This window comes from Mustela lutreola, chromosome 2, assembly GCF_030435805.1.
Source record: "Mustela lutreola isolate mMusLut2 chromosome 2, mMusLut2.pri, whole genome shotgun sequence".
In the NCBI taxonomy this organism is placed as follows: domain Eukaryota; kingdom Metazoa; phylum Chordata; class Mammalia; order Carnivora; family Mustelidae; genus Mustela; species Mustela lutreola.
Genome location: NC_081291.1, coordinates 7586172 through 7717022, shown reverse-complemented (window position 1 = coordinate 7717022; position 130851 = coordinate 7586172). Strand labels below are relative to the sequence as shown.

Here is a 130851-nt window from a genome sequence, read left to right as displayed (position 1 = left end):
ACTGAATCCAGAACATAGCAGGCTCTTAGTATTTGTTTGATGTCTAGTTATTATTTTGAGGACATAATAGCATAATTATAAAGTTCCTAGCAAGGTTTGCTACTATTTTACCCCCTACTATGGCTTTCATTTCTTTTTCTTGCCTTATTGCACTAACTAGCATTTCAGTTCCGTGTCAACCAATAGAAATGAATGTAAACATTATCTCACCAACCTCGGCAAGCATTGGACAGACAGCTGTTGAACAAATGGATGAATGTATAAAGATAGCTTAAAGGTCACCTCCACTTCTCAGCCAAACTGAGACAGTTCGTGTTCTGAGCCCCCACTGATGCTTATTTTGCCCCCATTAAAGCATTCCTCATTCTGAGTTGTAATTATCTGTATCAGTGGTACCCATTCATTACGGTCCCCCACACAGGGTCTCAATGGATGCTGAGCGAATGAAGGAATGAATAAGATAGACACGGGGGAAAGAAGCACCCCCCTCTCTCTGTATGAAGTCAGATACATGCACTGACAGCCCATGACAGGCAGAGAAACGGCCATGTAATAAGGGCCAGGCTCAGAGTCCAATATTACGCCAACAGGGGTGCCTGGGTGGCTTAGTCAGGTTTGCGCCTGACTCTTGATTTTCACTCAGGTCATGATCTCAGGATCCTGAGATCGAGACCCACACTGGACATGGAGCCTGCTTAAGATTCTCTCTCTCCCTCTTCCTCTCCCCCACTCCCAACCCCCACCTCCACACGACATGGTTGCAAACTCTCTCTCTCAAAAAAAAATTACATTGACAGGCTTGCATTCAAATCCTAGCTCTGCCATTTAATAGCTGTATGTTCTTGGGCAAGTCACCCAGCCTCTCTGAGCCTCGGTTTCCTTATCTGTAAAGTAGGAATGATAATCATACTTATCTGAGGGTGTTGCCTGTGAGGTTCTAAGCAACATGTCTGGTTCATGGTGGGTGATCACAAAATGGGGAGCCACCATCCCAGTAATAATAGCAATTACCATCATTATTGACTCACAGACATGGAAGACAGCAACACCTTCACAGAAACCTCACCTCTGCCCATTCTCCCCCTAGACTCACCAGCTCAGTCACTGTTCTGCAGACATCAGGCATATTCAGACCTCAGGGCCTTTGTACTTGACCAAAAACACCAGACTTGGATATCCTGTGTTCCTCCCCACTCCTCCTGATTGCCTTGACTCTGCTTTTAGACTTATAACATTCTAGGGGCGCCTGGGTGGTTCAGTGGGTTAAAGCCTCTGCCTTCAGTTCAAGTCATGATCCCAGGGTCCTGGGATCAAGCCCTGCATTGGAGGGGTCTTTGCTCAGGAGGGAGCCTGCTTCCCCCCAACACCTGCCTCTCTGCCTACTTGTGATTTCTGTCAAATAAATAAATAAAATCTTTTAAAAAAATAGACTTATAACATTCTAACGAGATAAAGAATGTAACTACTATTTTTATCAGCTGTTGCCCATCCTTTAATTAGGACACTGAGGTCTGGATGTTGATCTGTTCTGTCTCCAGCTGGCTCTCAGATCCTAGGACAATGCTGGCATACAGTAGGCACTCAACCTATATCTCTTAAAAGAACGGATCAATCCAGTTGAAGCCCTTACCTCCTCAAGCCTCTGCTCAAAGCAGCTCATTCTGGAGGGTTCCCTGATAGAGCTGCTTCCCTCCATCCCATTGGCCTCTCTCAGCTTTATCTTCCTCCTCAGCCATCATCATCCCTGACATAATGTACATTTACATCTCTGTCCACAGCCTGAGATCCACAAGGGGAGGGGATTTTTCAGTCTGGTTTTAGCTGTATTGAGAACCGGCTTCAAAGACCTGTGACCCGTACAATCACTCACAGCCCCGTGCTTGGAAGGTTGAATGCACTGTCCTTGTCTGAAATGCTTCCTTGCTTTGACCAAGGGCCCTGCATTTTTTTTCCCTTGCCCTGGGCTCTTCGAATCCTGTAGCCAGATCCCCAGAGTCTGGAGCAGCCCTGGATTTGCAGAATAAAGGAAGGAATGGAGGAGTGGATGACCAGCGGAGCCCTGCAATCCAGGGAAGAGGGGCAGAGACACACACACCACCCACCACTGTCTGGACACCTGAGCACGTTTGCAGAAATCAGCCTTGGCAGAACCCCAGGCTTGGAAGGCAGGGCATCACGAACAGGCCTGAGTGCCCAAGGTAGTGGGGTGCCTCTAAGCCTGCCTTCCCCTCCCCTGGGCAGCAGGCAGGCTGGGGGGTGGGGTCCAGATGGCAGAGCACGCTGTTCTGGGCAACTGGCACCAGGCTCAGACGAGAGAAGAGAGAGGGGCTGCTTTCCTTACCCCAGCTTGTCAGTGGGATCAGCTAGCGGCCCAGCCTGGGAGCCCTTGGCCTGGCTGGACAAGAAAGCACCAGCTTCACCCAAGCCCACCACCCTCAGAAGTATGCTGGCCTAGATGGCCAAAAAGAGGGAAGGAGGCGAGGATAAAGGCCCTTATTCACACTTTGGCCCTGAGCATTCAGGCCTGAGAAGGAATCTTTACTAACTAGCTCTTTGCCTGGAGCTAAAGCAGGGCCAGGAAGGCTTGCCAGAGACCCCAGGGCCTTTGTACTTGCAGTTCTCTTTGACCCAGTTCTCGTGGATATGCAGGTATGTGCGCATGAGAGTATACACCGGTGCCGCCGAGCAGGTGGGACTTTGGGTGAGTCTGTGAGCGCCGCACAGCTAAAACCAGACCATACCTGCAGGAGTATATAAATCCGTGGGACAGAACGAAAAATGGGACAGGGCGAAGCCACATCAGTCTATGAAAGACACTGGACGTGCCTCTTTGTGATTACAGAACGCGTATGCAGGAAGAGAGAACACATTCTTGTGGACACAGCAGGAGGCAGCATTTCACAGTAGTTAGGAATGCAGGTTCTGGGTTCAAATTTTTGCTCAGTCACTCACTAGCTCTGTGGCCTCAGGCATGTTATTTAGCTGTGCTGGCTCCCGCCCCCACATGGTGTTTGTTTAGTATGATTATGTCCATCTCGGTTTAAGGGCATGTGAGTGTGTGTGTGTGTTGTGTGTGTTTGAAGATGAATTTGACTCTTCCAGGAAGTCCTCCTGGATACCCAACTGGAAGTGGGCCCTTCCATTTTACTCTTTCTACACAGCCTTCTATTTCGATCACAGATCGCAGTCCTAATCATAATCTGTGGTTATATATTTATTTGTTTGCGTTGTTTCTTTTTCTGTCTTCTCCATTAGATAACACCTCTGTGGGAACGGAGATTTGTGTTCTGTTCCCGGCTATGTCCCCAGCACCAGGCATATAGTAGTGGATGCTGAATAAATGTGGAGTAGCTATTCATCACAGTAGGACTATGTCTGTGTGGTACAGACAGAGAGGCGGGAGCCGGCTGTGGATCATGGGTTCCTGGGGCGCCCTGTGCTCAAATCTGGTCTTGACTTTCTCCCTTTCCCCTTCCTTCAGTCACGCTCACCTGATGGGAGCGATGATACTCCATCAACTCCCTGTATTGCCTTTGACAAGCTCTTTCCACTGTTCCAGGTCTCGAGGACTCACTTGCCCCAACTGTGCGATGGGAGGGAGGATGGATTGGTTCATGATAAACCTCCTTCCTGACCTAAAGTGCTATGAAAACAGTCTTAATCTAATACCCTCTCTAATTCAATCAACATTTATCGAGCATCTACTGTGTACTAGGCACTGTTCTGGCCCAGCCCATATATAACAAGCTGAATGAAGTAAATGAGTAAGGTAGATACCAACCAGAAATCTTCCATCTGGCACACTCTTACCCCCCCGTCACCCTCTACGCCCTATTAGATTTTAGTCTCTACAGTCTGAATTCACCAGTGGGTTTTTCTCTCTTTACACCTGGATCTTGCTCCTGCACCCGCCTTAGGTACAACCACAGCAAACAGATGGCTCTTTTTGCTGGTGGCTATAGTCCCATTCCCTGGCTGCAGTGCTGGGGCACGTAGTTGACGCTTGGAAATATGTGTGAAATGAGCTAGGAAATCAATGACAGAGCAAAGGCAGGCTCACATGCATGACCTCAGGGAATCCTCGCTGTGGCTACCCACTTTGCAGATAAGGAAACTGAAGCTCAGGGAGGCAGAGCTGATGCCACTGGGGTCCCACCGCAGCTAAGTAATGTGTGGCTGTGGGATGCAGCAGAGAAAGCTTGGGTAGCCGCCCACCCCCACCTCACAGGTACCGGAGACTTAGCAGAAGATGCCCTGATGATGTCGCCAGGTCGGTGCAAAGCAACTCAGAGGGCTCTGTCTCAGCACCCAGCCGGACATGCTGTGCTGGCAGATTAGGAAAGTCTTGGCGCTGATGGGGAAGCTTCCGGCGCCCTGTCCCCAATTTTGGGAGCTCGGGCTCCCGGGATCCCGTTTCACTGGGGCGGGTAAGCTCCCGGTCTCGGAAGCCAGGGAAAGATCTCCGGAAACCCGGGAATCTCCGGCATCTGGGGTCCTCCCCGCACACCCACAGCCCGGAGGCTGCCCTGAAACCCTCAAAGGGCGTACTGGTGGGCCCTGGCTTTCTTGGGGGGCGGAGGAACCCCACAGCGTCCTGGTCCCCTCCCTCCGGGGTGCCAGGTCCCGGTTCCCAATCACAGCTCTCAGCCCGGAAGCTTACCTTGCAGAGGGGCTGGGGAGGGGATGCCCCGCCCTCTCCGGCCTGAGAGGCGGGAGGGGACAGGGGTGTCCAGACCCTTTGTTTGCTGTTGTGTGTGTGTATGTGTGTGTGCGCGGTTGTGAGACCCGCGGGGGTGTGGGTTCGTGCGCGCGCGTGCCCGGGGCCTTGACGGCCGCGGAGATGCTGGACTGCCTGGGCTGGAGGGGGAGGGGAAGGAGAGGGGGACTTCCCCCGCCCCCGCCCGCCCACTCGCGGGTTTGAAAGATGCAGGAGAGGGAGGGGAGACAGCGGGCGGGCGCTTTTGTCTGGATGGCCCCTCCTCTTCCCTGGACAGGGGAATCCCCCCATCTTGAGAACTTTAATCCATCCCCTCCAGCCCCCTTTCTCCGAACACGCTCTCGGGGGTAGTCTGGGAAAAAGCGCCTCTCACCCGAGGGGTCGGAGCTCCTCCTATCCCACCCACCCCCACGGAACGCCCTTTAATCGGAGATAATCCTGGCCCTTTTATCCCAGTATCAAAACGAGGACTGGGATGCACGCAAGTGTGCCTCTGGGGTGGCCCAAGCTCGCAGTAATGGAGTCTTTAGAGCCCCGGCCGCGTAAGGGGGCTCGAGACCAAAGAGGAGGGGCTACGAACGATTCTAGAGTACCACCACGAGGAAAGCTTCCATCCGCACCTCCAAGATCCCCTTCCCGTCCCCCGGCAGCGCTGGGCTGGAGCACAGGCCTTTGACTAGACATTAGCGACACCCAGCGGCCACACGGGGAGACGTCACGGACAAGAGCCCGAGATCCCCAGACTGGAGTCGGGTGCCGGGGAATGGGGTGGGGGGTGGAGGTGGGGGTCCGAGTGATTTTAGAGGGGGCGTATGTGCGTGAATCTCCTCTTAGGAATGGCAGAGGATGGTGACGCGAGGGGGAGGCTGTGGCCCGAGCCAGGGAAACACTAGCGCCCAAGGCAGGACCACATCGTCCCCAACATCCGACCCCCCCAAGGGCAGGGCCATATCTCTCCTCCATTTAGACCTTCCCAGGGCAGGGTGCTGTACCCCTAGGATTGGGAAAATGCTCTGAGCAGACACCCCTCCCCAGCGTGGGGTTAGGTCCTCTTCTCCGGGTGCCCGGGGAGAGGTCTTCCCGCTCAAGCCCGCCCCTGCAGTATGCTCGGGCTGACGTCACTGCGGCGTGATTGAAGGGGACAATCCCCGGCTTTAGTCTCGCCACCTGCCCCGCCCCTCGCGGCCGCCGCGAACGCCCACCGGGGGGGGGGGCAGCGGGAGATGAGGGGGGCTCGAAGTTGGAACGCCAGCCCGTATACCTCCAGCAGATGCCCCGCCGAGGTCCCGCGCCCCATGAGGCGGGGTCTTTGCGGGGACTCCCGGGGGCCGGAACACACGCGCCTGACCCTTTAAGACAAGCCGGGTCGCCACTGCCGCCACCGCGGTTACTAGGGATATAACGTCATGCGCGGGCGGGGAACGTGCGCGCCAGGGCGGAAGCGGAAGGGGCGGGGCTCCGCAGGCCGAGTTTCCAGCGCTGCCGCCGCCAGAGTCAGACCGGGAGCCGGAGCGGGCTGAGCCGCTGAGGCAAGATGGTGGACTATAGCGTGTGGGACCACATAGAGGTGTCTGACGATGAGGACGAGACGCACCCCAACATCGACACGGCCAGCCTCTTCCGCTGGCGGCACCAGGTAGAGTGCGCGCGTCCATCCCCTGCCTCCCTCCCCTCCCCCCAGCGCTCGGGACTCCGCTCCAGAGTTCTGACCCCTAGTAGTGCCGGGGACCCCGCCATTGACACCTGGGATTCCCAACGCACAGTCTGGACTTTCAGTATCGCTTGGGGTTCCTTGATTCAACTCCAGACCCCAGAACTGCCAGGGCGCCGAGTCCCTACCAGAGATCCTGGGCCTCCCCTCCGGTTTCTGCATGGAACTTCCACTTGACCCCTAGGGAACCTCTCTCCGAGTCTAAACTGCTAAGAGAAGCTTTGGGGGTACTCCTCAGTCCCCTCTGGGACCTTCCACTTACACGCAGAACTCTGCCTCAGAGTCTGGATCCTGATCCTATTCTGGGAGGCATTTCTGATCTTGGATATACCATCTGCCCCTCCCCAAATGCTCAATACTTTGAATTCATTCTGAGATCTTCTTTCCTAGTTCTTGACAAGGATTCCCGATCCGATCCAGAGATCCCACTCCTCCTCCCAACAGAACAAGGAACTGTGTTCTTCCCCGAGAGATTTCTGTTCCTGGCTTGGGAGTCCAACCCATAGCCAGGAGACCCCTTCCCTGGAAGGTACACGGGTGCTACACCAGGACCTTCAATCTCATTCAGGCCTGGAGTTTTAGAACCCATTTCCCCTCCAGACCAAACTTCCGGTTCCACTTGATGGAGCCTTCCTAATGCCAGCCACTCTCAGCGTCGCTTACTGTGGACCCCATTTCCCATTATACCAGGAAACCCTACCCCGCAGGGCTTCCGGCCCGCCTTTCCAGAGCCCCTACCCCTCCTTGGTATTGCAGGCCCAGGCACCACCCACCCCCAGCAGTTTCCTGTAGGAGCCTCTGGCAGCCTTGGAATGCCTTATACCAACTCCAGTCCAGCAGCCAAACCCACCCGGCCTTCCTCCTGACCCCAGCTCAGTCTGCTGCTCTCAGACACCCAGACTGTACCTGCTCTCACTAGAGAACCGCCCAATATGATTCCAAATTTACCACTCCTTCTTTTACCTATTTGCCCCCAAATCCAGATCCCAGAACCCTGTCTGGATGTCCTCCTGCCTCTCTCCCTGCCCAGCAGTGCTCACAGGCCAACGAAACAGCTCTCATAAGTCCTAGTAGTCCAACCTCTTGCTCCCGTAAATCCGAGCTCCTACACCAACGTACTGGTGTATACTCTCACACTGAGGACGATGGATCTCTCAGAATCTTCCGGTTAGGAATTCCTCACCCCACCCTTGCATAAGGCAACTCCCAGTCAGAACCTCTTAGAACAGCCTTTCCCCATTCCGTGGTGTCTTTTGTCCCTACATCTGGTCTCTAGTCCCATTTCCAATCCTTACCCTACCGCAGCAGTCTCTAGGGGAGTGTACCTGCCAGGCAAGCCACGGAGTAAGAAGAAAGTTCTAGCACTTCTATTTCTTGCTGTGTGTAACATTTTATTACGAAATGCTTAAGATCTGTGCAGAGCTCTAATAAGACTATTCTTGGGAACACCTACTTCTTTCACATAAAGAGGTTAATCTATACAGCTGTATTGGGAACATTTTGGTCCTGCTGGGTGGAAAGCCAGCGCCCCCTCTCCTGCAGAGGTCATCCTCCCCACCACGCCTTCCTCCCCCCTGGCACAGGACCTTTTCCCTTCCTGCTGAGGACCCTGGAGCTGTAGTGGAGCCTAGTGGGGGTGGGGAAGGGGAGATAAGCATCTCCAGCTGTGACAGGCCAGTTTGGGTTCTAATCCCAGCCCTACCGTTTACTGCTGTACTTTCCCTGCCCGGGGAGACCAACTTGAGAATGAAATGAGATTAGGCACGACAAGAACTTGGCTCAGAACCTGGGAGGGAGTAAGCATATGGGAGCGGGAGGTGGGATTAGTGAGAAGGTAGCCTGGCAGCCGGCACGCCTGGGGTCCAGTCCTGGGTCCGGAATCCAATCAGTTGGCTTACTGCGTGACCTCTGGCGGGTTGTTTGATCTCCGGGTCTCTCAGTTTCCCCCAGCTGGGACTACTAAGGGTATCTGCCTGAAAGGGTCTTTTGGTAGGAGGAGTTACTTTATTTATTTAACTTATGTGATGTCCTTGGGATAGACCTCATCTGGCTTGTGATAAACTCTCTGTAAACTTGAGCCGTTAGCATCGTTGTTATTCGGGTGATCAGTGCTCCTGGGAAAGAAAAATTCCAGAGGTATCCAGAAAGGGACAGGGGAGTTTCCCAGTCCCTGCCGTGCCCCGCGGCCCCCCTCCCCCGCCTCAGCTGCTGTTACTGGTTTCTTGTGACTCCTTTCATGGAACTGGATGGCAGCAAGGTTCTGGGAGCCTCAGGTTTTGTATCTGTAGGGCAGATAGGGTGCCCCCCCGCCCCCCGTCTGCCCTGCCCAGCCTGCTCCAGCCCCTCCCAGAGGTGTAAAGCCCCAGCTGGGCGAGCTGCCGCCCCCATCGGCTCTGAGAGGCCTTTATTTAGCTTCGGCCTCCCTGGCGGCCACTCAGAGGACACCGAGAAGAGCTCAGTGGTGGCCCAGCAGGAGTCAGCAGGATGGTAGGTTCCTGCTGCCACCTGAGGCCAGTGATGATGCCAGCCTCTTGGCGGCAGGGAGCCTCCCAGGCAACAAAGGCCCATCCCGGGAAGGGGAACGGGCAGGGCCCAGGGCTGCTCTCTCTGGTCCCTCCACAAGAAAAGGCCCTTCTCGGCCTTTATCCACATGGGCAAAGTGAGATTCGGGATTGACTGTAGTAGTCCTGTGGGGCGTGAGAGAAGGCTCCAGGTTTCCTGGTTCCCACCCACCGCCCGCCTGGCTCAGTGCTAGAACCTGGGGATGCGGCCTCCAAGAAGGCCCAGTAGTGAGTCGGGAGACCATTCTGGTGGCAGTGGCTGTGACGGCAGTAACAATGGAGCGTGTTCAGTACTGAGTACTGGGTTGCAAGCAGTTTCCTGGGACTAACTCCCGAGGCCCCGTTTCCCAAAGAGGAACCCCAAGGCTTGGAGAGTTTTAAGTGTCTTAGCTAAGGTCACGTTGCCAGTAAGTGGTGGAGCCGGGTAACTGGACTGTGCAATGCTGACCGCTCCCAGCTACTGAGCATTTACTCGGCTGGAAATCGAGCTAAACGCTTGAAGTACGTTTTCTTGTTTGAGGCCCAGAATGGCCCCCAGAGAGAGAGAGAAATTGTCCCCTTGGATGGTAGTGGCAGTCGCCAGCACGGGAAAGGGGCTTGCTGAGCATCCAGCACAGGTCTGGACTATCTTTGCTTCTCCTAGTGCCACCCTGTGAGTCCAGGGCTGTTGTCGCCTTTGACAGCTGAGGAAACGGAGGTGCCTAGAGGTTATGGGATTGACCCAGGGACACCTGGCCTTTACTCTGTGGCTGTGGGTTATGACCCCACATTCGGGGCCCTGCACCTGTCGTCCAGCATCTTATCATGTTATCTGGGGATCATGAAGGGGCCTTGGGAGCACAATGATGTGGCATAGGGGCACTTGGACAAGGTTCTGTCGAAGCTGAGACCTGGGGGCAGAGTAAGTGGAGCAAAGGGAAGAGAGTTGCAGGTGGAAGGAACAGCCTGTGCAGAGGCCCCGAGTCAAGAGCAAGCTGGGGCATTTGGGGAACCATGAGGGCCAGCATCTGCCTGAGACCCAGAGTTGGGAGAGGGGAGTGGGACCCAGGCCCCCGTGGGGCCTTGGTGCTATCTGAACAGCTTGGGGCAAGGGTCAGGGTTCCTGTCTGAACCCAGGCACTCTAGGTAGGGGTGGCAGGGAGGGCTGCAGACAGATGTGTGTATTTCAGAGCCTGGCAGCTTCAGGGAACAGTGCTGGAAGGTAGGGGCGCCTCTCAGGGCTCAGGCAGTGGTTCAAGATTGAGCAGGTACTGCTGAGAGCTAGGGGGGCGGGGGAGGTGGAGCCAAGCTGGCCTGGGGACCAGACGGGGCATGCCGTGTGTGACATGGGGTCCGCTGGGGACCTGAGCGAGAGGGGGAATGAAAAGGGACCATCTGAGCTTGGGGAACAGCCGAAGAGGCGGTCTGGGGAGCAACAGCTGGGGAAGGGGTACAGGAGGCTGGTGGTCCCCGAGCTAAGGCTGAAGGAGGTGTGCCGGCCTGGAGACAGAGTGGAAGGGGTCCTGGCAGCAGTCCAGCAGCAGTGCCCTGAGGGGAGCGAATTGGAGAGACATCTAGAAGTGGAAGTAGTCAGGACTGGGTAGCGGAGGGGGAGGGAAGGACAGGGCCAGTGAGCAGGCCTCCGCTGGTGGCAGAGATGGCTGGAGGAGGTTGCTGGGCAAGGAGGGGCACCCGAGTGTCCCTGAGGGCAGCTCTACAGAGGAGGGGGAGCCTGAGACGCCCATCCAGTATTTCATCACTTTATTCATCCAACAAATGTTTCCCATGTGTGTGGTGTGTGTGAGACACAAGAGTGAACAGAACCCCGCCTCCATGGAGCCAGTATCCTCGGAGCGGGACAGTGTCGATAACACAGTAAATAATTATCACCAGGCATTAGCAGGTAATGAGTGCTGAGGAGGAAGGTGACACAGGGCAAGAGTAAGGGGAGGTTGCCATCTTTAGCAGGGTGGTCAGGGGAGGGCCTCATCTGTAAAGTGACCTTTGAGCCAAGATGGTAAGGATGTGAGGGAGTAAGTGGTATTGGGGGGTGGAATCTGAACAGAGAGCTTTCCAGGCTGAGGAAACAGCCAGTGCAAAGGCCCTGAGGTTGGAAGTGGGTTGGAGAAAAGGTGAGGCAGGCAGTGTGACTGAGGGGAGGGGAAGACCCTCCAGAGCCTTGTGGGTGGGTCATGGATAGGACTTGGACTTTTGCGGAGTGTGGTAGATGGCACAGAGCGTTCCTGGGAGGGGGGTACGACACACAGACTCAGTTGTGTATAGGTGTACTGGTGGGCATGGAAGCTGGCCATCTGGGCCACAGAGGGTGGTGCATGCATTCCCTGGGCCATCCCAGGTGCAGTGGGTAGAGCCCTGGGTGGGGTGGTGTTGAGGTCCAGGGACTGGCCCTTCCCCCCAGTGACGGCTGTGTGTCTACCCCCAGGCCCGGGTGGAGCGCATGGAGCAGTTCCAGAAGGAGAAGGAGGAGCTGGACAGGGGCTGCCGCGAGTGCCGGCGCAAGGTGGCCGAGTGCCAGCGGAAGCTGAAGGAGCTGGAGGTGGCCGAGGGCGAGGGCAGCAAGGTGGAACTCGAGCGGCTGCAGGCCGAGGCTCAGCAGCTGCGTAAGGAGGAGCGGAGCTGGGAGCAGAAGCTAGAGGAGATGCGCAAGAAGGAGAAGAACATGCCCTGGAACGTGGACACGCTCAGCAAGGACGGCTTCAGCAAGGTGGGGGGGGCGGGGTGCTGCGCGCTCGTCAGGGGTAGGTGGTGGGCGGCAGGTCAAGGTGGGCACCGGCTGGCAGGGGTGGAGGGACAGTTGGGGGGGGGGGCTGGGCGGTGAAGCACCCCACTGGTACCGCCCCTCTGATCTGCCCGAAGGCCCTAGTCCGAGGCCACACCTGCCACACCCTCGCTCCCGCCACACTGACGCTCCTGGCACCGGCACCGCCTCCGCCATGGAAGGGATGGGCGCTGCGGCCTCGGCCCGCCCGGCCCCGCTGGAGGCGCCCTGCGGCCTCGCCCCAGCCCACTCCCCCTCTCGCCCCACCACAGAGCATGGTCAATACCAAGCCAGAGCCGGCGGAGGAGGAGTCGGAGGAGGTGAGGGAGCAGAAACACAAAACCTTCGTGGAGAAGTACGAGAAACAGATCAAGCACTTTGGTGAGTTGGGCGCGGGGTGGAGGGGGCCCGCTGCTGCCGGGGCGTGGGGTGCACGTGGCAGGGCCCGGCCCTCTGCGTCCGGGGCCCTTCAGCACCTTGCCGACGCCTTCCCGTAGGTATGCTCCGCCGCTGGGATGACAGCCAGAAGTACCTGTCGGACAATGTCCACCTGGTGTGCGAGGAGACGGCCAACTACCTGGTCATCTGGTGCATTGACCTGGAGGTGGAGGAGGTGAGCGGAGGCTGCCCCGGGGCTGGGGAGGAGCCGTTGTCCCGAGACTTCCGGGACAACAGCTGACAAGGTGCGTCTGTTCCCTCTCGCAGAAATGCGCGCTCATGGAGCAGGTGGCGCACCAGACGATCGTCATGCAGTTCATCCTGGAGCTGGCCAAGAGCCTGAAGGTGGATCCCCGGGCCTGCTTCCGGCAGTTCTTCACTAAGATCAAGGTAGCGTCCCCAGGAGCCGGGCTGGGGTGTGGCTCTCTGTGGCGCACCAGCCTTGGTCTGCAGCAGGGGTGTTCGCGCGTCCACTCGGACTCCCGGCCGCGGGATCGGAGCCTGCCGTAGCAGGGGAGGGCAGAGGCTTGGAGGGGCCGGTGGCCGGCTCCCAGATAGTTTGAAAGACACGGGTGAGGGACGGAGTTGAGGACGCCTCAGGGCTCCTCAGCTGAGCGCCTGGAAGAACAGGGCAGCCCATGCTGGGGCTGGGGGCACTGAGGCCAGGGCAGCCCATGCGGAGTGGTCCAGAGCACGAGCGAGCCGTGTTGAGTTTGAGGTGCAGGTAGGCAGGTGGTTGGTAGCGCAGAGATGGCAGAGCCGGCAAGGAGACTGCGCGGGCCGATCGGGTACGGCCCCGTGAACAGCTCTCGGCCCCCGACCCTGCAGACCGCCGACCGCCAGTACATGGAGGGCTTCAACGATGAACTTGAGGCCTTCAAGGAGCGCGTGCGGGGCCGCGCCAAGCTGCGCATCGAGAAGGCCATGAAGGAGTATGAGGAGGAGGAGCGCAAGAAGCGCCTGGGCCCCGGCGGCCTGGACCCTGTTGAAGTCTATGAGTCTCTCCCTGAGGTGTGGCTCCCCTGTCCCCAGGTGGGGGGTTGGGGGGGCAGCGGGGAGGACCCCTGGGGACCTAGGCCCTGACCCCCAGCCCTTCGGCACCTGCAGGAACTCCAGAAATGCTTTGACGTGAAGGATGTGCAGATGCTCCAAGATGCAATCAGCAAGATGGACCCCACCGTGAGTAGCAGCGCCCCAGGGCCACACTCAAGCCCCGCTCCCGGCTGCCATGGGAGAGCCTGTCACCCTGTGGCCCACACAGGAGGCAGCCAGGCTTCCTTTCACACACGTCTACTGTGTGACCACCCCCAGAGGTGAACACGGCATTTTCCGCATGTCCCCTGCCGCCGAGTGTTACCCCCCTGTGGGCCATTTACGAGCCTAGTGGTTGCCCCACCTTCATCCAAGGAACGGGCGTTCCTCCCCAGCCTGGGTTACCTCATGAAACCACAGTTTCTTTGGAGACTGACCTGGAGAATGCTTGGGGGCGCTGAGCACGTGGTACACGTCGGCTGTCACTGTATGTGCCCGGCGTGGGGCTTGAACTCATGACCCCAGATCAAGAGTCAATGTGCTCTACTGATGGAGCCAGCCAGGTGCCCCCAGCTGCTGCTGCTTTTGGGAGCTGGTGGACGGGACTCTGTATCTTCACAGATCTCGGTTTGACCCCTTGCCTGCTGCTTGCCTCACTGGGTTGGCCACACTAGTTTTCCCATCTGTGAAATGGGTCTGCTTGCAGGACCTGGCCCAGGATTTCTAGAAACTTCCATGAAAAAGGATCTCTAGACCAAGGGTTTTGATCTATGGTTCACAAGCTCCATGTCTGTCTGTAAAAGTAAAGTTTTTTGGAACACAGATCTCATTCTGGACGTACACTGTTTAAATTTGAGCTAATGTTAAGTGAAATGGAAAGGTCTGTTCCTCACCGGCACTGGCTCTGGCTGAAGGACTTGGCAGCCACACGTGCAGATTGCAGACCATTCCCATCATTGCAGAATCCCCTAGACAGCTCTGGTCTAGAACAAGCAGTGAGCAGGCTGAAAGATGTGCAGGGGGTAGGGGGGCGGGGAGGGTGGGTAGGCAGCCCGGCCTCACTCGCCACCCTTCTCCCCACAGGATGCGAAGTACCACATGCAGCGCTGCATTGACTCCGGCCTCTGGGTCCCCAACTCCAAGTCAAGCGAGGCCAAGGATGGGGAGGAGGCAGGCCCCGGGGACCCCTTGCTGGAAGCCAGCCCCAAGCCAGGCGACAAGAAGGATGTCAGCGCCTAACTCGCCGCAGCTGCTGCCCACCTGCCTGCAGGCCCCTGTGTGCCCCTCTTCAGAAAACAGAAATAGATGCCGTCTCCCCAGCTCCTGGCTTCCTCCACTTTCGCGCTCCTGCCCAGCCTGGGGCCGGGAGAGGGCCTGTCCCCGCCCCCACTGCCCCCACCTCCAGTGCTCATCCAAGTCTCTGCTTTGAGTCAAGGGGCTTCACTGCCTGCAGGACGCTACCCCCTCCCCCATCAGCATTATGCCAAAGGCCTAGGGGTCCAGGGAGGGGTGGAGGTCGCTAGGCTGGTTCCTGGGGTGGGGGGTGGGGTCTCCAGCCCAGAGGCCTGCTCCAGTCACTATGGGCTCTGTTTTCACTGTTCATCTGCTGTCGGAGTCTTCTATATGGTAAACAGCAATGATCTTCCAATAAAGGATTTCAGATGCTCAGGGGGGCGTCTCGAGGGCTGTTGACACAGCTCTTCTCGTGGAGTGGGAGGGAAACCCAGTGAGTGTTGGAGGCCTGGCCTGTGGTGCCTCAGGCTTTATCCTCCAGCCATCTGGGCAGCTCCCTCTGTTCGGATTCCAGGCTCTTGCCCACGCTGTTCCACTGCCTACAACATTCTTCCCCAGGGTTCCTTTACCTTGGAGTTCTCAGCCCCACCCCCCACTCTCTGGCTTGGCCCCCAGGCCCCCTGCCCCATTCAGGAGCATTGGCCCATCTCTGACCACTACCCTTTGTATCCATGGCCTCCAGTTGGGTCCAGATCCCATCTCCTCTGGCCTGCAGCCCACCCCAGCCACTTCCACTATCCACCCCCCCAACCCCAGTCCACAGCAGACCCCAACAGCAGTGGCCAGAGGGGAGCCAGGAACATCCGTCCCTGAGAGCAGAAGCCTGGAGTCCTCTCTGCAGCGCTCTCTGCCCCAGTCTCTTCCTGTCCCCGCTCCGCTCGCCCCCTCCCCTGCTCCCTCCTTGCAGGGCCTGAGCACTTTAAATTTCTCTATCAGTGTGACCTTGGGCAAATACCTCCCCCTCTGCACAATGAGTAATGTTAGTGCCTTTCTCCTGGGGACTTAGTGCTAAAATGAGATCATGCCACAGGCAAGCAGGGCGCCTGGCACTTCAATTCTCAAAATGTGGGCCTTGGCGTATGCCTGTCCCTCTCCCCGGATACCCTTCCCTGCACCCCTCGTGAGGCTCCTTTAAAAAGTAATGAAATATTTGGGCCACATGAAAGGCCTTAAAGAATAGTACAATGAACAAGGACACCATTTTAGGATGAAGCCAAGCAGGGAGGCCCTCTGCCTGCCCCTTCCAGGGGGTTACACCCCTGGCAGCTGCTTACACCTCGGACCAGAGCTCCGTGCCACTTCCTCCCCAGGGCCCTCCTTGGCCCACCTGAGTTGCCCCTCGCGTGCAGTCAGGCGGCTTGTCTCACCTGCCATGTGCCACGCTTTGCCGGCCTGTGTGCTGTCCTCTCCCTTGAGCTGTGGCCCTGAGATACAGCCCCCTGGATGGATCCGGCCTCAGTGGGCGCTCAGTAAACCTCTGTCCGCTAAAGCGAAGAGCCCGTAGATGCTGTTGTGTGCAAGCTGATTGCCACCAGGGGGCAATGGTGAGCTGTAGACCCTGCGGGCATCCCCTAAAGCTTTTAAATGGTGGGCATGGCGCCGATCTGGAGGGCTTGGGGAGGAGGAAGGCATTCCTAAGGCCCTGGGGAAACCTCGGCCATCCAGGATAGGCGACTTCATTATTTACTGTGAAAACTTTCAAAGATGGAATCCATATTATTGGTTTTTCCTTTTGCCTCAGGCTCTAACTCAGCACTGTTAATGAATCTCTACTTAAAATTTGAGTATTTTGTTCATGGGTGTTCTTTTGTTCACATTAATTGTGCTTTTTAAAAAATACTTCATTAAAGTATTTATCTTGGTTACTGAGGTTTTGGGCGCCCTCTTTACTTTTCATGCCTCACCTCCTGCACCATAGTGTCGGCTCTCTTAAGACCGGATTTTAAAACATCAAATGCTATCAAGAGACGCACAGGGGGACACCTGGGTGGCTCAGTTGGTTAAGCGGCTGCCTTCAGCTCAGGTCATGATTCCAGGGTCCTGGGATCAAGCCCCACATCAGGCTCCCTGCTTAGGGGAGAGTCTGCTTCTCTCTCTCCCACTGCCTGCTGCTCTGCTTATTTCTGCTCTCTATCTGTCAAATAAATAAAGTCTTAAACAAACAAACAAAAGAGACACAGGAACTAGCTCGGTCTGTCTGCCCTCCCCCCAGGTGGTTCCCCGCCCCCAGTGACGGGCGCCTATGGGAACCAACTGTCCGTGCTTTCTCGTGACTCTTTCCAAGATTTCTTTTTGCAAAATTGAATGCATTTTGTTCTTTAATTGAATGTGTTCTTATCCCCTCTCCTCTTCTTTGCCTGAAACATAGCATGTTTCACTGTCTGAAATGCATCTTGCTTTTTTGACAGAACAGTATGACCTACAGACCCGCCTTTATCAGTCCATTACGACTTCCTCATTCTTTCTCCCTGCGTGGAAACCTACAGGGTGTGCCTTTCTTGGGGTTGGTTTCATTCAAGGCTTTCCAGTCTCTCTCTTTTTACAAGCAAGAAATATACTTGTGTACCGTTTCCTGTAAGCACAGGCATCCTACCTATAGGAAAAATTCCCAGAAGCAGGATTGCTGGGTCTTAAGCGAGAGAAACAGAGTTCAACTCAAAAGGGTTTCACAGAACAAACTGTGATGAAGGGATTATGTCAGGGATGTCAGCGGGGTTGCAGAACCAACAAATTCATATCGAGTGTATTTGTTTTCTATAGCTGGTGTAACATAACTGCAAATTTAGCGTCTTCAACACAAACTTACTGTCTTCCAGTTCTGCTGCTGAGAAGCCTGACACGAGTCTCACTTGGTTAAAATCAGGACACGGGCAGAGCTGCAATCCTTCCGGAAGCTCCAAGTAGGATCCATTTCCTTGCCTTGCCCAGCTTCTAGAAGCTGCTTCCATTCCTTGGCTCACGGCCCTTCCTCTATCTACAAAGATGGTAAAGATAAGTCAGGGGGAGCCTGGGTGGCTCAGTGGGTTGGGCCCTCTGCCTTCAGCTCAGGTCATGATCCCAGGGTCCTGGGATGAGCCCCATTGGGCTCTCTGCTCGGCGGGGAGCCTGCTTCCCTTCCTTTCTCTCTGCCTGCCTCTCTGCCTACTTATGATCTCTGTCAAATAAATAATAAAATCTTAAAAAAAAAGATAAGTCAGGCCCTCATATCATATCATTCTGATTTCTTTTTCTGCCTCCCCCTTCCACTTTTTTTTAAAGTTAAGATTTTAAATTTTATTTATTTGAGATAGAGTGGAAAGAGGGACAGTGGGAAAGGAACAGAGAGAATCTGAAGCAGACTCCATGCTTAGTGCAGGCCTGACTCGGGCTGGATCTCACCGACAGTGAGATCTCGACCTGAGCCAAGACTAAGAGTCAGTCACCCAACCGATTGAGCCACCCAGGTGTCCTCCCCACCCCCCACCCCCAACCCCACCTCCTCCACCTATAAGGATCCTTGTGATTACCTGGAGTCCAACAGGATAATCTTCTTACCTGAAGGCCATCTGATTAGCATTTTCAATTTCCATCTGTAATTTTGCTTATTTATTTATTTATGTTTAAAGATTTTATTTATGTTATTTGACAGGCAGAGATTACAAGTAGGCAGAGAGGCAGGCAGAGAGAGAGAGGAGGAAGCAGGCTCCCCACTGAGCAGAGAGCCCGATGTGGGGCTCGATCCCAGGACCCTGGGATCATGACCTGAGCCGAAGGCCCAACCCACTGAGCCACCCAGGCACCCTTACTTATTTATTTTTAAAAATAATTTATTTATTTATTTGTCAGAGAGAAAGAGAACATGAGCATGGGAAGGGGCAGAGGGAGAAGCAGGCTCCCTGATGACCAAACAGCCTGATGTGGGACTCGATCCCACGACCCTGGGATCATGGCCTGAGAGGAAGGCAGCTGCTTAACTGACTGATCCGCCCAGGCATCCCTCCATCTACAATTTTTTTTTTTAAAAAAGGATTTTATTTATTTATTTGACATAGAAAGAGAGAGAGAGAGAGAGAGAGAGAGCACAAGCAGGGGGAATGGCAGGCAGGTAGGCAGGCAGGCAGAGGGAGAGGGAGAAGCAGTCTCCCTGCCGGGCAGGGAGCCCAATGTGGGGCTGGATCCCAGGACCCTGGGATCATGACCAGAGCCTAAAGCAGCCACTTAACTGACTGAGCCACCCAGGCGCTCCTCCATCTGCAAATTTAATTCTCCCTTTTTATGCTTCTCCCTAACGAAGCATAACCTATTCACAGATTCCAGGGATTAATTAGTTCCTAATGGGCTTTTTGGGGGGTCTGTTACTCTGCCTGCCACAGGGAGGCACCACATCCAGGGCTAAGGTGCAGGGGCAGGAAACAGAATTAGCAGAACTCATTGAGATCTGTAGCCACAAGGAAGGCACTCCTTGCAGAACATGTGGTCACAGAGGTACAATCACTGCCCAAACTGTGCCCAGCAGGGAGGGAGCAGGGGACTAGATATCACTCCATGGTTCTCCCACTTCTGGTCTCTGGCCAGGCTTCCCCATTGGCAGAACGCACCCGAAGCTGGGTGCAGCACTTTGATTACTTCTGGCCACAAGAGGAAGCCCTCAATATCATAGGCAACAAATACCTAGACAACGACAAATAGCCTAGAACAAGTTACTCCAGCCCCCGAGACGCCTTACTTGGCTAACTTCTTTCCTCCCTACCACTTAGCACCTTCCAACATATCATAAAACCCACTTACTAGTATTTATATCGTTTACATCCACTCCCCCGAGGCAGGGATTCCTGTGTTTTGTTCATGGCTAAACCCTCAGATCCTAGAGCACAGCACACAGTAGGCACTCCATAAGTGTGTGTTTTTAAATTGTGGTGAAATGTACATGCCATGAAATTAACCATTTTGGGATGTGCCATTTAGTGGCTTTAACTACAGGAAACTGTTACCGTTAAACACTTAATCCCCCATTCATAAAATATCTGTAATTTTGTGGGACGCCTGGGTGGCTCAGTCAGTTAAGTGTCTGCCTTCAGCCCAGGTCATGATTCCCCGGGGTTTGGGGATCAAGTCCCGCATCAGCTCTCTGCTCAGCGGGGAGCCTGCTTCTCCCTCTACCTCTGCCTGCTGCTCTACCCACTTGTGCTCTCTCTGTCTGGCAAATGAATAAATGAAGTCTTTTTAAAGAATCGGTAATTTTGTGACTGGCTTATTTCAACTAGCATAACGTTTTCAAGGTTCATCCGTGGTGTAGCATGTACCAATTTCATTCCATTTTACAGTTGAATCATTTTGCATCATAGGATACAATTTCTTTGCATATACAACCCCGATGTGGAATTGCTGGGTTACATGGTAATTCTACACTTAACTTTAGGAACCACCAAACCATAAACATATACTGAATTCAGTAATTCAATGTCAGGGACCCAGAAGCAGAGTAAGAACTTGTCCTCAAAATCCTTTTCTGCCTTTTCAATTCAGAACCATGTGAGTGAATTACTTACTTAAAATAAGCAATTCTTTAGGGACCCCTGGGTGGCTCAGTTGGTTAAGCAGCTGCCTTCGGCTCAGGTCATGATCCCAGGGTCCTGGGATCGAGTCCCGCATCTGGCCCCTTGCTTCAGCAGGGAGCCTGCTTTTCCCTCTGCCTCTGCCTGCCTCTCTGTCTGCCTGTGCTCACTCGCTCTCTCTCCCTCTGTCTCTGACAAATAAATAAATAAAATCTTTAATAATAAAAAAAGCAATTCTTTTAAAAAAGAATGACGATGTAAGAACATTTCTTGGCACCACTTGGAAACCACATAACTGTCCATCCATGGGAGAAGAGACAGATAAACTGTAGCCTACTTAAAAAAATTTTTTTAAACGTATTTATTTATTAGAGAGAGAGAGAGAGAGGGAGACAGAGCATGTGCGGGAGAGGAGCAGAGAAAGAGGGAGAAGCAGACTCCCCACTGAACAGGGAGCCCAACTGGGGATTTGATCCCAGGACTCTGGGATCATGACCTGAGCTGAAGGCAGATGCTTAACTGACTGAGCCACGCAGGTGCCCCCAACACAATGTTTTCCAGGTTCATCCAAGTTGTGGCATGTGTCAGAGCTTCCTTTCTTGTAATGACCAAAAAGTCCCCCGTATGGCTAGACCACATTTTGTTTATCCATTCATTGATTGATGGACACCTGAGTGGTTTCTGCCTGTCACCAAGCCAATGTTTTCATGTATTTCCAACCCCTCGATGAGTGCCTGGGATATATCCTAGTATATGTGCTGCCGAAGCGAGCACGACTGGGATATATCCTAATCAAACAATTCTGCAAAATAGATCTATACACAGGGGAAAGGAAAGATCACCAAAAACTATCATTAATTGAAAAAGGTAACGGCCCTCACTCTGTACTCAGATTCCAAGATCTCACGTGTACTACCTACCCTGTTTGAGGTTCCTGACATGTCTCAGAGTTTGTGACTCCAATTAGCCCCATTCTGCAGAGTAGGAGATGGGCATGAGCAGTTAAATGTGTGCCCAGGATCCCACAGTGGCTGAGCTGGGATACAAACCCAGACTTTCTGGTTCCAGCCTTTGTGTGTGTAACTCCTGTTTCCTCCCAAGACCAGCAAGGAATGCCCAGTTTAGGGCTGCTCGTGGGAATTTCCTGGAGGCATGAATTCACATATGTACCCAACAGGGTATGGCACTTCCTTGGAAGGATTCCCAGGAAACTGACCAGCCTCATGGCTGTTTGGGGGGAAGGGGCTGACTGTTCCACGAACCCTCCAATTCAAAAGAACACAAAGGGGTTTTGTTTTTAATTTACCGACTGGACTCTTGGCTTTTGCCCGGGCTGGAGGGAGCTCTGGGAGGCCCCTCCCTGCAGGATCAGGGGAATCCCCCAATTCTAGCTTCCTCCTAAAAACCCACGAGGGACGGGTGACCAATTGTTCTATTTTGCTCAGGACTGTCCCAGTTACAACCCCGAAAGTCCCTTGTGGTAATCTCCCTCAATCCTGGGCAAACCCTGATGGTTGGTGGGGTGACCCCGAGTGCCCCTGCTGGTCCTGGAAACTGTCTGTCATGCAGGAGTTTGCAAAGGAGGCCTTGGGCCCTGGGGGCAGGACACTAGCCTTGCCCGCAGTCTCTGTAGTCTCCTTTTTCTTCCGCTGTCAGGTGGGTGTGCTAGTCCCACTTTAAGAGAAACTGAAAGAGCTTGGTGAATTCTAAGCACATGCAGTCTGGGACAGTGTGAGCCGGAATTATCTTCTTATTACTGGGGTTATTAGCATCATTATTATTATCAGTCATCATAGCCACCTGTCACTTCCTGTCCCCCTGGGATGCTGGACACCCAGTGCCAGGCTCAGCCCGTGTTCTGTGGAGGCTGCCTCACTTCACCCAGCTGCCTGTTGAAGAATCTGGCAACTTCGACTTCCTGCTGCTGTGCTCTCAGGGGCAGAGAGGAAGCTGAGGCCGGAAGGCCATGGTCAGGCTTTTCCACAGCAAGCAGGACAGCTGCTCAAGCCCAGAGGGCTCCCTCAATCATTCACCACCACCACCCCACCATCTTTAAGGCATCTCCTGGGTGCCAGGCATAATTCCAGATGCCGAGCATATAGTGGAGAACCACACAGACCCCTCCCTTGTGGAGCTGACATTTTAAAGTGGAAGACAGGCATTAAAATCAGTGCTCACAGAAACTTCCAGTGAAATGTCATAAGGACTGCAGAGAAAAATACAGCAGGGGAAGAGACAGAAAAATGAGATTGTTGATTTAGATCAAGGAGCTTCTGGGAAGGGCTGAGGGTTTATTTCTTGGCCTGGGTAGTGGGTTTATTACTGTTCTTTAAAACTGGGCCCACAGGTGAAGCCTGGGAAATCTTTCTTTAGTGCATTATAAAGGAAAACTTTCTCTACTTGCAACACTTCTGATCCCCAGTATGTGGGTTTTCCGCACCAGACAACTCTCCAATTTTCTGTAGACACCCGCTGGGAGGAACTGAATCAGATACCAAAGGTGGGAATGACTTAAAAGGTTTCTTTGCTCGGACAGGACCAAGCAGGCTGAAGATAGGCTCAGGCCTGGGTCGAAGGCTGGTCGAGAAGAGAGCTCAAATGAGTGAGGTCAAGGAGGGCGTCTTTGTCACCTCTCTGTGCCTCAGTTTCTTGCTCGGAGAAATGGGGACAACACAAAGAGGACTGCTGCCTTGATCAAATGAGATACTGCATGAGAACACTCAGCGCATAGCCTTCTCGGTAAATGACAGCGACTTGCCGCTGTGTGTTGGTTAGAACTCCGGTCAGGGGGGACTTCCAAGCTGCTACTTTGACAGCCTCCGCGGACCGGGCTGGAGGTGATTCCGCGGAGGAACTGAATAGGCGGGCCGGAGACGCCGCCCGGGCGTGCGTGAGGGGTGTCTCCGTCCAGCCAGGTGCAGCTGGCCCCGCGGAGACGAGGGAAGCGAGGCAGGATGGAATGGAGTCACACTGCACAGGCCTGGAAGACGGAAGGGCGGCTGGCTGCAGCCTTGATCGCCAAAATGAGGACAAGAAGTTTACGCCAGTTCCGAAAGCCTCACTAGGGCCAACAGCCCGCGGAGGAAATCGATATCGCGACGCCGCTTGAACGCCTGCACTGTCTAACCTCGCACACCAGCCAGCGCTTCCGCATCTCCGCCCGCTCCCCTCCAGCAGCCAATCACTGACGCCATGGTGCCATCCCAGCCAATCGCGGTTGAGGGTAAAAAAAAGGGTGAAGGTGAGGGCCAATAGAAGCGCCGCCATTGCAACGAAAAGACCAATGGCTACGTGCGACGGGTCACAACAGCAGCCAATGAATATGCCCATTTCAGGCGGCCAATGGGAGGCGGCGTCTCGGCGGCGATTTGGCGGTGGCTGCCCGCAGAGCGGGGCGGGGTCCCGGGTTCGAGCCGGAGTCCGGGGGGAAAGGGTGAGCCTGGAACCTCCGGGAGGTCCCCTGGAGGGCCGCGGCCGGCGGGAGGCGCGGCGGGAGGCGCGGCGGGAGGCTGCGCGTGGCGGAGGGTGGACGGAAACACCCGCTGCCTCGTGACCCGTCGATGCCTGGGTGGGTGCGCATCGCGGCTCCTGCCCCAGCCGGCGAGGTTTTGGGGAGGGGGGTGTTGGGGGGCGGTGCGGGTCTCCTGGGCGCAGACGTCACTCCTACCGCATCTGCAAAGCTGGTCTGCACTCAGTGGGGACGAGGACGAAGGAAATGGGCACCCCCCGAAACTCCACCCGTATTTTCTCAAACGTTAACATATAGTACTAGCGAACATTTATCGAGTACGGACAGCACACCGAGCCCTGAGCTGAGCGCTTCCCCTCCCGCATCTCACTGAATCCTCCCCGCACCGCTTTGGGGGAAAGACTGCTCTGTGCCCCTTTTCCAGGCGAGGAAACGGGCTCAGAGAGGAGCTTGATTCCCGAGGAATCTGACATTGTGCTACGACGACACTCTCTTCTTCCCGTCACTGTTTATCTTAAACTGGAGGACTTGGCGGCCCGACCCTGGGCCTGGCACTAGAGGAGTCCCCCAGCTGGACTGAGGGGCGACTGGAAACACAACCCCTCCTAGGCTCAGGGGAGTCGGCAGGGCCTGGGGTCACTCCTGCGGGTAGGTGTGGGACGCATGAATCTTGGCCTGCTAGAGAGAGATGATCAGGACGATGAAATCAATAATGATTTTATTTTTGTTTTTGTCATATTTTGTTATTTTTTCATGCCTGCATTAAGGGCTAGGTGCTGTGGGGATGTCACACCCTTCTTTTCATGGCAATGCTTTCCGCATCTTCATTTTCCGATGGGAAAACTGAGGCCCGATGTGGCTAAGTGACTTGCCTGAGTTGACACGGAGAGAGCCAAGATTCGTCCCCCGGTCTGTCTGACCTGACTGCCTGGTAATTCGGGGAAGGGGGGTGCAAAGCAGGTTTTTATATTGATGCAAGTTTGTCCAATAAAGGGGTTCATTGTTCATGGAAGATCTAACAGTTGTGGACGTGTACCCCAACTCCATCAAACAGATGTAGAAACAGGCTCAGGGAGGGGAATTGGATGCCTAAAGTCACACAGTGAGGGGGTTCTAGAATTTTCCCCTCAGGCCTAATGTTTGGAGGCTGATGGCCTATCTCTTTCTAGCCAAGCCAGCTCTCAAAAGCATGTCTCTGTGCCACTGGGGTGCCACCACCAGGGACAGCAGGCCTGATGGCAATGGAGCTCAGCCCATGGCCACCAGGGGAGGCCTGAAGGTCCTTCTGCACTGGGCTGGCCCTGGCGGCGGGGACCCCTGGGTCACCTTCAGCGAGGCCACACTGACCGCAGAGGAGGTCTGCATCCACATTGCACAAAAAGTCGGTGAGTCTGGGGCATCAGCCCTGTGGCAGGGGTGGAGGTGCTCAAGGTAGCTGGGCCCATCCGTCTGTCCATCTGTCTGCCTGTCTGCCCGTTCATTCAACAGACATTGAGTGAGCAACTACATTGTGCAGCCCCAAATCACTGTCTTTTTAGAGCTGATATTCCAATAGGAAAATCAGCAAGAAACACAATGAATAAGAAAACTGTGTGGAAGGGGCCCCTGGATGGCTCAGTCAGTTAAGCGCCTGCCTTTGGCTCAGCTCACAATCTTGGGGTCCTGAGATCAAGCCCTGCACCAGGCTCCCTGCTAGGGAGAAGTCAGCTTCTCCCTCTCCCTCCACCCACCCCAATTATGCTCATTTGCTCTCTCTCTCTCTCAAAGAAATAAATAAAATCTTTCAAAAAAAAAAAAAAAAAAAACAACTGTGGGAGAACAGAGGTAGATGATGGAGAAAAATTAAAAATTCAGAAATTCAGGAGAGGAAGAGGAATGCCTGGCTGGCTCGCTTGGCAGGGTATGTGACTCTTTTTTTTTTTTTTTTTTGAGATTTTATTTGTTTATTTGACACAGATCACAAGTAGGCAGAGAGGCAGGCAGAGAGAGAGGAGGAAGCAGGCTCCCCGCCAAGCAGAGAGCCTGATGTGGGGCTCGATCCCAGGACCCTGGGACCATGACCTGAGCCGAAGGCAGAGGCTTTAACCCACTGAGCCACCCAGGTACCCCGTGAGTGTGTTACTCTTGACTGCAAGTGAGGTTGGAGCCACAGAGGACTAGGCGCAAAGGAGGGGCGTGACTGGACTCAGGCGTCACAGGGGCTCTCTGGCTGCTGTGTGGGGAAGAGACTGTGGCAGGTGAGGGTGGGAGCCAGGAGACCAGGGTGGCCGTGACCTCCAGGTAGGAGATAAGGGGGAGGGGTCAGCCAGGGCCAGATTTTACAGTGCCTTAAATGCCAGAGAGAGACGTTGAGAGTTTACACTTTCTCCTGAGAGCAGGAAGGAACTGCGGAATGCCTGAGAGAGCCCATAGCAGAGGCACCAGAAGTATCCTGTCTTCCTCCTGAGGAGGAGAAGATCTGTCCAGTTGGACCTTGCTTATATGTCCCTTCCTCCAGGAAGTCCTCTCTGATGCCCTTTGCCACAACCAGATGGGGGCCTCATGGTGGATTTCTGCCACGCCTTGTACTTTCCCATGGTGGCTGATCCTTCATGAGCTCCAACGGGTGTGCTGGGTGGTGAGAAACATGCCCAGCACAAGAAACAGCGTGTGAAAAGCTCCCAGACAGCTTGATGTATGTGAGGAAGCAAAAGACCTTAAGAGTAACGAGTGTCGCTTTCAAGAATTTGGAAAGGGAAGTAGGACTTGAAAGTGGATCATATTGTCAGACTCCGGGTCATAGTTATTATTATTATTTTTAAGATTGATTTATTTTAGGGAGGCTGGGGAGGGGCAGAAGGCGCGGGAGGAGAATCCCATGCGGACTCCCCGCTGAACGGGAAGTCCAACTTGGGGCTCCATCTTACAAGCCTGAGATTATGACCTGAGCCTAAAAGGAGAGTCAGACATGTAACCGACTAAGCCCCGCCCCAGGCACTCCCTGCCCAGGTCATGGTTAGTCTGTGCTGAGGGGGTTGGGCTTTCTTATGGGGCAATGGGGAACCACGGAAGGTTTAAGCCAGAGAGTGAAACAGTCAGATTGGTTCTTTAGGAAGTTGTCTCTCAAGGAGGCATCCTCCTGTGAGAGGCAGTGAGTACACTTGGACCCAGCAACTTTGGAAAGCCTTTGGTATCATCCAACATTGTTGGAACATACGTCGCTTGAGGCTGCATAGTTCCACTTCTAGATAGACCCTGTACAGACGCTCAGCTCATGTGTTCGAGGAGACACATACCAGAATGTATGTGTTGGAGCAGCTTCATTTATTGTGGTGAAAAATAAGAGACCCTCTCAGGGTACCCTGTAAGGGAGAGGACGCAAACTAAGGTTGAAGGCTGGAAAGCTATATAATCAGGAAAAAGGAAATTTAACCAAAGTTACACCTAATCATATGTGAAGTTTTTTCTTAATTTAATTTTATTTTTTTTAAAAGATTTTATTTATTTATTTGACAGAGATCACAAGTAGGCAGAGAGGCAGGCAGAGAGAGAGGAAGGGAAGCAGGCTCCCCGCTGAGCAGAGAGCCGATGTGGGACTCGATCCCAGGACCCTGGGATCATGACCTGAGCCGAAGGCAGCGGCTTAACCCACTGAGCCACCCAGGCGCCCCTTTAATTTATTTTTTAAAGTAATCTCTACACCCAACATGGGGCTTGAACTCATAACCCCAAGATCAAGAGTTCTACCGACTGAACTAGCCAGGCGCCTGTTGTGTAAGGTTTTTTGTTTTTTGTTTTTAAAGAGATTTTATTTATTTATTGGACAGAAATCACAAGTAGGCAGAGAGACAGGCAAAGAGAGAGGGGGAGGCAGGCTCCCTGCTGAGCAGAACCCGATGTGGGGCTTGATCCCAGGACCCTGAGATCAAGACCTGAGCTGAAGGCAGAGGCTTTAACCCACTGAGCCACCCAGGTGCCCCATGTGTGAGGTTTTAAAAGCTGTTGTGATTGGGTGCCTGGGTGGTTCAGATGGTTAAGCATCTGCCTTTGGCTTGGGTCATGATCCCAGGGTCCTGGGATCATCAGGCTCCCTGCTCCTTGGGGAGCCTGCTGCTTTTTCTGCCTCTGCCTCTCTCTCTCTCTCTCATGAATAAATAAATAAAATCTTTAGAAAACAAAACAAAACAAAACAAAAACCTGTTATAACATGAAGAAGTAAATTGTAGAAGGACACCTATAGTGTAATACTGCATTTATAGTTCATAACATTTGAGACTAGGTCAGAGAGGATACGGGAATGATAAACTCTAGTTCGGTAGTGTGGTTAACCCTTTTTTTTTCTTTAAGATTTTATTTATTTATTTGTCAGAGAGAGAGAGCACACAAGCAGGCAGAGAGGCAGGCAGAGCCAGAGAGAGAAGCAGGCTCCCTGTCAAACAAGGACCCCGATGCAGGACTCAATCTCAGGACCCTGGGATCATTACCTAAGCAGAAGGCAGCAGCTTAACCGGCTGAGCCACCCAGGCATCCCAGAAGTGTGGTTAACTCTTAGGAAGAAGAGGTGGATATAGGCAGAGGCAAGTTTTATGTCTTGTGGCTGTACTTTGGTCATGATAAATTATTCTCAACAGATTGCCTTAGATAACAGTTTCAAGTGATATGTATAAAAGGGTGCCTTGGGTGGCCGGTGTAGGGAATGGTAGCGAGTCTGGAGTCTGGGGTTAGGGCTGGGCTCTGGATCTGAAGGATCCCAGAGATGGAAGATATGGAAAGAGCAGATCTTGTGACCCATCTGATGTGGATTGCAGACAAAGTTGAGGACAAGGACCAAGTCCTAGTTTAAAAGAACCAGCCAGAAAAGAGGCGGGTTTGGGGACCTGGCATGAGGTTCCTTTGGGAGATGACACATCTAAGGGGGCTTCATGTCCAGGAGGAGACATTCGGGAGGTAGTTGGGTATTCTTGCAGGGCTGGAGCTTGGAGACCAGGCAGCGTGCCAGCAGTTTGTAGTTGGGCTGGTCGATCAAGGGTAGGTTTTTGCTGCAGTAACAAGCAGCTCCCCAAATTTCCCTGGGTCAAGACAATGAAGGTTTACCTAAAATCCAGTGCAGGTCAGATGATTCGCTTCTGTCTCAAGGCACAAGGGGTCTCTAACATCCCTGAGCCAGAGGAGATGGTAAGAGTTTATTTCCAGGCCTAGAAATCTGCAGATTCCTTTCGCCAGCATCCCATTGGCCAGAAACTGGTCCTGTGGCCCCATCCCAGCTGCAAAGGAGGATGGGAAATGTAGTCTCTGAAGCCACAGCTTGGTCACCATATTGCATTGTCCTCTGTGGGCAGAAGGAGGCCCAGGGAGGGAGGGCCTGTGGTGGGAAACATCAGATGTGGGGGTCCACAAAGCAGCTGGCAGCAGATGCTGCCTCCTGACCCTCTTTCTCCCCTGTTACAGGCATCACTCCATCCTGCCTCAATCTCTTTGCCCTCTTCGATGCCCAGGCCCAGGTCTGGCTGCCCCCAAACCATGTCTTGGAGATCCCCAGAGACATGAGCCTCACGCTGTACTTCCGCATGAGGTGGGAGTCTTGTCCCCTTTGGTTCTGTCCCCTTGCTCCCCTGCACCCCGCCTTCTTGGAGCTGCATCTGAGTCCATGCTAGGTCCCAGCTGCGACCTCTCCATCCCGTCTTGCAGGTTTTATTTCCGGAACTGGCATGGCACAAACCCCCAGGAGCCAGCTGTGTACCGCTGTGGGCCCCCAGGGCCCAAGTCTTCCTCTGAACAGGCAGAGCAGGGCATGCAACTACTGGACCCGGCCTCCTTTGAGTACCTCTTTGAGCAGGTGCACGTAGGGCTGGGGAAGTGGGACTGTTCGTGAGGGACTTTGGTGCCATTGAGGACCCCCCCCCCCCACCTCGTCCCAATTCACTAAGGCTAATAGATTTCAACTCATGCCACCTGGGATCCTTTGGCTGCCTGCACAGAGGAAGCACACGTGACCTTTCCTGAAAACAGGGGTTCCCTTCCATCCCCAGAGTGGACAGAAGCTGGGGAGCAAACAGGCTCTCATGCCTCTCTTTCTGCCCAATCTGTCCCCCCACCCTCCTGCCCCAACCCCCAGGGCAAGCATGAGTTTGTGAATGACGTAGCATCGCTGTGGGAGCTGTCTGGCGAGGAGGAGATCCGCCATTTTAAGAATGAGAGTCTGGGCATGGCCTTTCTGCACCTGTGCCACCTTGCCCTGTGCCGTGGCGTCCCCCTGGAGAAGGTGGCCAAGAAGATCAGGTGTCTGGGAATGCGGCGGGAACGGGTATCTGGGAGCCGCAAGAGACCTCGCCTACTGTGGTGTGTTCATTCAGCACTTATCTAGTACCTGCTGCATACCTGCTGTGGTACCAGCAGTCGTTCTGGGTATTGAGGCCACAGAAGTGACCAAGTCAAACAGCGGTCACTGCCCTCCTGAGCGCACATCTGGTGAAGGAGGCATCAGTAAACAAAATACAAAAGGGGGAGGTCTGGTGTTTCCGAGGGGAAATTCAGCAGGAAAGGAGGAAGAAGGAGAGGTGTAGAATTTCAGCGTGGAGCGTCCGGGACTCCCTCAGAGAATGTAGCATTCAAATTCTAAGGTGCGAAGGAAGTGAAGGCAGGAGGCTTGCGAGCGTCTGGGAGAGCATTCTGGACAGAGAGGACAGATACCTCTCTGTTTAGAGGACAAAGATCCTGAGGCCCGCCTGATGCATTGGAGGATGTGTGGCTGGAGCAGAGCGAGCTTGGAGAATTCCTTAGATTCTAGGGAAGGACGGACCCAGGAGTGTGGGGAGCTGGGAGCCAGCTGTGGGCATGGCCATTGCTGTGAGGGCCCTGGTAATCAGGGTAGACTGCCTGGAGGAGGCAGTGGGAGACATGGCTCTTGGAGGACCAGTAGTCCCTCTTAAAGCACATATCTTTCTGTCCCTGTTGTATTATCACTCTGGATGACTCTGGCTGGGACAGTAAAGTCCACGGTGCAGGGAAACCCAGAGGATATACCCTCTCTAGCCTGGACGGCAGAGAACGCTTTCTGGTGGGGAGGTGACATTTCTGCTAAGACCTGAAGGTTGAGTCAGCTTTATCCTGATGTAGAATACGTTGGCAAAGCACTCCGGGCCGAGGGAAAAGCATATACAAAGGCCCAGAGGCAGGAGGCAGCAAAGGCCTGTTTCTTGGGGATCTGAACTTGGAATATGAGGGCCAGCTTGGGCGGCAACCCCAGACTCCTGACCAGCCCTTCCTGGTTGCCCCCCCCCAGCTTCAAGGACTGCATCCCACGCTCCTTCCGGCTGCAGATCCGGCGGCACAATGCGCTGACCCGACTGCGCCTGCGGAACATCTTCCGCAGGTTCGTGCGGGCCTTCCAGCCGGGCCACGTCTCACAGCAGGTCGTCATGGTCAAATACCTGGCCACGCTCGAGCAGCTGGCACCCCGCTTCGGCACGGAGCGCCTGCCCGTGTGCCACCTGGAGTTACTGGCCCAGGCCGTGGGGGAGCCCTACTACCTCCGGGACGCCGGGCAGGCTCCCCCAGAGCCTGGGCCGGAGTTGGCCACCGGGCCACCCACTCACGAGGTGCTGGTGACGGGCACAGGTGGCATCCAGTGGCGGCCGGTGCGGGCAGAGGTGAGCAGGGTGCCTCTCCCATCTAGCGGTCCAGGTCGGGCTGGGGCTGGGGCTCCTGCTCAGCCTTGGCCTTGGCCCCCGAGGGTGGCTGCAGGGAACCTTTTTCCCGCGTGGCTCTGGGATATGTCTGTTTGTCCTCTGGGGTGGTTTTTTTGGGGAATGTCCTCTGCGCCTCCCCCCTGGGGACCTCTGAGGAACCCCTGTCTGGTATTTGGGGGTGAGAGGGCCTGGGGCTTCCTGTCTTCCTCCCTGAGGTTCTGGCCTCTGGTGTGCAGCTCTCTAGGGGGCGGGTCCCCATCATCCAGTCTGTGACACAGACTCGAGTGCGGCTGCCTCAGGAGCATCCCCGGTCCCTCCAGCTCCCGCTTCTCCGCAGGGAGATTGTGCGGGAGACTGAACCGGTGTAGCCCTGCGTCATGCACCTGCCCCGCGCGCTGCCTTTCCAGGATCCCAGAGGCGATGGCAGCAGCAGGAATCCCTGTGCTGGCCCATCTGGGAAGGGAACCAAGGCCCCAGCAGCAGGCGACCAGCCAGCAGACAGGCCTCAGGAAGCGCTGTGGACCTACTTCTGTGACTTCCAGGACATCACACACGTGGTGCTGAAGGAATGCCACGTCAGCGTCCACTCTCAGGACAACAAGAGCCTGGTGGGGCCCAGGGAGGGGGCCTGGCAGGGGTGGGGGCTCCTGTGGGCTGGATGCATGCCTGATGTCTCGTCCCCACCCTGCCCCGCCCTTGGCCTGCAGGAGCTGACCCTGCCTTCCCGGGCCATGGCCCTGTCCTTGGTGTCACTGGTGGACGGCTATTTCCGCCTGACCGCAGACTCAAGCCACTACCTGTGCCGCGAGGTGGCGCCGCCACGGCTGGTGATGAGCATCCAGGACGGGATCCACGGACCCCTGCTGTGAGTGGGGGGGGGAGTGGGGGGAGTTGGGGGGTAGTGGAGGGAGCAGGGAAGGGGCGGGCGGAGCAGGCAGGAGGAGGAAGGGCACATGGGTGACACAGCTAGGTGGTGGCTGCCTAGAGCTCATGGTGAGGCGTGAATGAGGCACGTGCGTGTTTGTGCGGATTCACGTCTTTGCGTTCGTGTTAGTGCACACGTGTTCACCCATGCGCGTGCACGTGTGCGAGTGCGTGCGGTCGTGTGTACATGTGTGCAGATGGGGCACACCAGCAGTGTGGGGGAGAGGGGGCGCCTGCAGTGGTGTGGACATGTGGCACAAGGGACCAGGTTTGGGACTGTCACTGCGCACGTCTGCAGGTTGAACAGCCCGCCCAGCGTGCAGCTGTGCCGCACAGTCGCCTGCCCAGTTGTCCTAGCCTGGTGTTGCGCAGCGCAGTGGGCTGGTGATTTTCATGGAGCCGTGCGTTGCGCAGAGGCTGGAGGCCAGTCACACATTCGCGTGAGCACTCACATCCCTGCAGGCGTGTGTCTGTCTTGGTCACTGGCAGTCCCTGCGGTTCTCTACAGACTCGCGGGGCGGAACCTGTGCGGTGTCTGGCCATCAGGAGTCCTCCTGTGTGCCGCTGGGTCACAGGGCTGTGACTCTGAGCTCATGTGGTCATCATACCTGTGTGTGGCTGTCCCCCGGCCCACCTGTGACAGCGGAACTGGCCGTTAAGGTGTCTTAAGAGGTCTGACCCCTAGGAGCCTCCTCTCTACACGGGAGGAAGGTGGAGGGGCCATTCCACTTCTTGAGGGCCAAGGTGGCACAAGGTCACTGCCTGGTGTGTGTCACCTGACAGGGGTCTCTGGGCCCCATCCACGGGCATCCTCGTGAGTTCAGGTGGCTGTAATGGTCCTGGGGACCTGGTGATGCCAAACAGCGGACATCGATTTCTCACAGTTCTGGAGGCTGGAAGTCTAAGTTCAAGGTGCGGGCAGGTCCAGTGTTTGGCAGAGAGCCTCCCGCATGGGTGCACAGACAGCCAGCTTCCGGCTGGGTCCGCACATGGGGGAAGGGGCAGGGGCGCTCTCTGCGGTCCTTTTTGTAAAAGGGCACGAATCCTATCCATGGGCTTTCCACCCTCGCGACCTACTCAGCCCCCAGAGGCTCTGCTTCCTCGAGCCGTCGCGCTGGGGGGTAGGTTTCCACACGGGAGTTCTGGGGAGACGTGGACGTTGGGTCGACAATAGAATGGGAGCCCCAGCGTCGGGGGTGGGGGGCGGTCTGTCTGGGCCCAGGTGGCAGTGTCACGGGTCCTGCCCATCTGTGTTCCTGGCAGTTGTCCCCTCTGGGTCTGGGATGTTGTGGCGCCTTATGCGCCATGTCGCAGGGGCTGAGTGGCTGTCTGCGGTTGGTATCGTCTGCGCATGTGCGGCAGGCTGCCCACCCTGTGTCCGAGTGGCTACCTGGGTATGTGCCCTCCTGTGTCTGATTGATGTCTCCTGTCTCCGGGCACGTGTTACCGTGTCAGAGGTGCTGCCTGACCGAGGGGGTGCCTGTCTCACTACCTCTTTCATCCTGTGGGTATTTCTGGACGTGCTCAGACTCCGCGTCCCCACAGAAGTGCCGACATTTGTCCCAGCCGGAGTGCTCCCCTATGGGCAGATTCTCTGTATCCCTGTTGCCTGGCATGTGCCCCACGGTACCCCCCAGATTCTCTGACTGCGGCCCCCTGGTCCCCCCACAGGGAGCCATTTGTGCTGGCCAAGTTGCGGCCCGAGGACGGCCTCTACCTCATCCACTGGAGCACCAGCCACCTCAACCGCCTCATCCTCACGGTGGCGCAGAGAGAGCAAGTGAGCCTGGGGCGGGGGTCCTGGGCCGGGGCTGGGTGCACTTCTGGCCTGGACCCCTGCTCACCGCCCTGCCCCCTGGCCCCCGCCGCAGGCCCCAGGCACACAGCACGTGCACCTGCGCAAATTCCCCATTGAGCTGCAGGCCGGGGTCTTCACGCTGGAGGGCTGGGACCGGTCCTTCCCCAGCGTGCGGGAGCTGCGAGCTGCCCTGCAGGGTTGCTGTCTGCGGGCTGGCAACGACTGCTTCGCCCTGCGCCGCTGTTGCCTGCCACGGCCTGGAGGTACCATTTGGAGGAGCCCTGGACGGGGTGAGGGTGGGCGTTGGGATCCCCATCCCCAACCCAGGCCAGCCCTCCATGATGGCACCTCGACCCTCCAGAGATCTCCAACCTCATCATCATGCGGGGGTCTCGGGCCAGCGCCGCTCCGCCCAACCTCAGCCAGCTCAGCTTCCACCGGATCAGCCAGGATGACATCACCCAGGTGTGTGTGGTCGGAGCTCCCTGGGGCCGGGGGGCGCTGCGGTGGGCAGCCCTGGGTGCTGGTCATGGAGCTGCCCCGTGCCCTGTTCCCTCAGCTGTCCCACTTGGGCCAAGGCACCAGGACCAACGTGTACGAGGGCATCTTACGAGTGGGGGGCAGAGACCCCAAGGAGGGCACGGCAGACAGTGAGGACCCCCCCACACCCAGTGGGGACTGCGGGCAAGAGCTCCGGGTGGTCCTCAAGGTGCTGGACCCCAGTCACCACGACATCGCGCTGGTGAGTGAGCCCAGCCAGGGGGAGCTGTGGGGAGGGATGCGGGGGTCCGGGTGTGTGGCTGCCTGACCTGCCCGGTCCCCGCAGGCCTTCTACGAGACAGCCAGTCTCATGAGCCAGGTCTCCCACGTGCACCTGGCCTTTGTACATGGCATCTGCGTGCATGGCTCCGAGAGTGAGTGAGCCCCGCGTGCCCTCTCGCGTCCCCATCAGCAGGCCACCCCCCGCCTATGCCCGCTCCCTGGGTTGGACCCCGACCCTCAAGCCTGTGTCCTCCTTACCCTAACTCTGTGCTCCACCTTGACCTGTACTGGGATCCCTGACTCCACACCTTGATCTGTGACTACTTGACCTTCGACCTGTGCCCCGGCCGCAGACTATTCCCCAACAGTCCCCGACCACACCTGGGCTCTTAGCTTCACCTTGATGCCTGGCTGCACCCTGATCCCTAGCTCCGTCTGCCACCCTGCCTCTGGCTACCCTCTGACCCCCCCGTGCAGGTGCCAGTGTTGTGGGGCGCCCTCGTCCTCCCAGATCTCAGTCCCTGCTCTAGCCCCACCCCTGCACTTACCCTGCATGTACCTCCGAAGTCCTTGTCCAGCCAGTAGCCCCCAGACCTTCAACCCCATGTGTCTGTCTCTCTTGCTTTCCTTCTACCGCTGGTCGACACCCCATGAGCACCCCAAGCCCATGGGATCCCTCCTCACTTAAGCCCCAGCCCCATGCTCCAGGCCTCCACTTGTCTCCACCCGCCCCCAGGTCCCCAGGCCCGTCCTCCCCTTTGTCCCTTGAATGGCAGCTTTGCCCAGCCCCCCACCCCGGACCGAGATGCCAGCCTTCCCCTCTGCCCCACCCTGCACCCACGTGGCCCGCATCTCCCCTCGCCCCACAGTCGCTCGTCAGCCGCCCCCAGCATTTCTGCCCCAGCACCTTCCCCACCCACGGTCCCAGCCCCCATGTCCCGCCCCCACCGTGTCCAGGAAGTGGGAGGCAGGTGGGCGGCCTGTGCAGTGCCTGGGACTTTGCAGACATCATGGTGGCAGAGTACGTGGAGCACGGGCCCCTGGACGTGTGGCTGCGGCGAGAGAAGGGCCACGTGCCTGTGGCCTGGAAGGTGGTGGTGGCCCAGCAGCTGGCCAGCGCCCTCAGCTACCTGGTGCGTGGCCTGTGGGCGGGGCCTGGGTTGGTGGGGCGCACCAGAGCAGTCCTGTACACACTGGCCCTAGATCTTTCCACGAGCCTCTTCTGCTCACACACCCCTGTGACTCCCATCTCCCCCAAGAGAAGAATGCCTCAAATTTCTATGTCCCATGGGGGCCTGAGCTCAGCTCCTCTGTCACTCTCTGTTGGCATTGCTCCCAGCTCCTCCTGGTGCAGTCCCCCTAGTTTCCAGAGCACCTCTGTGTGCCAGGCTCTGTCCTAGACCCCGAGGACACAGTAGAGAACAAAACCAAAGTCTCTGTCCTTAAGGAGCAGGTATTTTAGTTGGGAGGGGCAAACAAATGATTAACTACTTTACACAGTATTTTATTTTATTTTATTTATTTATTTTTAATTTTTTAAAAAGATTTTATTTATTTATTTGACAGTAGATGGAGAGGCAGGCAGAGAGAGAGAGAGAGAGAGGGAAGCAGGCTCCCTGCTGAGCAGAGAGCCCCATGTGGGACTCGATCCCAGGACCCTGAGATCATGACCTGAGCTGAAGGCAGCGGCTTAACCCACTGAGCCACCCAGGCGCCCCCTTTACACAGTATTTTAGAAAGCAGTGACAACTGTGGGAGAGTAGCAGGCGTGGAGATAAGCAGTTGCTACAGGCAAGGGAAGAGGTAGAGTTTAAAATAGATGCTATGGTGACCTGGAGGTGAGGAAGGAGCTGTGCGGGCACCTCAGGAAGTGCACTCTAGGCAGAGGGAATAGGCAGTGCAAAGGCCCTGGGGCAGGACCATGCCTGGCATGGTTAGAGAACAGCAGCTGGACCTGACCACGACGAGCTTTGACCACCAGCTCTGGGAAGACAGGAAGGACCTACTGGGTATCCAGTGGCAATGATGTACTTGGATCCCCATGATGGCTTTTGTTTTGTTTTATTTAACCATGGTTATTTTCTTCACGTGGTCTGTCCCTGTGGAGACCACATGGCATGGGAGTGGGGGCAGTATCTACAGCACCCCCCCAGTGGTCACACCCTCTTTTCACCCCCCCACAGGAAGACAAGAGCCTGGTTCATGGTAATGTGTGTGGCCGGAACATCCTGTTGGCACGGCTAGGGCTGACGGAGGGCACCAGCCCCTTCATCAAGCTGAGTGACCCCGGTGTGGGCCTGGGTGCCCTTTCCAGGGAGGGTGAGGACCCGGGCTGGCTTGGGTTCAGGGACAGGCTTCCCCCCAACTCTTTTTCCACCCTCACTGACCTCTGATCCTGGCCCCCAGAGCGGGTGGAGCGGATCCCCTGGACAGCCCCTGAGTGCCTCTCCGGCGGAGCCAACAGTCTGACCACTGCGGCTGATAAATGGGGCTTTGGTGCCACCCTCCTGGAGATCTGCTTCGATGGGGAGGCCCCTCTGCAGGGCCGTGGCCCCTCCGAGGTATGTCTGGGGCATCTCTGGGCCCTTCCCACAGAGGGCATTGGTACTTCCAAGGAGTCTAGAGGGCACATTCAGGGTCTTGGGCTGCCTCCCCTCTGGCTGTGTGACCTGGCATATATATGTGGCCTCATCTCTCTGGGGCTCCATCTGATTGTCTGTCAGCTGGGGCTGACAGTCTTTACCTCATCAGGTTGTTGTGACACACAGCAAGTAAGTGACATGCTTCAATTTTAAGCAGAGCGACCAAGACCGTCATGGGAGAAGCCCTAGGCTGTGGGGGTGAGGGAGGACCAGAGGACCCCCCAAACCAGCTGAGGGGTCAGGCAAGGCTTCCCAGAGGAGTACCAATCCAAGTACAGAAATGTTGCAGCGACCCAGGCTTGGAAGTGCAACCTAGGCAGAGGTCATAGCAGGTACAAAGGCTCTGAGGCATCAGATGGTGGTTGGAGCTTCCTGGAGGCAGAGTGAGGAGGAGACAGGGCAGGAAGGGCCTTGTGCAGGCTGCTCCCGAACTCTGCAGAGTCAGCTGGACTTGGGATTCAGCCCTGGCTCTGCAGTGGTGTCCAAGTCTGCTTCCCTCCACCAAACCACAGTGACATCATCTGTAAAATGGGAATGACGGAACAAGGACCCAGCATGCTCTTGGGGCCTGTCTTTTGGAAAAGGGGTTTGGGGGCAGGGGATGGGTGGGGGTTACTGACTCCCGCGGATCCCCTTCCTGGCAGAAAGAGTGCTTCTACCAAAAGCAGCACCAGCTTCCTCAGCCCTCCTGCCCGGAGCTGGCCACACTCACCAGCCAGTGCCTGACTTACGAACCAGCTCAGCGGCCCTCCTTCCGCACTATCCTGCGGGACCTCACTCAGCTGCAGCCCCAGAGTGAGCCTCACCCCATTGCTGGGATCCCTGCTGGTGCTGGCCCCTGGCCCTTGAGGTTTCTACCCCGTGACCTCCGTTAGGTGTGACCGTGTCTGACCCACTTCCGGGTGTGTGGACACCTGTGCTTGCCTTAATGGTTTATGTGGGGAGAACCACGGCTTCCTTGGACAGATTGGGCCCTTGCAGCTTTCTGGCTTTCGTTTTCTCTCATCTTGAAACACCCTTTACTCTATCTGAGACCGTCCCGGGTGTCCTAGGATACAGCCACTTCTGCATTTTGGACACCAAGGTAGAATTTTCCAACCATTGCAAAAAAAAAAAAAAAAGTTTCCTTATATTTGAGATAGGATGCTGGCGGAGCGGTGGCCCCTTTTCTGTGCCCCCGAGGGTGGGCCTGTCCGGGAAGAGGCAGGAGTCCAGTGACACCCACCGCGGCTCTTCTAGATCTTGCTGACGTCTTGGCTGTGAACCCTGACTCACCTGCGTCAGACCCCACCGTGTTCCACAAGCGCTATTTGAAAAAGATCCGAGATCTGGGCGAGGTGAGGGGCTCAGGGGGTTGGGGCGGGCCTGGGCTTAGTTCTGGAAATATGGGTGGGGCCTGGCCTAGAAGACACACACACACACACACACACACACACACCGCCTCAAGGGAGTCCGAGTCCCGGCCCCCACAGAGGAGATGGGGCCTGGGATTTTCCAAGCGCACCCAGCCAGGGGATGGGGCCTGGAGAGCCGGGGCAGGGCCGACCCCCCTGCGCCTTCCCCGGCCAGGGCCATTTCGGCAAGGTCAGTCTGTACTGCTACGACCCCACGAACGACGGCACCGGCGAGATGGTGGCCGTGAAGACCCTCAAGGCGGACTGCGGCCCCCAGCTCCGCACCAGCTGGCGGCGGGAGATCGACATCCTGCGCACGCTGTACCACAAGCACATTGTCAAGTACAAGGGCTGCTGCGAGGACGCAGGTGGGCGGGGCCGGCGGGGCCTGGGGCGAATGGGAGCCGCCAGCTGGAGCCTCCGGCTGGGGAACGCGGGCAGGGGTGGCTGCGGCTGGGGAACGCGGGCAGGGGTGGCTGCGGGCCCGGGGCTGCCTCCTTCCCACTTTGGCCTTCTGCGGGGCACGATGGGTGAGAGGGACTCGGCGGCCCCCTCACCGGGGGTTTTAGGATGGGCTGGCCCGCCTGAGGGCTGGACCTGGTGTGGGCGAGTCAGGGCCCCACGCTGGGGAGGGCGAAGCTGCGGCTCTCCGAACGTGTGGCGCCCAGCCCCTGCCTCTGTTGCCCGTCGCCTGCGCGGGCCACCCCTCTGCCTTGCTTCAGGAGAGAAGGCGGTACCGCTGGTCATGGAGTATGTGCCCCTGGGAAGCCTGCGGGACTACCTGCCCCGGCACAGCGTGGGGCTGGCGCAGCTGCTGCTCTTCGCCCAGCAGATCTGTGAGGTGGGCCCGCTGGCCCCTGGTCCCCGAGCCCGGCTCCCTCCTCCGTGGCCCGGCCCCGATGGCCCCACACCGCCCGCTCACCTGTCCCCGCCCCTGCTGCCGGCCCTGCTCCCTTCTGCGGCTGCCACCTGCCACCCTGCCCACGCTGGCATGGTCCCAGCAGTCCCGCGGGACTCCGCAGCCCCTTCCCATCCGGTCCCGCGCGCCTCAGGCTCTGCCCCCGGCCACTGACCCTGACTCGCCTTTCCCCCAGGGCATGGCCTACCTCCATGCACAGCACTACGTGCACCGAGACCTGGCGGCCCGCAACGTGCTGCTGGACAACGACAGGCTGGTCAAAATCGGGGACTTTGGTCTAGCCAAGGCTGTGCCCGAAGGCCATGAGTACTACCGCGTGCGCGAGGATGGGGACAGCCCCGTATTCTGGTGACCGGACAGGCACCCGCTGGAGTGGGGGGTCAGGGGTACCTGGAGCAGACAGGGTGAAGGAGATAGATGCCGGGGTCTCAGGCGACAGGGCCTGGTCTCAGTGAAACTGCCCCCCCCCACAAGGGTGGGGTCCTGACTGGGACCAGAGAGCCCCTAAGCCCCAGGTAAGGCCTCCCACCTGGTCTGGCCGGTGGCATGAGTGTCCCCCCCCTTCCCCCGCCCCCAGGTATGCCCCAGAGTGCCTGAAGGAGTGTAAGTTCTACTATGCCTCTGATGTCTGGTCCTTCGGGGTCACCATGTACGAGCTGCTGACCTACTGTGACTCCAGCCAGAGCCCCCCCTCGGTGAGAGCCAGGCCCTCAGCCCACCCCATACCAGAGGCGCTGGAAAGGAAGGCATTGAATTCCCAGCTCGCCCGCTGTAGGGAGCACTTAAGCCACGTGGGCCTCACAGTCCCACCGTGTAAAACGGGCCCCCTTGCCGCATCGGGGGGCTCGGATTGTGATAGAAACCCAAATAGAAACAGCTTATTCAGGCGTTTGCAGCCGGGGAGGCACAGCTTGACTTAGATCCTCAGCTGTCCTCAGGAGACCCATTTTTCTCCATCTCTGCTCAGCTGCTCTCCAAGGAGGCATCTTTCAGGCAGCCCTCCCCAGCCCCACCCCCACCCCCGCCCCCTGCTCCGCTGTGGCAGCAGTGGCCCCCTAGCTCTTCAGGCACAGCCTCCCAGCAGAGGGGACCAAAGGGTCTGTTCCCCGCCCGCCTCATTGAGGGCTTTCTGATTAGCCCAGCTTGGCCTCCCGAGCCATGGTTATTGGCCAGGCCTGGGCTGGGGGAGGAACCAAGGCTGTGCTCCAAGTTTATTCCAAAGGCCATGGTCAGAGGAGTGGGCAAAGGATTCTGGACCGATGAAAACAGTTTGCTGAGAGGCTTAACAGCAACCCCCCCACCTCCGACTCACTCCATGAGTGTTAGTTACCTTCCACATAACCCAGTAGTAGATGTTATCGCTCCATTTTACAGATGAGTAAACCGAGGCCCAGAGAGATGAGGTCATAAATACGAAGTTAGGCACCATGTCCCGGTGGAGGTGGGCCGGGGACCGCTGAACCGGCAGCTTCTGACGTCTGTCTAGCCGGCCCCGCCTCCTGAAAAGAGCTGCTTTTGTTTCTGTGTAGAAATTCATGGAGCTCATAGGCCTCACCCATGGGCAGATGACGGTGCTGAGGCTCACTGAGCTGCTGGAACGCGGGGAGAGGCTGCCCCGGCCGGAGAGATGTCCTTGTGAGGTGAGACCCCCCCCTTTTCACCTCCGTGCCATCAGACCGCAGAGAGAGCAGCCCCCGCAGACTCATTCTCTTCCCTGCCCAGATCTATCTCCTCATGAAGAACTGCTGGCAGGCGGAGGCCTCATTCCGCCCCACCTTCCAGAACCTCATACCCATTCTCAAGACCATCCAGGAGAAATACCAAGGCCAGGCTGCCTCAGTGTTCAATGTGTGCTGAAGCCTAACAGTGGCTCTTGGGGGACCGGAGCAGGCGCCCACCCAGAGGGCCTCCCCGGCCCCAGAGGAACCCGACAAGGAGAGGCCGGCCTCACCGTTCCCAGTGCCTTATTCCTGACCAGAGCTGCCACCTCTGTGAATGGACTTCCCTTCTGTCTTACACCCTTGGGTTGCTGTAGCAGTCTTACGGACAGGATGGCTTATAAACAGAAATTTATTTCTCACAGTTCCGGAGGTTGGGAAGTCCGAAACCAAGGTGCCAGCACGGTCACATTTGGTAAAGGCCCTCCTCTTGGTTCACAGCCGACACCTACGGGCTGGGTCCCCACAGGGTCGGGGAGGCGCTGGGGATCTCACTGGAGTCCCTCTTATAAGGACACTTAAGGCCAAGGACACCCTCATGATTTAGCACCTGCCAAAGGCTCACCTCCTGATACCATCATATCAGGCATTGGGATTTCAATTTGCGAATTTTGAGGGGACACAACCCTTCAAACTGTCACACCCTCCTTGGTTATGAGCCTGGTGCAGGCCCCTGAGGGACCCAAGGACAAGCAAGGACCTAATCAGGCCCTTGAATCCAATCTTCTGGCCTCCCCCCTCCCAGCCTTAGTTAGGGCCCAGCATTTCCACAAGCTGGTAATAAACTCATAGGTTCTCTGCTGGAGGCCGTGTTCCTTGGGCCCTTCTGCAGCCGGTGTTTGCTGTCCTGGGCTTTGCAACTGGAGCAGGACGCTGCAGAGGAAGCCAGACATATCTCTGACCTTTGCTTCGACCGAATCCCCAGCTAGCAGGCCAGTGCCTGGAGCACAGAAGGCTCGTGAGAACTACTCGCATAGAGATCAACCAAGAATGCAGGGCTTGGAGGGGCCCTGCACCAGGTAGATAAGCTTTCCGGGTTCACGCTTTCCTCTCTGTGTGACTTCAGGCAAATGGCTCTCCCTCTCTGGGCCTTAGCTCTCAGCTCTGAACTGGGCATGGTCATGCTGGCTACCTAGGGGACTCAACGGAAATAGCTAATGGGGGTCTTGAAGTCAGATGCTTAGTGGACAGATATGCGAACAATATACTTAATAAACATTTTATATTCTTGTTAATCTGGTGTTTGCCAAAGTGTTTCTTTTTTTTTTTTTTTAAAGGAAATGATTAATTTTGCTTTTCTCCCCCTAGAGATTTATGTGTTAGCGCACGAGTGAGAGGGGCAGAGGGAGAGGGAGAGAGAATTTCAAGTAGACTCCATGTCTGTGCAATCCAACACGGGGCTTTGATCTCACAATCCTGAGATCAGGACCCTGATATCACCACCTGAGCTAAAACAAAGTGTCCAACAGTTAACCTGATGCACCACCCAGGCGCCCCTGCTGAGGTGTTTCTACTGAGACAGGATGTGTGTCAGGCCACATTGTGAAAATATTTTTCTTTCTGCTTGGGTTTCTCAAGACCTTATGGCCTGCAGTTCCCCTTTTCCAGATAATTCCATACAGATGTGTTGAGGTTTGCTTTTTATAACAGTTTTAATGTTAAATATGCATTACAGTTATAATAAATGGGCACGAGGTAGGTGATACTGACCCATGCAGTGAACTGTCTCCCTCTACAAGCCACTATTGTCATCTCCCTGAAGGCAGCTAATGTCATCTGGTTTCCTATTCTTGCTTCCAGAGACTATCTAGAAAAAGGAAATCTGTGCGTGTACTAGGCTTTCTCAACTCTTGTAAAAATAGTAGCATGTGGCGGGCCCGGCTGGCTCAGTAGGTGGACCCTGTGACTCTTGATCTTGGGGTTATGAGTTCAAGCTCCACGTTGACATGGAACCTACTTTAAAAAGACACATTTTTTAAAAAGGCATTTCGGATTTTATTTATTTGAGAGAGAGTGAGAGAGAACACGAGAGAGGAGAAGGTCAAAGGGAGAAGCAGACTCCCCGTGGAGCTGGGAGCCCGACATGGGACTTGATTCCGGGTCTCCAGGATCATGACCTGAGCCAAAGGCAGATGCTTAACCACCTGAACCACCCAGGTGCCCCAAAAAAACCATTTTTTAGGGGGCACCTGGATGGCTCAGTCGTTTAAGCATCTGACTCTTGGTTTCAGCTCATTCGTGGGATCAGGTCTAAGAGATAGTATTTCTGGAGTCTGAGAAGGCTCAAGACTTTTTTTACTAGAAATTGATTGCATCTTCACTTTCCATTTTTTAAAAAAAGGGTTTTATTTATTTATTTGAGAGAGGGAGAGAGCACATGAGCAGGGGGAGCAGCAGAAGGAGAGGGAGAAGCAGGCTCCCCGCTGAGTAGGGATCCTGATGCGGGGCTTGATTTCAGGACCCTGGGATCATGACCTGAGCCGAAAGCAGATGCTTAACCGACTAAGCCACCCAGGTGCCCTAAATAGCCTCTTTGAAGAAATGTCTATTCAAGTTCTTTGCCCATTTTTAAATAGGCTTTTTTGTTGTTGTTGTTGAGTTGTGTTGTATTTGCATCCCCCACCCCAAGAATATTGAGCCCTCATGCTAAGGCTTTTAGACCCTCCTAGAAGTCCCCCCATTGTCCTCTTGAAATGTTGCCTTACAATCCCATTTTATCACCTCAAGGACAGTGCCTGCCTGGAGATCCCCTATTAGCTTTCTCTGTAACTTCCAGAAATTTCTCTAATCTGGATATTAATCCCTCACCAGATAATATAAGTTCCCCCAGCCATGCCAAAGTGATGCATTCCTATGAAACCTTTTATAAGTCAAAAATGACCTAAAGTGAAGAAGTAATTATGAATTTATGTGGAAAAAATTGTTAGTGTTCCCAGATCCAGAATAAATGGGGAGAAAGCCCCGATGCTCGCAGACGCAGGTCAGAGCTCCGGCGGCTCGCTGCTGGGATGCTGAGTGTCCTCCCGGGGAAGGACTAGGGGCGCCCCTCCCACTGCGTAGTTGGGCGCCGTCCTCTGTAACGTCCACTAGGAATCCAATGCTGAATACTATTTTCGCTTTTAATCTTTTCTCCTAAAAAGGAAAATTCTCTTCAGATTTCCTTTGGTTAAAAAAACAGGTACTAATGTAGGTCTTTCGTAAAAGCCAAGTGGCGTAATGGAACTTTAGAAAAGGGAGGGAGACCAGGGTTACTTACAAATACTTTTGATTTTGGTTTTAGGCGCCCTCTCAGGACTTTAGGGGAAATGGATGGGGGGGGCACCCCCGACCTCCCCGCCCCCCCACCCCCCAGGGCAGGGCAGCAGGGGAGAGACCCAACTGGAGGGGGGAGATGTTCCAGCTGAGAGAGCAGGGGGCGTGGTCTCGGGATGGGGACAGTGGGTGGATGCTGGCTGCCCTCGAGGACCTCAACAAGGTTCCTCTCTGGAGCTCAGATCGGAGACACGAGACAAGGTCCGAAGCTCGGGAGATGGAGCAGGTGGAAGTGGGAGGGCCCACCTGGGTCCCTAGACCCTTTTTTTGGGGTAGAGAAAGCTGCTGCCCCTGGGGGAGGGGGCAAGGGGAGGCAGGGGGGCTCTTGAGGATGGAGGGAAGGGCCAGTTATAAGTAGCACCTTCAGCTGGATTCGGCCCAGGATTTGGCTCTACTCCAAACACCCCGCCTCAGCAGGACACACAGGAAATGGGGGGATCCTCTAAGATCTTCCGAGTTAAAGCACCCCCACAGTAGCCACTCAGACAAGTCAACACAGAGCCAGGCACCCGGGCCCCTTCAACGTGGTTTCTGTTCATTTTCATGTCTCTACTCATCTTAGGGCACCCTCATTATCTCCCCCAAGTCTCTTATTTGCCTCATCCTGGGAATATCAGGTCCCCATGCTAACGTCTTTAGACCCTGCCCACAAGTCCCTCCACTGCCCTCGTGCAACCCCACCTCATCACCTCAAGGACACTGCCTGCCTGGAGATCCCCTGTTAACTTCCTCTCTGGAAACCGAGCACCCCCTTCACCCAAGTTCAGCAGGAAGGAGGCGTCTCATCACCTCCTCCAACGCACCCCAGGCTTCCTAGTACTGAGCGCGAAGGAAGCCAACTGTGTTAGCATTTCCTGTCGATCACTGGGGGCCACGGTGTGAGTCAGGCCTGCCCCGTCCGGGACCCACCAGCAGCCTCTACCTCGCTGGGGTCCCCCCCCACTCCGGACCCCCTGCTCTTCTCCGGGGCTGGCCCGAAGAGCTGCCCCTGGACTTCTGCAGTTGTAACACTGTGGCTGGGCTTCCGTCCTGTGGGGGCCACACCCACTCCCCCCACCCCGGCTGCCCTGGACCTCATTAGGGCGACTTTCTCCTACAGGCTGGCCACCATGGTGCTCCCGGGGCTGCTGCCCAGGGCCTGCGGGACTCCTCTCATCTCCCTGCTTCTCGTCTGCTGTCTGCTGCCCCCAGGTGAGGCAAGTCAGGCTGGGGAGGACTGGAGCTGGGGTACTGGCAGAGGGCCGGCAGGGTGGGGACGGGAATTGATGAAGCAGAGCTTCCCTCACCCCGCTCCTGGCCCTGTAACACTTCCCTAAACTCGCATCTGACAGGTATTCACCCAGCGGCCTCAACAGAGCAGCTGTTTACCTCGGCCTTCAGGGCTCCCTGATGCCCTGTGACTTGCCCCGCCCCGCCCACCCACAGACTCCTTCCCTGGACCTCTGTCTCTACCCTCTGCCGGGATCTCTTCCCTTTCACTCAGAACACCCCTATTACTTTCCCTTCAGAGCTGGCCCGATTTGCCTCCTCCTCCAGGAAGCTTTTGTTGGCTCACTTCCTCCTCCAGGCTGGATCAGGGTCTCCCCTAGCCTTCCTCAGGGCTTTCCCCAATTCCTGACCAATCATCTGTCTTCCCCACTGGACTGAAGCGCCACAAACGCAGGGAGGTGGTGTTAAGAGGGGGGCGCTGTGGGGGGCTGGGGAGAGGCACCGGCCCATAGTGTCCCTCTGCTCCCCACAGGTGCCCCAGGACAGCAGTTCCCGCTGAAGGTGGAGGTCCAGAGCCCCGTGGTGCCTGCCGGGGGGTCCTTCTTGGTCAACTGCAGTACGGATTGCCCCAATCCCAACCTCATCACCCTAGAGACATCCCTATCCAAGGAACCTGTGGGCAATGGCCTGGGCTGGGCGGCCTTCCAGCTCTTCAATCTGACTGGTGACACCCAGGTCCTCTGCTCTGGCTTCTGCAATGGTGTTCAGATGATAGGCTTCTTGATCATCACAGAGTACCGTGAGTGACGGAGCCTGGAGGTGGGACCAGCCTGGGGCAGTAGTTGGGGGGTAGAGAGCGAGGGGTGTGGGGGAGCAGGGAACCCTGAGTCTGCAGAGATGGACCAGGGCTCTGACCCAGAGTGTGGACCTGGGCGCGTGTGTGTGTGTGTGTGTGTGTGTGTGTGTGTAGAGAGAGAGGCGCATCTCAACCATATGCCAAGGCAACAGCTGCGGAATCAATTTACTTGGGTCCCATCAAGCACTTTTTTCGACGACATCTCCTTCTTTTCTTTCTCTATTTCTTATGGCAGGTAATAAATCATGTATGTGGTTTCAAATCAAGAGTTATAAAAAGGCATCAAAGTCAGAACCTCCATTCTTCCTAGTGCTGGCTGTGATGTTTTCATGTGGACACTGGGCGCTCTTTCAGTCCATAAGCAGCCCCAGGCTGGGGGAGGAACCTCTGTCCTCATCTGCGAAGTCTCATTCCGCAGATGAGGACAGAGGGCTCAGTGGGGTCAAGTCGCTTGTCGGGGCTCACAGCCCACGAGTGGAGAAGCTGGTCATCTGGCTCTCAGGTCCTTGCTCCTAACAGCTGAGTCTTCCCCAATCCCCACCATTACCAGTTTCTTCTCTTTTTTTTTTTTTTTTTAAGATTTTATTGATTTTATTTATTTATTTGACAGAGAGAGATCACAAGTAGGCAGAGGCAGCAAAGAGAGAGGAGGAAGCAGGCTTCCCATGGAGCAGAGAGCCCGATGTGGGGCTCAATCCTAGGACCCTGGGATCATGACCTGAGCCGAAGGCAGAGGCTTTAACCCACTGAGCCACCCAGGCGCTCCTGTTACCAGTCTCTTGTGCTTCCTGCCAGAGTTTCTCTGCATTTAAAGGAATCCAATAGATCAGAAAAGAGAGCACGCCCCTCCTGGTCCCGGCCATTTGGCGGAGCCTTCATAGAGAAGTGTGGTATATGCTTGGGACCGTGTGTGCGCCTGTGTCTGTGTCCCCATGTGCGTGTCTGTGCATGTAAATACGTGTGTCATCATCTCTGCGAGTCTGTGTGGAGTGTACACAGGCGTTAGTGTCTGTCTGCATGTTTGTGTGTGCCTGTGGCGTGTGTGGATGTGAATGTGAGTGTGGGTAGGTCTGGCTCAGGATCTGCGCCTATGTGTGTCTCTGTGTGTGAGCGTGTGTTTCTGTGTCGGTGTGTATTTGTGTGTGATGGGCGTGGAGGTCTGTGTCGGGACACGTCTGTGCTTTTATGTCTTTGTATCATATTTCTGTGTAAAGTGCGGATCTCTGTGTGTCCCAGATACCTCTGTCCAGCGTTCTGTGGAAGCCTGTCAGTCCTGGCTTACAGGAGCCAAACGCACTCATCCGTTCGAGACCCTGAGTCACGCTGGGTAGCTAGCTTAAAAGCAGCCAGAGTAGGAGTATTTACACTGCAGAAATCGGCAAACGCTCCATGTTGGGGCTGTCCCACCCCACCCCAGCCCTGAGTTCCCAAGTGTTACTAGCCTGGGCCCACAGGCCACCATCTCTGACCCCTGGTGCCTGAGGCTGGATGGGGGCCCTTTTTGTTAAATACTCTAAAATTGTAAATACAGGCTTCTCCTGCTTCCAAAGGAAAGCACTCCTGTGAAACCTTTTGTGAGTCAAAATGATGTAAAGTGGGTGCGCCTGGGGGCCTCAGTCCTTAAGTGTCTGCCTTCAGCTCAGGTCATGATCCCAGAGTCCTGAGATAGAGCCCATCAGGCCCCCTGCTCAGCAGAGAGCCTGCTTCTCCCTCTCCCTCTGCTGCTCCCCTTGCTTGTGTGCATTTTCTCTCTCTCTCAAATAAATAAATAAAATCCTTTTAAAAAATGATGGAAAGTGAAGAAGCAATCAATTTCTATTGAAGAAAATCTTGAGCATTCTCAGATGCCAAAAATAACATCTCCTAGGCTTTTCTGATACATTTTACGGACACATTTTGCTAACAGGCTCACAAAATAAATGGGGAGAAAGTCCTGATGCTCGCAGACGCAGGTCAGAGCTCCGGCGGCTCGCCGCTGGGATGCTGAGTGCCATCCCAGGGAAGGACCTTGGGCGACCCTCCCACTGGACGTGATATCTGCTGCCCTATAACCCCTCCCTGCAAAACCAACACTGAATGCTATCTATGCTTTTCACCAATTTTTTTTTAAAGGTTGATTTATTTATTTGAGAGGGAGCACAAGCAGGAGGGGCAAAGGGAGAGGGAGAGAGAATTTCAAGCTGAGTCTGCACTGAACACAGAGCCCAACGTGGTACTCGATCTCATGACCCTGGGATCATGATTTGAGCAGAAACCCAGGGCTGGAGGCCTAACCGACTGTGCACAGGCGCCCCTGGCCATTTTCCTTTCCTTTTCTTTTTTAAGAGATTTTATTTATCTGAAAGAGAGAGAGAGTGAGAGACCACGAGCCGAGGGAGGGGCAGAGGGAGAGGGAGAAGCAGGCTCTCTAATGATCAGGGAGCCCATTGTGGGGCTGGATCCATCCCAGGACCTGGGATCACAACCTTAGAGGAAGGCAGAGACTTAACTGATGGAGGCACCCAGGCGCCCCCTGGCTATTTTTCTTAAAAGCGGAAATCCTCTTCTGAGTTCTTCTGCTTAGTGAAAACAGGTGCTAATTAATGTTGGGCTTTCACCAAAGTGGAGTCATGAACTTTTGGAAAGCGGGGGACACCTGCAGGAAGATGTTAGCTATTTTTCACAGCAGCCCGTGCACTGGCCTCCGTGTGATAGCTGAGATCCAGGCTTGAGTTGTCGAGGGCCCAAGATGCTTCCCGAAGGGGGTCCGGGGTTTGGTCCGCATGCCTAGGAGGGGCACTGCAGCTGCCGCTGGGAGCAGACCCAGCCAGCCTGGGGCTGTGCAGTCCCTCAGGGCAGTGCCAGGGCACCCTGAGAGGCTGCCCCAGAAGAGCCTTGAGTGCCTGGGACTGACTGAGAAGGCCAAGGCCAGAGTCCAGGCCAGACGCTGGGAGGTGGGCTGTGGGAGTCCCAGGCTGTGACATCAAGGAGGCAGGGAAACACACAGGGGCCTGGAGTTTGGGTGACTCACCTTCTAACCCTTTCTGGCTCTGTGTCCTTGAGTAGATCACCTTACTCTCACCTCTCTGGGCCTTGGTTTCCTCAACCGTAAAGCAGAAGGATACAGAGATTTCGCTTGGTTGCTGCGTGCAGGAAGGAGGATGACATCTGGAAAGTCTAAGGAACACTAAATAAACAGGAACTTTTATAAGTACTAATAACATTGTCAGTGGTCATAAATTAGTCCCCTTCCCCCCCCCCCTTTTTTTTTCTCAACTGTGAATTTCTCAGGAACAGAGTAGAAACTGACTTCTCTTTCAGTTCCTGGCAAGGGATCCCACAAAACAGGAAATAATAATCATGATGTTAAGGACAATAGCAAACACTTCTGGCACAGTACTCAGCCCTCCCCATTTATTAACTCAAAGTTCAGTTCTGCCCTGGGCCACCTCAGCCTTCTCTCCGCTCCCTGGGGTGGGAGCTGTAGGGCTGGCTGGTGAGTACAACACTCCCCACTCCCAACCCCGCCCCAGGGTTCCCGGAGCGAGTGGAGCTGTTACCCCTGCCCCGCTGGCAGCCCGTGGGAGAAAACCTCACCCTGCGCTGCCAGGTGGCAGGCGGGGCGCCCCGGAGAAACCTCACCGTGGTGCTGCTCCGCGGGGAGGAGGAGCTGAGCCGGCAGCCCGCCGTCGGGGAGCCCGCCGAGGTCACGGTCACGGTGCTGGCGGGCAGAGACGACCACCTCGCCAATTTCTCCTGCCGCACGGAACTGGACCTGAGGCCCGGAGGGCTGGAATTGTTCCAGAACAGCTCGGCCCCCAGGCAGCTCCAAACCTTTGGTGAGGGAAGAGACTGCAGAGGGTGGGTGATGAGCTGAGCCAGAGAAGGGGTACCCTGGCCGGGAGGTTTCTTGCAAATGGAGTGGACTGGACCTCAGCGGCTTCTGGGAAGGGATGCCCTTGGCCACTGAGGACTGTGCAGCCTCAGCTGGGAGACTCACGGCCCCGTAACTAACGAGAAGTCTAAGGGGGTGTGTCCTGGGAAGGGGGTGAGCCAGGCCACAAGATATCCTGGGAAAGAAGGACCCTGGTTCGGGACAGTGAGCATTCCATGGGGAAAGGGACACCCAGGGCTCTGGGAGACCTTCCTCCTGCTCACGTCCGCCCTTCTCCCCAGCACTGCCCGCGACCACTCCACACCTCACTGTCCGTCGGTTCTTGGAGGTAGGAACGACTTGGTCCGTGAACTGCACCCTGGACGGGTTGTTCCCCGCCTCTGAGGTCCAGGTCCACCTGGCGCTGGGGAACCAGACGCTGAACTCTACAGTCGAGAGTCACGAGAACACGATCACAGCCACAGCCACAGCCACAGCGAGTATGGAGCAGGAGGGTGCCCAGGAGATTGTCTGCAACATGACATTGGCGAACGTCAGCTGGGAGGCCCGGGAGAACATAACCATCTACAGTAAGAGGGGGCGGAGCCAAGACAGCAGGCCCGCGGAGACAAGGGGCGGGGCGTCAGTATCCGGAACGGAGTGACATATATAGGGCGGAGACTAAACTGGAGAGGTGGGGTCTGAGCCAGCAGAGAGGAAGGGGTTGTCGTGTGGGCGAGGCCTAAATTACCCGAAGGGTGTATATGTAGCAAGATTACCCCAAGCTGGACTGGGGCGGCGGGGGTGGCGGGGGCTAGGGGCGTCGCACAGAGTAGCATAAAGGCATGGCCTGGATACTCCAAGAAAGAGGCAGGTGGAGGGCGGGGACAGTCCTATGTGAGGGGCGTGGTCAGTGACCTGGGAAATGTCCCGTCTTTAGGCTTCCAGGGGCCCATCCTAAACCTGAGTGAGCCCAGCGCCCCCGAGGGGACCGCAGTGACTGTGACTTGCTTGGCCGGACCCCGAGTCCAGGTCACGCTGGATGGAATTCCAGCTCCGGCCCCTGGACAGCCTGTCCAGTTTCAGCTAAACGCCACCGAGACGGAGGACAGGCGCATTTTCTTCTGCAGTGCGACCCTCCGGGTGGATGGGGAGATCTTACACAGAAACAGCAGCGTCCAGTTGCGTGTCCTGTGTGAGTAGGTCACTCTGATCTTTAAACCCTTGCTCTCCTGGTTTGGTGGGAAATCTCTCCCTTGCCCCACTGTGCCTCGAGTGTGTCTTATCATTGGACTGATCCACAGACGGTCCCAAGATTGACCAAGCCAAATGTCCTCAACGCTTGACGTGGAAAGATAGGACTACCCATGTCCTGCAGTGCCAGGCTCGGGGCAACCCGGACCCCACGCTGCACTGTTTCCAGGAAGGCTCCCGGCTCAAGGTGCCCATCGGGATCCCATTCCTCGTCAGGTTAAATCATAATGGAACGTACTCCTGCAAGGCGGCCAGCTCACGAGGCACACACACTATAACCGTGGTGATGAACGTTTTGGGTGAGCCAAGATGGGGCCGCGGGTATAGACGGGCAAGCCCGGGCGGGGGCGTGGGGCGGCAGAGCGTGTGTATTTATTTCTTGCTTCTCTGCATAGATCGGAACGCCCGCGCCGTCAGCATCGTCCTGGGGATGTCAGCGGTCCTGGGCGTGGTGACGATCTGCGCTGCCTTACTGTACGTCTTCCGGGTCCATAGGCATGGTGGCATCTACCATGTGAACCAGGGGAGCACTTCGTTTCCCCTGACGTCTAGGCAGCCCGAGGAGTCTGTGGGGGAGGATCCATCCTGAATCTCCAGCTGGGGGAATGCTGGACCAAAGACGATGGGGGGTTTGACTGTATCCCCGGATTCCGCACCAATAAAGCTCTCAAAATCCGGAGTCTGTGGCTTGATTCCACGTGTGCTGAGGAGCTCACCCACTGCGCTTGGCGTCCCTTGAGTGACATCTCTGTGGCAGCAAGGGGTGGAGCCTGTGGTGCCCAGACGCGGCTTGAACGCTGAGAGGCGGGCTGGGCCTTAGCCAATGGGCTGAGGGGGTGGGAAAGGAGGCGGGGCTTATCCTGGCCAATCACCGGGCGTGCCCTCGTTGCCGCTCTATGCCGCTCCGCCCAGGCTCGCTGGTCCCAGAAGGCGCCGGGTTTCCCAAGATGGCGGCCGACGTGTCCGTTACTCACCGGCCCCTGCTGAGCCCGGAGGCTGGGGCCGAGGCTGAAGCTGATGATGCCGCGGAGCGCCGGGCGCCCGAAGAAGAATTGCCGCCGCTAGATCCAGAGGAGATCCGGAAACGCCTAGAACATACCGAGCGCCAGTTCCGTAACCGCCGCAAGATACTGATCCGGGGCCTCCCGGGGGACGTGACCAACCAGGTATGGGGGGGGGGGAAGCGTGGCGGGAAATACCACCGTGCGCGTGCGCGGGGGGAACCGGGCGACACCAACGCTGGCCTGCGCTGGGGGCGTCGGCGGGAGAGTCCAAGCGCGGGATCAGTGCGGGATCGGGAGAAACCAAGAGCAGGATGTGGGGGTGGGGGTGGGCAGTGATGGAGGGAGAAACCAACTTTGGACTGAGGGAGGACGTTGCTAGGGGCGACCACAGGCTTGGACGAAACCAAGTGATTGAAGGGGGGCGGGGAACTGGAAGGGGGCGGGCAACTTTGGCCTGGTTGGGGGATTGTGAATGAGCTGCTATATTGGGACTGTGGAAGTATGGATGGCAGTTGCTCCCTGCTCTGATTGTGTATTGCCCCACCCCCTCTCCCATGGGTAGGCGGGATGTATCCAGAAGTTTCAGGGTTCACTGGAGTATACCTTTCCATAGCACGCGCTTATCGACCCCTCTGCGACATCGGAAGTTGTAGTAGCTCCTGGGGTCTTTCTTCCCCTAAAGCTTCTGGATTAATGCGGAAAAATTGAGTCTAGTTCCCCCAGATCACAGACCTGCAGGCCTCCCCCACTGTTCTGTTACCCCTCCCTTGACTGATCTGGCCAGGGCTGCCCTTCTTTTGGGGCCTACATGGGGTAGGGCTTCCCAGTGCTCTTTGGACCCAAAGAGATTGCATCTAGTCGGCCCTGCCCTGCCACAGTGGGATGGGTTCTTTCTCCCTGCTGCTGAGAAATCTCTGCTCTCTGACCCACGTGCACATCTGCCACTGACTCTCCCTAACCACGAGTAGGCGCATGGCTGGTGGGGTCTCAGAGTGTGGTGAGGGGCAGACTTGAGGACACACCTGGGGCAGGTGCCACTAAGCATGGTCTGTTTTTTTCCTAGAGCTGGCTCTCCTAATGCCTACCATCTCTCAGTTGGGAACACTCTCTTCAGGGTACATGGTGTGTGTCTGGCAGTAGCAGGCCCCAGAGTTTGCTCACGAAGCTAGCTTACCAGAAGGCCAGCCCTGTCAGCAGGAGGAAGTTGGGAGGCATGTGAAGCTATGCACTGTGGTCTTATTAAGTACACAGTGTCCCCAGTTAGGTACCCCCTGGCTGGCATTTTCTCTGCTGCCCTGACCAGCTGCATGACCTACAACATGTTTCTTTGCATCCCTGAGCCTCAGTTTCTTCATCTACAAAATGGGTTAATGCCCAATTTGTTGGGATGTTGGAAAGAGTCAGACTTGCAAACCAAGGTTCAGATGGATTGAAGTTACTTCCCTAAGGACATACAGCAGACCTGGGACTTGAACTCAGACCCATCTGACTCTTCAGTTGTGTTGTGTTAGTTCAAAGCATGGAGTCTGCAGCTAGGCTCTGAATCCTGGCTGTGTGTGTTCCCTCGTTTGTGAGATGGGTATGCTGATTGATCTGCTTTCATAGGTGGTCCATGTGGAGGTGGCTCTGGGTGGGTGCCTTCAGCCCCTGGTGACTCTATCCTTTGGCTTCTCTCTCCACAGGAAGTGCACGATCTGCTCAGCGACTATGAGCTCAAGTACTGTTTTGTGGACAAATACAAAGGGACAGGTTTGTGCGGCTGTGGGTTGGGCTAGTGGCAGGAGGTGACAGTCCCTGAAACTGAGAGGGTCTAGGCCCAACATTTCCTGTCCTGAACCTCAGGCCCAACATTGTCCCCTAGGCCATATAGGACAGACTGTTGTCCCACTCTGCCTCTCATCCTGGGTGCCCATTGTGGGGCAGCCTTGGCCTTCCTCCCCTGGGCTGCCTAGCCAGATACCTGAACATTGGGCTCCCCACTTGCCCATGCCATTCCCCCCAGCCAGCCAGTCACCCAGGCCTAGTCTGGTCCTCTCCTTCAAGTCCTCCAGAACAATTGGCATCCCTTAATTCCCTCAATTTCCATCTGACCCAGTCTCTGCCAAAAAGGCAGCATCCCTCTGATTCGTCTGCCCCTATGATTTCATGTCTTCCCCCCAGTAGCCAGCTCTGATCCAGTCGAAAATCTGACCAAATCCAGGTGTAACCTTCATTGTTCTTCTCTCTCTTCAACATCTCTGAGGCTCCTGCTGACACTATGGTGCAGGGATGGGCCCCGGCCTCACCGTCCCCCTGGGCACCCATCATGTTCTCGGCTGTTCCCTCTGCCAGTGCTTTTAGCTGTCCACTGTGCCATCCGGGCGGCATCGGGCAGCTCTGCATTGTGCTCCGAACGCCCCGCCCATCATAGCACTGTCACGCTGGGCTCTTGTCACTCTCTCGCTCACCTGCCTCCTACACTTCGTGGCTGGCTCCCTGAGAACAAGGAGGGGTCTTGTCAGCCTTGGCGCTCCCTCTTCCCCCGCCCACCAGGCATGGGAGGCTCACTGTGGGTGTCTGTGCCTGCCAGGCATTGTGCCAGTATTAAATCTACTGGGGCCTTTCCTTGCAGTGTGTAAGATGGGTGAGGAGCTGAGGACAGGTAACTCCTTGCGACCCACCGGGCAGGCTAGGAAAGTTGTTCAGATCTTGGGTGCAGGAGGCAAACGGACCTGGGTTCAGGTCCTGGTCTGGCCACCCTCTGTGGCCCCAGGCAAGTGATTTACCCTCTGGAGCCTCAGTTTCTCACCTGCAAATTGGGCATGACCTGCTTGGGTTAGCCACGAGACCAAACCTGTTAAAATATCTAAAAAGCTGGGGGTGCCTGGCACCTAATGGGTGCTTATTAATATAGGTGGAGGCAGTGCATCAAAAGTATTTACTGAGCACCTAGTATGTGTGTTTGCCGGGCATCAGGGATCTGGAGGTTAACTGACATTCTCATTGATAGACTCTTCCAGCAGTGGTGACTGAATGTTGTATGCCCGCTACCGGGTACATAACTGTTAATCGAGTGAAGAATAGTCTGTAGTCTGCAGACAAGGGTGTTATTCAAATAGCTGCAAACATGGAGGTTTGCACGCGTGCATGTATACACACACGCACGCACACACACGCGACCAGAAGCTCCAGATCTGCAACAGGAAAAGTCAGGCTAGGCTTTGTGGGGAAGTGATGTTTGAAGGGCAGATCGGGTTAACCAGGCAAAGCAGCATGGAGGTCTGGCTTCCAGGCTCAGGGAAAAGCGGGAGCAAAGGTCCGGGGCCGAGTGGGCGTGGCACAGTCCAGGAAGTAGCCGTGAAGAGATGGGAGAGGAGTTCAGCAAGGCCGGTGGGCCAGGCCGCACAGGACCCACTGGCCCTGTAATGAGAAACCAGCCCTAGACGAGGACGCGATGCCATCTGATTATCCTCTTGAAAGGCTCACTGTGGCTGCTGGGTGGAGAGCAAACGAGGCATGGCGGTGGGACTGGATATGAGAGGTGTTGGTGGCCTGGAAAGGTGGTAAAGGAAGGGTGCAGAGCAGGGCACTGGGGCTTGCCTGCCTGGGTTCAAGTCCAGGCTCCTCGATGGGGGCAGGGGGCACTGCTCTGGACCTGTTTCCTTGCTGGCCCAACGGGGGTGGTCAGGAGTAAGTTCTCTCGTTTCCCATGAAGAAACTGAGACCCCAGAGCTCCCTAGAGCCATTCAGGGGCTGGACTGGAAGCCCAGGCCCCAGCAACTACATCCTGAACCACTGCCACACAGCCCCCGAGTTAGATGCATGTAGGACCCAGCCAGGCACACACTGGGTGAGCCCTGCTGTGGGTGGGGATTGGGGACGAGAGCAGGGAGCAGGGCTCAGGGAGGCAGGAGGGCCCCGCACCCGGGCCTCAAGGCTGCCAGCCATTCCCTCAGCCGGTCTCTGACACGTTCTGGTTGTTAGGTATTCTGAGGTCATGCACGGTATAGAGGGAGGGGGTGGCCTTGCCCCTCAGAGTGCCTCCTGAGCCTACACCCCCTTCCGCTGCAGCCTTCGTGACCCTGCTGAATGGGGAGCAGGCAGAGGCTGCCATCAGCGCCTTCCACCAGAGCCGCCTGCGGGAGCGCGAGCTGTCGGTGCAGCTGCAGCCCACGGACGCGCTGCTGTGCGTGGCCAACCTGCCCCCCAGCTTCACGCAGCAGCAGTTCGAGGAGCTGGTGCGGCCCTTCGGCAGCCTGGAGCGCTGCTTCCTGGTCTACAGCGAGCGCACCGGCCACTCCAAGGGCTATGGCTTCGCGGAGTACATGAAGAAGGACTCGGCCGCCCGCGCCAAGTCGGACCTGCTGGGCAAGCCGCTGGGCCCGCGCACCCTCTACGTGCACTGGACGGACGCCGGGCAGCTGACCCCCGTGCTGCTGCACTCCCGCTGCCTCTGTGTCGACCGCCTGCCCCCCGGCTTCAGCGACGTGGACACCCTGCGCCGGGCGCTGTCAGCCGTCCACACGCCCACCTTCTGCCAGGTGAGCCCTGGGCCTGGTGCAGGAGCCTGGGGGATCGGGGCCAGGGACAGAGTGCCTCGGATGGGCCCTTTGGAGTCACCTGCCTTTTCTAATCTCCTGAGTCCCTTTTCAGTAAAGCAGCGGCAGTGCCACTTTGAATGGGGTTCTTGTTAGAAAGGCCACGTGGTGTAGTGGGTGACAGCCCAGCCCGGAGCCAGATGGCTGGGGTTTAGATTCCTGGGCACCCTTTAGCGACTTGCTGAACCTTGGTGGCCTTGAGCCTCCTATCAAGTGCAGGTGAGGCCGCTTTTGAGAGAGCTGGGTGCGAGGCTGGTCACCTCTCTCTCCCATTCCCGTGTTCCTCAGACGTTTGCAGAGGGGCCTCGTGGCTCCCGGGTCTGGCCTTGGGGAGGCTGTCCGAAGACAGCCACAGTCCCGTGTGAGCCTGGAGGTCAGGACGTCCGGCTTGGCTAGATTCCAGCCCTGCCCTGTGGCTTTGAGCAAGTCAGTCACTTTCTGAGTCACAGTTTCCCTCCGTAAAAAGGGATTCGGCACGTCAGGTCGGCAGAACGGTATCTGTTTCATCCGAGTGGCATGTGTCATGCACTCCAGTGTGCGTGGCTGGCCCTGTGGCAGGCACGGGGGTGTGAGAGCAGGCCAGACCCACTCCTCTTACCCACAGAGCCCCGCGTAGGCACTCCTTCAGTACCCGCTGAGCGCGTTGCTGAGAATCCCTTCATCCTAGAATCGCCCACGGAGGCAGATAATAACCCCGTTTTCAGGTGGCACAAGTTCAAGTGCCCTGCCCGGGGCTGTACAGCCAGAGGGGCGTGGCAGGGCCAGGATTGGAAGGCCACAGCCTGGCTCCAGGGGCCCCCAGGCAGCCTGACGGAGCTGCCGTACAGGCTCTAACCCCATATCCCCCCAGTTCTGTGGCCAGGGGCGGCTCCCGCTTCCCTCATGTAAATGGAGTATTGGGGCCTGGGGACTCCACTGTCTTAGAAAGCCCGTGCCTCGCTCACTCTGCAATTGGTCACGCTGCTGCCTTCCGTGACGTACCTGCCACATGCTAGGTCCGGGTGGGGGGCTCAGGACACAGATGACATAGCTTGGCAGCCCTGTCCTGTCTTGCGGGGGTGGGACAGCAGGGCCTTGACCAACGATCAGTTCTCGCTCCAAGCCTCAGTTTCCCCATCTGGAAATGGGGCTAGCAGTGATTTGTGATTGAGTTATTGTAAATGGCTCCTTGCTCATGGTTCCACTTAGAGTACGTGTCCTGGTTGAATGGAGGCCGGACTCAGGAGTGAGGCACGTTGAGGTTTGAGCCTTACTCTCCCTCTCTATGAGCCGTGAAGCCTCACTTGCCCTTTGACCCTTCTCTCTCTTCCCCTGCAAGAGAACATTTTGTTAGAAGATGTGCATCTGGGCCTTGGTCAGAGGCGAAGCTGAAGTGCTTAGTAGAGGCAGGCTGACAGCCGGAGCCCCCCTACCTGGGCACCCGGAGCGGGGGCACGCCGAGAGCACCTCCCTTCCTTGCCCCCGGGGAGTAGCGTCTCCTGGAATCCCCACAACCACCCTTAGAGGTGGGTTCCTTTTGGCCCCAGCTCACAGATGAGGAGAGCGAGGCCCAGGGCTGGGCATGTGCAGTGAGGTGCCCACACCAGCCTGCCAATAAGAGGGCCCTAGGGGTCGAGGTCCAGCCGCTGACCCCAGGGTCCCCCAGTCCTGAGTGGGGCACCCTCACCTTCCAAGAAGGCGGGACGCAGAGCTGGGAACTGGCCGTCCTGGTGGGGAGTGTCATTCTCAGTATCACCAAGCCGAGCCCATCAGGCAGCGCCCGAGCGGCCCACTCTGCGCACTCTGCCAGCCCTTCGTGGGCCGGTCTCCAGTGGTGCTGTAGACGCTAATAAAGCAGGTATCCCAAGGCTCTGGGTGTTGTCAGAAGCCTTCTCCGTTTTATTTATTTTTGCGAATGGACAGTCCAGTCCTGTTTGGAAATTCAGCAGGTGCAGAAGGTCAGTGGCGAAGGCGGCTTTGCCCGCAGCCCCTGCCCAGAGCCGGTTATGGTGTCTCCTTCCGGCGAGATTCTACCACGCATTTCAAGCAGATGCGTGCGGATGTCCTTGTGCTGCCCTCTGCCTGACCCAGATACAGCCGGGCCTGCTTTAGTTTGGTTCTTCCGCTTGGTCTTGGGAATATTTTCATGCTCAGACGTAAGACAGCTTTCTCACTGCTGTCAGGGATGCCCATATTCGTTTCGTGGGCCCTGCTGTCCTCTGTGGATGGACATGCATCGCTGGGGACCAAGGAGCATCACTGTTTCTTGAAACGGCCAGAGCCGCCCAGAGGTGGTTTCTTGAGGGCAGCAGCATGGCCTTGTCCGCTCCCAGCTCCGGCTCTGTGGCCCAGGCCAGGGACTGCCCTTGTCGGAACCCGTTTCCTCCCCTGCAGAGTGGGAGCGCTGCCCGTGCCAGGCTCTGCGACGTGCTGGGCCAGCCCCCATGGCACCCAGCCTGCGGCGGGCACAGTCCGACCGGGTGCTCGCCTGGGATATGCCTGCCCTGGGACAGCACCCACCGTGCCCATTTGTTCCCTGAGCAGGTGGCAGGCTCACATGGTGGCACAGCCTGACCTGACCTGACGGGGGCGGGGAGGAGGGTACCTGTGGCCTTTATCTTTGTGTCTTGCTGCAGAGACAGACCCGGGTGGTGGGGGAACGGACACGTGACACACAGCACATGCAGCATCCTCCAAAAATGTCTCCATCCCGGGACACATCTGACCCCAGAGTCTGCATAAGGGGCTGTGGGCCTAACCCACAGGTTGCTGTCAGGAGAGGTGGGGGCCCTGACTGGCTGTATTCCTTCCCTCTCAACTGACACGTCTGGTCTTGAACCCGAGCTTGGAGGCCACGTGTTTCACCCCCAAGCTGTGTCCTTTCTCTCCAGCCCTGGCTGCGTGTCTTCAGCCTGAGGCTCAGTGGAGCAGTGTCAGAGCCACCCATCTCTCCCCACCCCAGCACCCCTTCACAGCTCTGTAACTCCACCTCCCTGCGCCTTCGTGTGCTTCGTGGTCCCCATCAGAGTCCCCAGGTGGCGCTGGTCTGAGGCCCAGGGGACTTGACCCATGCGAGGTGGATCCCAGCTTTGTGCTCTAACCAGCTGCGTGACCTTGGGCATGTCCACCTCTGAGCCTCAGTTGTCCGCTCTGAAAAATGGGTAGGATGCAGCTTCCTAGGGCCATCCAGAAGATTCGATGAGCTGTTGCAAGAACAGGGCTCAGAAGAGTATAGATCTAAAAACCCACCCCGTCTGGAGAGGTTCCCTGTCAGGAGGAGCCAAGTCTGGGCACTGTTGTCACTTCACATGAGGGCAGCCACTGCCACTTGGGTGCTCACGTCTTCCTCCCCGCCCCCCGCCCCCCTCCCCCGCCAGCTGGCATACGGCCAGGATGGGCAGCTGAAGGGCTTCGCTGTGCTGGAGTACGAGACTGCAGAGATGGCCGAAGAGGCACAGCAGCGGGCGGACGGCCTGGCGCTGGGGGGCAGCCACTTGCGCGTCTCCTTCTGTGCCCCTGGGCCCCCCGGCCGCAGCATGCTGGCTGCGCTCATCGCTGCGCAGGCCACGGTGAGTGCGTGCCTGGGAGGTGTGCCCCCGGGGGTGGGGGTGGGGCACCCAGGGGCCAGACCCTACTCTCTTGAAAAGTCAGGGTGTCAGCTGGACTCAGGATGAGAGGGACGGGTGAGCCCGCGGCCCTGCGGCCCGGCGGGGCTCTAAGCCGCTCTTCCCTCTCTCTCTGCAGGCCCTCAATCGGGGCAAAGGGCTCCTGCCCGAGCCCAACCTCCTGCAGCTGCTCAACAACCTGGGGCCCTCCGCCTCCCTCCAGCTGCTGTTGAACCCCCTGCTCCACGGCAGTGCAGGGGGCAAGCAGGGTAAGGTGGGGCCAGGCAAAGTGGCGGCCAGGGTCCCCAGCTCTCTTGGAACCCGGCGCCTCCATGGACTGTTTTCCCATCCAACTGCTAAGTGACTCGAGCCCATGAGCAGGGGCTGGAGGAGAGCACCACAGAGGGAGCAGGGCCCCGAGCCCCTCCTGGGGGAAGCAGAGCTAGCAGCAGAGAGGCAGGCTAGTGAAAGGGCCATCCCTCCCTGCGGCACACTCTCCTTCTGGTCCTCTTTTGGGGGATATTGGTTGCTTTCAGGGAGCTTCAAGCCCGGGGCTGTGCTTCACGGGGGCAGGCGCTTCCATCCTGGGTTCACCGCTCACTCCCCGATCTCCCCCAGGCCTCCTGGGCGCACCTCCGGCCATGCCGCTGCTCAACGGGCCCGCCCTGTCCACCGCACTGCTGCAGCTCGCCCTACAGACCCAGAGTCAGAAGGTAACTGCACGGCCCACGGCCCTGGGCCCTCCGTATCCATACGCACGCCCCGGCTCCATGTTGGTCCACGTCACACCCCGCTCACATGTGCCAGTGGCTTCTCGTCGGTGGGGTGAAGGCAGGTGCTCAGGACTCCGGCGATGACACAGTCTGGGAGAGAAAGTCCAGGCTTCACAGGAGAGTCGCTTGCTGGTGTTTCACTCCCACCTTCTCAACGCACAGACATGGAGACCTGTACAGACCAAGATAACACACACACACACCCCTGTACACACACATTCACACACATGCTGCTGACCTACCCGGTTTGGTTCATTAGGGTCAAGTCAGTGACGTGGGGGTGTGTGACCATCACTGACAGCCTCAGGGGCCTGTGGGGCTGAAAGTGGCTCCACGTGTGGCTGTTACCCTGCGTTGGAGACTGTGCTTCCCTGATCATCAGCAAGGGGACCGGGTGTGGGACAGTGTGTGCCTGGGAAGGACCGTCATCTTACGTGTGTCTGACGGTGGCTGGCAGTGCAGGGTGGTGGGACCTGACATCCTGAGCGTAAGGTGCATGTCCCCGGGTCTTCCCGGGGCCTGGTGTGCTGGAGGCCCTCTGTCACCACTGGGTGGCCGGAAGGGTGATGGCTGGGATGTGGGAGCCCATGTCCGTGTGTGCCTGTGACTGGCTGGGCCTGCGGTCTGGGCGTGCTGGGTGCCTCCTGCCCGGGCCACGCTGGCCCATCTCCAGCCGATTGTGTTCTGTCTCCAGAAGCCTGGGATCCTGGGAGACTCTCCCCTGGGCGCCCTTCAGCCTGGGGCCCAGCCGGCCAACCCCCTCCTCGGGGAACTGCCTGCAGGTAACACAGACCCTGCCCCTCCTCATCTTTCTGGACCCGTTCCCTCTCCCCCTTTCTGAGCCCCTTTCCTTACCGGGTGAGGGCGGATGACCCCATCTCTCTCTGGGTCTCAGTGACCCCAGCCGTCACTTGGGCCCCCACCTCCCAGGGTGGCCGGAAGGAGCCTAGGAGGTGACGTGCTTAGAGGGCTCTCCGCAGTGCCCACCGCGTACCTGCTGGTCCCAGTCCTAGGGGAGGCCCAGGACCCCTGGAAGATGGGTCCTTTCCGGTTGGGCGCCAATACCTCCTTCTCCCTGTAGGGGGGGCCATGCCCCCGGAGCTGCCGCCCCGGCGAGGGAAGCCACCACCTCTGCTGCCACCACTCCTTGGTACCTCTGCCGGTGACCGGGAAGCCATAGGCCTGGGTCCCCCAGCAGCCCAGCTCACTCCACCCCCGGCCCCAGTGGGACTCCGAGGCACCGGCCTTAGGAGCCTCCAGAAAGACAGTGGACCTCTGCCAGCACCCCCTGGGGTAAGGCCCCACCCTGTATCCAGTACCAATCCGGCCTCCTGCCCTGCCAGACCCCGCCTGCCAGGGGCCCTCGCGAATCCAGCCCTTCCACCACAGGTCTCGCTGCTGGGGGAACCCCCAAAGGACTTCCGGATCCCCCTGAATCCCTACCTGAATCTACACAGCCTACTCCCGGCCAGCAACCTGGCGGGTAAGGAGGCCCGGGGCTGGGGAGGCACAGGGAGAAGCCGCCGCCTGGCTGAGGGCCACCTGCCTAACCCCCCAGCCCCTGGAGGTGGCGGCGGCGGCGGCGGCAGCAGCAAAGCCTTCCAGCTCAAGTCCCGCCTGCTCAGCCCTCTCGCCAGCACCCGCCTGCCCCCTGAACCAGGGCTGCCTGACAGCTGTGGTTTCGACTACCCCTCGGTGAGTACCTAGCCGCCGTGTGGTCAGCCCTCCCGGGGGCCGCTGCTGTGGCCCTTTGTCCCCTTAGAGCAGGTCATTCTCCAGAGCATTATTTCTCAAGTGCTGATGGCCAGGCGAGCACTAGGGAGATTGGGGGAAAGGTGCCACACACAGTCCCTGCCCCGAGTCACAGGTCTGTCTCTGCACATCAGACCTGCTTTCTGTTTGTCTGTCTCTCCTGAGAGGCGTTAGGCTGTGCTTCTGGCTCTTCGAGACAAGGCACGGTGTCCTGTTGGTTTCTGTCTTCTCCCTTCTCCGACTCCTGTCCCTGTCCCTGGAGAGCTGTTCCTTCCATGATCCCAGCCCCCAATCCCAGTCAGCCATTGGAGCCCAGCCACTGGCAGGCCCCCTGTATTGTTTGGCCCACGCTGGATTAAAAACAAATAACAACTGAGATAAATGTTGACGCTAACGTATAAAAGACCTCACACACCCCAGATGGGCAGCTGCTCCTGAAACACTGTGAACACCTTCCCCCATGGGGGCCACACGCCTTCACAGCAGCCGCCTCCAGGGCTGATGTGGAAGCCCTCCCTGCTGTGGGACGCACACCCTGTCTCCTTCCAGCTGCCCAGCCTGCACTTGGAAGTTGCCCACACACAGTTGAGTGTGCCTCCTGCTGGAGGGGGCCAGACTTCCCCGGGAGCAGCAGAGCCCTGGAACTTAGCCAGGGGTGAGGCTGGCGCGGACTCCGACCCAACATGCTTCTCCCCCTTTCCTTCAGGATGTGGGACCTCGGCGGCTCTTCTCCCACCCACGGGAGCCCACACTAGGGCCTCACAGACCCAGCCGACACAAAGTAAGGGCTTGCCCTGGCCAGCTTGCCTCCTGGGTGTATCAGTCAGCTCTTGCCGCATAACAAGCAGCCCTATCACTTGGTGGCTCAGAACAGCAGATACTTGATTTCTCCGTCATGGAGGCCAGCGGGTGGTTCCCTGGTGGCTCAGCTGGGGCTCAGTCGTCTGCGTTGGTTTTAGTCACATACCTAGCAGTTACTGGGTGGGGCGGTGGGGGGTTCAGCTGGGACAATGACCAGCCCCCGGAGCTCATTCTCCAGCATACCACCCTGTGAGAGTGGCCCACATATGGTGGTGGTAGCCCCAGGACTCCCCAGAGGAAGCAGGGAGGCCAGGCCCCTCTGCCTTTGCCATCATGCTGCTCGTCCCAGTGACCAAAGCTAGTCACTGGTGCAGGGGGCATTTTGGTGTCCAGGGAGCGGGTGGGGGTGCATTTTGGAGGGTCTGCAAAAGCAGGTGGAACTAGTCCTCTCTCTCATTCGGCCCGCCCCCTCTCTGCAGATGTCCCCCCCACCCAGTGGTTTCGGAGAACGGAGCGGCGGGGGCGGTGGGGGAACCCTCTCCCACTTCTATTCGGGCTCGCCCACTTCCTACTTCACCAGTGGCCTGCAGGCTGGCCTCAAGCAGAGCCACCTTAACAAGGTGAGGAGCTTCCCCAGCCACCAATTGCCCTAGGGACAGCCAGAATACAGGGGCTCCTGTGACCTTTGGTCCCTGGGTCCTGGCTGAGGTGGTGGCAGAGTGGGGTTCTAGGCAGGGCTGAGCTCAGACAGGCCATCCTCCCCACACCTGCGTTGTCTTGCCCCTAATATCCAGCCTTCCTGGTCACCTTTCACTCCCTCTCCAGTGGCCTATGGTGTGGGCGATATTAACCCCAGTAGACAGAGATCGAAACAGGCTCACAAAAAAAGAACTCCTCCTCCCCTAGCCTCCTAGCTGATGAGTGGCAGAGGCAGGATTCGAGCCTAAAACCCCTTCCCCTGGCCCTTGGGGACCGCTTCCTCTCCCATTCCATCTTTCTTCCATGTCTCCCAGGCGGTCGGCTCCTCTCCACTGGGCTCCGGAGAAGGGCTCCTGGGACTCGGTCCCGGGCCCAATGGCCACAGCCACCTGCTGAAGGTACGGGTCATGAGGTGGGGGGGTGGGGGGTGGCAGCGAGCACATGCCAGGCTGGGGAGCAGTGGCCCCTGGATGGCCCCTGACTTGCCACCCCGTCCCCTCTGTCTCTAGACCCCACTGGGTGGCCAGAAACGCAGCTTTGCCCACCTGTTGCCCTCACCCGAGCCCAGCCCCGAAGGCAGCTACGTGGGCCAGCACTCCCAGGGCCTTGGGGGCCACTACGCAGATTCCTACCTGAAGCGCAAGAGGATTTTCTAGGGGGCCAGTGCCAGAGATGCTCAAGGGCCTGCACCAAATCGCTTTTGGGTTTTCTGGAGTTCTGTTTGTGTTTTTTCTTTCCCCCTTTCAGTAATAGAAAAATCTCTGAAAAGACTTTGTTGACCAACCAGCCGGAACCCAAGGAGTGTGGAGGAGTCTGGGGGCCGCTGTGCACCTCTGGCCTGCTCCCGGCATGGAAATTCTACAGCCTTAAGAGAGAGGGGCCCTCGCCTGCTCTCTGTCCCCTCCCCCATATCCACCTATGTCTGTCTCTCTGGGAGTCCTCTCCTGCCTCGTCACTCCTGTATTTTGGCCTTTCGAGTGCCTTGGAGGTTCCCCTGACCTCCCGTGAGGATCAGAGACTGTCCCTTTTTTAACTTTGACAATTGACTTTTGTTTCCTTTTCTAATTTGTATTATTTTTTAAAACAATCCAGGACGACCCCCAGCTCTGATTCCTTCAAGGTCCAGCATGTCTGGGCCTTCATTCCACTGTTTTCGGTTTGAAATAGCTCAGCCCTCTTTCTCTCATGTCTGCTGCAGGCATGGCTGTGTCCTGCCCCTGCCTGCCCACTCTGGCCTGTATTCCAGCTGGGGGGCCCCAGGCCCCTGCCACTGTTCCCTTGCCTTCTGATGCCTTAAAGCCGGGTCCCAGGACCTGCGGTCAGAGCCTCTTAGATGCCGAGCTCCGGAAGCTTGACTCAGGACCAAATGGCTCTGGCCTGGGGATTGGGCCCCTCTACCCAGGGTCCCCACTCTGAGGACAGTAGAAGGCCAAAGCCTTGGTCTTGGCAAAACAACCCTATCATCCTTCCTGCCCAGGCCTAGGTGCAGAGACAGGTTTTCTCTGCCAGCTTAAACCAGTCTTGCTGTCAGTCTTTGGGAGTCGGGTATTGTGCATCTCACTGAGCCTCTGCTGTCTACCCCCTCCCCCGCTACCCCCATGTTGAAGATGAGCTCCGCCTCTCCATTCCCAGGCTAGATCACCTGGAGCTGGCCTCCTGGCCTCCTGTTGGCCCAGTGCCCAGTCCAGCAACTTCATGCAGATAAGCTCTGCCCCTGCCTACCAGCAGGACCTGTCGGCCTGGACCCTCCCTTCTGGCCGGCTGGGCCACCAGCTTCCCTCCCCTGACTCTGGGGGGGTCCACATCCACTCCAGGGGGGTGTCGTCTCCCCAGTCCTCCCTCACAGACCTTCCTTTGCTGAATTAAAGTTTGTAAGTAAATGGTTTTAAAGAAAGCAGAGCTGGCTGGTTCTTGGGACAAACAGTGGGCCTGGGTGGGTAGTCGGGGATGGCCCCGCAGGTCATGTGGGGGCGAGCCTGCCTGGCTCCCTCGCACTTTAGCAGTCCCTACCTGGAGTCCTTCCTGGCACGCGCCCCACTCAAACGACAGTGCTTGTATTCGGGCAATTGCGGGCCTGCCACTGGGCATGCCCAGTCCCGGGTCACGTGATGCCTGTCATGGCCGCCTCCGTGGCCCGGGGAGGCGTGAGTGCTGGATTTCTGCTGCGGGCGGCCCGGGGAACCTGGTGGAGCCGGCCTGTGGGCTCCTGGGGGTCCGGGGAGGCAGCGGCGCCAGTGACAACCAGAAGATTCCGCGCGACAGGTACCTGGGGCGTTTTGGGGGGACTGCGTTAATCCGTCAGATGCCTGCGAGGCGCGCCGCGGCCGCTCACCCAACCGTGTTTTCCAGGCTCGCGCTCGGCGGGGGAAGAAGAAGCTGGCGGCCCCGACCGGCCCGGGGACGTGTGAGTGTAGGGGGTCAAGTCCCCTCTTCTTTATCCCACGAGGCTCCTCTGGTCCCCACCTTGCCCTGCAGCCTCATCGCTGTGTCCCCTCTCTACCTCGTCCTATTCCCCTGGCCGTCAAGGGGAGGGGAACTACACCTAGACGTTACCTGCTCACCGCGCCCACCATCAAGTTTAGTATCTGCATCCCCATCTATCCCCAGGGTGAACGTGGTGTTCGTAGACCGGTCAGGCCAGCGGATTCCGGTGAGCGGCAGAGTGGGGGACAATGTGCTCCACCTGGCCCAGCACCATGGAGTGGACCTGGAAGGTGGGAACCCGCCATTGGGATTTGGGGAGGCCCTTATCCATTGTTTTTAAAACCCTGCAAATCAGATATTGTTCTCCGTTACTTAACCCTCCCGTGGCTTCCCATCAAACGTGGCTAAAATCTAGACTCTTGACCATGGCTCAAACCCTGACCAGCTTTGACCCTTCACACTCTCAACAGCAATTTATTGAGCGTTTCTTAGAGGTCAGTAAAATTCCTACTCTCCAGGAGCTTGTATTCTCTCCTTCCTCTTTCTAATCTAGGCAAACTAGCTTTCTTGCTTGTTGCTCACACGGAAAAGCCAAGTTCATTCCTGCCTCAGGGCTTTTGCATTTCCTGCTCCAGACATCTGAAGTACTTTCCCACCAGAACTTCTGGCTCCACCTCATCCATTGGGTCTCATTCCTGACAATCTCATCCCCTCAGCCTAGCTGAAACCCCCACCTCCAGCCCCTCCATCACCTTAGTGTGCTTTATTGTCTTCCTAGCACTTCTCAGTGTCTTGTTTCATTTTTGTCACCTGTCCTCAGAATGAGATCAGAAACTGTGGTGCTACTTACCGGTTGCCTGTCATGTTATTTAGATCTAACCAGTATTAAATCTGTATTTGCTGAATAAAAGATAATCGTAGGAGACATTATGTTAAGCGCAGTAAATACCTACTTACTGAATCTTCATGACAAGGTTATGTGATAAGGAAGACTGTTATCTCATTTTATAGGTAAGGAAGCAGCCCCAGGTTAAGTTGACATGCTTCAAGGTCAAGTAAGTGGCAAAACTAGATTCAAAGCCCGCTTATTTTAGCCACTGATCGATCGGTGCCACTCTTCTGTGTATATTGAACACCTACTGTGTGCTAGGCAGCAATGTACAAAACAGTCATGACCCCTGTCATTTCACGTCAGTTTCAACTTCACAGGGACCGTTATCCCAGGAGTAAACATGTAATTACATTGTGAGCAGCTGGAAAGGGCAGTCTGGAAGAAGGAGAAAAAAAAAATGGATAAGGTTATTTTTTAGGTGACTGTAATACAGAGCCTGATTTAATATCATCGGGGGTGGGGATGTTGGGGGCTGGCCATGGCAGGCCTACCTCAAGTTCTGTTCTGGAATCCAATCCTAAGAGTCCACGACAGAAATTGGAACATGAGTTTCAGAGGCAAGTGGCCTGTGTTCAGGTTTTGCCTCTTACCAGCTCTGTGACTCTGATCAAGGTCCTTGACCTCTCTGGGCCTCTGAAGCTTCATCTGTGAAAGGGGACAGTTTATTTGCTGTCTCACTGGGCTGCTCTTGCACTTAGTGCTGAATGCCCGGCCCCTGGTTAGTGTGCCTCACTGGGTCTCCAGTATTCGATAATCTTTCATTGATGAGGACGCCACTGAGTTGGGAATGGGCTGGGGATGAGATTCCTTGGGGACTGCCTGGAGCTTCAGGGTCCAGACATTTTATCTCCAGGGAGCATGGAGGGTGGGCCAAGTCACCAGGTCCCCCTGGATGGTTCTTCTGGGTTAGGAGGCTGCCTTGCAGCTTCATCCTCATTATCCAGCAAGTTGTGGAAGAGACAGAAATCTGTCCCATTCGCTTATAACCTGTCTCGAGCTTCCACCTGCCAGGCTCAGTGCCAAGTAACAAGAGAGCAGGCCAGGTTGATGGGGCACAGGTACACCCAGAGATTCAGATGGTAACCTGAGATCGTGGTAAGCGCTGTGCAGAAATTAGACTCCCCAAGGCCAGGCAGGGATGGAGGTGGTGTGGGGAGAGGATAAGAAACAGGAAATGGGGGAACAGTTGAGTCCCTGAAGGCAAGAACGTTCTAGCCATGGTAAAGGAGTGGAGAGAAGAACATTCTAGGGCAAGAGGGCAGCAAGGGCTGAGGCCCTGTGGTGGGGACGAGCTTGGTGCGTTGGAACTGAGCAGGGGCAATTCAGCGTGGCTGAATTGAAATGAATGAGGGGTCGGGAGGATCTCAAGGAATGAACTGAAGAGTTTGGTTTTATTCTGGCTGCAAAAAGGCCTTGGAAGGCTTTGTTTTATTTATTTTTAAGATTTTATTTATTTGTTTGACAGAGACAGCAAGAGAGGGTGAGTGGGAGAGGGAGAAGCGGGCTTCCCATAGAGCAGGGAGCCCAATGCGGGGCTGGACCCCAGGATCATGACCTGAGCTGAAGGCAGACATTCAACAACTGAGCCACCCAGACGCCCCAAGGCCTTGGAAGATTTTAGACCCAGAGGGACATTATCCTCAAGCACAGTTCTTAGCAACCAATCCAAAGGGTGGGAATGCGTCCAGGGGGAAAAGTCAGAATCTCCAGCTTCTGTATCTTTCAACCCTTATTTTCTGGTCTCTTCCCCTGCCTCAATGGGTGTTGAGGAAGCAGGTCCCATCGTCAGGAGCAAGAAGGAGAAGGAAGCCCGTCTGCCCAGCAGCGACAGGGTTCCAGCTATGGCTTACATGCTGCGGGGACCCTGCCTGACCTTTCCCCTCTCAGCCACACTGAAGTCAAGTCCACGCTCATTTACAGTTCTGTGTGCACCGTCTGGTCCACAGCTTGCTGGGGGGTCCTTGGGAGATGAGACACCCTAGACAGCCCTTTGCAAAACGTACATGCAGCTTGGGAACAGCTACTCGAATCAGTGGGGGGGGGGGGGTTTTGTCCTCGGTGCGGGCCCCTGACGGACAAGGGGCAAGTGGGGAAACAAAGGGCCTCTTCCCTCTTCTGTCTGTGCCGCATGGTCCCTCCGTGACCCTGCCCCTCACTGGCACCTCATCTGTCCCCCGCAGGGGCCTGTGAAGCTTCCCTGGCCTGCTCTACCTGCCACGTGTACGTGAGCGAGGACCACCTGGACCTTCTGCCTCCTCCCGATGAGAGGTGAGCGGGGCCCGCCCCTCCCCGCTGTCCCGAGGCCCTCCGGCGGCCCCAGCCTCTCTCCTCCCTGCCCTGGGGGGCCCCGCGCCAGCTGGACCACGCGCCCCGACTTGACTGCTCTTCTCGCTCCAGGGAGGACGACATGCTGGACATGGCCCCCCTTCTTCAGGAGAACTCCCGGCTGGGCTGCCAAATCGTGCTGACTCCTGAGCTGGAAGGAGCCGAATTCACGCTGCCAAAGATCACCAGGAACTTCTACGTGGACGGCCACGTCCCCAAGCCCCACTGACACCGGCAGCCACGTGGCCCTGGGGAGCCAGGACCAGAGGAAAAACCCAAGTTGCCAGCCCAGCCCAGAGCACGGACAGGCCGGAGAGAGATGCTGGAAGCAACCAGAAGGCCAGAGCCCCTGCCTCAGAGAGATCCCATGTCCAGGCTCTGGTTTTGGGGGCCGCGGGGAGACCCAGCCCTGCTGGGGAGGCCTCCCCCCAACTCATGAGAATCGGTGTGGAGATAGGGTGGAGTCTTACCGGAGCAACAATAAAACCGTCTCACGGACCTCCAGTGTCTTGAGTGTCCTTGGGGGGAAGGGGACGGGGAGGGCAGGCCCTGGGGGGGGTCTCTGGCCATATCTTCTGGAGCCCCACATCTCGCCTCCCCCCCCACAGTAGCGCTGGGGCCGTGGGGGCGGGGGGTACAATTGAGGCAGAGACCTGGAAGCTTCCGTCCAGGAGAGCTCGGGAGCGCACGTGCAGCCGCGTGGCAAGGCCCCGCCCCCGCAGCCGCGGAGGGATTTGGAGGGACCCAGGCTGGCCTGGAGGGGTGTGAAGACCACCGGAGCAGAGCTGCCGGGGTGGGACCCGGGCAGGCCGGAGGGGTGGGGGCCGGCTGGCAGGCAGCGCCGGGCACTCGGTTCCAAGCACCCCCGCCCCCACCCTCCGCTCGCCCCGCCCCGCCCCCAGGTGGGGCTCATCGCAGCCTCTGCCAGAAGCGCCCCCACCAGGCACGTTCTGTTCCACTCAGGTGGGGCTCATCGAGTGGGCTCGGGGTGGGCGGGGCCGGGCGTGACTAGGGAAGTGGGACTGGGCCGGGGCGTGATGGAGGCCGAACCTGTCCCAGACTTCTCGAAGCTGCAAGAGCTGCTGGCGCCGCCGTGTCTGGACCCTAAGCCGCCCGGCGCGTCCCCTCCTCAGCAGGCACCAAGGACCCCAGGATGCCCCAGACCCAATGGCAGGTGCGTTCAGGAGCGGCCCCTTCCCCGAACCTGATCCAGTGGTCAAAGGGTCATGACCTCTGGTTCCTGGGGTTATCCAGAGGTCACAGTGTTAGTTACTGGCACTTAAAAGGAAGTTCTGGTCCCGAGGGATCCTTGGGGTCATGTAGGGGTCACATGGGGTCAGAGGCCACGCAATTCCCCCATGTCTCTGAGGGCTACATAGGTGCTGCCCAGGGCTGAGGGTGACCACCCTGTCCCTTGTCCCCAGGTCCTTCTGGCCTGCACGCCAGGACTCGGTCACCACCCTGCGTTTCGTCCAAGAAACAGCAGAGGGGCTGGTGCAGCCCCCTGCCCGGGACACCCAAGCCCTCGGGCCCTGCTGGGAGCCAAAGGCCTTGGAGATTCTGGGACCCTCGCCTCTGGCAAGGGATGCCAAGAACATGCTGGCTCCAGTCAGCCAGCCATGCTGCAGCTCAGGGCCCCCGGAGACTCCCCCAGCCCCCTCAGCCCTACCCCAGAGGAGGCCCCGGAAGCAGTCAAAACCCCACCCAGGCGCTGAGAAAGTGGACCCCCGCTTCGAGGGGGTGACCCTGAAGTTTCAGCTAAAGCCGGATTCCAGCCTACAGATCACACCCAGCTACAGGTAGGGGCTGGCCCAGAGGAGGGCGCCCTTTTGCAAGTTATAGTGATAATAGGGGGGGCGAGGGCCTCTGGGCGTTGGCTCGAGGGGGCGCCCCACACCAGCCCTACGTTATAAACGGCCCAGTCTCTGAGCCAGAGCTCAGGCTGCGACCAGTCTGGGCCCCTGCTACAGCGAGCCTGCAACGTCCTGGTCCGAGCATAGGTCCCGTCTATGAGACGGGCCTGACCATCCCAAGGGCTGCTGCTACTGTTTTCTCCAGTAACGATCATGACCACCACCTGTCAGGAACAACAACGAGGAGAGGTAACAGATGGCCCTTGAGGTGTCTATTGGCTCGCTGAAGCCTTGTGAAGCCCATTTTGCAGATTTGGGGACTGAGGTGCAGACAATGCGATCACTTATCCGGAGTCACCCACTGAGGTCTCTAGAGAAATGAGGTCTCAAGCCGGCAGGCTGGCCCCAGACTTCTTACCTCTTCACATAATTAACATTATTATTACTGATGAGGGGACAAGACCAGACCTTTCAGACAGCAGGTGCCTCCCTGGGGATGCTCCAAATCCCTCCAAATCCGAGGGGCCACTGCTTGGGACAAGGTTCAGGTCCCCCCTCATGCTAACTCCTGTGTACTCTCCAGCCTGGCCTGCAGTAGCCGCTCTCAGGGTCCCTCTGCAGGCCCTGCCGGGGGTCCTGAGGCCAACTCGGGAGGCGGCGAGGCCCTCGGTGAGTCCTGGTGACTTCAGAGCTATAAATATGGGGGGGGGGGGGTAGTTTCCCATCCTCTCCTCCTTCCCATCCTGCTTCCCCATTTAGACCCATCCAGAAGGAGTCATGGTGCACCTCCCTCCGCTCAGGCTGAGTCACCCCCGCCCCCGGTTTCCTCCTCTGCTTAGCTTTGCCATCTGTCTCCCTTCCTGGCTTTCCCTCTGTCTTCGATCTGGTAATACCCAGGGCTGGCCCAGGGCCAGGTGGGGCCGTCGCAGCGACTAGCAAAATGCCCCACCTGCACAGGCCTCGTGAGCCCGGCTTCTTGGCTTCTGGCCCTTACCCTTGGACCTCTGCCCCTTCAGGGCCCCGGTGCTGTGCTTCCTGTAGGACCCAAAGGACCCCCCTCTGGAGAGATGCTGAAGATGGGACCCCTCTCTGCAATGCCTGTGGTATCAGGTCCTCAGGGTGAAGGGAGTTTGGGTGCTTAGCCAGTGTGGGGCTCTGGGAGGGGAAACCCTCAGCCATGGGGAAAGTGGTTCCTGAGCGGCAGTTTCTGGGCTCCTGCTGCGTTCTGATGGTGGTTTCTCCAACCCCCGCCCCAGGTACAAGAAATACGGCACCCGCTGCTCCAGCTGCTGGCTGGTGCCCAGGAAAAGTGTGCAGCCCAAGAAGTTATGTGGCAGATGCGGGCTGTCCCTGGGCCCCCACCAAGGCCCGACTCAGGAAGGGTAAGCCTTTCCTCACCCGGCTGAGCCCATCTTGACTCAGTTTCTCCAGGGGCGGGGGTTGGGCAGAAGCCCTCCTGGGAGGAGTGGGGGAAAAAGACTTGGGTCTTCAGGGGCCCAGCCTACCTCTTCTCTGTCCCCTCCCATTCAGGGATCCCAGGTGGAAGACCCAGGCCTCGGGCTCCAGAGTCCCTGTCTCGGGGGGCCGCTGTCCCCCTCTCTGGCCCCTGGTCCCATCAGGTTGGGCTGAGCCTCCCCTCCGAAAATGTTCTCAGCAGTGACACTCCGACTGTGGACAGCAACAGCAATAAAGAATCAAACGACTCTGAGAAAGGGCACTGTGACTTGGGGATCCCACCTCATGCACATTTTCCTCCCTCCCCCGTGCCAGCACTGTGGGGGCATGTTTTCTCACTAGGATTCTGAGGGATACACACACACCCCATGTACACAAGGACCAGCCCCCCCCCCCGAGAATTAGCCACATTCACCACAAAATTCCACATAGGGTACCAGCTACCCCTTGCAGAGACAAAGAACACTTGTAGAAAGACAGACACACATGGTGCCTGGCTGGCTTGGTCGGTGGAGTGTACAACTCTTGAGCTTGGGATTGTGGGTTTGAGCCCCAGGTTGGGTGTAGAGATGACTTTAAAAAAAAAATCTTAAAAAAAATAAAAGGAAGACAGATACGTGTGTGTGGGCTGACACACATTCACATGCGAGCCACACACACCCACATGTGCTGACACGTACGTGAGACACATAGACCACACACTAGGCAGAAACCCACATTGACACACACACATCTGATAGACACATGTGTCAGTGGACACATGAGATACACATGACAACACAGAAGATACACCCGGGTGACACACACATTGGCACACAGTGATATATGCACAGTGGTCCCTTCGGTGGCCCCCTCTTCCTCTTCCAAGAGCTCTCTAACCCCACCAAAGGGTGTCCCTTGCCTGAAGCCAGAAGCCACGTAGGAGAAGAGGGCCCTGGCCAGAGCTCAGTCTTGTGGCTGTTCCCCAGAACACACAGGGTACCAGTGCTCACTGGGAGGACTGGCGGGATACAGCCAGGGTGGGGGGTGGTCCTCCGTGGCAGCAAGTGAGACCTGCCTGGCCACACACCTCAGGAAGGGGAGCCCCTGTGAAACCCTCTTTGTCTCTCTTGGGTGAGCCTGTGGGGAAGGCCTGGGCCCAGTTCCTCAGTACTCGGATCCCTGACTCCTTCCGTGCCACCATTCCTCAGCTCAGCAGCCCCTCCCCCGTGTCTCCCATAGCTGCTGTCCTCTCCTTACTGGGAGGGTGGGCAGCATTCCTTGACCACCCAATCTAAAATGTATATCCCACTCCCACGCTGTGCAGGCTCTAGTTCAGCTCCTCACTGGTCTCCCTCTTAGAACCTACCAGAATCTTCAGTTCTCTACTGCTTTGGGCTTATTTCATTCACCTTCATCTTCACACCAGGACCATGACTGCAGTGACTGCAGGGTCCAAGGCCACAGTCGGCCACCCCACAGCCCAGCATGGGAATTCTCTGGGGACACACATTGAACATACGAAGGTCTCAGACCGTGTCCCTGTGAACTCATGGCTATTTTTACCCACTTATTCAGCATTTATTGAGAAAGTATTGTGCACCAGGCCCCAATGGGGACACTTTGTGGTGACTAGAAAAAACATCCCTTGCTCTAGTGAAGCCAATATTCTAAAACGGCAGTAAACAAGTACTCAATTAAATATCTAAAATATGAAAATAAAATCTATAAGGAGATAAGGGGTTGGAGGGCTACCTCAGTGAGGTTTCTCTGAGGAGAGACAGCCAAGGCCTCTCTGACATTTGTATAGAAGCCTGAGGATCAGGAACTAGCTGTGGGACTTTGAGGGGAGGACCGTCCAGGCAGAGGGAATGGCAAAAGCAAAGGCCCTGTGGCAGGCTGGACTTGGTGGGACTCAAGGAACCTCAGGGAGGCTGGTGGGAGTGGAGGGAGGTGGATAAGGGTGTGTGTGACAGGAGGGGCCACATCATCCTTGTGCTGTTGCCTGCTGTATACAGGCTTGGCCTTTAGTTCCTCCCACCCCGCAGGCTCCCAGCATCCCCCATTTCCTGTTCTTACCTTTGCTAGGAAATGTTTGCCTAGGGCAGCTGACAGAGTGGGAGCTGTCCGGGATTGCTTTCTTCTCTCAGGCTCTGTTCCTGCTTTTGAGGGAGGCAGAGACTGCCAGAGTGGGGGGAGGCCAGCTGTTCTCTCCTTATGCTGCAGGGGGTGAGCGAGACGGTGGTGTGCGGAGGGGGTTGCATGCATCTCATCTGAATCGTGACAGTCAAAAGGCACGTTGGGGTAAACTGAGGCACGGTGGATGGACACAGGGTGGAGGTGACATTGAGGGTGGGGCAGGGAGGCACACTCTAACATGAGGAACCCTTTAACGGGAGGGACATCTCACTCATAGTGCAGTCACTGTCCGCATTTCCTCATCCTGGCAAGACCTCAGGATAGGAGCCCACTGCCCAGACCCCTGGGAGGGGGCTCCACCCATCCTGGGAAGACAGCCTCTGCTCTGCCAGGAACCAGGCCTGGGGGAATCACCTAGCTCCCACCCCACGAGTTAGCGGGGTTAGAGGGCAGTGCTGGGCGGAAGAGATAAGGGGCAGGGAGCTGGAGGAAGGAGTGCGGTCCCCACCCCAGCCCAAGGTTGGCTGAGAGCAGGAAAATGGACACGGAGAGAACACCCTCCAGCTCACACTGCATGAAGGCGCCTTGGACCGTCCCTGACACATAGTAGGTCCTCAGAAACAAACAAAAGAGTCCATGTATGAATAATCCTCAGGGTTGGGACTGGAGCCTTGGGTTGCTTCCTCAAGGCAGAGACTGAAGTGGACGGACCCAGAGTCCTTTATAAAAACTTTATTGGGAGGGGTAGAAAATGGGTGTGATGCCCCTAGAACTGAATAAATAAATGAATGAATAAATAAATACATAAATAAAATAGAACAATAAATAAGCCCCCGTGTGCCTCTGGGGGGCGTCCCCCGGCCTGCGGGGAGAGGGGAACCGGCTCACGCCGACGTCAGCTGGATGGCGAAGACCTCGCCCCCGGCCTGCGCCTCTGCGGTGTCCGCAGCCTCGGTTCCACCTTCAGCGCCGGTGCCCCCGCCAGTGCCGCCGCCTGCGCCATTGAGACACACGGCCTCACCGGAGCTTTCGGCCTCCTGCACGTTATACTCGCCCTTCTTACAAGCGGTGGACTGAACGTAGAAGGCCAGGCCGGCCCCCGCGGCCAGCAGGGCCGCGCCCCCCGCCGCGCCGCCCACGGCGACCCACAGCCAGGGACCTGCAGGGGAAGATCCTCAAAGACAGTGGACCAGCTCAAGGCTCCCAAGCCCAGCCACCTCTGTTCCCTCCCATGGGCGAGGTCAGTCCTCACCGGCCTGGCAGGGAACCCCAGGAAACTCACAGCGTGGGATGGGGGAAAGGAGAAAGCCCCCAAAGGCTACCCCGAGCGCTGGTATGACCCCAGACCCGTTTTACGTATCACTTCAGCACATGAGGCTAGAAGTCTCCAGCCTCAGGGACACCTCCAAGTCAACCAACTCTCTTCACCCCCAAGAGGATGAGGGCAGGGGGAACCGGGTCATTCCTTCACCCCGGAAAGCCCAAGACACACGAAGTGGGAGGGAGGGGATCTGGGGGAGGCCCCCCACGCCCGTCACCCTCATCTTCCCCGTCACCCCTTTCCTCTGCCCTACGTCCTCTCCAACACTTCTCCACAGCAGCACAGTGAGGGGTGAACTGGCTGGTCTTTACCACACAGGACCTACTCCAAGCTAATAAGCCCCTCCCAGAGCCGTCACAGCCCTAGAGGGTCCCTCCCCCTGAGCTGCAGTCCGTCTCCTCTTCCTCCACCTTCCACCCAAAACACGCCATCAAAGCCCCATTCGTCAGGGTGACCCTGCCTTCTGCCCTGCCCCATCAACTACCAGGAAGGAGAGGGAAGCGAGGACCGGGTTGGGGGGCCGGGGAACCCAAGGCGCAGGCCACGCCCCCTGCAGATCCCTCGCCCCGCCCCCAGCTGCCACTTACCGGCCACGCGCACTGTGATGCGTCGCGCGTGGCGCCCATGCGCGTTGGTGGCTGCGCACTCGTACTCGCCGCCGTGGCTGCCCATGGCGCCTGCCACGCTCAGCGTGCTGTTGTTGCTGGACAGGCCGATGTTGAGCGCCCCGGGGGGCGCGCGCCAGCTGATCTGGGCTGGGGGCCAGGCCTCTGCGCGGCAGGTCAACGTGAAGTTCCCGCCAGGCCGCACCCCTCCAGGAGGCGAGGCTGCCAACTCCGCCACCACCGGCCGGTCTGCAGAGGACATGGAGGAGCCCCTCAGAGCCGGTCCAGGCACTGACCAAGGGCCCTTCCGCCCACCGCAATTGGAAAGTCCTGCTCAGATGGGTGGGCAGGGATCCGGCCTTTCGCCCCAGCCACCACCTCTGCCTACTGTGCGGCGTAGTCAGCACTAAAATCCTCTGCCCAGCTTTAATGAAGGAGAGGAAGTGGGGACCTGCACCAGTGCCCTTCTGACCTAGAATCTGAGGGGGCGCGGGCGCCTGTTCCCTGGAGTTTTCATTACCCTCAGGTTTAGACCGGGAATCCTTGTCCCCAGGAGGGGGAGGCCTGAAGGAGTTACCCTTGAACTGCACTGGACAATCCCACTGCTGCAAGTCACCGGTTTGGGAACCGAGGGTCCTCTAAGCGGTGCTGCTCCCACTCACATTCCACGCCCACGGTGACCGTCCGGGTGTCCGTGCCATGCATGTTGGTAGCCAAGCAATGATAGGTACCCGCATCCTCTCGGGACACGCGCAGCCGCTGAGGCCGGGGCACGCCCTCCCGGGAGCAGCGCACTTGTGGGGATGGGCGACCCCGGGCAGCGCAGGCCAGCCCTGCTGCCTCAGCCCCTTCCAACCACGTCTGGTGACTTGGGCAGGTGGACTCATCCATTTGCGGCGGCGCTGCAAAGTAGCCATGGGGAGACATCAGGGAGGGTCCCCGACCCTGGGCCACCCCACTTCCCCGCCAGCCTGGGCCCCGCTCACACTCAGTGCTCACGGCGACAGTCTTGACCATGGAGCCATGCCTGTTGGTGGCGTTGCAAATGTAGATACCAGGTGCCAGTCCACTCGTGATGCTGGGGACTCCGGGAGGAGAGTCTGGGGAGGCCAGCGGCAGCAGCAACCCCTCACTGGCACCCTCTGAGCCGACGCACTCCACTCTTGGCTCTGGCTTTCCATCCACTTCACAAGAAAACAGCTGCCCAGATCCTTCCACCCACGTCCAATTGCTCGGGCAGCTCTGCTCCTCAAAACTGGGGCCATCTGGGGAGCAGAAGGTCACACAGGGACTGGAAGTCAGGCCAGGGTTATCCTGACATACCCCATCTTGCCCCGTGTTGTCCCCACTCACATTCCACTGTGACGGCCACAGTTTTGGCCACAGAGCCTTGAGCATTAGTGGCTTCGCAGCGGTAGGTTCCTGCGTGCTGCCGCACCACACGCAGCAAGCCCTCGACAACCCCGGCCTCCCCAGAGTGCACACAGCTCACGTTGGGCGGCGGGACCCCGTGCGCCACACAGCTCAGGGAGACCTCTGTTCCTTCCAGCCATGTAATGTGTTCCGGGCAGCCCATGCTGTCCAGCGATGGGGCGTCTGGAGAAGGAAGTGTTGTTGGGTTTGAGGTTTGGGGACTGGCCTAATGTCCCTAGACCCTCTTTCCCTATGAGGGAGGTCACAAAGGGTTGGGCAGGCTGTGCCCTGCCCAGAGACACTAAACCAAAGAGATTTTAGCCTGGTAGGGTGGTGAGCTGTTTTGAGTCCTTTTTTCTGATTCCTACAAAGTACCCACAGGCTTGTCCCCAAGTCTTTGGCCTAGAAACTATTAAATGCCTTGCAAAGCTCACCTTCCCAAGATTCTGCCCACACGCCACCAGCAGACCCTTAGGGACACATCTGCCTCTCCCCCTCCCTCCTTCTGCAAGATCTTCCCCTAATCCCGCTCACCAGCCTCTTCCGTTTTTCAAAATCCTGCCCAAAGACACATTTAGGACCCACTCTTCCCTGTAGGCTAGTTACCCCTAGACCCTGAGAAACAGAAATGCGCCTGTGCACCCGGACTCACACTCCACCGTCACCGTCACTTCCTTGACTGCTTCGCCCTGGTGGTTGACCGCAGTGCAGCGGTAAGTGCCGGCGAGAGCGCGAGTGACCGGACCTTGCAGGCCCAGCGCCAGCACCGCCCCACTGTCAGGCCGCTCGCAGTGCACGGAGGGCGCCGGGTTTCCGCGGGCTTCGCAGCGCAGCGTCTGCTCCGGGCCCTCCGGCCACGTCCAGCTCCTGGGACAGTCCGAATCATCCAGCCGAGGGGCGTCTGCAGGCAGGGGCGTGGGCCACTGAGAAGCTAGACGCGGTCCTTGAGGAAAAGCCCCACTTCCACAGCAGGGCCAGGAAGCGGACAGGCCGCTGGAAATCACGAGGAGGGAGGCGAGAGGTTAAAGACCAACTCACATAGGACGCGGAGTTCGGTGCTCTCGTTCTTGCTTAGGGTCTGCCCGACCACCTCGAGGCTGGCGTCGCAGAAGAAGCTGCGCTTGTCGTCGTCCTCGGTAGCATTTAGCTGAAGCTGGGCGGGCTGCCCCGGGACCACGGCTGGAATTCCGTCCAGTGTGACCAGGGCTCCGGGTCCAGCTGCGCAAGTGACTGTCACCACCTTCCCCTCGGGGGTGCTGGGCTCGCTCAGGGTCAGGACCGGCGCAGGGAAGCCTGGGGACGGGGCATTGGCCGGGAGTCCACCGACCACGCCTCTCCTTGCGGGTCGAGGCTGCCCCTCATCTGCCCGAACTCTCTCGGCAGTGCCGCCCACCCGTAGGCACCGCGCCCCCACTCTCCGGATGCTTAGGCTCCGCCCCCTTCCCACCCCGCCCCTTGAGGTCGTCTGGCCACAGCTTTACAGGGTCCTCGTCGGGTTTGCGATGTTTCCCCTCGGCGGCGGCTCAGACTCTCCCTCTACAGCTGTTCAGTCTCAGTCCTTCAACCTTCCCACCCGTTAGGGACTTGGAACCACGGCTATTCCTATACTAAGGCCCCGCCCCTCCTTTGCCCCTCCTTCCAGTTCCTCTGGCTCCACCCCTGAGCCGCGGCCGTTCCGCTTCACTCCCTCTTACTGTAGACGGTCACGTTCTCCCGGGTCTCGCGGCTCTCGCCCCCCAGGGTCACGTTGCAGACCAACTGCCTGGCGCCCTCCTGCTCTGCATTAGCTGTGGCTGTGGCAGTGACTACGAGCGCGTCCCCCTCCAGGGTGATATCGGGACTCAGCCTGTGATCTCCCAGCGCCAGGTAGACCTCAGCCTCCGAGGCTGGAAACAGCTCGTCCAAGGTGCAGCGCACGGGTCTTTCTGAGCCCACTTCCAAGAGCCGGGGAACAACGAGGCGCGGGGGGTCCGGAGACAGGGCTGCGGGTCGAAGAACAGAGCTTGAAGATCATGTATCAAACACTCGATATGTACTAAGCGCTTTACATGCGCTATCTTACCCTATCATCCTCAACGCACAGGGAGGAAAACAGCTTACACCTTGTGTATTTTGGAGTTAGGACTGGAATTCAGATTTCTTTGTCTCCAGATTTTTAAACACGCGCCCGACTCCTTTTCGTCCCCTTTGGCTCCCTACACCCACTCACCGAAAGTTCGGAGTTCTCTGGGGGCGGAGCTGTTTGAAAACAGCCCCAAGCCATGCGGCCGCAGGTCCAGCTCCGCGCGGCAGGAGAAATTGGCCCCATGATCCTCCCTTCGCGCCAGTACTGTAGCCGTGAGCACCGCACCCCGCGCTCGGGGTGGCTCCCCGGCGAAGCTGCGTCGGATGAGCTCCTGCGCGCCCCGCAACAAGGTCAATGTGAGGCTCCCACGAGGCCCAGCGCCTGGGACCCTACAGCTCAGGGTGAAGTTCTCCCCCACAGGCTGCCAGGCAGGCAGCGGTACCAGCTCTACGCGATCCGGTCGCTCTGCAACGGGAGAACCATTGCTCTTGGAAACGCCGGGGCTCAGAGGCACGTGGCGTGGAACCCAGGGTCCCAGAGAAGGAGAGCTTGGGGACCGAGGGGGTGGAGCCTTAAGGGGAGGACCCTGGGGCCTAGGGGGCGGGGCTTGGAAGGAAGGGAAAATACTAGTAGAGTGGAGCGTGGCCGCTGAGAACTCACGGAAAGTGCGAATGAGCCCACGCGCCTGCAGCGTGCGCCGGGCGCAGCGGAAGAAGCAGACGGGCTGGGTCTCCGGCTCGCGGATGTCCACCAGCTGCCGCGCCAGCCAGCGCAAGCCCCTCTGGGTCCCATTCCGGCGCAGCGAGGTCTCCAGGCCACCGCGCTCAGGTCGTGGGCAGTTGGTGCTGCAATTCAGCCACAAAGATCCCCCGCGCTCCACGAGCGCCACGCGGGGCTGCAGGTCCGCCCAAAAGGGCTCCTGCGCGACCGCTGACCAAGGAAACGTGGGCTCACTCAGCCTGGGGAGCCACCTTCCTGGTATCTTTTTGCCCCTATGTCGAATCAGGGATTCCCGGGGAATTAGCAGAGGCCACAGCCAAGGAAGAACTCAGGAGTCCCGCGTCCTGCCCTGGCCTCAGGTTTGGAGGCGCGCTCCCAGGGTTCAAACCTTGAGGGCGTCTCTGGGACATGGCAGCAGAGAGCCCTGGTCTCCAAGGAGCCGATGGAGTGATGGGAAAACATGGGGGGGGAGGGGTGATGAGATGAAAGACGGGGTCTTTGACACACACAGCAATGATGGGAAGAGGGGACCTCGTGTGGAGGAAGGAAAACGAACTGGTTCTCAGGGTTTTTGCCGGAGAGGGAGAGACAGGTTGAGGCGAGGGCAAAAGAGAGATGAGGCTGAGTCAAGGCTAAGTGAGGACCCCAAACCCAGGAGAACACAGAACACTGAGGCTGGGCTCATGGAAGGAAGCGCGGAACAGAAGAGGGACTCTGTTGCCAGGGCTCCGGATGGAGCGGGAATAGCGCCTCTGAGTCACAGCAGTTGGGGAAATCGGGTCTTTCTGGACCACGACTGAGAAGGATGTCAGTCCGTGAACCATGGAGCATAAAAGAGCGTGGAGAGGTACCCCGGAAAGGGACACGGGAGACCCGGGGTCTCCAGGGCATGAGATGGGTGCGGAAGAGCACCCAGGATCTCGAAGAGGGCAGGGTAGAGACCTCGGCGAGCGAGGAGTCTGGGAGCTGGGTCTCCATGGCGTGTTGGTGGGGAGAGGGATGGAGGGGGAGGTCCGGGCTCAAGGTGGGACAGAAGCGTGGGAGTAGAGCGAGACGAGGGCGGAGCTGGGAGGGGCTTGTGGCCGCTTCTCTGGTCCCGGAACTCCGCCCCCGCCCTGTCCACCCTGAGCTAGGACCCGGCTCTTACCTGAGAGGCCGAAGAGCCCCGGGCCCAGGGCAGCCCAGAGGCCGAGCAACGCCCGGCACAGCCCCGGCGAGGGCCCCGGCATCGCCGCCGCGGGGGAAGCGCAGGAGGCGAGGAGAGCGCGAGCGCTGAGCTGGGCGAGAGGACGGCGCGGCGGGTGGGTTGTGGAGGAGGCAGAGTTGCGTTCCGGGATTGGTTTAACGTTGGTAACTTGGTTTCCAAGGAGGGGGCGGCGGCAGAGGCGGCTGGGGGGCGGGAGGGCGAGCGTGCTCCAGGCTCGCGGCCTCAGCGAAGGCGTGCTGGCAGGAGCAAGCGACCCCCGGGGTCTACGTGGAGGCCCGCCCCATCGCCCGGAGCCTTCTGGGGGCGGCCTCGCGCTCCCGCGTCATCCTCGGCAGCGAAGCCGAGGTCCGGGGTTGCTGGGTTGCCCTTCTCAACCACCCCCCACCCCTAGCTTGGATGCTGTGGTAATGAGCTGGACTCAGAGCTCCGCCCCCATAGTTAGTTTCCCCACCCAACCCCCTGCGGCCCTTGGGCAAGGGATTAGTGTGAGGGTTGGGAGAGACGCGCGGAGTAGAATGGGGGAAGGCACAATTCTAGGAAAGGGCGTGGGGATTGCCTCCCTCACTGATCCTTTTCCTTAAGACCCAGGGAGCTGCGGTCTATAGCCACGCCCCTAGTCCCCCTCCGGCTCCGCCCCCGCACGCGACAGAGGGGGTGGGGAAGAAAGTGCCAGCGAGTCGGGAACACGTGTGCGTGCGCGCAGCGTTCGCGGGCGTCTAAATTAGGGTCGGCTCTGCTCTGGGTCTGTATTTACCCAGCGTGCAGCGGGCACGTGTCTACGCGGCGTGTGTGAGCGCAAGCGGCGGAGGAGCGCCCCCGAATCTGCTTTCGGCGCGGTGGGCGGGGCCCCGGACCGCACCGGCCCTCCCAGACATCCAGTGCGAGCCCGGCTTGTGTATCCACGCGAGACCGAGAGACCCAGTATGACACTTCGACCCTGCATCCGGGCCCCAAGCTTTGACACCCCACTGCGTGTGCCCCCCAGGCCGGGCGATCATCAAGACGTTACCAGGACGCGAGTCTGTGACACCCCACGTGGGCCATCCGAATTTTCCTTCCCCGCAGTCACATCATGGGTACCTTTTCTTCGTATCTTCGTCCCTCAACGTGTCATGTGACCCCGACCATTTGCTCTCTCACCGCCAGCGCTAACGGTGAACTTTGGGGGTCAGTTCTCGCTCCACCCCTGTCCTCGAGGAAAGTGCTGGGGCTGAAGGGGAAGGGCGTGGGGGGGGGACTTAACATCCAATCGGAGCTGCTGCTTTGCAGCGGAGGAGCCAATGCGGGGCGCGGGGGGAGGGGGACCATACTGTGAGCCAACCCTCCCACAGCCCAAGCCCTCCAGTGCCCAAGCTATGCCCATTTGCAGCGCACTGATAATGCCCGCAAGGGAGGTATATTAGACACTCGTCTGGGAATGGAGGGGCTGGTGCGCCCGGGTCCCCAGCTGGATGGGAATGAGGAAACCTCGGGGGCCCTCAGAGAGACAAGGAACTTGGAGAAAGTGACGGAGGCAAGGGCAAACCAGAACGCCACTTCCTCAGAGGTGGTACCCTAGTGGGGGACCTTTAGGCCGCGAGACAGAGGGTGACGGAGGAGGACTTTATTGAATCAGCTTCTCCAAATTGTCCCAGATGCCTTTTTCCTTTGGCTCAGCCGGCAGAGACCCTGCTCTCTTTACTCTGGTTGTGCACCAATGGCCATTGTCGCAGGTAGACGGCCCCCACGACGAGAAGGATCCCTACAAGGGCCGCGATGGAGCTGGAGGCCAAGGCTTTGGACACGGGGCGCCAAGCTGGGGACGGGAGGTGAGAGTGAGGAACGGAGCACAGGGAGGTAGGCCCACCCACCGGGAGCTCCCGCCGGACTCGCTCGCCCTACCCGCGCGGTGCCCTGCCCGTCCCCTCCTCCAGTGCCCGGGATCGCAGAGGTGCCTCACCGAGGCCACTCAGCGTTATGGGTGCTGAGCTGCTGCGGACCACCAGGCCATCAAGACTGAGGCGTGCATGGCAGGTCACCGGTTTCCAAAAGTCGCGGAGCCTGGCGGGCGCCGTGTAAGTCAGCGTCACGTTGGCCAGATCAGAGCCGTTGTAGCGCCTCAGGTTCTCAGAGTAGATGACCCGGCCGCCGCGCCTCAGAGTCACCACCAGGAAGCCCACGGGGAACACGTGCGTCACGTGGCAGCGCAGAGTGTACTCGCTGCCCACCAAGAGCGGAGGCTCCAGGATCACGCTTCGCGGCCGCTCTAAAGCAAGGGGCGGTGGGCGAGGGTGGGGGGACGCTCTAGCCAGGTCCGCGTGCGCCCCCTAGCGCTACTGCTAAATACCCACTTCCGTCCCCCTCCCCTCACCCCGGCAAGGCCTGAACCCCCAGTCCCTCACTGTAGGCGGTGATCTTGGCCGTGGCCCATCGTGTTTCTCCTGCGCAGGTGACGAAGCAGCGCACCTCGGAGCTCCAGGCTCTCACGTCCAACAGCTGGTAGGCTACCCAGCCGGGCCCACTGTGCGTTTGGCCCCGCGGCAGCTGAGTGCTGAGGCTGGAGTACTCCGGCAGAGTGCAGCTAGTGCTGCAGTTGAGCCACACGGAGCCCCCCGGCTGCACCTCCTTGAACTCGGGCCTTAGGCGCACCCAGAACGCAGCTGGGGTCTCCGAGGGCACCGGGGAGCTTCCTCCCGAGCCCTGCACCTGCGCTCTCCGGCGCCGGTGCGCCCTTCCGCCTCCCGGGTAGGCGGCCGCCAGCAAAAGCAGCAGCCAGAGGGGGAGCAGAGACCCCATGGCAAAGGGCCCAGACTGAGGGGCCAGAGCGCCCAGGAGCCAAGGCTGGCTCTGGAGATAAGGAGGCCGGCAGCCCCGCCTCCGCAGCCCCACCCAGAGGGACAGAGGCCCCCAGAGGGCCGAGGATCCTGCAGTGTGCAAGCCCCTCAGGCCCTCCCTCAGCTCAAGAAGAAATTCCAGACCTTTGTAAAACAAGGCTCAGAGAGTTTGCTGAAGAGGTATCTTTAATTTTCACTTGAGTCTCCCAAGGTCCTAACAAGCCCCAGATTTGGATTTGAGCCTGAGGGGTGGGCCTTGAGCCGGCAGCTTTTTCTTGGGGGAAGTGAGAGGACCAGGCTGGAAAGGGCTTCAGCTGGATGGGACAGCTCCCCTCAACTCACACAAGGCCAGTATTTATGAAAAAGCTTAATTAGCATGAGAGAGAGGCTTCTGGAACTGGGAGGGGATCTTCCCAAGCCTCTCCTCCCTACTGCCTGCAGGGTCCTCATCTCTGCAGGAACCTAGGGCTGCCAGAGTGCTCTGGTCTTGCATGGTCCCACTGAGATAGAAACAGGACAAGGCAGGGACACACAGGGGTTGGGAATAGTTTCATAGGACTCCATGGTTTAGCTGCCAGTGCGTGGGCATTCGTGTTTAGGAATGCCACAGTATCATTGTGAGCACTAGCAGAGATGCATATGGGCAGAGAGGGGGCTAACAGAGGTCAGTGTCAAAGATGGGGGGAGGGCTCAGTGGGTTGCCCCTAGACATGGCACCAACTAAACTGTATCACCATAGTCAGTCCCCTTCTGGAGGAAAGAAGCTTAGCCAATGGAATGGGAAATTCCAGCCCCACTTGATCTTTTTGGCCAGGTGCTCCTGTGCAGTACACAACTAGCACATCCGTACCTGGCAACCCTGAATGAGGTTAGACTGAGAGCTCCTTGAGGACAGGAACTCACGTTCCTCCTCTTTACCATTCTAGCCCACATAAAAGGCACCCAATAAATAGCTGGTAAAAGAACAAATTAATAAATATGTCATCATTAAAAGTTGGGGACAGTGCGTGGACTGCAGGGCTGGAGCTGGCATTCGTCAGGAAGTTTGGGGGTATGTGTTTCCATGCTGTTTGTGTTTGCGCAGGCTACTTCTCTCTTAGGACTGGAGCATCTCAGTACACGCAGTAGGGATGTTTCACTGTTTCCCAGTTGAGGGTCCCATGTTGAGTGTCCCACCACACCCTCCCTAGACAGGTCAGGCCCTGACATCCCTCAGTCATGCCTCATGTCCTGCCCCCTCCCTGTGGCTCAGTCCTGTGGCTCCAGGTCAGGCATGAGGCTTGGGGATCCTAAGTGTGCCTGTGACAGGACCCCCAAATCCTTTCTGTATCCTAAGGCCTCTATCCTGTCCTCAGGCATCCTGGGAAGGTGGGTGGAGCTGCATGGCTTGTGACCACCCTTGTTCAATGTGGCACTGCTGCCACCGTGTGGGGGGCTGAGGGGGAGGCTGGTTCCTGGCCCAGGTTCAGGGCGGTGTGGCCGGTGTGTTCAGCTTCATGGCAGCTGCCTCCTGGGCCTTCTGTAGCTTGTATTTCTGGATCTTTCGCTGACGGTTATAGAGGTAAGCGGCTCCGCTCACAGTTCCCAAGAGGACAGTAGCTACCACCACGATGATGATGGCCATGTTATTCTGGTGGTCTGTGGGGAGGACACAGGGCTGATGAGGGTTGAGTCAGGCTCACTGTCCCTGCCCTGCCCAGCTCCAAACCCCAGCACACTCACAGGTCACGTTCAGGACCACTTCGCGCCTGGTCACCCCGCGGGGGCTCCGGGCCTCACAAAGGTAAGTGCCTGCAACCTCCCGCTTGACAGGTCTCAGGTCCCCGATGGGCAGCAAAGCATCATCCCCCTTCCGTTGACATTTCAGTTGAGGAACTGGGTTCCCCCAAGCTTGGCACCGCAGGGTCTGCTGGGAGCCTTCCTCCCATGTCCAGTTTCCCGGACAATCCCTCTCGTCTAGTCGGGGACCATCTGGAGAAACACAGCAAGATGAGGAAGGGGTGAGGAACCAGGAGGACACCCCTCACCACCTAGGAATCTGGGGAGAGGGCTGGAGGGTGCCCTCAGAGGGCAGGAGCTCATGGGCTCTTAGGGGCTGGGTCCTCGGGGTTAGGGGTCACTGACCAGTGGCCCCAACTCACAAAGGACTCGGAGTTCCCGGATCTGGTTCTTGTGCAACAGGTGTCCAGCCACGATCAGGGCAGCAGAGCAGAAGAAGCTGCGTCTGTGGTCCGCGGCGCTGGCGTTTAGTCGGAATTCTGCCCTGTGTGCTGGAGACTCGGATGACACACCTTCCAGCGACACCGTGGCTCCGGCCTGGGCCTCACACTCCACAGTCACTAGAGTCCCTTCTGAGACCTCTGGCTCGCTTAGAGTCAGGTTAGGCGCGGGGAAGCCTGGGAGGGGGTGGGCGCACAGTGAGCACCGCCCTCTAGCATTGGCCCCGCCTCTGGAAGGCCCCGCCCCATCTTAACTTACTGTAGAAGACCACATTCTCCTCCCTCTTCTGGTCTCGATCTCCTAGGGTCACCACACACGCTAGCTGCTGGATCCCCTCCTTTTGGGAGTTCGCCTTGACATTGGCCGTGGCCAAGACGGAGTCCTTGCCGTACAGGGATGTAGAGTCCAGTTTCTTTTCTGCTAGTGTCAGGATGACTTCGGCCTCCGCAGCTGGGAAAAGCCCATCCAGAGTGCAGTTCACAGTCCACTGTGTGTCCACTTCCACAACTGCGGGGGTAGCAAGGCGTGGCCGGGTCTCTGGCAGGACTGGCGAGAGAGGGTGGGTGTGAACAGAGAGGCGACAGGCAACCTGAAGCCCCTTTCTGGGGCATTTTCATTCCCCCATCTGGGACATCCTCTGGTTTTCCAGCGACTTTGCGCCTCGGGTCACCCCTGTCCCAGAACCCAAGCCGGATTACAGCCTTTTCAGAAGGTCCTGAAGCTGGGGCACCCCATCCCAGATCACCCCACCCCAGTGCTCAAGAACATGCTCTTTCCTGAAGCCTTAGCACCCCGACCAGAGGCCTCTCTACCCTGGCTCCCCAAGCAGGAACAAAGCCCCGAGCCCATCCTCTCTGGCGGCTCCCCAGTGCCTCACCAAAGGTTTGGAGCTGCCTGGGGGCCGAGCTGTTCTGGAACAATTCCAGCCCTCCGGGCCTCAGGTCCAATTCCGTGCGGCAGGAGAAATTGGCGAGGTGGTCGTCTCTGCTCGCCAGCACCGTGACCGTGACCTCGGCGGGCTCCCCGACGGCGGGCTGCCGGCTCAGCTCCTCCTCCCCGCGGAGCAGCACCACGGTGAGGTTTCTCCGGGGCGCCCCGCCTGCCACCTGGCAGCGCAGGGTGAGGTTTTCTCCCACGGGCTGCCAGCGGGGCAGGGGTAACAGCTCCACTCGCTCCGGGAACCCTGGGTGTTAAGGGGGCGGAGGTGGTGGTGTGTGAGCAGGACAGCTGCCCGCAGGGGGCGCCGGGGCGCCGGCTGCACCTGTCCCAGGAGCCCCGCCACTCTCCACTTTTGACAAACACTCCCCAAACCACCTGAGCAGGACAGGAATTTTAAGAGCTTCAGGATAAACCGGTGGGAAATCCCCAGGTGGTTGTGAACAGGGCAAAAGCAATTCTTTAGTTTCAGCGTCTGAGAGTGAAATGCGGAAAATAAGCTCAAAATCTATCACCAGGAAATTTAAGCTGCCAGGTCCAGTAGAGATCGTTTTTTTATAAAAGCCCCCCCTCCCACCCCTCCCCCTTCTCCTCCTCTTGGCCTCAGGTTTCTCCCAAGCAGCCCTCACTGTGTGGCATCCGAAGATGACATCCATCCACTCAGTTAACTTGTCTCTACTCTATGTACCCCCTCCCCCACCACGGGAGGTCAGGCCGGGAGGGCAGGGGTCTTTGCTTTGTCCCCTGACCCATGCCGCTAACAGTAGGCTCGCCATATTCGTAGAATGAATAAGGGTGAGCCACCCACACCGACTCAAGGCCTTTCAGAAGCCCCCTTTTAAGGGAAAGAAGTTCCCAAAATGCAAGAACCACCTGCAGACACTGAAAATGAGACTCTGAACATCTCCTGAAAACACAACACGGTGGGCTTGGTTTTTGGCAGGGTCTCCGCTCCGCGGGAGGTAACAGTACTTCTAGCCCACGCTGCTTGTGAAAATTGACAGCAGCCGTGACTCAGCCCTGAGACGGGACCCCCAGCCTTCCCACGGAGGGGTCTTAAGGACTGTGGTTCACTACACCTGTCCCAAGAGCCCCTGAAGTGTCTGTTAACATGTCGGGGGGCTGACACCCAGCTTCGGGGCTTCACTGCTACCTGCTGTATGCGAGTGACTTTGCCTCTGGAAAAGGGGTAGAAATTGAGCCTCAGTTTCCTGAGCCATAAAATGGGTTATCAGAGGTAAGACTTTTATGAGTTCATTTAAGAGGTAGAGAGAATGACTGTGGAACAGGGGCATGAGGTTTCTTTTTAGGGTGATGGGGATGTTCTAAAATTAGATTGTGGTGATGGTTGTACGACTCTCTAAATACGTGAAAAGGTGTTGAATTGTACACTTCAAAGGGGTGTCTTTGATGGTGTGTACCTCACACCGTATCTCAGTAAAGCTGTTTTAAGAAATAAAAGGGCAAGAAACCCCTCCACCTGCTGTGAGCATGAACTTGCAGAGCTGGTGGAAACCTCAAAACCTCAGCCCCCCCACCGCTCCGAAATGGAACTCACATCTCCGAGCCCAGCTCCTTGACCTTCAGGTCAGACTGGGGGAGGAGGTCTGTGTTGCTTGGCCCTCTCTCTGAGCCCCAACCTCCAGTCCTGGTTACTTCACTCTTCAAATATTTGTCTGCCCTCCCTTCCTGTACCCAGTCACTGCCCACACATGCGGTCTGGACGAGGTCCATGCCCAACTGCTCTCTGGCTTCCCATAAGCCTGCCGTCATCTAGAACCCTGGCCTGCGCACACACCTGCTATGGCTCCCTATCACCCTGAGGAGAAGGTCCCAGCTCGTCCACCCGGCATTTGAGGCCCTGCCCACCTCAGCTCTAGCCACACGGCTCTGTCTGTATTCAGTCCCTCCTAAAGCCCCTGCCCTTATCCACATGTTTTCCCACTCAAACCTTTGTCTAGGCTGTTCCCTCTGTCCTGAGTGTCTGTGAACTCCTACTCACCCTTCAAGGCCCAGTTAGGGGTCACCTCCTATAGGAGTTAACACCCTATTCTTTTTTTTTTTTTAAGATTTTATTTATTTATTTGACAGAGAGATCACAAGTAGGCAGAGAGGCAGGCAGAGAGAGAGGACGAAGCAGGCTCCCCGCTGAGCAGAGAGCCCGATGTGGGGCTCAATCCCAGGACCCTGGGATCATGACCTGAGCTGAAAGCAGAGGCCTTAACCCACTGAGCCACCCAGGCTCCCCCACCCTTATTCTTTCTAGAGAAAGCTCAGCCACCCAGGGATCCTGCCTCAGCTTTACACTGGGGGTGGGGCAGGACCGAACTGGACAGAATGTCTTCTAGGGGACCCTTCTACTGTGTGCCGGTTCTGTTCCATTTCACAGAGCTGGAAATGAAGGCAAAGTCTGGTGCCCGAAAGGCACAGAGGGAGAAATGTCACAGAGCTGGGACTCAGACTTGGGAGCACTGGGCGCTCAGCTATCAGGCCGACATGCAGAAGTCTTTCGGGGAGGTTTGCCGGGGGTTTCACAGGCCACCGGGAATGTTCGGGGACTCCCCTCACCTGGCCTGAATCTGTTCAGACATGGTCCTGAAGGCTTCCTTCGGCCATGCACCATGAAGGTGGAAGGTCTTTTATGCCTCACGGCCTCATTATACCTGTGCAAGGAGAGCTCACGGGGAGACAAGCCATGTCCCCCACCGTCGCCCAGTTAGGCAGGGCCATGCTGGGATCGGAACCCGAGGCTGGCTGATCCCAAGACCAGTCGGCCCATTCTCTTCCTTTTCATTCTTCCTTGTTCTTTTTGTTTTGTTTAGTTTGGACTAGCGTTTTATTTTTTTTATGGCCTCCGGTAACAGAAATTCTCACGATGCAAAATGCCCAAAGTAAAACAAGGCACGAGACACATCGCCCCCTGCCCTCTCCCAGAGCAGCCCTCCCCAGCTTCTGTCCTCACAGCTAATATGGTCACTTCTTGCATTTCCTCTCATGCCTCCTTCATGTGACAACACAGGCGTCCCTCACCCTGCCACGCTGCTCCTTAACACCAAAGTTGCCACTCATTCTGAGTATACTCCTTCCCTTAAACTTGACAGTACACTTGGGAGTTCATTTCCCCTTTCTGGACACATGCCCTTCCTCCCTGTTTTTTTCCTTTTGGCACAGCTGTATACTATTCCCCCCGCCCCACCCCAGCCCCCTATGCTTGCCCACATCCGTCTGCCCTTCCAAACTAAGCCCAGTGAATAAGCCCATTCCGCGCCCAGCCCAGATCAGTTCCCCTGGTGGATGGAGCTGCAGAGAAGCCCGATTCCCAGCAGTGGGATTTCTATGTCCAAGCACATGTGCCTGTGTCATTTGGAGAACTGACACTCCCTTTCCCCACTCAGGGCTGTGCTCCTGAGGCTCCCACTCTGTCAACAATGTCCCAGGACAGCCTGCTCCCTTCTCCCAAGTCTTGCCAGCACGGTTCTGAGCAATGCTATTGATTGTTGCCAATATGTGAAAAATGCCATCACTGGGCTGCTTTGAAATTGCTTCTTCTTTTCAAGAGTCGCATCTAGGACCTGTCACATGTTTAAAGAGGCCTAGAATATTTGAAGGTACTGACCGAATCTCTGTACTGCGCTAAAGGCACCCCAGAAAATTCAAGAAGGGGTTTCAAAGGACAATGAGGCTCTCCGAGGAGGTCCCCACTAGTCCTTCAGTGAGTCAGCTCTGGCCCCATCAGCAAGCTGCCAGGGCTGTCCTGGCCTGCGGGGACCCCCAAGCACCCACCTCTCCCACCCAGCCTGCCTAGTCCGGCCCCTGGGCCCAGCCACTCACAGTACACGGTAAGGGACATTGGAGCCATCAACTGACTGCGACAGTTGACAAAGCATATGGGATGGCTGTCTTCTTGTACGTCACTCAGTTCAAAGACCTTCCAGTGGGACCCATGGGCCACTTCCTTCTTCGTCAACTGAGTCTCCAGGCCCAGCTTGGGGGTCTGGTCACAGGAAGTACTACAGTTCACCTGTACGGTGCCTCCTCGGGGTATGGTGGCTTCTGGGGGGTGCACTGATATTTGGGCACCCCCAAGTCCTAGAACAAGAGACGGAGGAGGGGACAGGCATTACAAACGGGGTTCAACCACAATTACCGTGGACCCAGCCCGTGCCGGGTGCCAGGGACATTGCCTTGAACGAGACAAAACTCTGCCTTCAGTGTTCGAGACAGAAAAATTCACAAACAAGATAATTAATAACTGATGTTAATCCGAGCTTTGACGGAAACAAAACAGGGTGATAGAACGGACAGTTCCTTGGCAACAGGTGATGTGTGAATGATGAGAAGGGGCTGTCCATTCAGAGAAGAGACATTAATTCCGGGGAAAAGGAACAAGTGCAAAGGCCCTGCGGCAGGGTAGATGGAGGAGAGCAAGTGAGGGGGAAGAGCTGGGAGCAAGCATGGTGGGAAGATCCTGTGGGCGGTGCAGGCCAGGCCAAGGTCTTGTTCTTCATCCCGAGGGCAATGGGAAACCACGGAGGATTTTGGCAGAGGATGGCATGATGTCAGTGTTTTTCCTCCTCCCAAGGTGTGAGGTGGAGAGGACTAGCCCTCTGGGAATGGAGAGGCTCTGATTAAGCAGGCTCCCTACTCCCTCTGACAAGTGGTCTCCCCTCTCCAGGCCTCAATTTTCCCATCTGTAAGGTGGGTGAATATAGCCATCCCAGTCCCTGCTGATGCAGTGGGCTCACAGCACAGCACAGGGGAGAAGGCGGCGGGTTGTAGCGGTTAGCTTCCTCAGACCCCCCACACTTCCGAAGTGGAAAAAAGTGTCTGTCTGGGCCCACCCCTTCTCTGTCTCCCCCAAAGATCCCTGGCCTCAGTTTTCGGCCTACTCTCTCTGGGGTGGGGGTGTGGGAAAACAGCAGCTCTGCAATTTCTCCTAGAGTAATGGGATGGTGCCCGTTTCGTGGAATGAAATGGCGAGGCTGGGAGAAGTGACGTTGGTCACCTAAAAAGCCACAGAATCCACACTGGCGTCTGGACTAGAACCCCTCATTGACCTCCTAAGCACAGGTGCCCCTTTCCCACCAATGCGATTCCCGGCACCCACCATCATGTGTGACCCACGGTGTCCCCTTCTCACCTCCCTCTGGTCTGGAGTTAGCGGAGGGGTGCTGGGACATACCACTCTCAGCCTCTGGGCCCTGGGCAAGTCCGCCCTGGAATTCCCCAGAGCAGAAGCAGTCCCGGACTTCCCCAGAGATAGGGGATGAGGAACAGAATGTACGTGTGTGTTTGGTGGGGGGGGGGGGTCCCCTGTCTACTCAGCTTGGCGTGGGACCCATTCCCATACGGTCTGACCGGGTCCTGGAGCCAGGCGTGGCATTGGGCCAGGACACAACCATTTCGAAGTGGCGGCTCTTGCGTTCAACATTTTACAGCGGAGAAACTGAGGCTCCGGGAGGCTTAACCTGTAGCTTGAGGCCACCTATGGAGATCATGCAGGTCTGGATTCGAACCCAGTGCTGTTGTCTTAGCTCTAGCCCCAGCTTCCCATAAAGAGCTACCTAAGTACGATTGGGGCTTTATCCCCAGCTGGCCGGGAGTCGGTCCTCCCGGTGCATTCGGGGCGCAGCTTGGATTCCGGGAGTTTGGCGCGACCGCAGCCCCCATCCCGTGACTCACCTGGGGGCAGAACTCCGATCAGGGCGAGGAGCGCCGGCAGCGCGAGACGGGCGGCGCCGGGAGCCATAGCGGGCCGGAGGAGGGCGGAGAGCGCGCGGCAGGAGCGCAGAGGAGGCGTGCGGCGCGGACTGGGCTCCCCGAGCGCGCGGGAGCTCTTATAGTGGCCGGGCACGGGGGGACAGAGGGGCGGGGCTGCTTTCCCGGAAACCTCGCGCCTTCCCCTCCGGAAGGAGGGCTCCGGCATTTCCGGATCGAGGGGGTACCGAGCCCAAGTCGTGTTGACCCCCCTAATTAATGAGCGCTGGAATTTCCGAGTTGAATCGGCGAGGGCCGCAGCGGCCCCGCTGGCCCCGGGAGCCGCTCGTGGCGCTGGGGATCGGGTTCCGGGCTCGGGTGACCGTGGTTCAGCGTTTACGCTGCGCGAAATGCTTTCCCGAATACTGCCCACTGTCCTGGACGGTGGGGACTGCTATTGTGTCCATTCCACGGAGGGGTAAACCGAGGCTCCGAGCTGCGAGGGGATTCGGACTCAAGTGTGACGTCTCAGCGCAGGCGGGCCTCTTTAACGGACTGGAGGGTCCCTCGCTTGGACGGGGGCCCAGGGATCCCTTCGGGGCGTCCTCTATCAAGGGCGCCCCTCCCCAAGGAGAAGGGGACAGCCGACAGATTTCCCGAGAAGCGGCAGGAGCAGGCCCGGACACATTCTGGCGTCCGCGAAAGCTGGGGGTGAGGACCGGCGGCGTCATCACGTCCGGGGCCCTGCATCCCCCGCCTCCGATGGGTGCTTCCACCCCCGCGGCCTCGCTTCCCCTTTCGGCCTCCGCAGCGGGGACATCTTCACAGCTTCCAGAAAAGGGAAGGAAGCCGCGTGGTCCTGACACGCCGAGTCCCCCGCTGCCGTTCCCAGGGGAAACTGAGGCAGCAAAGCTGGAAGGGAGGGGGGTGCTCGGACCCTTCCGTTCCGCGGGGAAACAGCTCCCTAAGTGGGGCGGGGAGAGGAGGCCGTCAAATTCCAAGGCTCCCTGGAATTTGCGCGCGGCTCCTGCAACTTGAGCGCTGGGCGCGCGCGCTGGGTACGTGCAGATGTTTGCACCCGCTGATTCCATTAGGGCGGGGCGGGGGGGGCGTTGTCTCTGGGCCGCCTGCACGCCCCCCAAACCAGGGCCTCGGCCTGCGAGTGTGACCCCAAGAGTTGGCATCTACCACGACGGCGGTGGGGACCCTGGAGTCTCCCAGCGCCGGCCCGCGCCGCCCGAGGCTTCCTGTTGTGGGGCGCGCGCCACGTCGCCATGGAGAACTCCGAGGGGCCAGGGAGGTCGCGCAGCAGAAGGGGAAGGGAGGGGGGCCCCCGGGGACGTTCGGGCCCTTCCTCCGGAGGATGGGCCTGCGAGTCACTCATCAGCAAGAAACGCGTCCCTTCCCCCGCCCCGATTCTTCCCAAGGAATTTCCACGGGGATCTTTCTACGCGGGGTGTGGTGGGTGCTGAATTCCCGGCCAGAACTGCCTAGTAAAGGTGCAGAGTGGGAACGGGGACTCGCTGCCCCTCGAAGGGCCTGGGAAAATCCCGTACGGGATGGGGTCGGGGAGGGGGTTAGTATTTTCCGGCGGATTTTCCTTCTCTAAAGATTTTGTTTGTTTATTTAAGAGCAATAAAGATTACATTTATTTCTTTGAGAGCGAGAGCACGAGCAAGGGGAAGGAAAGGAAGAAAGCAGACTTCCCGCCGAGCGGGGAGCCCGAGGAGGGTCTCGATTCCACGACCCTGAGATCACGACCCGAGCGGAAGCCAGACGTTGTACCCACTGAGCCACCCAGGTGCCCAGGGCGGATTTTTCTCGGGCTCTTCTTGGGTCCCTTGACCTTAGTCCAAAGTGCGCAGGCCGCGAGCTCCCCCGCGCGGCCCAAATCTTCCTTGCAGCCATAAAAGCGCCAATCTTTTTCCCATCTCCTGACCTATTGTGCCCTATTTATTGAGCGCCTGTTGTATACCAAGAATCCTTCCAAGGGGGTGCTAACGACAGAGCAGTGATCAGAAAAGACAAAAGTTTCGTCATTGTGCAGAGGTGGTTTTAGTGGGGGGGGGGGAGACAAACAAAAATAAAATACATAGGCTGTTACTTGTGATCAGTGCTGAGAAGTAAAACGGGAGGGAACAGTCAATGTGGGATTGATGAGCCTTTTAATAGAGTACTCTGAGACAGACCGAGAAGATGACATTTAAGCGGAGACCACGGGAGGTGACAACATCAGGGAGGGAATGTACCAGGCAGAGTACTGAACATGCAAAGGCCCTGTGGTAGGGGCAGCCAGGAGGCCATGGTGGCTGGAGTGCAGTAAGGAAGGGAGGAGGAAGGGAGGGCAGGGAGGAGATGGTGCAGAGCATGCTTGTTGGCCCGCAGGGGACTTCGGCTTTCCTCCCAGTGAAGTGGGAGCCATGGACGATTCTGAACAGAGGAGGGACAGCCCTGACTCAGGTGTTTACAGGCACCCTCCTGAGACCGCAGGAGCTATGCTCTAGGGCCAGGGAGGACAGTCTGGAAGCAGGAAGCCAGAGGAGGTGACTCCTCTAGTCCAGGTGAGTAATGATGGGGCCTGCACTGGCCGGTGGCATTTGGAAACGTGGTCAGATTTGGCCTCCGTTTCGGTGGCAGGGTCAACTGCACTTGCTGGGCCTTGAGGACAAAATGGCGTCAGGGAGGGCTTGTTGGTCCTGACCTGAGCCCCTGGGAGGAGGGAGAGCATTTTCTGAGATGGAGATGGGGCGGTCATGGGGCACAGGTTGGCAAGAGGAGCCTCCACTCCAGGTCTTCCACTCCCTTTATGTTTCCTTGAGGACAAGGAAAACAGAGGCTCCCCAGCCCTCCACTGAAGCTTCCAGGAAGGGCAGGGTTTCCTTCAGGATGCCAGGCAGTCTCAGGCAGGCCAACAAATGTCCCCACTGAAGACCAGAGGCCATGGACACAGGGCAAAGTGGCCACAACCTGCTTTGTGGTTTCGTGCCTGCTTCTCCCTTCAGTCCAAGCTCTCGCATGGCTACCCTGCCTTTCCTGGCAGCTTCCGCGAGCTGCTTTTGTCCTTGAGCATTTGGACCTGCTTTTGTCCTTGAGCATTCGGACCGTGCTGTTCCTCTAGCCCAGATTTTCCTTCCACCATTTCTACAAAAGGTTCTCAGGGCATCGCATCCCCAAGGTGGTAACAGGAGGAGGAGGAGCTGGGGGGGTTGAATCCAGGCTCCCATACCTACCAGCTATTTGAGCATAAGCTCTCCCCAAAAGTGAACCTTGAAACAAAACTTGGTGTCCAGGCAGTTTGTCTGGGAGGTGGTGGAGTCCGGGAAGGCTTGGGATGGGGGAGTCCGGGAAGGCAGGCAGTAAAGGTGTGCATTAGCAGAGTTAGCCATTGGGATCACTGAGGTTCAGTCTTACGGAGGAACTCTTGGAGGTGGGGAGACTCTATGCCAGTCCTGTGCCTCACTGGGTGGAAGCCGTTCTGGGACTGTCAGCTCCCCAACACTTTACTACTAGATATATATTTTAATTTAAAAATTGTAATAGGTTTTATTTATTTATTTGACAGAGAATACAAAAAGGCAGAGCAGCAGAGAGAGAGGGAGAAGCAGGCTCCCAATGGAGCAGGGAGGCCGATGTGGGACTTGATCCCAGGACTGTGGGATCGCAACCTGAGCTGAAGACAGACGCTTAACCGTCTGTCTTTTGTAGTCACCAGGCTGTCCATTACATCCCCAGAACCTATTTATCGCATAACTGGAAGTTTTCACCTTTGACCCCTTTACCCATTTCCCCACCCCCTGCCCCCAGCAAGCACCAGTCTGTTCTCTGTAACTACAAATTCAGGTGCTGTTTTTTTAAGATTCCACATGTGAGTGAGATCACACAGTATTTGTCATTGTCTGTCTGATTTATTTCACTTAGCATAATGACCTCAAGGTCCACCTACGTTGTAGCAAATGGCAAAATGTCCTTTTTTTTTTTTTTAGAGTAGGCTCCACACCTACAACATGGGGCGTGAGACTGAGACCCAAGCTGAGATTAAGAGTTGGACGCCTAACCGACTGAGCCACGCCGGGGCCCCCACGTGGCTTTCCTTCTTTTTTTTTTTTTTTTTATGGCCAAATAGCATTCCACTGTGAGTATGTATATGTCCATTCATCCACCAATGGACGGTTAGGCTCTTTCCTTGTCTTGAGTATTGTAAACAATGCTGCAGTAGCATGGGGATGTAGAGGCCTTTTCAAGATAGTGACTCTGATCCCCTCCAACTGATGCAGAAGCAAAATTGCTAGGCCATATGGTAGTAACTGATTTTAATTTGGGGGGGAGCCACAATCCTGGTTTTCAAAGTGACTAGGCCAGTTTACATTCACATATATGTGTCTAACTGAGACAAGTTCACATAATATAAAGTTTACATTTTTAAAACATTTTATGTATTTATTTGTCAGAGAGAGAGAGCACAAGCAGGGGCAGCAGGCAGAGAGAGAGGGGGAAGCAGGCTCCCCGCTGAGCAGAGAGCCCAACACGGGGCTCAATCCCAGGACCCTGAGATCATGACCTGAACCGAAGGCAGACACTTAACCCACTGAATCACCCAGATGCCCCTATAAAGTTTACATTTTTGCCCTTTAACAACTTTCTAGAATATTCACATTCTTATACCACCATCACCACGATTTGATTCCGGACTATTTCCTCAACCTCCCCCCAAAATCTGGCGCCTCCCGATTCCCTCTTTCCTCAGCCCCTGGAAACCCCTACTCCACTGTGGGTCTGGCTATTCTGGACATTTCCCAAAAATGGAATCACACACTGTGGCGTTTTGTGTCCGGCTTCTTTCCCTCTGTATCACGTTCAGGATGTCTCGCGTAAAGGTTCATCCCTGTTGTAGCATCCCGCAGCCCTTTTCCCTCTCTCTGGCCGAACAGTGGTCCACCGCAACGATATATGACATTTCATTCACCCATTCATCAACAGGTGGGTCATGCGAGTCGTTCCCACCGTTGGTGGTTGTGAATCAGGCCACCACGAACGCTGGCTTACAAGTGTCTGCTGCAGTCCCTGTTTTCAGTTCTGGGCGTACCTCATTTCTTGTTATAGCTGGAGAATATTGCCTTGTATGCATACATGACACTTTGTTGATCCGTCCATCAATCGACGGACATCTAGGTTGTTTCTCCCTTTTGGTTCCTGGGGAACCACGCTGCTTTGTACATTCATGTGCAGGCATCGGTATGAACATTTTTTCAATTCCTTTGGGAATATGGTTAGAATTGCTGGTCATATGGTAATTCCAAGTGGAGTTTTGGAGAAACTGCTAGACTGTTTTCTTTTCCTTTCCTTTTCTTTTTAAGATTTTATTTATGTATTTGACAGAGAGAGAGAGAGCACTCAAACAGGGGGAGCAGCAGGTATAGGGAGAGGGAGAAGGAGGCTCTCCACCAAGCAAGGAGCCCAATTTGGGACTCGATCCCAGGACCCTGGGATCATGACCTGAGCCGAAGGCAGACGCTTAACCAACTGAGCCACCCAGGCACCCTGAGACTGTTTCCCACAGCAGCTGTACCATTTACATTCCCACCAGCAACATACAAGGATGCAAGACTTCCAATTTCTCCACATCCTCTTCAGTACCAATTTTCTGTTGGATGATTACTACCATAATTGCCATCCTAGCGGGTGGTATGTTGTCCTAGTCCCCCTCCTCCCCCAGCTCTCATCCCACTGTCTTTCTGACCTGCCCAGCAGACAAGCCCAGCAGAGGGCTGGGGAGTGGGCGGAGGCCGGCATGCCAGACAGCAGGTGTCAAGGATGCTGAGACCCTCTGCTGTGAACTGTGACCTTGAGCAAACCACTTCCCCCCACTGCGAGGGGTTTCTTGCTGGCCTCGGCTGAAGAATGAGAGGGTAACACAGACCTTGAAGGCTGATGTGAGGTGTCACTAACCTAGTTTGGATACAATGATTGGCCAGCAAAGAGCAAAGGCAGTTAGTAGTCGTCACAATTTGTCTGTTTCACGAGGAACCAGTGTGGAGAAACTCCCCCTAAAACTTCCTCGGTGGAAACACAGGCTTCCTCTGCGTTCCCACAGATCTGGTTCATGCCAGTATCACAGCTCATCCTAGCCACCCTAGGGCGTAAAGCAGAAGTTCACGTTGTTTACGAGTCAGTCAAAACAGAACTTTGCTTCTGCCTGCACCCCTTGACTCTGTGCTGGAGTCTCGCCCCACTCCTGGCTGAGAAGTCTGCCCAGGACTCAGGCCCAACTCAGTATCACATATTCAAGTCTCTGAACTTGACTTGACCTTTAAGGGGAGCCCCGGGGCAGGCCTCGCTAGGCTGGAGGCCTCAGTGAGGAAGAAGGGCCTGGTCTCCCTGCTGGTGACCTTCTTTCTGTCTGCCTCACCCCCTCTCACTAGGCTGAGGGGGGCCTCCTTGCCCAGGTGCAGGAAGGAGACAGGGGACAGGGCAGTTCCTCCTGGGCTGAGAGCTCTGGACGGCCCAGCAGCACATAAATGTGGCACCCTTAGGGGATTTGATGGGTATGTGTATTGAGGGGCTCTGAGGCTTTCTTTTCTAGACATCCCTGGGTTAGGGTGGGAGCATCTTTGGTTTGGGTAAATAAGCAGTAAGCAGACCCCTGGCTCCACCTTCAGAGCTGCCTGCCTCTCGCCCTTCGCCCTCTGAGTGGGATCCCAGCTCTGGCTTCTGCTTTCACTTTCTTAAGCCAGATTCAGCCGGAGTCCTGGATGTCCTGTCTTGGAATGGGTAACTGCACAGTGCCCTCCCTCTCTGGGCTCTGTCTGGGTCAGTCCATGTCCCCAGAGGGTGGGAGGACTTAAGGGTAGCAACAGCTCCCCCGACGAAATGTCTTCACTCATTGCTTCTTAAAAAGGCTCATTATAGAGAATTTCCAACACAGACAACAGCAGAGGATACGCGGTGAAGCCGCGCGCGCCAGTTTCCATGGTCTTCACAGCTGATCTGGTTCCATTTCTCCCCTTACGCCCCTTCATGGGATCAATTCTACCCCCCCCCCAACACCCCCACCCTACCCTGCAAAAAATAAATAAATAAATAAAAGTGCTAACCCCCAGAACCTGCAAATGAGTAAGATGAGGTTGGTTGTTGAGGCTGGGTGGCGGCAGGGGAAGCGGGGCACTAACCCAACATGACCGGGGTCCTTATAAAAAGGGAGAATCTGGACACAGGCACATCCACAGGGACATTGCCATTCAAAGACAAGGACAGACCTTGGGGTGACCATGAGCCCAGAAACAGCAAGGATCGCCAGCAAACCACCAGAAGCCAGGGATGAGGGATGGGACAGAGAGTCTGACTCGCAGCTTCAGAAGGAACCCCCTGGCCGACAGCGTGATCTTCGATTTCCAGCTTCTTGGACCACGAAACAGTATGTTTCTGTTACTTCAGCCCCCCAGGCTGTGGTACTTGGTTCAGGCAAGCCCTAGGAGACCAACACACACGCTGCCTCCCAATTATTTGAAAACACATTCTAGTATCAGATCATCTTTTTTTTTTTTTTTTTCTTTTTTTGAGGTTATTTATTCGCCAGAGAGAAACACAGCGAGAGGGAACACAAGCAGGGAGAGGGAGAGGGAGAAGCAGGCTTCCCACAGAACAGGGAGCCTGTTGGGAGGATCGATCCTAGGACCCTGGGATCATGACCTGAGCCAAAGGCAAATGCCAACAATTGGCGTCCCAGGCATCTGCTCCCGCCCACCAAGTCCAATTTATTTGAGAGAGAGAGAGAGAGAGAAAGCCCGCACATGCTCCTGAGTGGGGGGAGGGATAGAGAATTTCTGACTCCCCGCGCGGAGCTGACACAGGACTCAATCCCATGGCTCTGAGATTCGCCCTGAGCCAACACCAAGAGTCGGATGCTTAACCGACTGAGCCACCCAGGCGCCACTCAGATAATTTTTCTCTAATGCCTTTTTTCATCCTTAGTCTGGCTACAGGTTTCCGGTATGGTTGAATGGGTTCCAACACATCTCTGGAAAGTCCGTGGCGGGAGGTGGGGTGGGGGGGTGAGTTGGCCTTGCTGTTTCCTGAGCGCTGTGAGGTGGACAACTAAGCAGCCTTCTCGCTACGCTGATCTAGGCTCGGCTGGGTGCTGTCAGCACAGCGGGGTCTTACTCCAAGCCTCACGTCCCCACGTGGCCGGTGAGAGGCACAGGGAGAGTTAGGGAACAGTTTGGTTTCAGCCCAAGGGACATTTCCCACCCGCCCTCTGCACCCATGCTTACACAGGCTCCAAATGGCTTTTTTACTTTGTCAAGTCTGGTGCTTTAAGGATCAAAGCTTTTATCCATGAGGATTTTCAAAGAACGTGCTTCGAGCTCTGAAGGCACTCCCCAGAGACGCATTCCAGAGATTTTTTTGGCAAGGGGCTACCTAGCCCATGGGTGGTGGCTGCCCCCCTCCTTGGCAAGACCGACACACACAGATGTCCGTTCTGGCTGTCTTTAAGAAAATGACCACATGGTAGTCTCTGTTAGAACTATTACAAGAAAATTAGCTTAGGGAGCAGATATCAGCAGACTCCACAATTAGAATGCCAGTTCAGGGGCTCCTGGGTGGCTCAGTGGGTTAAGCCGCTGCCTTCAGCTCAGGTCATGATCTCAGGGTCCTGGGATCGAGCCCCGCATGGGGCTCTCTGCTCAGCAGGGAGCCTGCTTCCCCCCCCCCTCTCTCTGCCTGCCTCTCTGCCTACTTGTGATCTCTGTCAAATAAATAAATAAATAAAATCTTTAAAAAAAAAAAAAAGAATGCCAGTTCAGTGTTTAAAAAGTGTGTTTATTTGCTCATTTACTGAGCATAGGGATTCAGACTCTGCTTGAGGAAAATCATTATGATAAAAGCTTCAGGTTTACGCTTCCTTTTTGTAGAATCAACCCCCCTGCTTGGCCTGCAGGACCGTGACGAAAGGCAGCACGAGCCCCATCGGGGATGTGAATTCTCGGGGGCAGCCCTGGGCAGCGGGGAGGCAGCAGGAGCGGGTTCCCAGGGACAGCGTGCCACCAGTCCCCTGCATGCTCCTGGAGGCTGACTCATCCTGGGGAAGTGGACTATGGGTCACCACTAGAAACAACCCTGAGGTTGCCCTTTGAAGAGAGGTACCTAGCAGCACCTAGCACTGAGGAAAGAGCCAGACTTGCCAACTGGAAGTATTTACAAAATGGCAATCAGCTGTTCTGTTTCTGATTAAAAAACAAAAACAAAAACCAGACTCAATGTTAAAAATGAAAGAGAAAATTGGGGCCAGAGGCCAGTGGGGCTCATGTGCCGAGTAGCCCCTCTCTGGTGGTGACGCCCGCTCGGCCTCTCTGCGCACGGCTGCACGGGGATGAGGGGCTTCGGGCGGTGCAGCCCTGCTCTCACAGGGTGGGCACGAGGCTCCCAGGCCTGCTGGGGGTTCGGCCTGGCTCAGGGCAAGCACCCAGCACGGAAGGGTCCAGGAAGAGGGCAGCTGAGGGGCCCCCAAGGGCAGAGGGCTGGGCCAGGGCTCAGGGGAAGTCACGGTAGGGCAGGCGGAAGGGGTAGAGAGGCGTGTAGCGTGAGTCGTGCCAGAGCAGCTTCTTCTCCAGGAAGGCGATGGTCTGCAGGGTCAGGACCAGGGTCTGGTGCTTGAGCATGCTGTACACGTTCAGGCCTGGGGGTGGGGGGCAGAGATGTGGTCCAGGCTGGGCTGCCTACCACCTCTGGGCGCCCATGTCCTCCTCGAGGAAGCAAGCCCTCCCAGTATTGCCCCTTGTGGTCCGACACGGGCTCACAGATCTAGGCTCAGTCCCTGGCTCAGCTGTTCACTGATGGCAAGACCCTGGGCAAGAGGCGGTCCTGAGCTCAGCTTCTGATTGAGAGCCTCCTGCATGCCTGGCTCTGCTCTGCGCTGGGGCTGTGATCCCTTCCACCCTCTCCAGCGGGAGCAGAGGCATGAATGTACAGCGGGAGGCCTGTGGCTGCAGTGAGCGAGCGAGCGGGACAAGTAGGGGAGGCGAGGAGCGCAGGGAGAGAAGGCGCAGGCTGTGGAGGATCCTGTGGGCCTCGACCCAGAAGGCAGTGGGGAACAGCAGAGGCCTGTGGGCAGAGGAGGGAGGGGCGGGGCCCGGGGGCTCACGGGCGCCCTCTGGTGGCTGTGGTGGGGAGACCAGGCTGCGGAGGAGAGCAGGAGCCGGGGCCAGGAGGGAGATGCGGGCACTGGGGTTAAGGAGTGGAATGCCCGATATGCTTAAAGTCAGACCCGACAAAGTGAGCTAAGAGATGAGTGGAGGGTGAGAGCATGGTCTGAGGTCTGAGCCACAGGAAGCAAGGCGTTCAAGGAGCCAAAGTGAGACCCCTAGGGGCAACTGTCCGGGAAGAAGTCAGTTATGCAATCAGGAGACGGAGAAAGAGCTCCAGGGACTAGTCAGTGTGGTGATGGGTGTGACATGCCCAAGCCAGACTGGATCCCATCTCCCAGGCTCTCGGAGGGAGGAGCCAGATGAGGGCAGCCAGCGGCCGGTCCACGCACTCCACGCCCAGCACTATGACCCGAGCCTGGACAGAGCCTTTTTCAAGGATGGCATTTTCCCGATGCTCTGTCTGGGGAAGGTAAGGGCTGGGCTGAGGAGGTGGCAGGTACAGAATCTGAACTGGCCCATGCACTGCTGGGGAACTGGAGGCGGGGAGAATGGGGACCCTCTGCTCACCGACAGCTGGGATCAGGTTGAAGGTCTTGAGGCTGGAGGTGGCTGCCACGACATTCTGGGGCATGTCCTCATAGGCCCTGAAACAGAGGTCAGGAGGTGAACCCCGCAGAGGATGGCACCCAGAGCCCCCACCCCTGCCCTGCCCCATGCCCTCACAAGTCCACAAGAAGCACGGAGTCCCCCCAGCGACGGTATCGGGCCAGCTCGGTCAGGTACTGGGGGTCGGAGGTCGGCAGCTCCAAGGAGTCTACGACGTGCAGGTCATCCTAGTAGGAAGAATGGATGCGCTGAGCCCCCGACAGCCCCCCAGAAGCTGCCTGAGCTCTCCAGCCCCCCCAGCCTCCTCCCACCACCAGGCCAGCAGCTCCTGGTGGGATCAGGCCCGTACCTGGGCCAGCTTGACGGTGAGAGCCACCTTGAGGCCCTGCACCCGCACCTTCATGGGCAGCATGTAGTAGTAGCTCGTGGGGCCCCGGGGGCCGTGGGCAATGCCTCCTGCAGGAAAGAGGTGTGTAGACAGGTGAGGACCCCAGCTGGGTGTAGAGTACAGAAATTTCTCACAGTGGCTGGCGTAGGGAGACTGCCAGGAGGCAAACTGAATCAGCAAAGGGGACAGGGCCTCGGGGACAGATGGAGAGGAGACACTGGATCCAGTGCTGCCTGGGACAGGTGACTTTATCACACTGGGCCTCGATTTCCTCAGTGTCAAACCTTAAGTGAGGCCCATCTACCCGTGCATCCTCCCTCTGCTGGGCCCTGGGGGTCGGGGGGGGGTGTGCATCAGGGAAGATGGGCAGGATCCCCGGCCTCATGTCATTCACCTTCAGACAGAGGTTCAACTATAGAGGAAATCAGGGCTCTTTTTGGGTGGCACCAGGAGTTGCTCGGGGTGGGGGACCCAAAGGAGGTCAGGAAGAGCTTTCTGGAAGAGGCACAGCCCAAACACATGAGAAGAGTTGGCCAGGCAAACGGGAGATGACACTGACATCAGCTGTCTGGTCAGGGGGGATGTGGAGGAACAAGGGTGGTGGGCGGTGGGTGGTGGGGGTGGTCTGCAGGCACCACTGCCTGGAGTGCCAAGGAAAGGAGCTCAGACTTACCAAAAAGGCTGCAAGAGCCACCGGGAGGCTTAGGAAAAGTACTCTGGGTGTTGTGTGAAGGGTGGCCCAGGAGAGGCAAGACAGTAGTCAGGGCCAAAGGAGGCTGTGGCCATAGTGTGGTGAGAGAGGGAAGGCCAGAGCTGGTGGGGGCTGGGAAAGTGGATGACTCTCTGATCTCTGACCCGCACACGGGCAGTGAGGTCTGAGGGCCAGAGTCCTACTGCCCCTGCCTAGATGAAAGGAATGGGGCCGACAAGCTACCGCACCAGACGGGTGTGAAGACACCCCCAGGGTCCCTCCCTCCCTGCCCCGCTCACCTCCTCGCCAGATCGGGGAGCGGATGCTGCCTTGCCTAGAACGCCCGCTGCCTTTCTGCGGCCAAGGCTTCCGGCCTCCGCCCCGCACCTCGGCCCTAGTCTTGGTCTTGGCATAGCTCTGCGGGTGCAAAGGGAGGAGGTGGACAGTCAGGTTTCCGGGGCAGACGCTGTCACGGCTGAAAGCGCCCGGGCCTGGGAAGACAGCAGTAAGCTAGGCAGTGGGGGCTCGCCACTGGGGAGCCCCACAACAGGAGGGACAGATTAGGGCTCCATCGGGACAAGCACACAGCACTTGGGGAGATGATACAGAAATCGACAGTTCTCTCATCCGCTCCAGAATGTCAGCCTCAGAAAGGCAGGGGCTCTGGAGAAAAATCAGGGAGAGGTATGGGGTGGGGAGATGATGAGAGACTTCCATGCTAAGCTAAAGACTTCATTCCTAGGACTATGGGGAGCCAGGGAGGGCGTGAGTAGGGAGAGGACTCACTGGACTTCTAAGATAAGCAAATAGAAAGCAGAGAGACCCTGATTGATAATGGCTTCTTCAATGTACTTGGCAAAAAAAAAACTAATCCAAACTACTCACCACTGCTCCTGCTGACCTCTGTGGCCACACCAGGTTCCCTGTTGTCTCTGCCGAAGGACCTTTGCACATACTGTTCCCAGTACCTTTACCCTAGCGCCACTGCCCGCTTTACCTAGTTAGCACCTACTACACACCTGAGGTTAAATGTCTCCTTTTCTCCGGGATAACCTCCCTTGTCATATATTTACAAGCTTGCCTACTTGATTCACGTTCACCTCTCTGACAAGAGTATGAGCTTCATCAGGGCAGGGATCTTGTCTGTCTTGTCTGCTAGCACAATGCCTAATGCACGGTGGGTGTTCAGAAAACACCTGGCAAGTCACCTATCAGTGAATGGTTCAGAAGAGCCTAGCAGTCCAGAGAAGACAAACCGAGGAGCTTCCTCTGCCTCCTTCTGCCAACCTCACCCCACTCGGCCACTCACAATTCTCTTAAAGTTCCTCTGCCAGATGGCAACCTGGTGCAAGATATCCAACCTACGGAGAAAGAAGAGCCCGTGAAAGGCCCACCTCCAGTTAAAGCCCTCCCCCACCTCTCCAGACAAAAACAGGGGCTCCTACCATCCAACTCCAGGACCCTGTGCAATCTGCCCCCCCCACCCGCCCCATCTCACACCACCTCCAGGCCCACTCATTTTCCATTCTGTGAAATGCGGTCCAGCCTCCATGCCTTTGTGCTCACTGCTCCCTCTGCCTGAAAACATTCTTCCTCTGGCTGGTTCCTCCTTAGCCAGTAAGTCTCAGCCCAGACATCTCCAAGAGGAGCCTCCTTGCTAAGAAGAGACCCACCTCTTCCTCCTTCTCACAGTACCTTACTCTTTTCCTATTGTTACAAGTTACTCCTTGCGACCTTCCTAAAGAAGGCCTCTCTAGCCCTGCACACTGGCCACCGTGGCTACCCACCCCCTGAAATATGGCCAGGGCCTCATGCTGAAATACACTGTTTTAGATATACCAGGTTAAATTAAATGGATTGTTTCTTCCTTTTTTTTTTAATGTGGCTACCAGCAAAATGTAAATTACACACATGACTCATATTATGGGGCTACATTGGACATGACCACTGGGGAAGCTTGCCAGGGCTTGGCAAGCTACTATGGCTAGTAGGCCAAATCTGTCCTGCTGCCTGTTTCTGTAAATATGTGCTTTTGCTTACAAGCTGCCTATTGCCACTTTGTACTACATCAGCAGAGAGGAGTCGTTCTCATGGCAACAGGAGAGCCTGCAAAGCCTAAAATGTTTACTATCTGGCCCTTTTGAAAAGAGGTTCACGGAAACCCATTCTGCACTGTAAGCAGCATCGGCAACCTTGGTGCTCACTCCCTGAATTCCCAACACCCAGAATGGAAAAGTGGCACATAGCAGATGCTTTGTAAGTATTTACAGAATACACGAAATAAGTTGTTTTAAATTTCTTTTGTCAATGGGCGCCTGGGTGGCTCAGTGGTTAAGCCGCTACCTTCGGCTCGGGTCATGATCTCGGGGTCCTGGGATCGAGTCCCGCATCGGGCTCTCTGCCCAGCAGGGAGCCTGCTTCCTCCTCTCTCTCTCTCTGCCTGCCTCTCTGCCTACTTGTGATTTCTCTCTGTCGAATAAATAAATAAAAAAATAATAATAATAAATAAATTTCTTTTGTCAATCTCTACTAGATTGGGACTTTAAAAGCAAGGGGCAAACCATGCCAATATCAGTAACAGTAATAAACTAACAGCACTTACTATGCGCCCAATACGAAGCAACTGAGGGGCAACATACACGTTGGCAAGTGATAAACCAGGCCAAGGCGTTGGCCCACATAAGGCTGAGATCCCAGTTCTAAAGCTTCCAAGCTGTGTGAGCTTGGGCAAATTTTTTACCCTGTCTGTGCGCTCAGTTTCTCTGTCCACAAAGCAACAGTAACCGAACCCTATCCTAGGGTTGCTCTAAGGACCTACTTAACCAAAATGCAAAGAGGCTATGCCAGGGCATAACCATTGTTAGTGCTTATTTTTGCAAAATTCAGTAACAGCGACCATAGTCAACACATCTACAGGACTTATCAGGTGCCAGAATTAACTCATTTCATCATCACAGAAACCTCTTGAGGTCTGAGAATGGGGACACTGAAACACAAGAGGGAAGGCAGGGTTCGAACTCAGTCACTCAGGCTCCAGAATTCTGCGACCTTAACTTCCAGGACGTTAACTCTTAGACCTCAACCTCACATAACTCTTTGACAGGAAAAACCATCGTCCACTTTTGGCACGTGAAGACGCTGAGGCTCAAGCCCCGCTCCTCCTCCCTCTGGAACTCAGTTCACCATTTCACTGCCACCCACCTGGGCGCTGTGGAGAAAACTTCGGGGTGCAGCTCTGCCAGACCCACGCGCTCCTGCTCGTAGCCCCGCAGGGACTCCACCCAGGCCTGCACCGGCCGCCGGGACGCGGGTACCGGGAGCTCGCACCTGCGCAGCACGGGCGCCTGGGGACCTGAAGCGATGGAGAGGTCACGGGTCAGGGCCGAGCGTTGGGACTCCCGGTTGCCGCCCCTCCTAGAGCGACCCTGGCAACCTCACCCGCGCTAGCCACCGACTCTGGCTTCGCCGCCTGGGGTGCTGCCTCTTCCGCCAGCGCGTTCAAACCCTGTAAACGGGGGACGAGGTGAGAAACGACCCCCGGAACCTCCAGCCTTTGTCCTCCGGCCCGTCTCCAGTCCCCGGCCTCACCCGGCAGCCCGCGGGCCGAGCCCTGGCGCGCGCCCCAGCCCGTAGTAGCTGCAACATTGTCGCGCAGCCCCCAATGCGAGGTCAAGGCTCCTTCTGGCCGCGCGCGGCGCCTAGCGATGACATCACGCCTGCGACACCGCGCGCCCGGCTCGGATCGGCGCTGGAAAGCTGAGTATGCAAGAGCGTCATCGGCGGAGCCTGGCCCAGCGTGCCTCCATCTTCGCCCCAAAACTAATCCCCAGGCTCCAATTTTCATGCCTGGCCTAAAGGACCCCACTGCAACACCTGGAAACACGTGACCTTACATCGAGAAGCCGCGCCCCTTCCGTAGGCCCCACGCTTTTTTGGGGGGTCCCGCCCCCAAAGGGCCTGTGCAGGAATCCAGCCAATGGCGGAAAAGGTTCGCTCTTCGTTTAGCCAATGAGCGTTAAGTCTGGAAAAGTGGCCCGCCTATGGCTGGGCGGTCCTGGGGCGGGCACTAGGAGAATATGACCAATACCTGTTATGCTTTTAGTGTCGGTCAAGCGCTCAGCGCTCTGCTCCCGCTCCTTCTAGCTTCCCGGACCCTCCTCGGTGGTTTTTCGGTTTTCGATAAAGTGGTTTTGTGTGTTTGTTTACGTGTAGGACCTCGTCTGCCGCTGAAAACCCTAAGTACTGAGGCTGTGGGACCGTGCCTCTCAGATCCCCCAAGGTAGAGGAGTATCTTTCCCCTCAAAACACAGATTAGCTCTGTGTCTTCACCTCCTAGACGGGGTCCTGTCCCCTCTCAGACCTCTCTCGGCAAACAGAGCAAGGTGGGGAGCCCCCTGGATGGCCTCCCTAGTTGTGCACCCTTAAAACCGAAATTCAAATACTCATTTTTAGGTTCTTTGCCACGTTCCCCGGGCGGCCTCCCGGGGGCGTCATGAACCCATAGCAGCCTTAGCTGTCTCGCGGAGCCTAGTCACCCGGCTGGCCGGGACCAGGAGCTCAGTGACCTAGAACGAGGTCTGGGAGCCCTCAGTTTCCTCATGTGGAAAATGGAGAGGTCGTGAGACTTCATTCAATAAAGTCATGCCTACCACAAAGCGAACACTTAATGGTATTACTACTACTACTACTACTACTACTGAAGGTGAATTTTGTCATCCAAACAAGTCAAGAGCCTACTACTACTACTGAAGGTGAATTTTGTCATCCAAACAAGTCAAGAGCCAAGGCAGGGATGGGGTGGACCTAGCAGACTCGAATACCTACTAAAGACGTGGGTGGGTGTTTTGTTTTGTTTGCGTCTGATATATAACATGGATATTTTTGTGTAGTATTAATAAAAATTTACAATGTATTTCATTGTGTTCTATTCCTGCTAGAATAATTATGAATGCATATTTAAAACTCCGCCCACTCCGTAATTTAGAAAGCTCTTTCAATCCTTTATGTTGTAGAATTTTATTTATTCATTTTATGTTTGTGTAGGTAATTCACACACCGGATAAAGACAATTTCAACAACTACAGGAGTATAAACTAGAGTGAAGTGTCTCCTGCGATCTATGATCCTGCCCCTCCCTGTTCCCCTCCCAAAAGCCACCACCACAACCAGCTGTGTGTCTCCTCCCAGAACCAGTTTAGGATTTTATAAGCAGATTTACTAGTCTGTCCTGTGGGAGGAAGTTTGGATACTATGTAGCAAATGATAGAAAATCACTTGCTTAATGATTTATTAGGCACCTACTGGTATTGCATAGGTAAATCCAGCAGACAACATTGAGATACTTACAGTGCAGTGCAGAAGGTCGAAAAATCAGAATAGGGGAAAGGGGATGCCTGGGTAGCTCATTCTTAAGCATCTGCCTTTCCAGTGCCCTGGGATGGAGTCCTGCTTTGGACTATTTGCTCAGCTGGAAGTCTGCTTCTCTCTCTACCTGCTGGTCCCCAGTTTCTCCCCCTGCCTGCTGCTCCCCTGCTTGTCCTTGCTAGCATGCACTCTCTCTCTGACAAATAGATAAATAAAATCTTGGGGGAAAAAAAAAGAATGGGAAAGGGAAGCCTATAGTGTATGCAGAAACCCTAGGGAATAACTCTTAAACCCTGGGGGCAGGGGTCTTAGAGGTGACTTCTCTGAAGCTGTAACTTGAGAGCTAAGGTTTGAGTGTCCATCAGGAGTTTGTCCAGAGGAGAAAAGGTGTTTTGAAAGAACAAAGTTGCAAAGACCAGAGGTGGGGAGAGAGCGGCAGGAGCCAGGGGTGATTGGACCTTCCTGATGGCAACTCAATCATTTAAGTTGAACCCACCGCAGGGCCTTTGCACTGGTGTTTCTTTTGCCTGGAACATACTTCTCCCAGAGTTCCACATGGCTTTATCTCTCACCTCCTTCAGTTATTTGCTCAAATGTCACCTCCTCCAAGAAGCCTGTCCTGACCACCCCATTCAAAATTGCAATCCCCACTCTTGGCCCCTCAGACCCCCTTATCCTGTCTCCCACCCATCAGTATTTCTCTTTTAACATCCTATTTAATTTCCTGATTTTTAATGCTTTTTGTCTGTCTCCCGCATTAGAACGTAAACTCCTCCGGGACAGAAGTTTTGCTCAGTGTCCTTCCCTGCTGTAGCTCCAACACCCAGGATAGTAGCTGTAATGCAATAGGGGCTCAATACAGGTTTCTTGGGTGAATTCCTTTGCTCAAAATCCTGTTGCAGGGGTATTACCAGAAACAGAGAAAGTCCTCCCTTTGTCTCCTGGGTCTCAAGATCTCTACCACCCCACTTGCTCCCGATGTCACAGGAACATAAGATACAAAAAAAAGAAAGAAGGAAAGAAAGAAAGAGAAAAAGAAAAGATTATTTACCCAATGACGCTGTAGTCACAGAGACACACGTTCACATCTAGAGGGTGCCACTAAGTGGCTGAGTACCCCTAGACAACTTGTTAGCTCTTTCGAAGTCTGGCCTGCTTAGCTGTGTAAGTGGGACTCACGCAAACCCTCCTCTCCTGAGCTGAGTGAACGATCAGAATTCTCTTTTCCTTCCACGTCTACTCCCCACAGTGTTTTTGCCTCCTCAGGAGACTGTACACACGAGTTAGATCACATCCCTCTCTGCTCAGAAACCTCGTGCCTCTGTTTTACTCTGAGCAAAAGCCAAAGTCCTCGCTGCAGCCCACAAGGCCTTGCAGGACCGGTCCTCATCTCCTCCCACCTTCCCCCTTTATTACTCTGTGGTTGAGACCACACCAGTCTTCTCACCAGAACTGGTCAATCCCATGTCAACCTCAGGGCCTTTGCACTGGTGCTTCTCTCTGCCTGAACCTCTCATTCTTAAATACCTGCATGACTCACTCCCTCACCTCCTTCAGGTCTTTACTCAAATAATTACCTCAGGTGACACTGGGTCTAAAGTCACTGTTCCTTTCCTACCCCACATTCTTCATACATCAGTACACAGATTCTAACAGATGATGTCATTCTTGTTTATCTTGATTCTTGACTGCCTCTTCCACAAGAACACCAGCTCCTGGAGAATGGGGTCTTTGTTTCTTGCTGGGTCTCCTTGCTAAGAAAAGTGCCAGCATCCAGTAGGCTCTCAGTACCTAGTAACTGAACAATGGGATATAGAGAAAGAAGTTTGCCTAGGACTCCTCTACCAGCATATTGATTGTGAGTGAGCCTTAATGAAAGGGAGATAATGACCTCGAGACCTGCATACTGAAAAGCTCAAAGTTTGGCCATTTTGGCCCAAGCCAGGATGGAGGTCAAAGGTTGACTTGTCTGGCCCTCTCCTGTGGATCAAAGGCTCAATTGCAAGTGACCTCTGTCCCCAGTGGTGTGTGGCCAATGTCAGTCTTGTCCCTCAGAGAAGATCCCTGCTGACCGTGGGCATGATAGCAATATAGAGAGCAGACATCAGAAGCTGGAGGACCCCCCAACATCTGGTCTTTTCTAGTCCCCCATCATGGTGCAATGGTTTTCACAAAGGCCAGAGGTCAAGGATAGAGTATGGGGGGCAGCCCTTGGAGAGGAGGTATGGGGCGTGGGTGCAGGCTTGACCAAGGACCTTGACCTACTGGGGAGAGCCGCTCCCTCAACACCGACAAAACATCTGCGTGTTCGTTTGCGGCTCTGTTTGTGGGTGACCGCCAAGCATGAAAACCAGGAGTCTCCCATTGCAGCAGCCCCCAGAGACCCCAGGCGTGGGCCTGATTTGCATAGACATTTCCATTCCCTTTAGTTCCCTTCAGTTCATGCCAGATGAGAGGTAGTGCAGAAAAAAAGGCCTTGAACCCCTTGGGGTAGGATACGTGGGCTCCCCAGGCCTCAGTTTCCTCCTCTGTAAAATGGGAGTATAATTATCCCACCCTCGCATGTTTTGTGTTCACCTAGGGCCTAGGTACCTTCAGCCCATTCATTCTCTGCTCCGCCCTGCCCCATGGCCAGGGGCTGACCCTGGCATAGGCCATCCCTTTGCCCATGGGTTCCTGCCCACGTTTAGCCAATGGCAGATCCTGGAGGACAACTGGAGGGCAGAAGACTACCGAGAGTCAGGATATTTCTCTCTACCTGCACTGGCAGTGGCTCCCACTGGGCACAGTCTCCCTATTTGCTTATTTCTAAAAAGTCTACGCAACCCCTTCCCCAACTTGGGTTTCCTGTCTATATAACCAACCCCTGCGCTAAATCCCCTCTGTCCATCAAGGTCCCTGTATAGACCTTGACTGATGTAAGGCAGCTGGGAGGCGTTTGTGTTTTGTTTTCAGATACAGTTTTTTTTTTTTAAAGATACCATTGAAGTAACATAAAGTCTTCCCTTTTTAAGGTACAGTTCTGCAAGCTCTCACAAAGACATAGAGTCACGTAACCACGACCACAAGCAAGAGAGGGAATTATTTCATCACTGAAAATCTACTCCCCACTGAGCCCTTCCTAGGTAGTTCCTCCCACTGTCCTCAGCTCCCTGCAAACCACCGGTCTGCTGCCCATTCCTCCAGTGTGGCCTTTTCTAGAATGTCATAGAAATGGAATCATCCAGTACATAGCCTTTTGTGTCTGGCTACCTTTCCTCCTTAGAAGGCATTGGAGGGAGTGCCTGGGTGGCCTGGTTGTTAAGTGTCTGCCTTCAGCTCAGGTCATGATCCTGCGGTACTGGGATCGAGCCCTGCCTCAGGCTCCCTGCTTAGTGGGGAGTCTGCTTCTCCCTCTCCCACACCCATTGCTTGTGTTTCCTCTATGGCTGTCTCTCTCTGTTAAATAAATAAAGAAAAGTCCTTAAAAAAAAAGAAAAGAATGCTCTGGAGAGTCACCCATTTTGTTCTATGTCACTAGCTCCTTACTTTTGGAACTCCAAGTGACCGATACTCTGTCCTTGGGTGGTCTTCTATGTAAGGTGCCCTGCCGTTTGTCTAGCCATTCTCTAGTTGAGGGAGCTGCTGCGAGCTTTTGACAGGAACCGGCACATTATATATAAGTGCTGGGGTAGGGGGGCTTGCTGCAAAGTTGGCCTCTGACGTGCCCAGCTCCCCTAATCGCTGCTTCCCTCATCCAGAGAAAGCTCTGGAAGGCCCAAGACTGTATCTGCTGCAGATGTGCAGGGACTGGCCTCCACCGGCAGGCTTCCCGCCCCATCCCCGAAGCGGAGAGTGGGCCCTGAGCCCGAGGAGGAGGCCAGGCGGCCGCAGCCTCACCGCCTGCCAAAATCAGCATCTGGAAAGCTTCTCTACAGTTGGGGCTCCTTCCCCCAGTGCTGGATGATGACGAGAAACTTGGGACCTGTCTCTGACACTTCATGCAGTTCCTCCTGCCAAAAACCAAGAGCTGGGGGCTGGGGAGCAGAGGGGAGGCCCAGGGAGGACGGAAGGATTAAGGAGAAGAATGTTCCCCATCTTACCAGCGATGGACGCCGTCCTGACTGGTAAGCACCGCCCTTCTGTTCTGACCCACTGGGACAGGGATGGGGAGCTGGGTCACCTCCTTGGGCCTAGGACAGGGGCTCGGGATGGGCAGCAGAGCAGAGAGTTCTAGTTCTGTTGGGTTCCTCCAATAATGGGTCCGTGATTAAAGGAGCGAGACTGATACAAAGCGAAGGTCAAGCAAAGCTTTATTTCGCGCCAAGCATCAAGAATCAAACCAAACGTTTGGGGCCGCGCCTCTTATAGAGAGGGTGAGTGACCCTGCTTCTCCTTTACAGACTAGCTTTTAAGGGCAAAGACCATGTGGTTGGGTCTGGCCATGCACAGGTGGCCAATGAAGTTGTAACACACAGAGAAAGCTGCACAGCCATGTTAGCTGACCAATTGAATCACAATTTACCCTAGTAAACATTTGAACCAGCCTATCACCTTGGTCAGAATTAGCGCCCAAAAGGTGCCCAAAGGGCGAGGCCCATACTCCTTGGTAACCAGGGAGACAGTATGCGCCCCCACTGATTGAATACCTCCACCTGGCCTGACCCACCCTTGTACCTGGTCTTTGTTACCTGGGACTGGTTTCTGGGACTTGTTTTTAAGTAAGTTCCCCCCCCCCGGGGGGGGGGTGACAGAGTCCATTTAAGTTTTACAACAAAATGGCTGTTCAACCGGGGTGGGGCCGCTCTGGCTGAAGAGGCCCTTACAGTTCAAGCCTCACCACTGCTGTGTGCTTTGGTTTCCTCATCTTTAAAATGGGGTGATGAGGAAAAAGCAAAACTCTGGAGACAGTAAAAAGATGAGTGGTGCCAGGGGCTGGTGTGGGGGGCGGGGCGGGAGGGATGATCTGGTGGAGCCCAGGCAGTGAAACTACTCAGTGTGCTGCGATAATGGTGGGTCATTGGCCATACAGTCATCCAAACTCTGACGCAAACTACGGGCTCTGGGTGCCTCCACATTTAAGCACTCTAACAAATGCAGCCCCCCGGGTGGAAATTTGGTAGTGGGAGGCTGTGTCTGTGTAGGGGCAGAAGGTATATGGGAAATCTCTGTACTTTCTGCTCCGTTTTGCTGTGAACCTAAAACTGTTCTAAACACTGAGGTCTATTAAAAATAATGGGATGATGACAATAATAATGCCCCCCCCCCAGCTGTGAGGACTTGTAGAGCCGCACCCAGCCCCGTCTGTCTGCGTTGTGGGAGCGTTAGCCATTATTGTCGGCGGCCCTATAATTAATGGAGGCTGCTCCAAGCCTCTTCCTTCTCTTCTTTTCCCCTGCCTGGGAGCTCCCCAAGAAAAGAGCCTTGTTTCCTTCCTCTTCCACTGTTCTCTGATTCAAGTCCCCCCTCCCTAAGGGCTCAGCTTTCCCCTTGACCTCCCAGACCATCAGGAAGTCTAGGATTGCAGTGTTTTCCAGTTCTTTTTCTAGCCCATTCCCTCAGCTGACCGCCAAGACCTGGGCTTGACCCAGAAGTAGGAGGTGGAGGAGTGGGGGGAGGCGGAAGTTGTCTGTTGGTGTATGTGTGTCTCTGGGGACATCACCTTTGTCTAGGAGCCATAGTCCCCTGACAGACGGGCCCGGATATGTCTGTGGCCTTGATATCACCCCACCCCCAGGTCCCTTGGGGGGGGTGGCAAACTGCTGAGCCAGCCGGGCCTGAGTGGGGGGGGCACTTCCTCCCCAGCCTTTGGGTCCCCACAGAGAGCTGAGATTTCCGCTCCGATAGCTCCCTGGTGAGGGGAGGACCCAGTTTGCTTTGTGCTTTGTACCCCGTGGGTTGAACACCTGGTTTCTAGAGGTTGTCCAGGCAACACACTCACTTGGCAGAGGTTTCAGTGAGTTTTTGCTGAGGTCTGATCGGACCCCAAGATCTGGCCTGGAACTGAGTGGAAATCTGGCTCAGGAAAAGGAACAAAGTCATTGTCTGACTTTTCTTTATCTCCCCACCAAGGTCCTACTACCTGTGTTAGAACGATCTCGTTTCTTCTCTGTCTCCTCCGTCGGACTGTCAATTTTGGATGGCAGAAACCAGTGAGGCATAACCAGAGGTAGCATGAAGTACTATATGAATATATAGGCTGTGTATATACATGTGGCATTAATATTCTTTCTTTCTTTCTTTCTTTCTTTCTTTCTTTCTTTCTTTCTTTCTTTCTTTCTTTCTTTCTTTCTTTCTTTCTTTCTTTCTTTCATTTTTAGATAAGCTCTGTGCCCCAGTGCCCAACATGGGGCTTGAACTCATGACCCTGAGATCAAGAGTTGTATGCTCTTACCCACTGAGCCAGCCAGGTCTGCCAATATATTGATTCCCTTCCTTCCTTCCTTCCTTCCTTCCTTCCTTCCTTTTTTCTTTCTCTCCCTTTTTTTCTTTTTTAAATTTTATTTATTTATTTGACAGAGAGAGAGTACAAGCAGGGGGAGCAGCAGGCAGAAGGAGAGGGAGAAGCAGGCTCCCCCTGAGCAGGGAGCTTGATTCAGGGCTCAGACCCCAGAATCCGGGGATCATGACCTGAGCCGAAGGCAGATGCTAACCCACGGAGTCACCCAGGCACTCCTTGTTTCTTTTTATTCTTTTTTGTTTAAATGTTTATTCTTTTGGGTCGCCTGGGTGGTTCTGTTGGTTAAGTAGCTGCCTTTGGCTCAGGCTGAGATCCTGGGGTCCTGGGATTGAGCCCTGCATCAGGCTCTCTGCTCGGTGGAGATCCTGCTTCTCCCTCTGCCTCTCCCTCTGCCTGCCGCTCTGCCTACTTGTGCTCTATCTCTCTGTCAAATAAATAAATGAAATCTTTTTTAAAAGTTTATTCTTTTTTAAGAGTGTATTTATTATTAATATAAATTTATTCTTTTTAGACATGTTTCTTCTTTTTAAATATCATTCTTCTTTTTAAAAATATGTTAATTATTAATATAAATTTATTTAATAGCAATATGTTGCATACTATCATCGGTATGTTTATTAGGCATGTTATTGTTTATGTTATTGATAATAGTCATTATTTTTGTGATAAGAACTATTTTATGACTAGAAGTCTGGTGATTTGTGACCTATTATTTGATTTTTCATGTCTTTGTTAATTTTTAAAATTGATAATGTGAGCTGAAAACTTCCAGCGGTTCCCCCAGGGTACACCATAAAGATCTGGCCTCCTCTCACCTGTTCCCCTGCCCCTAGTTCCTCTGCCAGAGGGTAACCACCGTGACTGGTGTCTTGTGCCTTCTCCCAGAGGTGGCCGGTGAGCAGACAGGCAAATGTGTGTGTATTTATACAACCCTTATAAATACACCCAGAAACGGGGCAAGCAATGCAAACCAATGTGCATTGTGCTTATTTTCAATTTAACACATTGAAGAGAGTTTCACACCAAGATGAATCCATTTTCACTTTTTAATAGGCCTAAATGGATCAATTTTAATTTCTTTTTGTATCCTTTTGCTTTCCAACACTTTTTTTTTTTTAAGGTCTTATTTATTTGATAGAGAAAGACACAGCAAGAGAGGGAACACAAGCAGGGGGAGTGGGAGAGGGAGAAGCAGGCTTCCCACTGAGCAGGCAGCCCCATGCGGGGCTCAATCCGAGGACCCTGGGATCATAACCTAAGCCTAAGGCAGAAGAGTAACGACTGAGCCACCCAGGCACCCTGCTTTTCAACACTCTTTATGAAGTATATACATACAGAAGACTGCACCCAACCTCTCTTTCTACTGGTTGCATTGTCTAGGTATCAAGCCACCTTAATTTTTTTTTTTAAATTTCAGCTCTCTTGAGGCATCGTCGACATATGAAACTGTGAGATATTTAAAGTGTACATCATGTTGATTTGATACACGTAGACGCTGTGGAAGAATACAGCTAGTTGGCGAACACATTTGTTATCTCCCATATTTATGTTGTGTGTGTATCAGACCATGTAAGCCCCATTCTCTTGGCAAATTTCAATTATACAATATGATGTCGGCTAGGACAGCCACCCCATTTTACGTTAGAGCCTCAGACATTATTCATCTCACGGCTGCAAGTTTGTACCCTTTTACCCAGCTCCCCCTTTGCCCTCCTCAGTGCAGCAGCTGGCAATCACCACTTTCTTCCTCTCTGTTTCTCTGAGTTTGACCTTGTTTTGTCTTGTTTAGATTCCACATATAAGTGATAACCAAACAGTATTTGTCTTTCCCTCCTTGGCTTATTTCACTTTGTATAATCTCTCCAGGTTCATCCATGCTGTTGAAAATGGCAGGATTTTCTTCCTTCTCATGGCTGAATAATAGTCCATCGTGTGTGCACATCGTATTTTCTTTTTTAATAATTTTTAAAAGAGGGACACCTGGGTGGCTCAGTGGGTTAAAGCCTCTGCCTTTGGCTCAGGTCGTGATCCCAGGGTCCTGGGATCGAGTCCCACATCGGGCTCTCTGCTCAGCGGGGAGCCTGCTTCCTCCTTTTTCTCTGCCTGCCTCTCTGCCTACTTGTGATCTCTGTCTATCAAATAAATAAATAAAATCTTTTTAAAAATAATGATTTTTAAAAAGATTTTATTTATTCATTTGAGAGAGATAGAGAGAGAGCACAAGCTGGGCAGGGGGAGAAGGGGAGGAAGAAGCAGACTGCCCGCGGAGCAGGGAGCCCATTCCGGGACTCGATCCCAAGAGCCTGGGATTGTGACTTGAGCCAAAGGCAGATGCTTAACTGACTAAGCCACCCAGGTGCCCCTATACCACATTTTCTTTATCCATTCCTTCACTGACGAATACTGAGGTTATTTACATATGTTGGCTATTGTGTGTAATGCTGCGATGAACATGGGAGTGCAGATAACCCTTTTCATCCTTGTATATTTCAACGTTCTTGACTGAAGCATGATACACCTACAGAAAAGTGCACCAAAATTCTCCTGGTCATTGCACCATTTAGGTCTCTAGCGGTCCACTTTTAATTTAACTTATTACTGGCATAGGATCACGTGCACATGTTACAAAAATCAAGAGTTAGGAGAGCGTTCATAGAATGAAAGCAGCCTCCCTTCCATGCCCTGTCCCTATCTTCCCCTTCCACTCCCAGGGAATTCACTGGTTTCTTCTTTCTCCAATATTCTGCATATTCTGAGGACATGTGGTGGAACATCAGCTCCATAGGGACCCAGAGTTTTGTCTTATTTGATCTTGATGTATCTCCAGCCTTTTAGGATACTATCTGGTACACAGCGAGTGCTTAATGTATCTGGTAAATAGCGTATATGAAGGTTATGTATGCATTTTCACAAATAGTGTCCTCCTAAAAAGCTCTCTCTCTTTTTTTTTTTAAGATTTTATTTATTTATTTGAGAGAGAGAGAGAGAGTGAGAGCATGAAAGGGGAGAAGGTTAGAGGCAGAAGCAGACTCCCCATGGAGCTGGGATCCTGATGCGGGGCTCGATCCTAGGACTCCGGGATCATGACCTGAGCTGAAGGCAGTCACTTAACCAACTGAGCCAACCAGGCACCCCTAAAAGGCTGTCTCTTGTCCCTGAACATAAGCTCCAAAAGGGTGAGGCCCTTTTTCCTGGTTTTGTTCACTGTTGTTGTCCAGGAGGTGTACCAAAAATGTTTGTTGGAGGAACCAAGGGCTCTCCTATTATGCTGATCTCTCCCACACATGTGTGTGTGCATGAATGTGACTGAGGGTGTCCTGCCCTCTCAGCAGCTAGGCACACAGAGTCACCCCGGGGAAAAGCTGAATGAGGAAAAGAGAGGGAAACCAAAGAACCGTATGGAAGATTAGGCCCCAAGCTGGAAGGTGGGCTGAGCCTGGGCCTTCTTGTTTGGTTGACTCCAGCAAGGGCAGCTCCGGGGATCATCAGCAGAGGCAAGGGAGACTGTTGGGTGCTCCCACTTTTCTAGGGGCCTTTTCTGAATTTTGAGGTCTTATCAAGGCAAAAGCTACTCCTGTCTTTGGGCCAAGGCGTGGCACATACTGGGGACTTGATTTGCTGGAGGAACTCGGAGCAGGCGCTTGGTGCCTTTTTGCTGCGTTGACACATGGGGGCTTTGGTGTCTCCTTGTTGAGTATATAAATGGGGTCCCAGGTTCTCCAACTCCGGGGTCCCAGGGATGACCCAAGAGTACATCTGCGATTGAAGACAGTTGTTTCAGGGTGAAGACAGTGGTTTCACGGAGCCGCGTGACGTCACGCTCCCGCAGGTTCTCACGACTGGGTCCCGGGAGGGGCAGGGCGGGGGGGTGAGGGGAGATGCGGACAAAGGGACCCCGCGCGCCTCCCCCGCCGTCCCCAGCGCGCGCGGCCGGGCAGACCCGCCACATCTGGAATTCATTGCAGCCGCCGCCGGAAAGGGGAGGGGAGGAGGGCGGGGCGAGTGGGGGGGCTAGGCGGTGTCTCTCCCCGCCCCCCTCTGTCCCCGGTCGGGAGCCCCGGGACGCAGTCCCAGTACGGCGGGCAGCCCCAGCCCCTGCCGATGCCGTCCCGGGGACGCAGACGCCAGAGCGAGCCCCTCCGGCCAGGGCAGGGACCCGGGCCGGCCCAGCCAGGTGAGTGTGCGGGACGAGTGGGAGGCAGAAAGGACGGGCCCGGGATCCCTGAGTCGCAGGATCGGAGCTGGGTAGCCAGGCCAGGGGTCGAGGGCGCACCGGGGCGCGCACGCGCCGCCCGTGCTTCTGCTGCACGGAGGGAGTGGTCACTGTGCGCCCTCTCCACGACTCCGGGCGGCCCCTACAGCCTCGGCTGCGAACCCCCAGACTGAGCTCCCCGCCTTCCCCGGCGGCAGGAAGTTGGCGCCGAAGAGAAGGCGGATCCGAGCTCTTTCGGCCAGAGACTGGGAGGCAGAGCGGTGTGCTCCGGGACCGGGGGGTTTGGGGAGTGTGTGTGTGAAGGGGAGGGGCCCTCCCGCAGGCCGACTCCGGCTGAGCCAGAGCGAAAGGTGCAGCGAGCCGCGGAGCTTCTAAGTCAGGGGCGGGGTCCCCGGGGAGGGCCGTCTGCTCCACCGCCTGCTAGTCTGCCTCTGTGCCTCAGTTTCCCCGAGTAGTTCGTCTTCTTCAGTCACCCCCTCGGGGGTGTGGCTTTGTTCTGGAAGGAAAGGGAACGTGAGTGCGTGACTCTCGCGCCTCTCCTTTCACCTGGGGCCCAGGGACGGGGCGGGGGTGCAGTCACCCGTGGCACGGACCTCGTGTGTTCGGGGACCCAGTTGAGCGTCGGAACCTCGCCCCCTCCTCGGGCACGAGTTGACTCACCCGGGGATTTCCATGCCCTCCCCCGACTCTGCGCCAGTCAGATGCTCCGGGAGCCACGCGCTGAGCCCACGGACCCCCGCGTGGCGCGATGGTGGTTTGGTATTTACCAAGAGGCTGCAACTGGGATCACAACCCCACCCCCCAACTCCCGCCTCTAAGCCCTCCGGGAATATTGGGGCGAAGCTCCTGGCAGGACGCAGAGGTGCCCCCCCCCAGCCACGGGAGATGTAGGGGTTCCTCGCGTGTGGCTGTCGCGAGAGAGGCCCCAGCGGGAGCGAGCGTGGATACCGCGCATTCCACCGCCAGATAAGGAGGCCTAGACTGCAGCCGGAGGGCGGGGGCGGGTCCTGCCGCTGTCTCCACGGAGACGCGCTGGGCTTCGCACGGTCAGGGGGCTGCCGGCGACCCGAGGCGTCTCCAGCCTCTGCTGTGGTTTGGGGGCTAGGCTGAATTGAGGTGCCTCTACCTCGGGGACCCTCGGGGCTTTGTTCACTCTTCCGTCCGTCCGTCCATCCATCCATCCATCCATCCAGCACACGTTTTCAGAGCGCCTTCTGTGTGCCAGGCATCACGCCAAAGGGGCTGAAAACAGACTTGGTCGCTGGCCTCCAATACTCATATTCTACCACGGAAGCCAGACAGAACACAATAAAATACAATAATGATCTCTGAGGAGGGCAAGTTGTGTGAAGACAATGAAGTAAGATGCTGTCATAGAGAGGCCCCCCCGGGAAGGTGGCTATGGCAGACCAACGGTCAGAGGAGACCCCTCTGAGCCGGTGACCTTAAAACCGAAACCAGAAGGAGGGGAAGACAGTCATTCCAGAATTTGAGGGAAGGGCATGCCAGGTGGAGGGAGAGCCAAGTCTCTGAGGTAGGGATGGGGGTGGCACCTAGGAGGCCAGCGTGGTTGAAGTGGAGAGGCCCTGGGGGGGGGGGGCCGTGGGAGGAGGCTAGATGGGCAAGGGCCAGGCCATTTTGGGCAGCGGGGAGCCATGGAAGAATTAGGAGGTGAGGGAGTGACACAGTATATTGGCTTTGTGAATTAAACAGCTCCCCCTGGTTGCTGCACGGAGAACCACAGTGTAGGGCGCTCCTGACCGCTTAAGGAAAACCAAAAGTAGGGGTGGGGGCACTACCCTAGGGCCAATGGCAGGGATCAGTGAGTGACAGTGGGACTGTTAGCACAGGGCCTGCCTCAGTGGAACTTGGAGGAGGGGCTCCTGGAAGCCGCTGAGGCTTTCCCATGTCCTTCCTCTCTTCTAATCTCCCACGAAACAGTCTTGGTCTATCTTCCCTTCCCTCCAAACCCTGTCACTTGTCCCTCTCATTGCATTTCAGGCCTGGCCATTCCCTGGCTGTGACCAGGGAATGGTAACCAGTGACCTCTTACTGAGCCTCTGGGAAGACGGCCTTGGTGAAGGTGAGCGGGAGACAAGCCCTGTGTTTAGCCAGGTCTGGGGAGGGGAGCCAGGCCTCCCAGGGAGGGGAGCAGCCAAGGCCTCTATCGGCCTGGTTTGGGTGGGGGTGCCTCTTCTGCCAGCCCCAATCTCCAGGCCCCGCTTCCTCTTTCTGGGAAGCATGAGCCTGCCTTAAGCTCTGTCTTCAGCAGAGTCCTAGTGGGGAAGATGAGAAGAGGGAAGCAGTGTGGGCCTCGGTTTCCCCTTCTCTAACTAGGCGAGCCACCCCTCCTTCTGAGGAAGCCTTGACAGCCTCCAAGGGCTGCAGAAAGTGAGTGTGCAGCTCCCGGTCTCGCCCCCCACCCCCACCCCAGGGAAGAAGACAGACTTTCGGTGGGCCTCTGGGCTGTGAGGACTGAACCCAATTCTTATTTCTCCAGGAAACCTCCATAAATCTTCCTCTTGGCTGCCAGACCAGAAGGTTGGTGGCCCCGTGTGAGGGAGGGGGGAAGGGGGTGACCTAGGCTTTTCGCCCACCAGCACGGGTGCTTCCCAGGCCTGCAACGGGCCCTCGATTCTCAGTCATGAACCCCAGGAGGGGCCCAGAAGGGCAGGGCAGCCTGGGGGGCGTCTGGTCGGCGTGACCTGGCGGTCAGGCTGCGGTTCACACTGTCCCCAGGGACATCCACACAGCCCTAACTCTGTTCTCTGAAAGATGTGGTCGGCCTGTAAAGGACCCATCACGAGCGCCTTCCTTAGAGAGCCCCCGACAGGGCCAATCAAATGCCGAGGACGGAAAGCTCAGGCCAATGGGCGAATCGCTCAAGGCCCTGGGATTGAAGATCAGCCAATCAGGGCGCGGGCTGTTTCTGCCCCGAAGGCCGGTCTAGTGGGGCGGAGGCCAGGGCCAGGCTAGCTCCCGGCCGGCTGCAGCCTGCAACGGCCAGAGGGCATCAGGGCGCCCAGGGCCCGATCCGGCAGCGCAGCGGAACAAGGGGCCTCTGTTTGGCGATCTGGGCGGGGCGGCAGTCTCCGGGGATGCGCACAAGGCCTTTCTCTGTTTCCAAACTAGGACGGATGCCCCTTCACCCAGGGGGAGCAGCTGCCTCTGTCAGGCCCCCGGCCAGGGCCTCTCCTGAGGGGGCGTCCAGGGACTGACATGGCTTGGGTAACCCCGGAAGCCCCCCATAATTCTCAGGCTCACTAGGAACCAGCCTAACCAGCCTTTCCTGGAACGGTACTCCAGGAGCACACGTGTTCCTTGCCAGGCCTGTTTCCAGGCACCTAGGGAGGGCTCTTCCCGCTCCCTCCCCCATTAGCTAAAGGCTGGAGCTTCCTCCTGGCTCCCCTCCGCCAAAGGCAGACACTGCACCAGCCCCTCTGAGACTACCCCCCTCCGCCACCACCAAGCTGGGAGGAGGCCGTGATCTTGGCCTCTCAGCCTCTCTGCCCACGCTTCTTCCCGCCCCCTCCCCCCACAGCTCAGTTTTCCTTGAGGGGGGGGTGACTCAGGCTTTCATGGAAACAAATGTCCGTCCCCCCTCTCCTCTCAACCCCCTCTCCGGGTGCCTCTCGCCCCCTCTTCGGCTCACATGACTTCAGCTTCAGCGCTGCAGCAGCTGCCCCAACCTCCCAGCCAGGACCTCCCAGACTGGTCTCCTGTGGCTCCCCCATCCCCTCACCCCCTCCCAGCCTTTCCCACACCGGATGTGACTGGGAAGTGAGGACTCCACCCTGCTTCTTCCTGGGGCCTCACATCTGGATTTCATCCTGGCTGGGGAGGGGGGTGCCAGCGCCCTGCCCACCCCTCTGGGACCCTCTGTCCCAGGGCAGGGCTAGATGGTGCTGATGAGAACAGGATGTTGGGAATCTTGCCGTGGCTAACTCAGTCTACATTCCCTCCCCAAAGATTGGCTGGAGGGCACCTAGTCCCCAGCTGTGTGTGTGGTAGGAAGAGAGGGGCTAGTATATAGGCTAGTATTTGTTGAGTGCTTGCTATGTACTAAGGGTGCCTCTTGTGCCATTCAAGAGAATTTTCCCATTTCCCCTATAAAGCAGGCTTTCTTCTCCGCATTGCACAGATGAGGACATAGCAGTGAGAGGCCAAGTGTTGAGTGACTTGCCCAAGGTCTCACAGCATGTCAGGTGGAGTGGAGTTGAACCCGGGAGTGCCTCCAAGGTCTTCATCCTTGAAGATGCCATGACCTCTTAGACGCTTAAACCTCAGGGCCGCCCTGGTGTCTCCCCAAGACCTTATCTCGGGAGCACCCATGGCCGCAAGGCTTAGACCCAGCCTGAAATCCAGGGCAGTGGGTGGTAATGAGCAGGGGTTGGTGCTATCAGCAGCCAGCATCTTGCTGACCCAGGTTGGCAGGCGGCATGAGGCCCCGGGCTCCAGTGTAGTCCAAAAGGGAGATGAGCCCTCCAGGCTCTGCCCAAGGCTCGCTGTCTGGGGAGGTGAGCAAGAGTTCTGGAAGTTTATTTTGTGTCCCTCATGCTCTTTGGGGGAGCTTCTGTTCTTCTGAGACCTCACAACCTTGAGGTTATAGAGGCTTTGGGGAGGTTTTCTGGCTCTACCACTTACCGGCTTTGAGACTTAGAGCAAGTGAGTTAACCTCTCTGGGTTTCCGGTTGGTAAAGCAGGGAAGATGATGCTTCTGACTTTGTGTGGCCACTCAGTGCGAAGGGAGGGAGCTGGGACTCAAACCACAGCCACCCAAAGTCAGAACCCAGGAAGCAGCCATGGCACTGACCCATCTGTCTGTCTGTCTGTCTTTTTTCTCTGCAGCTCTGACAGCCCCATGGCCCTGGTGGGCCACTGAGCCCCACCATGGGCAGCCTGTATTCAGAGTACCTAAGCCCCAGCAAGGTGCGGGAACACTACAATTACACCAAGGAGACTCTGGACAGTCAGGAGACGCCCTCCCGCCAGGTGGCCTTGGTTGTCATCATCATCCTCTGCTTCGCCATTGTGGTGGAGAACCTGCTGGTGCTCATCGCGGTCGCTCGCAACAGCAAGTTCCACTCAGCCATGTACCTGTTCCTGGGCAACTTGGCCGCCTCGGACCTCCTGGCAGGAGTGGCCTTCGTCGCCAATACCTTGCTGTCGGGTCCAGTCACACTGGGGCTGACCCCGGTGCAGTGGTTTGCCCGAGAGGGCTCCGCCTTCATCACACTCTCGGCTTCTGTCTTCAGCCTCCTGGCCATCGCCATTGAGCGGCATGTGGCCATTGCCAAGGTCAAGCTCTACGGCAGCGACAAGAGCTGCCGTATGCTGCTGCTGATTGCGGCCTCGTGGCTCATCTCGCTGGCTCTCGGCGGCCTGCCCATCCTTGGGTGGAACTGCCTGGGCCATCTCGAGGCCTGCTCCACTGTTCTGCCGCTCTACACCAAGCACTACGTGCTCTGTGTGGTCACCATCTTCTCCGTCATCTTACTGGCCATTGTCGCTCTGTATGTCCGCATCTACTGCGTGGTCCGCTCCAGCCACGCCGACGTGGCCGGCCCCCAGACGCTGGCCCTGCTCAAGACAGTCACCATCGTGCTGGGTGTCTTCATTGTCTGCTGGCTGCCGGCCTTCAGCATCCTGCTCCTGGACTACGCCTGCCCTGTCCGGTCCTGCCCTGTCCTCTACAAGGCCCACTACTTCTTTGCCTTCGCCACTCTGAACTCGCTGCTCAACCCCGTCATCTACACGTGGCGCAGCCGGGACCTGCGGCGGGAGGTGCTGCGGCCGCTGCGGTGCTGCAGGCGGGCGGCGGGGGTTCAAGGACGGCTGGGGGGGACCCCGGGCCATCGGCTCCTGCCTCTCCGCAGCTCCAGCTCCCTGGAGAGGGGCACGCACATGCCTACGTCGCCCACGTTTCTGGAGGGCAACACGGTGGTCTAAGGGGCAAGTAGGCCACCAGGCCATAGCACAGGGCTCTGTGAGCTGTCTCCCTGGACAGAGAGGGGGCTGCGAAGCAAGATGCCCATACACCACAGACCTGGGTGACATTGAAACTATTTCACCCTGCCCTCGGCCCGCTGAGACCCCCCACCGGGCAGATGGCAGAGCTCCAATGGGGTCAGAGGCTAGTGCAGTAACTAATGTGACCACCTTCAGAACCGGATCGCGGGGAGGCTCCAGGGGACCTGGAAGGGGCATGGGTGACACAGCAGGCAAGCACTCAGGTGACACGGCAGGTGGCACTCCAGGGCGGGGGAGCTCAGGGCAGGAACAATTCACAACCCGATACAAGGGATTTCAACATTTCACGACTCTCTGACCCTCTGCCCTGAATGGAACTTCCCTCTCTGAATACAGCACCGCTGTCACCTTTTCCTGACAACCTTAAGCCACTTCCCCACAACCCCTGTTCCCAAAGTGCTGGAGGCCTCCTCCCTGACTGTCCTGGGCGGCCCCAGCTGACAGTTGCAAGGCCCCAGTCCACAGCTTCCCCAAATTTCACCAGCTGCCCATTTCGGCGGCTTCTTCCCTTTCCTCTGTCTCTCCACGCGATGCTGGCAAACCACAGGGTTGGGGGTAGATGCTGGATGCTTTTCTCAGACCTCATCGGCCAATTGCACTATTTGGGGCACAAAGGAGTCACCACGGGCTAGAAAAACTGGTCTGGGGGCCTGAGGAGGGCTCTGGGCCTCCTGGTGGGAAAGGGTGGAACTTGAGAAGGTTCTAGGGGAGCTGTTGGCAGAGGACCCCCATTCCTAAAAACCACCCCCCTGCCCAAGGTACTCCCACCTCCAGCGCAGCCAGGGTAACCAGATCTCCTGAGGCAGGGCAGCCTTGAGCCCGCTGTGCCTCCTTTCAAGTTGCATTGTATGGAGAAACATGGGGGCCAGGGAGCCAAGGACAATGATTGTGGGGTGCTCCCTTCTCGCCTGCCCCAGAAGGACTTCGCTAAATTCCATGGATAAATGGAAGGGATGTTGCGGTACAAATATATATTTATGTGTGTCTGTGTGTGCGTGTGTGTGATGCGTGTGACCTCCTCTCCCCACTGGGCTCCCCCAGAATGGATGCTGTTGTTGTCTCACGTCTGTGTTGAAGCTGCCAAAGAGGGGTCGGCCCCCGCACAGACCCCTTTGTAATTGCTGGCTCATCTCCCCGCTTGAGAGCTGGGGTACAGCTCGCCTCGGGGAAGGAAACCTCATGCCTCAAAGCAATTTCTTGTGAATGCAAAGGCTGGGGAAGAGGGTGTTGGGGGGCAAGGAGCCAGTCGGGGGCCTGTCTCCCCCCCATACAGCTCCCCAGATGCCCCTCGTGCCTGAGACCCGGACCCAGGCCAATAAACGGTTCAATTCCTCGTTTGGGTGGTTGTCTTTTGAGACTTAAGGTGGCCATTGCCCTAACTAGCACCCGGTGGCCGGAGGGTGCATGGGATAGGGAGGGTGGGCGGGATGGGGAGGGTAGCTGCTGCCCAGGCCGCTCATACTTGGTCATCCTTCCTATTCTGTGCCCCAACCCCGAGCCTCACCCAAGCCAGGATTACAGTGATTTCTGAGAAAACAGGGTGAATGCTGACCTTTCCCTTAGGGCATCTGTCTGGCCCTTCCCAGTGATTAATTAGATTCCTGACCTCCTTGTTTCCCTTCAGAGATAGCCTGGCAGGTGTGGGAGGGTCCCCTACTTCACCTCATCTTACCTACCTGTTCCTCCCTAGGAGATGGTCTTAGGGGACATGGACCCTGATGACCCTCCAGGGCTCAGTCTTCCCCAAAGGAATGGGTAACTTTGCGTCAAGCACTTCCCATGACGTGAATCCCCAGAAGGTGGGAGTTACTATGAACTATCGTGGAGATGAGGGTTCAGAGAAGGTAAGTGAGCCGCTCGGGGTCACACAGCTAGCTGGGGCAAGGGCCTGTCTGGATATGAA

At 56.6% G+C, this 130851-nt stretch overlaps 11 protein-coding genes and 2 long non-coding RNA genes across 25 annotated transcripts; 8 read left to right on the top strand and 5 right to left on the bottom strand.

Moving 5' to 3' along the window:
• Nucleotides 1-6155: 6155 nt before the first annotated feature.
• Nucleotides 6156-16375, top strand: CDC37 (cell division cycle 37, HSP90 cochaperone). The gene is made up of 8 exons (XM_059159953.1): nucleotides 6156-6353; nucleotides 11412-11693; nucleotides 12020-12128; nucleotides 12245-12360; nucleotides 12453-12575; nucleotides 13014-13196; nucleotides 13293-13364; nucleotides 14301-16375. Exons 1-8 carry the CDS (start codon nucleotides 6252-6254, stop codon nucleotides 14454-14456), a joined length of 1143 nt encoding a protein of 380 aa, XP_059015936.1. The 5' UTR covers nucleotides 6156-6251; the 3' UTR covers nucleotides 14457-16375.
• A 6993-nt stretch (nucleotides 16376-23368) lies between these two features.
• TYK2 (tyrosine kinase 2) lies at nucleotides 23369-42572 on the top strand. Of its 7 annotated transcripts, none has more exons than XM_059159939.1 (26): nucleotides 23369-23477; nucleotides 23938-24161; nucleotides 24281-24444; nucleotides 24683-24898; nucleotides 28941-29064; nucleotides 29181-29328; nucleotides 29608-29831; nucleotides 30775-31141; nucleotides 31588-31788; nucleotides 31888-32045; nucleotides 33776-33884; nucleotides 33976-34165; nucleotides 34264-34367; nucleotides 34462-34644; nucleotides 34729-34816; nucleotides 35622-35797; nucleotides 36848-36983; nucleotides 37071-37225; nucleotides 37951-38101; nucleotides 38546-38643; nucleotides 38876-39068; nucleotides 39423-39541; nucleotides 39795-39967; nucleotides 40197-40314; nucleotides 41149-41259; nucleotides 41342-42572. In XM_059159939.1, exons 4-26 carry the CDS (start codon nucleotides 24703-24705, stop codon nucleotides 41474-41476), a joined length of 3657 nt encoding a protein of 1218 aa, XP_059015922.1. In that variant the 5' UTR covers nucleotides 23369-23477; nucleotides 23938-24161; nucleotides 24281-24444; nucleotides 24683-24702; the 3' UTR covers nucleotides 41477-42572. The 7 variants fall into 7 exon arrangements, with proteins under 7 accessions (XP_059015922.1, XP_059015924.1, XP_059015923.1 ...); XM_059159940.1 differs by having other exon boundaries at nucleotides 23390-23477; nucleotides 23811-24161; XM_059159941.1 differs by lacking the exon at nucleotides 23938-24161 and having other exon boundaries at nucleotides 23378-23477.
• Nucleotides 42573-45299: 2727 nt separating this feature from the next.
• On the top strand, nucleotides 45300-52500 carry ICAM3 (intercellular adhesion molecule 3). Its single transcript, XM_059159937.1, has 8 exons — nucleotides 45300-45527; nucleotides 45749-45840; nucleotides 46391-46657; nucleotides 50227-50532; nucleotides 50870-51157; nucleotides 51508-51762; nucleotides 51872-52120; nucleotides 52217-52500. Exons 2-8 carry the CDS (start codon nucleotides 45759-45761, stop codon nucleotides 52408-52410), a joined length of 1641 nt encoding a protein of 546 aa, XP_059015920.1. The 5' UTR covers nucleotides 45300-45527; nucleotides 45749-45758; the 3' UTR covers nucleotides 52411-52500.
• On the bottom strand, nucleotides 47265-51623 carry LOC131823515 (uncharacterized). Its single transcript, XR_009350590.1, has 3 exons — nucleotides 51486-51623; nucleotides 50336-51098; nucleotides 47265-49880 (listed from the first exon to the last, which is right to left on the bottom strand). It is a non-coding gene; the product is annotated as an uncharacterized LOC131823515 (long non-coding RNA).
• A 112-nt stretch (nucleotides 52501-52612) lies between the features above and the next one.
• On the top strand, nucleotides 52613-66905 carry RAVER1 (ribonucleoprotein, PTB binding 1). Of its 3 annotated transcripts, XM_059159935.1 has the most exons (14): nucleotides 52616-52987; nucleotides 54508-54574; nucleotides 56876-57345; nucleotides 60759-60950; nucleotides 61126-61255; nucleotides 61605-61699; nucleotides 62454-62541; nucleotides 62841-63052; nucleotides 63149-63242; nucleotides 63318-63454; nucleotides 64218-64292; nucleotides 64792-64932; nucleotides 65326-65409; nucleotides 65521-66905. In XM_059159935.1, the coding sequence occupies exons 1-14, from the start codon at nucleotides 52718-52720 to the stop codon at nucleotides 65665-65667; spliced, it is 2202 nt and encodes a 733-aa protein (XP_059015918.1). In that variant the 5' UTR covers nucleotides 52616-52717; the 3' UTR covers nucleotides 65668-66905. The 3 variants fall into 3 exon arrangements, with proteins under 3 accessions (XP_059015919.1, XP_059015918.1, XP_059015917.1); XM_059159934.1 differs by having other exon boundaries at nucleotides 52625-52987; nucleotides 63149-63454; XM_059159936.1 differs by lacking the exons at nucleotides 63318-63454; nucleotides 65521-66905 and having other exon boundaries at nucleotides 52613-52987; nucleotides 65326-65408.
• Nucleotides 66906-67100: 195 nt separating this feature from the next.
• On the top strand, nucleotides 67101-71150 carry FDX2 (ferredoxin 2). The gene is made up of 5 exons (XM_059159938.1): nucleotides 67101-67273; nucleotides 67361-67415; nucleotides 67619-67725; nucleotides 70508-70595; nucleotides 70725-71150. Exons 1-5 carry the CDS (start codon nucleotides 67120-67122, stop codon nucleotides 70879-70881), a joined length of 561 nt encoding a protein of 186 aa, XP_059015921.1. The 5' UTR covers nucleotides 67101-67119; the 3' UTR covers nucleotides 70882-71150.
• Nucleotides 71151-71656: 506 nt separating this feature from the next.
• On the top strand, nucleotides 71657-73891 carry ZGLP1 (zinc finger GATA like protein 1). The gene is made up of 5 exons (XM_059159078.1): nucleotides 71657-71826; nucleotides 72077-72451; nucleotides 73089-73174; nucleotides 73522-73615; nucleotides 73762-73891. The coding sequence occupies exons 1-5, from the start codon at nucleotides 71690-71692 to the stop codon at nucleotides 73889-73891; spliced, it is 822 nt and encodes a 273-aa protein (XP_059015061.1). The 5' UTR covers nucleotides 71657-71689.
• Nucleotides 73892-76795: 2904 nt separating this feature from the next.
• Nucleotides 76796-84409, bottom strand: ICAM5 (intercellular adhesion molecule 5). The gene is made up of 11 exons (XM_059159930.1): nucleotides 83350-84409; nucleotides 82143-82412; nucleotides 81627-81947; nucleotides 81112-81399; nucleotides 80456-80710; nucleotides 80070-80318; nucleotides 79358-79600; nucleotides 78991-79269; nucleotides 78667-78906; nucleotides 77987-78253; nucleotides 76796-77237 (listed from the first exon to the last, which is right to left on the bottom strand). The coding sequence occupies exons 1-11, from the start codon at nucleotides 83429-83431 to the stop codon at nucleotides 76963-76965; spliced, it is 2769 nt and encodes a 922-aa protein (XP_059015913.1). The 5' UTR covers nucleotides 83432-84409; the 3' UTR covers nucleotides 76796-76962.
• LOC131823511 (uncharacterized) lies at nucleotides 83414-84501 on the top strand. The gene is made up of 2 exons (XR_009350589.1): nucleotides 83414-83503; nucleotides 84395-84501. It is a non-coding gene; the product is annotated as an uncharacterized LOC131823511 (long non-coding RNA).
• A 496-nt stretch (nucleotides 84502-84997) lies between these two features.
• On the bottom strand, nucleotides 84998-86351 carry ICAM4 (intercellular adhesion molecule 4 (Landsteiner-Wiener blood group)). Its single transcript, XM_059159932.1, has 3 exons — nucleotides 85791-86351; nucleotides 85349-85654; nucleotides 84998-85204 (listed from the first exon to the last, which is right to left on the bottom strand). The coding sequence occupies exons 1-3, from the start codon at nucleotides 86182-86184 to the stop codon at nucleotides 85062-85064; spliced, it is 843 nt and encodes a 280-aa protein (XP_059015915.1). The 5' UTR covers nucleotides 86185-86351; the 3' UTR covers nucleotides 84998-85061.
• Nucleotides 86352-86390: 39 nt separating this feature from the next.
• On the bottom strand, nucleotides 86391-95208 carry ICAM1 (intercellular adhesion molecule 1). Its single transcript, XM_059159931.1, has 7 exons — nucleotides 95061-95208; nucleotides 93210-93467; nucleotides 89320-89625; nucleotides 88701-88988; nucleotides 88364-88618; nucleotides 87945-88193; nucleotides 86391-87860 (listed from the first exon to the last, which is right to left on the bottom strand). The coding sequence occupies exons 1-7, from the start codon at nucleotides 95125-95127 to the stop codon at nucleotides 87688-87690; spliced, it is 1596 nt and encodes a 531-aa protein (XP_059015914.1). The 5' UTR covers nucleotides 95128-95208; the 3' UTR covers nucleotides 86391-87687.
• An 8663-nt stretch (nucleotides 95209-103871) lies between these two features.
• On the bottom strand, nucleotides 103872-110785 carry MRPL4 (mitochondrial ribosomal protein L4). The gene is made up of 9 exons (XM_059159929.1): nucleotides 110491-110785; nucleotides 110341-110407; nucleotides 110104-110254; nucleotides 108212-108263; nucleotides 107202-107319; nucleotides 106173-106279; nucleotides 105941-106050; nucleotides 105785-105861; nucleotides 103872-104748 (listed from the first exon to the last, which is right to left on the bottom strand). Exons 1-9 carry the CDS (start codon nucleotides 110545-110547, stop codon nucleotides 104603-104605), a joined length of 885 nt encoding a protein of 294 aa, XP_059015912.1. The 5' UTR covers nucleotides 110548-110785; the 3' UTR covers nucleotides 103872-104602.
• A 5517-nt stretch (nucleotides 110786-116302) lies between these two features.
• On the top strand, nucleotides 116303-130281 carry S1PR2 (sphingosine-1-phosphate receptor 2). Of its 5 annotated transcripts, XM_059159926.1 has the most exons (5): nucleotides 122723-122883; nucleotides 124920-125001; nucleotides 125256-125309; nucleotides 125419-125459; nucleotides 127767-130281. In XM_059159926.1, exon 5 carries the CDS (start codon nucleotides 127809-127811, stop codon nucleotides 128865-128867), a length of 1059 nt encoding a protein of 352 aa, XP_059015909.1. In that variant the 5' UTR covers nucleotides 122723-122883; nucleotides 124920-125001; nucleotides 125256-125309; nucleotides 125419-125459; nucleotides 127767-127808; the 3' UTR covers nucleotides 128868-130281. The 5 variants fall into 5 exon arrangements, with proteins under 5 accessions (XP_059015911.1, XP_059015909.1, XP_059015908.1 ...); XM_059159925.1 differs by lacking the exon at nucleotides 125256-125309; XM_059159923.1 differs by lacking the exons at nucleotides 125256-125309; nucleotides 125419-125459.
• Nucleotides 130282-130851: the final 570 nt, after the last annotated feature.

Coding starts and splice junctions, on each gene's coding strand:
- CDC37 (XM_059159953.1), top strand. CDS start 6,252: ATGGTGGACTATAGCGTGTGGGACCACATAGAGGTGTCTGACGATGAG. Junction 12,576..13,013: donor AGTTCTTCACTAAGATCAAG/GTAGCGTCCCCA, acceptor CCGACCCTGCAG/ACCGCCGACCGCCAGTACAT. Junction 13,365..14,300: donor TCAGCAAGATGGACCCCACC/GTGAGTAGCAGC, acceptor TTCTCCCCACAG/GATGCGAAGTACCACATGCA.
- TYK2 (XM_059159939.1), top strand. CDS start 24,703: ATGTCTCTGTGCCACTGGGGTGCCACCACCAGGGACAGCAGGCCTGAT. Junction 24,899..28,940: donor CCACATTGCACAAAAAGTCG/GTGAGTCTGGGG, acceptor CCCCTGTTACAG/GCATCACTCCATCCTGCCTC. Junction 39,968..40,196: donor GGGGACAGCCCCGTATTCTG/GTGACCGGACAG, acceptor CCCCGCCCCCAG/GTATGCCCCAGAGTGCCTGA.
- ICAM3 (XM_059159937.1), top strand. CDS start 45,759: ATGGTGCTCCCGGGGCTGCTGCCCAGGGCCTGCGGGACTCCTCTCATC. Junction 45,841..46,390: donor CTGCTGTCTGCTGCCCCCAG/GTGAGGCAAGTC, acceptor TGCTCCCCACAG/GTGCCCCAGGACAGCAGTTC. Junction 50,533..50,869: donor CAGGCAGCTCCAAACCTTTG/GTGAGGGAAGAG, acceptor CCTTCTCCCCAG/CACTGCCCGCGACCACTCCA.
- RAVER1 (XM_059159934.1), top strand. CDS start 52,718: ATGCCGCTCCGCCCAGGCTCGCTGGTCCCAGAAGGCGCCGGGTTTCCC. Junction 57,346..60,758: donor ACACGCCCACCTTCTGCCAG/GTGAGCCCTGGG, acceptor CTCCCCCGCCAG/CTGGCATACGGCCAGGATGG. Junction 63,455..64,217: donor GTGGTTTCGACTACCCCTCG/GTGAGTACCTAG, acceptor CCTTTCCTTCAG/GATGTGGGACCTCGGCGGCT.
- FDX2 (XM_059159938.1), top strand. CDS start 67,120: ATGCCTGTCATGGCCGCCTCCGTGGCCCGGGGAGGCGTGAGTGCTGGA. Junction 67,726..70,507: donor CCATGGAGTGGACCTGGAAG/GTGGGAACCCGC, acceptor TGTCCCCCGCAG/GGGCCTGTGAAGCTTCCCTG. Junction 70,596..70,724: donor CTGCCTCCTCCCGATGAGAG/GTGAGCGGGGCC, acceptor TTCTCGCTCCAG/GGAGGACGACATGCTGGACA.
- ZGLP1 (XM_059159078.1), top strand. CDS start 71,690: ATGGAGGCCGAACCTGTCCCAGACTTCTCGAAGCTGCAAGAGCTGCTG. Junction 71,827..72,076: donor TGCCCCAGACCCAATGGCAG/GTGCGTTCAGGA, acceptor CCTTGTCCCCAG/GTCCTTCTGGCCTGCACGCC. Junction 73,616..73,761: donor TGCAATGCCTGTGGTATCAG/GTCCTCAGGGTG, acceptor CCCCCGCCCCAG/GTACAAGAAATACGGCACCC.
- ICAM5 (XM_059159930.1), bottom strand. CDS start 83,431: ATGCCGGGGCCCTCGCCGGGGCTGTGCCGGGCGTTGCTCGGCCTCTGG. Junction 79,601..80,069: donor AGTGACGGTGACGGTGGAGT/GTGAGTCCGGGT, acceptor TTCCTTCTCCAG/ACGCCCCATCGCTGGACAGC. Junction 78,907..78,990: donor TGTCGCCGTGAGCACTGAGT/GTGAGCGGGGCC, acceptor GCTACTTTGCAG/CGCCGCCGCAAATGGATGAG.
- ICAM4 (XM_059159932.1), bottom strand. CDS start 86,184: ATGGGGTCTCTGCTCCCCCTCTGGCTGCTGCTTTTGCTGGCGGCCGCC. Junction 85,655..85,790: donor GGCCAAGATCACCGCCTACA/GTGAGGGACTGG, acceptor CCCTTGCTTTAG/AGCGGCCGCGAAGCGTGATC. Junction 85,205..85,348: donor CATAACGCTGAGTGGCCTCG/GTGAGGCACCTC, acceptor TCCCGTCCCCAG/CTTGGCGCCCCGTGTCCAAA.
- ICAM1 (XM_059159931.1), bottom strand. CDS start 95,127: ATGGCTCCCGGCGCCGCCCGTCTCGCGCTGCCGGCGCTCCTCGCCCTG. Junction 89,626..93,209: donor AATGTCCCTTACCGTGTACT/GTGAGTGGCTGG, acceptor CTTAACACCCAG/GGTTCCCGGAGCGAGTGGAG. Junction 87,861..87,944: donor AGTGGTCCTGAACGTGACCT/GTGAGTGTGCTG, acceptor TCCTCCCCACAG/ACCACCAGAATAACATGGCC.
- MRPL4 (XM_059159929.1), bottom strand. CDS start 110,547: ATGTTGCAGCTACTACGGGCTGGGGCGCGCGCCAGGGCTCGGCCCGCG. Junction 110,255..110,340: donor AGAGTCGGTGGCTAGCGCGG/GTGAGGTTGCCA, acceptor CCATCGCTTCAG/GTCCCCAGGCGCCCGTGCTG. Junction 107,320..108,211: donor AGAGGAACTTTAAGAGAATT/GTGAGTGGCCGA, acceptor TTGCACCCGCAG/AGCTATGCCAAGACCAAGAC.
- S1PR2 (XM_059159928.1), top strand. CDS start 127,809: ATGGGCAGCCTGTATTCAGAGTACCTAAGCCCCAGCAAGGTGCGGGAA.